General features: G+C 46.2%; 3 protein-coding genes across 3 annotated transcripts; all 3 read left to right on the top strand.

Moving 5' to 3' along the window:
- The first annotated feature begins 12,225 nt into the window (after positions 1–12,225).
- Positions 12,226–43,854, top strand: ABCB10 (ATP binding cassette subfamily B member 10). Its single transcript, XM_054576724.1, has 13 exons — positions 12,226–12,814; positions 20,917–21,117; positions 21,957–22,159; positions 25,533–25,667; positions 26,432–26,578; positions 27,836–27,971; positions 32,476–32,571; positions 33,674–33,883; positions 35,847–35,926; positions 37,089–37,269; positions 39,735–39,778; positions 41,511–41,545; positions 42,010–43,854. The coding sequence occupies exons 1-13, from the start codon at positions 12,304–12,306 to the stop codon at positions 42,239–42,241; spliced, it is 2,211 nt and encodes a 736-aa protein (XP_054432699.1). The 5' UTR covers positions 12,226–12,303; the 3' UTR covers positions 42,242–43,854.
- An 8,691-nt stretch (positions 43,855–52,545) lies between these two features.
- On the top strand, positions 52,546–96,026 carry NUP133 (nucleoporin 133). Its single transcript, XM_054576723.1, has 26 exons — positions 52,546–52,813; positions 54,484–54,602; positions 56,492–56,595; positions 57,537–57,644; positions 59,183–59,317; positions 59,935–60,105; positions 62,228–62,383; positions 62,672–62,742; positions 64,386–64,533; positions 66,879–67,026; positions 68,182–68,339; positions 69,307–69,398; positions 73,667–73,830; positions 74,988–75,082; positions 78,231–78,455; positions 82,108–82,230; positions 82,864–82,963; positions 83,482–83,733; positions 84,170–84,303; positions 86,082–86,240; positions 86,842–86,977; positions 90,009–90,127; positions 91,690–91,770; positions 92,865–92,929; positions 94,170–94,258; positions 95,311–96,026. Exons 1-26 carry the CDS (start codon positions 52,632–52,634, stop codon positions 95,445–95,447), a joined length of 3,471 nt encoding a protein of 1,156 aa, XP_054432698.1. The 5' UTR covers positions 52,546–52,631; the 3' UTR covers positions 95,448–96,026.
- A 5,581-nt stretch (positions 96,027–101,607) lies between these two features.
- Positions 101,608–104,490, top strand: ACTA1 (actin alpha 1, skeletal muscle). Its single transcript, XM_054576720.1, has 7 exons — positions 101,608–101,733; positions 102,521–102,661; positions 102,773–103,097; positions 103,268–103,429; positions 103,528–103,719; positions 103,829–104,010; positions 104,090–104,490. The coding sequence occupies exons 2-7, from the start codon at positions 102,533–102,535 to the stop codon at positions 104,231–104,233; spliced, it is 1,134 nt and encodes a 377-aa protein (XP_054432695.1). The 5' UTR covers positions 101,608–101,733; positions 102,521–102,532; the 3' UTR covers positions 104,234–104,490.
- Positions 104,491–121,138: the final 16,648 nt, after the last annotated feature.

The raw sequence follows: 121,138 nt of genomic DNA, 5'->3' as shown, positions 1-121,138 counted from the left end.
TGTAATCCCGACGCTTTGGCCTGCACGGGACCCTCCTGCAGCCCAGCAGCCTTGCTCCGGTCTGGCTTTGGGGAGAAGAGGCAGGCTGTACGGTCGCTCCCTGCCGCGGGGCAGACCCGGCGCTCAGACACTGTGGGATGTGCACGCCTGTAAGAGAGGAGCCTGGGCTTTTACGAGGTGAAAGAAGGTATCTTAGTCGTCTTGCTGAGTTTGGGCTGGTGCAGGGCGAGGGATCCAGGGTTTATCCGCAGAACGTGGACTCCTGAGGCCTGGAGAGACGAGGCCCTATGGCGAGGCCCGGCTCCGGTGAGGTGCGCTGCTGTGGGGAGCTCCTTGGCTTCTCCAAGCCCATTGGCTCATCTGTGAATATGGGAGAAAAGAATTGAATGGGGAAAAAAATGTAACGTTGAAACAGTTAAATCCTAGTAGTCAAATGGTGCCGTAATAGAGGGACTTAGAAATAGTAAGCGAAAAAGTAGCATGTCTCTTACCAAAAATAGGAACAAGCCAACAAACTTGTCTAAAGAAATCAGAATTAAAATCACAAAATGAGGTGATGGAAACCGACTGTGGTGATAGGTGCACAACTCTGCGAATGTACTAAAAAAAGTCACTCGTGGGATCAGGCACTTCAAATGGGTGAATTGTATAATATGTGAATGGAATCTCAATAAAGCTGTTACCAAAACAAATTCCAAAGACGGGGGGACACTGCCTCAAATAATGTAACGGACCTATGTTTGGCCCTCGAATGTCATTGAACGAATGAGCAAACGAATGCACAGCCACCGATGGCTGCCCAGGCATGGAAGACAATAGGCAGGGCTCCTTGGGCTTGAAGACTTCAACTCCATCACCTACGAGACTTGCAAGGCTGACTTCCCCGGAGGGTAGTCGCAGATACTAACACATCGGGTTTGCTTACTTTTATTTTTTTAAATAAAATAGTTTACTAAGTGAAACATTTTGAAACATAACACACAAAAAAGATGATCAAATACATCCGTGCGGAAGCCCTTGGATTTGCAAACCGACATCTCAGCAGTGATTTCTACCAGTTCCACTCCGTAACACCCCGTGTGTGTGTGTGTGTGTGTGTGTGTGTGTGTGTGTGTGTGTGTGTGTGTGTGTAACAACTGCATCTCGGAAGGATGAACTACATTTTACCTAAGAAAAAAATACAGTGATGTGGGGAGATACCGAGTTCTAAGTCAGTGCCCAGAAATGCACTGTAGTGTCCTGTGCACTTGATCTACCTCACACTAATCATCTTTGTTAAGAGCTAGTCATATAAAACAAGAAAGTCAAAGACCCACCTTTTAAAGAACAGGAAACATTTCTTATTAATCAAAAAAGGTTAAGATGCCTAGGAGTCCAGTGCTACTAAGAATCTGCCTCCCCTTAATTCCACTCTCTCATTGAAAAGCCCCCTCTCTTCCCTACCTTCCTCCCCTTCTTCGGCCAGTTCCCGCGCGCCTTTACAGCCTCATGTCTTTTCTGTCCTTGCTAAGAGCTCCCCAAACGTGACCACCACTTAGTATCTGACTTGAGACTGAGAAGGGTGGGATCCCGCCCCCAGAGCACGGGACCGGACCAAGGGCCAGGCTCCAGCGTGTGGCTCCCAGCGGGGACTGGAAGTTGGTGCTGCCAGCACAGTGCTCCGTGAATCCCAGACATGGAGCGCGGCGCTGCAGCGAGCTTCCCAGCCGCTTGCTGACGGCAGCTGGGCGTCTTGCCGCGGGCTTCTGTTCGTGTGCACTGCCCATCGTGCCGTGAGCCAAAACAGCGTCACTCTAAGGACACCAGGGTCTTATCAACCACAGCGCAGCCTCTGCCTTGTCTCTCATCCCACCCTGCGGAGCTCTGAGCAATGTGTAGATGAATTGGAGGCAGGCCAGACGTTAATTTTCATTCTCCTTTTCTCTATTTTTGGACTTATTCTCCCAAGGCTTTAGGTGCTAGGGACATAGTTCTCACAGCCCATGGTTAGCCCCCCTTTTGTTTGTTAAGGTCCTGTAGATTTTCCCTGGCTCCTCTACCGTTCCGTCCTCCTGTGAAGCACGAACAGTGAACCGCTTGAGGAAGAAGAAGTAGTTTTTCCTCTTCTCTACCAGTTTCTTTTCAGTGGGGCCCACAGCACAGCAGCAGGATCAGCACCTCGGTTGTAATCAATATTAAGCTGAAACTAAGTGATAGTAAAATATTAAGAGACTCTTTCGGGCCTTTTGTTATTGTTGGTCTCTGGGACATTTGGAGGTAAACGGAGAGGAGTAAATCAAAGAAAGTAGCAGGGATAATAGTAAATCACCTGGCTATAGAATAGCTACTCTGTGTCAGGCATGTGCTAGATGCCAGACATTGGGGGGTAAATTAGATAGAGATGATGTTCGACAGGTACCTCCATTTTTCAATTAATAGAGAGGCCTTGCTCACAGTAGGTATTCAGACATCATTGAATTGAAATGTTTCTTGTAGGCTGAATATCACCATTGTTTGCTGAAGATCTGCCCGTTTCTGGTAGGTTCCAGAAATTCCTGTGAACATTAGTACCATAGATCTAGCCTATTAACAAAAAACAAATACCTAAAATATTTCTAAAAGGTCAGTTGAGGTGATGCAGCATAGTGCCTATTTACTCATATGGTTTCTGCAAGCTCAAGAGGATGATGCTAAGTGTGGTCCAGGCATTTCAAGATAACATAAGCCCTGACCAGGTAGCTCAGCTGGTTAGAGTGTCGTCCTGCTATGCTAAGTTTGTGGGTTCAATCCCTGGTCAGGGCACATACAAAAATCAGCCAATGAATGCATAAATACGTGGAACAACAAATCAATGTTTCTCTCTCTCACTAAAATCAATAAATAAAATTCAGAAAAACAATTTAATGATAAGCTCTGGCTGGTGTGGCTCAGTGGGTTGAGTGCTGGCTTGCGAACAAAAGGGTGGCCAGTTCGATTCCCAGTCTAGGGCACAGGCCAGGTCCCCAGTGGGGGGCGTGTGAGAGGCAATCACACCTTGATATTTCTCTCCCTCTCTTTCATCCTCCCTTGCCCTCTTTAAAAATAAATAAATAAAATATTTTTTAAATTAAAGATAATATAAAATGTCCCATTATACTTGGCACGACTTCAACTAAGCCCTCTATGTATTTGTAGGGGGCACCTACTTATAGAGGAAGTTATTAGGACTTGTTGATATAGAGTAAATATTTTACACTTCATATTTGTTCAACTGCTACCTCCCTTTTTCAGTAAACAGAGAGGCCAACTCTGTGAGTACCTTTTATTTAAAACCGGCAGAGAAGAGAAAAAACTACTTCTTCCTCCTCAAAGGGCTCACCCTTCACAATTCACTCCTTCATCATTCACAAGAAGGTGGAAAGGTAGGGGAGCCAGGGAAAATCTATGGGACCTTAAAAAAAAACCAAAAACAGGCTAACCATTGGCTGTAAGAACTATGTCATCAAAATCTAAGGCCCTGTGAGAATAAGTCCAAAAATGGAGAAAAGGAGAAGGAAGGTTAACATCTGGCCTTCCGCTCATTTATTTAAATATTTGCCAAGCCTACGTACCTACCTGAGAAGTAGTTGTGTTTTCTTTTTTGGTAAATGTGCTCCATAGTGCAAGAAGTTTCTCTGAACATTAATGCTGTAGATATAGCCTATTTTTAAGAAAAAAAATCCTTTTTTAAACTCAATTTATTTAAAATAATGCTCAAAATCAAGTTGAATGGCATATTTCAACACTTTGTCTAAAACTTAACTCTTATTTTTGTCATATTACACATTGTCTGATCCGATGATTTTGTACCAAATAAAGCCAGAAAGTTGGTATGGCAAAATATTTGCCTTGTCAGTCTTCTACTGCTTTAAGACCATGTATTTCTATAATGGCTCTCTATATGTAACACTTTTCTGCCACTTTATGCACTTGACCCAACAATGGGAAGGCAGCTGACCTTTCCAGGTAGATACTACATGCAGTGCTGACATCATGCTACCTCGTTGCGTGATGAAGATGCGGCTGACTTCCGGTCAAGATGGTGGAGCAGGTAAACGCTGTGCTCACCTCCTACCAAAACCACATCAAAATTACAACTAAATTACAAAAAGCAAAAACAAACAAACAAACAAAAACTCATCATTGAGAACCACCTGAAGATTAACTGAACAGAAGTCCTATAACTAAGTAGAGGAGAAGAAAACACATTGAAACTGGCAAGAGGGACAGAGACTTGGACATGGGAAGGCGCCACATCCAGGTGTGGCAGCTAAGAAATGGAAGGGACATCTCAGCTCTGAGGTCACCGCTGAAGTGCAAAGTGTCCCAGCCCCACACTGGGCTGGGCTCCAGTGCCAGGAAGAGGAGTCCCCATCACATCTGCTGTGAAAACCAATGGGGGTGCAGGTGAGTGTGACAGAGGACAGCTGGGGTCTCAGGCGGTTCTCTGAAAGGACCTGCACATGGACTCACTCATAGACTCGCTTTCTCCCAGGCTCACTCACTCTGACCTCCAGCGCTGCACCCACAGCTCAAAAAACACCAGGGACAGACAGGGAGGAACTGAATTGACTAGCTTTAGGGGGAGCAGTGGAGCACCAGCATTCTGGGCAGTTCGCCCTGGGGACACATGCTTGCAGATGCCATTGTTCCTCTGTGGAATCCTCTCCCCATCCAGCCAGCAGGCACAGACAGGCGCCAAATCTAAATGCTCCGTTAATCTCCCTAACACTGTTTGCCCCACCCTAGTGATGCCCGGAGACCCCACCTCACCCAACTGCTGCAGGAACCCTTTTCAGCCGCTGTTCCTTCCCAGCAGCCAGCCTTGGCCCACACAGTGGGCTTTCCTAAAGTTTCTCAAACGCAGTGTCTGGCCTTAGCGTGCCTCATACCTCTCGCTAAAGCAGCCCCAGGCCCGGCACTAGTGGCAGCTGGTCTCAGTTCACAGTCTCTCCCTGGCACCTCCAAGCTCGGCACAAGCAGCAACCTACTGCAGCTTACTTTGTAGCTCCTACCAGTGGCCCTAGGCCAGGCACAGGCAGCAACTGACGTTGGTCTGCACTGGAGCCCCTCCCAAGGGGCCCCAGAAACTTAACACCTGGTGACTGCTTCAGACCACCCAGAGCACCACCCTCCCAGCTACACAAATGACATCTTAAGAGACAACTTGGCGGGCACCAGAGCCCCACTAAAGTGAACCCCTCTTCATAGGGTCATTTTACTCTGTCTAGAATTATTCATTCTCATATGTGTCAGTTTTCTCAAGTAGTTGCGGGCTCTTTAAATAGTAGATTCAGATTGTTTTTACTTTGGGAATGCTCTCTTGGATTATAGGTTGACATATTAATTCTGGTCTATTGTTTTCATTTATTTCTCCAATTATAATAATTCTAGACCTTATTTATCTAACCCTAGTTCCACTTCAGCCACTTACACTCTGGCCTTTTTTATTTCTTTTTTTCTCATTTTTATTCTTTTAGTTGTTTTCCTGCTTCTTTTCAATGCTGCTTATTAAATTTTTTATTTGAAACTATTCTTCCTTGGGCACTTTATCATTTCGTTTTCAATTCTAAGATGATTTTTCCCAATTCTTTTTTGAATTCAATCAACTAATGTCTTTTCTTACTATTTTTTTATCTATTTGGTTTTTAGTTTATTAATTTCTGATTCAATATGTTTTTCATATCCCAAATGCTTGTTTTGAGATATTCAATTTAATTTTGTGTACTGCATTTCCTTCTGCTTTGTGTTCATTTCGGGGGAAATTTTTATCAGCTGAAATGTTTTGATTTTCCTGTTCTATTTCCTCCTTAACAAGTTTCTCTTGATGAAAGCTCCTGTGAAGAGCGCTGGTGATTTGGGGTTAGGTTACAAGATTGCTAGCTCAAGAGTGCCCTCTTTGGTCCGAGTAGTAAAATGCAATTTATTTAATGGATGTTTTTGAAGAGAGTGGAAAAGGGTTGTGCGATATTAAATTTGGGTTCTGCCAGAACCCTCGATTCCGTTTTTCTCCCTCTTCTCTGTACCACCCAAATATCAAAAAAGTACTTATTCTTCCTTTCTACAGTCTTTTTCCATCTTTTTCTGGGCCAGGGTAAGGGATGAGGAGGGAAGAGGGCAATTCCCTTGAGTCCTGTTCATTTTTAAGCTATTTCCCTGCAGTCAGTGTTTTGATCCACTAGAACTTTTTTAAAAAAGAAAAAGTGTATTTTCATTGAATTTCTCCTCTCTCTTGTGATTTTAGGTGAATTTTAGAATCCCTCTTCCTATTACCCCCTCTTTTATATTTTTCAGTGTTTTGGGAGTCCTTCTCCAGTTCTGTTCAAAGCCTCGTAGCAGAAGCTGAAAAGATAGCTCTGGTAGAAACTGGTATTCATTTTTCTATTTACTAGTAATTCGAGGTTTGTAATTATGTTACAAATATGGTTTTATTCGTTCTTTCTGTTACTCCATATATTTTTGGGAGCATGTATGGGAAACATCATATTTCATTGGCCAGTTACCAGAAGTTGCCCAGGCATTTTTATTTTCTTAGATTTTCAATTCACTTCAGTAAGTTAAGAAACATACCGTTGAGTGTTTAGTTAGAATCATGTTAGATCTATAAATTGGTGTGAAGGAGCTGACTTGGCTGTTAGACATATGCCCCAGACACTAACTGCCAGAATTCAAATCCTCGGGTTCCACTTACAGTTATGTGATCTTGGGCGAACTGACTTACAGCTCTGGCTACAGAGCTTCTTCATTGTTTAAAAACAATACAAAGCAAATTTAAGTTCTTTAATCATGTGTATAAATTACTTAACATAGAACCTGTTATATATCACTAAACATAATGACATCATCATTATATTATTATTATTTTGTTTTTCATATCCAGGAAAATATTTTTTCAGGTAAACATTTCGAGTCTTCTTATTTCTCCCTCAGTAATGTTTTGTTATTATCTTCACACTGGTCTTGTACATTCCTTTTCATTTGATTCTTAGGTATTTTATATTTTTATTACAATTATTAATGTTACTTTGGGGGAGCAGTGTATTCTTTACTTCTTTGCCTTCCTACACAGGAACACTATTGTTTTCATCAGTTTTTTATTCGACTACCTTGGAGAATTCTCTTATTCATTGTTTTCACTGGACTCTCTTGTTTTTTTAGATAGACAAGAATATCATCTGCATGGATTGATAATTTTACCTTTTTCTTGCTGATGACTATACCTAACTTATCTTCGTTGTTTTTCCATTGGCCAGGACCTGTAGCACAATGTGTAACAATGGCAGTGAAGACCAGCATCCTCGTCTTATTTCTGTGTTAGATAAGAATGTGTTTAGTGTTTCACTATTAAGTATGGTGTTAGCTAATGGTTTGATATTGACACTTTATCAGGGCAGTGCATTGTACAAAGTGACATTTCTATTCTTTTCATGGTAGTTTAGTAAGAATGTTTAAAATAATCTGCTGGATATAATTTGTTATTATTTTATTAAGAATTTTTCCATTTACAGTTTTGTTTTTTGTTTTTAAGGCTATCTTTGTTAGGCGTGAACATCAGGGCTAATGAATGTCATAAAATGAATTAAAAAGTCTATCTTTTTCTATGCTTCAGATTAGTTTATATACCATGGAAATTATTTTCTCTTTAAAAATTTGAACAAACTCACCAAGCACATTTCTTAAAATTTTTTATTCATTATTTTTAGAGAGAGAGAAACATTGATTTGTTTTTCCACTCACTGATGCTTTCGTTGGTTGATTCTTGTATGTGCCTGATGGGATCGAACCTGCAACCTTGGCCTGTTGGGATGGCACCCTAACCAACTGAGCTAGCCGGCCAGGGGAAGCACATTTTTCTCTCATGTAATCCTTTAGTGCCTTTAAATTTTTCTTCTCTTTTTTTCCAATACAGGAGGTTATCTTTCATTGTTTTCTTAATTTTTAATCATAATTGTAACTTATTTTTGAACAGATGGTGAAAATCCAAAAGTTACAAAAGGGCACCTTGCCCTTATTCGGTCCTCCCCACAGATAACCCCTGTTCCTTTTGAATCCTTCCAAGTATGTTCTGTGCCTGTATGAATATAAGTGCATGTGAAGTGTGTATTTTTAGCTTTTACACAAATATAGAGTGCTACACATGCAGTGGAGCCCCTTGCCTGTTTGCGCTGTGCATCTTGGGATACGGTGCAGACCGGCGCGCACGGAGCTGCCTTGCAGGCCCCTGATGACTGCGGCCCACCTTTGGCTTCCTCCCTTCTAAGCAACAGTCCTTCATCAGCCGCAAGCCCCCATCTCTTCTTCATCACGTGGCATTTTCCCTGTGCGTCTCTGTCTTCGCATGGCCACCTCCTTATAACGATACCCTGCTGCCACCCCAATATGACTCTGTCTTAACTAATTATATCTGTCACAATTCTATTTCCAAAGCAGGCTGCATTCCGAGTGACTGGGGGTTAGGATCTGAACGTATACAGGGTGGGGCAAAAGTAGGTTTACAGTTGTGAGTATGCAAAACACAGTTTATTCTTGTATTATTATTTATTAATTATCGTATTATATTCCATACAAACAACTGTATACTTACTTTTGCCCTACCCTGTATATATGTATTTTTGTAAGGACACAATTCAAACCATAATAACATTTCTCTAGAATCTTTTGGGAGAAGGTGTGGAGGGGGGTGTGAGAGAGAAAGAGAGAGAATGTGAAGGCCAAAGATGCTGAACCTTCTGCATCCGCTGCGTTCAGCCTGCCCGAGTCCCATTTCTCAGGAGACAAAGTCACAGCTTCCACGATCACTGTATCGCTGTAAGCACACAGGGAAGTTACCCGAAGCTTCGATCTGACTTCAGAGGAATTTACAAACACTTCGTAGCCTGCATGCTGCACCTGTAGCTGTCACCCTGCCGTTCTGCCCTTGACAGGAGGGGGCTGCAAGCTGGAGTCAAGAGAAAAAGAAATGTACTGAGAAGGGTCAAATGACACCTGACCCCCAATCAGGTCGCCGCAGGCCAGGGAGACTTTTGTTTGCTTCTTGCGCCATTATGCTCCCTGGGCCCCCTCCTGGTGTCCTCATGAGCTCCCTTGTCACCCTTTGAGAGGGACAAGAACCCACAGGTGGAACTGTTTTGAAGTAATCCCAACTGCTCTCATGTGTCGGTCAAAAGAAGTCCTTTTTGAATTTGACACTCATTGGCCACTAAACCTATTAAAAGTCTATTCACCAAGGGCCAGATTTTATTACTCGGTGTAATCACACCTCTGCCAAGGGCCTCTCTGTGTCTCTGTGGGCGGGAGCTGAACTTTTGCTTGTTGTCTCAGAGTCTCAGAATCAACATGCAGCCTTTCCTAGCTTTGCTGTGGTACTTGTACTATCAATCCACGCATACCTACGCGCTTTGCTTCTTTCCTCCCCAACCACACCTTAGAGCACTTGTTGCCCTTTTCAGTGGCCAAGGAATTTTATCCTGTTTCTAAAATGGCAGTGAGAAGTTATCCTTATTTTCAAGTGGGAATATGTTATTGCTTTGCATTATTATGATCTTTCCCAATTTGAATATGTATTGAATATGTGTGTGTGTGTGTGTGTGTGTGTGTATGCACGTTCATTTTTTTGGTGTGATGACTGTATACGTCCAGATGATATTTCTGTCAATATTAATTTCCTACTTCATTCCCCCATTGTATTTTTTAAGAGCCATGGACATTTTCTTTATGCTAGTAAATAATTCTTGCATTGTATATAATATGACAGCTAGCTGGGAACTTTTTTTAACTTGACAATTTTGTTGGGGATCATTATTTTCTGATTTTTAGAAATGCAAACAACACAGAGTTTTCTTTCTTTTTTTTTTTTCTTTTCGTTTTTTTTAATCAGCTACTCTGCTGACTCCACGCTCCAGGGAGCGCTGGCTGAAAAAGCCTGGTGGACCTCATTCTGGAGAAGGCAGAAAGCAAAGGTCAGTCCAGCCTGCCCCAGACCTTGCAGCAGCAATAGTTTTCTGGCAAGTAGGAAAGAGAAAGTAAGAAGGTTACATTTGAGTTAAAAGTGTTACTTTCTCTTCAACAGATAGAATGGTATGCTTCCACAATTGCTTCCCCTGAACTCAAAAGGCAGGCAACTGGATGCCTGATGCTGGGTAGGAGTAGTATTTCCCTTCTTTGCAGAAGTCACCTAACAAAATCTTTCCCAGAAGGAACATACCTTCTCACAAATCAGTGGTGTCAATCCTAATCTATACCCTGCATCCTAGAGTTCAGACACCAATGAGAAGCTAACCTAAGTGATGGTTAACATCAGGGGACTCCATGCCTGCCACGGTCTAAGAGGTTAGAACTCAAAGGATGGCATGCCTTGTACTCACTTTGCATGAACATTTCATCCACGATTTATTGGGTTGGTCAAAAAGTTCTTTTAGTTTTTTGCTATATGATGGCTCTATTGTGACAGCTGTCCTATCAGTGTGCATTTAAAAAAACTGATCAAAATTGGTGAATTTTTGTGGAGCCATTTTAATATTGAAGAGAGAAGAAAATATGCAACATTTTTGATGAATTATGGTTTATTTCAGGAAAGGTAAATATGCAAGTGAAACAAACAAACAAAAAAAGATTCGTACAGTGTATGCAGAAGGTGCTGTGACTGATCAAACGTGTGAAAAGTGGTTTGTAGAGTTTCTTGGTGCTATTGACATTTTGGACAAGCGCTTTGCTTGGGGGGCTCTCTTATGCATTGGAAGATGTTGAGCTGCACCCCTGGCCTCTACCCACTAGAAGCCAATAGCAGGAGAGAGCCAACATACTCAAAGTATCCAAATCAATAAAGTTATTGGTGAAAATGAAAAATGTCTTTTATTTTATGGAAAAAAAAATATGGACTTTTTGGCCAACCCAGTAATTCCACACTATCTATTATCGGTACTTTCCCTCAAAAAATCTACACCCCTTACCTACCAGGGCCCCAAGTAGGGTGAGGTAAGTGAGGCATTCTCTTGGGGACGGAATTTTAGGAGGACCTAAAAAGTCTCAGTAGTCAAGTAAACAATATTTTAATGCAAGAATTAAAAACAAACAAACTGGCAAACTAGGCCAGCTGATAATGGCCCGCCTCTGTTAATAAGGATTTTAGGGCTGAAATTAGGGTAAGAAGAGAGGCAGCATCCTGCAAGTGCAGGGGAGGATCCTGCGTTTGAGATATTGCTTATCATGCATTTTTTTTGCATTAATTTTGATTTTAAAAAATATTGCATTAAAATATTTATCTTGATTATTGAGGATTTCCTCTCCCTCCGAACCCATATATCTTGCAATTGAAGCAAGTGTCCAGACCTGAAAAATACCTACCAGTCAATAAAAAGCTTATCCACAATCCTCAACCACGACTAAATAAGTAAGAACCAGGCTGGCCCTTGAGCATTTTACAGGGGAGCAGTTTACAGATGCCCCCACCACGAGGTCTCCTTGTGACCTGGTGGGTATAGAGGTCCTCTCCTCCGGCTTTCTTGGCACAGGTATTAAAATACATTGCACTCTGGCTGGTCTCCATTCTGAGCAGCCGGAGTGCTCCCACCACGTGTGCTTCTGCACTTCGGCTGCCGCTATAAAATGATCTCTCTCCCTTCTCAAAGTTATCTAAATGTCACTCTTCACCGAACACCTCCCCATAACGCTTCTCAGAACTGAGCTGATTCGCAGCGATGTTCTCTCCAGCAGTGTTCCTAAGCCTCGGTCCTGTGCTCGGCACCGGGACGTAGGGTGACAGGACCCGTCCCCGCTAGAGTCGCCGGGGCCGCGGACTTGCTGCCCGCCCTGTCCAGCTCGCAGTCGTGCTGCCCCATCCTTGCGCCGGGCATCGTGTGATCGCGTCTGCGCGCTCCGCCGAGTCCGCAGGCGTGAGAAAGGGCTCGCGCCTCTCCCGGGTTCTGACGGGAGGAGACTGGGAAGCGTGAAAAAGTTCCCTGCGCGCCAGTGCGCAGGCGCGGCGGTACTCAAAGCCTCCCTCTCTCTCCTCTCCAACCACCTGGGCGGCAAGCCACGCGCTCGACTGCCCAGTGGGGGGCGCCATGAGGCGGGCGCCTGAGGCTGGTGTGGGTTTTCTGGGGGGCGTGGTGCGCGGCCCGAGGCGGGCGCTGGGGCCGGCGGCCTGATGAAGCGGGTGACTGCTGGTGACAGCGGGCGGGGCGGCGGGGCGGCGGGGCGGCGGGCGGCGCCGAGTGCACGCCCTCCGCTCGGCCGGGCCGGGAGGGTCCTCTGGCTCCGTGCGCGCCGAGCCGGGTGGGCTGAAACACACGGCTCGGACCCGGCGCCATGCGCGGCCCCCCTGCCTGGCCGCTGCTGCTCGTGAGGCGGGGCCCGCTCATCTGCTCGTGGACACCGGCCGCCCGCGCCCCAGTGTCCCAGCCGCAGTTGACCGGCCTGGGGCCGCCGCGGCTTTGGGGCGCGGGGCCGGGGCTCCTCGCGAGGGCGGGAGCCGCGCGAAACCCGCACCGCTGGACGAGCTGCTACCCGGGCGGGCGTCCGGGCGGCCCAGGCGGCGGAGCGGGCCTCGCGCGGCTCCTGGGGCTGTGGGCGCGATCCCCTGGCGCCCCCGGGCTCCCGCGGACTGGGCTCCCGCGGACTGGGCTCCCGCGGACTGTGCTCCCTGGCAGCCCACCCCTCGCCGCCCGCGCCAGGGGCGAGGCCTGGCGGAGCCGGCCGGCGTTGCCTGCGGCCGCGGCGGATCCCAAAGACGACTCCCGGCTGCGCCCCGCCGCGGCCAGGCGCTCGGAGGCCCAGAAGCTCCTGGGGCTGGCGTACCCCGAACGCCGGAGGTTGGCAGGTAGGGCCCTTCCGGTCCTCGTCCTCTACTTTCCCCTCTGTCAGCCAGCACGCCTTAGAAAGCGCGTGGTCCCGGGACCTCCAACGAGGGCACTGCGGGGCCACCGAAAGTGAACAGTGCAAGACGCTGGGCGGCTCGCAGCGCCGAGGAGGGAAGGGGTGGCCTTTTACTTGGGGGTTTTACCGAGAAGGGCTGGACGGAGCGCTCACCTCGCAGTGGTCAGGCAAGGCTTTTAGGTGAGCTGAACACCTGTTTGAAGGTCCCCTTTATATTTGTTTGCTTAGCTTGACACATTATCCAAGGGGAGCACTGTCTCTTTAGAAATCCGGCTCTTCGTCCTTGTTCCTGTTTGGCTCTGTCAACATTCTCAAAATCAGCTGGGTCGCCCCCTCCCCCACATCTCTTATTATTAGAAATTACTTCTGGCCAAAGGCATACCTATTTTGTACTTACATTAATTTTAAAACATTATTTGCTTGAGGCAAGTTTATTCAGCAGGCAATATTTTTGCCCTGTGAAGCAAAAACAGTCTGAACCTTTCCGATTTGTCCCGGTGCTTTTGCCTCCCTGAGCGATAAGTAGGTGGTTACACTTTTCAGAATTGTTGGCCTCGATGGTTACAGATCTGTGAATTCCAGAAGTTTTGAGGAACTTTAGATTACAACGCAACTAAGTCATACGTGAGTCCTTTTTAAAAGTAAAGGAACGTTTTTTAGAAATAAAATCCAGAGACACAGATTTTTTTTCTATAGCTCCTCATTTTTAGCCATTCTTAGAGAAATGTTTAAATGCAATTTTTTTCCAGATTTCTCTACATCTCCATTTTTTAATTGTGTGCTGGGCCCTGGGGCTACACTGGTGAGCAGAAGGAAACCTGGTTTCTGCTCCAGCTGGGACTTCCCCTTTGGTGTGTGTTGGGGGGAGGGGGGTCATTAATGAAATAATCACATGGCTAAGGATAAAACTGCATCTGTGCTGAGGGCCTGCTAGGCTGTTGCCACCTGCAACACCTGGCACCCGGGAGAATCCCGCAATCTTTGCTGCAGATCCATCGCCTTAGGACACCCCTCCTAGAGAGTGATTTGGGATTTGGGCAGGTTGGGGCTGCCAGGGAGAGCAGTTACAGTTGAGAGCACTTTACTCCCCCCGACTGTCAAAGCTTAGGGGGATCCTTCGTATCCCTGAGGAGTAAAGAGAATTATTTCATTGCTTGGCTGTATGTAGCTTTTGATGGAGATGAAGATCCTCTTTTCTTTTAAAATTTTGAAGCCCTGGACGGGTAGCTACGTTGGTTACAAGGTCATCCCGGAATGCCGTGGTGGTGGGTTCGATCCCCAGTCAGGATGCAAATAGGAAGCAGCCAGTGAATATGTCAATAAGTAGAACGACAAATCCATGTCTCTCTCCAAAAAAAAAAAAAAAAAAATCAGTACAAATTTTTTAAAAATAAAAAGAATGTGGAAAATGAAGTCACACAGGTTTGACTTACCCCCCCCCCCAAAAAAAATTGTGAAACTAGTTGCTCCCATGGACTGAGCTGCTTGGGAGAGTGGCTGTGCCTGATTCCCCTCCCCCTCTCTGGTCCTCAGTGTGTGTGGCACACGGCAGGGCTCAGAGGGCCTCCGATGCAGGAATGAAGGGTGGTAGGCGCAGGCCCAATGGCGGCCTCACGTGAAAGACCCCAAGCACTGCAGGATGTGTCTGCCACTCTGCGCGCAACTCAAAGAGGACAGACAGCCGGCTTTGTTTCGTTTCTGAAATAGTGAATGTCAAGGATTTTAGGTGTCAGGCTTCCTGGTGCTGCACATGCTCAGCCCTCTTGAGTCGCCCAGCCGTGCCTCTCTCATGACCATCAGCTCTGCACCTTCTTACCATGTCCCCGCATGTCCTGCCAGGCTGATATGTTGAGACGACAGCCTCAAACAAGGCCCAAACTGTACCTCCTTTTGTTTTAAGAAGGGGAGCTATTTGATATGTCATGTTGAATAATTGTGAACGTAACATTGGACGAAATAAGTCTGGGGTTGTACACTTTTAATTTAAAAAAAATTTTAAACACATAATACATATTGTATCTTATAAAGAAATCTGATAAAAACTCTTATTAGGACATGGTTTCCTGAGAAGCCATTACAGATAATATTTTGAAGCTAATCTGGATGTTGGCATTAGTGGGATTAAAATGAAGTGAGGGGTCATTATTAATTTGTAACCTATCATCACAAGAGCAGCCCCAGATGTTGGCACATCTCTAAAGTGCTGGAGACAAAGAGCAGTTGTGTGCGCACGTGCTTCATTTTTAATCAACAAAACGAAGAGAACTGAGTTGAAGGAATTCCGATGTTAATTTGTTAATTTATAGAAAAACAAATACAAAAATCTTTTTAAAAAAAATCAGCTGTGCACCTGAATAATAATGCTTTCAGCTGCTTCAGTTTGCAAATATAGCCCCTGAATTGTGTGACCAGAAAATTTTGATCTTAAGTAATTTGTATCAGAAACTTAAAAACGGCCTGCAACGCTTACAGATGTGTTCACATTACTGGCCTGCCCAGCCCCCTGCCCCTGCCTGCTACATCTCACTGTGGGCGGGCATTCGCAGCTATCTGCCTTACAGCTGGGACCGGCACAGTGGCTCTCCAGCCCTTTTTCACTGATAATTCTTCATCTTTATCACCTTGGCCAGAGGAGTCTGAAAAGATGAAGGGGCTCACTAGGAGGCCCGTGTGCACTGAGGGGATAAGAAGCCATAGGTCCGAGCCCTCTTGCTGCACCTGGCAGATAGAAGCTGCTGAGGTCTCTGACCACCCCAGGGAGTCAGGCCGGAGACAGGGTGCCTCAAGCTGGGCCTTTGGAGTGAGGGCTGTGTGCCTAGGGTCCTGCGAGGTTATAATCATGCTTCCAGCTTGCAAGATCTGGCGGGGTGGGCCTCTGTGTGCAGAGCCGCTGGCCTTCCCCACACTTCCGCGCAGCTTCCTAGCCAAACTGTGAGAGGCACACAGCCATCCCTCCACACCCCCGTGTCCCCTTGGCTTGAGGCCTCGGGGGAGGACTGGGGAGGGCGCCGGAAACTCCTGATAAGGGCTTGTGTGGTTTCAGATTAGGACCATTCTTAGAACCTGCTGCCCGCCAGGCGCTTTTGCTGAATTTGTCATTATGTTTTGTGAAGACAGACCGTGAATTGACCGATGGAGAGTATAAAACCACTGGGTGCAATAAGCCAGGAGAGGATGAGCAGTGCTTAGAATGACAGTCTCCTGATGCCCAAGTCAGGGCAAAAGGTCACGCAAAGACAGTGTGGCCGAACCTTTGAAAGGAGGACTGCTCGGGAAAGCCAGGATGTTTGTTGCGGGGACGCCGTATTTCAGAGAACGCACTGGCATTCTGGGCTGTGAGATGTGCTGGTCGACACTGGTGTTAAGTATAAATTACACACCAGATTTTGAAAGAACTTAGTATGAAAAAAGAGTAAACTATCGTTACTTTCAAAAATCTTGATTACATGTTGATTACCACTTTGGATATATTGGATCAGATAAAATGTATTACTAAAATGAATTTGACCTGTTCCTTTTACTCTTTTAATGTGGCAACTGGAAAATCCTAAATTACACAGGATGGCTGCCACAATGCGGCCACAGGACAGCGGGTGCTGGAGTCAAAGGCGGGGCTCCCTGCCATTCGTGTGGCACCAGGCCTGACCGTTGCCTCGTCAGCACACGCCAGCAGCTTAGCCTTGCACCAGACCTGCCCGGGCTCAGGTCTTGGCTCCACAGATTCCTCCGTGGGCCTGAGGCCTTTCCTCTCGCTCAGCTCCTCGGGTTTTCACTTCCTCCTCTTCCCAGCCCAGGTGTCGGGTTCCTGCATTCAGCCTCTGAGCTGCACAACTCCCCTGCTCCTTTGTTGCCTATAGTACCCACCTGGATCCACAGAATGTCCACGAGACACCTGAGAATTTAACATGACTACAAACCAAAGTTCCCTGAGGCTGCCTTTCTCCTCTGTCGCATCTCAGAACGGGGACCGCTGTGTGAACACCTTTGCCAAAGCCAGACGTGCTCGGTCATTCTTGACTCCTTGCAGTGACAACAGTAATAAAGATAATAGCAAATACTTATTGCTTACTAGATACGGGGCACTGCACTACATGTGGATTTAATTGACAGCTCACAACATCTCCATGAGGAAGCTAGTATTTTTATTGCCACTGTACAGATGAAGAAACTGGAGCACAGAGAGCTCGAGTGCTTTGGTCACACAGCCAGGTGGCAGAGTTAGGGTGCTGACCCTGTCGGCCCCAACTTCAGAAACAGCCCTCCAAAGGTCCCCCGAAATCCAGTATCAGGTCCCGTAGAGTCTCCAAAGGTCCCCCGAAATCCAGTATCAGGTCCCATAGAGTCTGCAGAGGCCCCCCCGAAATCCAGTATCAGGTCCCGTAGAGTCTTGTCCTTCAAACTATCTCCGGTCCTTGTCACCTTCCTTATCCCTTGCTCCCACAGTACTCCTCCCTAGTTCCCCCTCACCTGACCGGAACAGTGTTTTACCATCCATCTGTCTGTCTGCTGTTGTAGTGTCCTCTCCTTTCACTCTGCAAGCAGCCACAGTGGATTATTTGAAATGTAAATCTGACTGTATCGCTCCATAACCTAAGGCCCTTCTCAGCCTGTTTTGCAGCACGTTCCCTAACCTACTGTATAATCTAGAACCTGTTACCTTCCCCCTTCCTTCTTTGGTGCTCTTCCCTGAGCTGGGGGGCCCTTGGAGCAGCTCTCCCCTGCAGCCTGTCTCTCCCTGGCCTGCCCTAACCCCCAGGCTGCGTCTGTGCTTTGTCTCTGCTTGGAATGTGGGAAGACGAAGGTGGGCTTTGCCTCAGAATGTGGTCCTGCGACATTGGGCAAGCTTCATCACCTGTCTGTGCTTGCGCTTCCTCTCTGAAAAACCCAGAATGACAAGAGGATTGTTGGGAGGATTGAAGGAGATAATGCGGATCAGATGCTTCAGATAGTGCCAGGGATTCCAAGTGCTGTGTCTTTAGTCCTTGAATGACAGCGGGGATAGCTGTAGTTGTTCAGCAGGTGACTCCCTAAAAGCTCTACCCCATGTACAGCAGGCAGTAGGCATGTCAGCTTCTTCCTCCCGCCCTAAACCTCTGTCCTTCCACAAGCTGTCTCCCAGAGCCCTTCAGCCAGCCATCCACATTTTAGGTTTTCTTTCTTGAAGAATCTTTCTTTCACCAACTGCCACAATTCAGTAGGAAAAGGGTAACAGAAAGATATTTTAAACTGTCAAGAGACAGAGAAGTTGCCGAGATCCCTTCGTTGTAGGATAGGAGTAAGTAAGAGACTTAACCGTGGAGAAAAGGTGGAGAAGACTTCAGTGTTGCAAGAGGCTCAGCCTGTCGAGTTCAGGGAGAAGCCTAAATTATTCACTAATGTCAAAGGCAATAATACATAAGAAAACTTGCATTAACAAGATCCACCAAAAGCGGAACAAGTCTTTTATTCTACCTTTGTCTACAGCCAGCCTGTCGGAGAAAAGAGTCAAATGGCAATAAAACAAGCTGGTAATCTGTTTTTTTTTTTTAATTAAGTGAAAAAATAAGTGAGGGGGTATCCTGGAAAGAGTTTGGGAGTAGCTAAATTCCTTCCTCTTTGTAATTGTTATCATTACCGTGTAAGAACTAGTTTCCAGAATCAAAAATCATGGGACGTTTCCTTCATGAAATACAGATTCTTCTTTTGGAATCGTAACCTTGATTTAGAACTACAGGAAGAAGGGAGAGATGGATCTGTACAGCGCTTCACATATATTACACTTTTGGAGGTATTTCCCATGGCTAAAGAAAGACTTGAAAGGTTAATCCCCAACGCAAGATGAAATCCGGGGCTTTCCAGTCAATCCCCAGTTCACCCGGACGCCTGTTTCCGGAGCGTGCTAGCCCATGGGGATCGTGCCCTGCAGAACCCCGAGTGAGACGGCTTCCCTGCCCTTTGGGCTTTCAGTCCTTGGCACTTGAAAACAAGACACTAGTTCCTACAAGAAGATGAAATGGCCATTGGCCAGGTTCACATCATTTAGTTAAATTGTGATTATGGGATTTTAAGCCAGGCCCTGGACTTTCTGGCTGTGTGCAAAGGAGTCATTTCCATGTGTACTTTCCGAGCTGCCAGATCTTACATTCCTAGTTACGCTCTTGAAGAACTTTGGTCTGATACACTTTTGTGCCTCCCTTGTCAAAGTTCAATTTATTTATTCATCAGAACTTTGGTCTGATACACTTTTATGCCTCCCTTGTCAAAGTTCAGTTTATTTATTCATTCATTATTTATTCAGCTTTTGCCATGTGCCTGTCCCTTAGGCAGTGGGGTTACAGCAGTGAACACACCGAAATCTTGCTTGTCCTCGCAGAGAGACAGTAAACAAGAGAAACATTTCGAATACCCAAAGGTGTGAAGTGCCACAGAAGAAAGAAGAGGGAGCAAGGCAGGCAGCGTCGGGCGTCTGTGCTTGATACCAGGCAGAACAGGCTTTAGGAAGAGGACATAGACAATCTCAAGGAAGAGAGGGATTGTGTGACATGTTCACTACTTAAAAGGTTCACATTTCATCTAGAGTTCTGTTTGCGAGCTGAATAACCGGTTGATACTGAGTTTACTCAAAGTGTGTTTTTAAGATCACATGAAAATGATACCTTTAACTGAAGTGTTAGGTCAGGCAAACAGAAGCAATTGCTGTTTGCACGGTGTTGGGAACTCCAGTCTCTGGGGGCTCAATCCATGTTGTGTTCTTCTAGGAACCTCGCTGACCATTGACTCTCTAGTGGCGGCACTAATTGGGTTCCTGATAGGGCCAAACGCAGAAAGGTTCACAGGGGCACATGTCCAGCCCCCCAAGCACCCAGAACCACTCTATGGAAGGGACTGTGTTACCTGCTTCTTGCTCCTCTCCCAATATGTTCCATGTGTATGCAGCCTTGAAAAACCAAATAAAAGAGCCCCCTCCCCAGAATGTGAGCATCTGTGTCCTTGACTTTTTTCACTCCCAGTATATTTCGGTGGATCGCTCCTGTCAGTACTACAGAGTTGTCTCATTCTCTTTAATGACTGCATGATATGTATAAAATACATGCTCCACGAATGATTTAACTTGTTCTGCCTATTTAGGGTATTTTGAATCTTTTGCTGGGATGAGCAATACTCTACTGAAAGTGCTTGAATGCAGAGTTTTGCAGACACACATAGGAATGTACAAGTTAACCTCACAGAGGTGGCATTGCTAGATCAAAGGGAACATGCATTTCTGTTTTGACCAAGACAGTCAAATCACTACCAATCGCAATGCTACCGTTTGCGCTGCCCCTGGCGGTGTGAGTGCCTCTTCCCTCAGCTCCCCAGCTTGGCATGTTGTCCAGCTGTGACCTTTACCTATCCGGTGCATGGAAAATGGCCCGTCTTTGTAGTTTGTGTTCCTTTTATTATGACGGCAGTCGTCTGTGATGTGTGTCGTTACCAACTGAAGATTCTCAGTCTCTTCTTTCTCTCTTTTTTTATAAGACTCTATCCCCTTTGTCTATTTTTCAGGTGTGCGCACAGTTGTGTTCTTACTTATTTCCATGTCAGGCTGATATTCTGGAGCTTTATTCCCCAAAGCAGTAATATTAAGGACACAGCACGTGTGTAATGAATGCCTGTGCATTTAAAGTTTATTTAAAGTATTTTGAAATACTAGACATAAGCAAGAGCTTTAGCTGCATAATTTCATCTGGAAGCTAAGATACAGGGAATAACAATGAATAGCATGAGTGTAGAAAAAAATAGCTGAGATGAATATCAGCGGGCAGAAGGGAAAGGCAGGCGGATTTTTGTAGTTAGCACTGTCCTTCCTTGCTGGGTGGAGAGGGTCAGATCGGGGTAATGCAGACAGCTGTTCACTGGGGTGCCGGGTAAGATCGGTCCCTCCCGCAGATGCCCCACTTGTTCTGGCCCTGGAACCCCTTTGGCTCTTGCATTGAGCCAGGGTCTGGGAGCCACAGGGAGGAAAGTCTCCGTGCCCTGCCCCCTTGTCGAGGTGCCAGCGGCCTGAGAGTGGCCTGTGTTTTCCAGCCGCGGTTGGATTCCTAGCTGTGTCCAGTGTCATCACCATGTCTGCTCCCTTCTTCCTGGGGAAGATCATTGACATCATTTACACCAGCCCCACTGCGGACTATGGCAGCGGCCTGACCCGCCTCTGCCTGGCGCTCAGCGGCGTTTTCTTGTGTGGTGCTGCGGCCAACGCTGTTCGTGTCTACCTCATGCAAACTTCAGGTGAAAAGGCCCCTCATCCCGGGTGGGCGGGCTCCTGGAGGACGCGAAGGGGGGCCATGTGGGTGTCCCGTGCTCCGGGCCCCAGCCTCTTCCCCTCTTCCTCCTCTCATTCGGTGGGGACACTGGCCAGATGTGGGAGCCATGAATTGCTTTAGATCAGGTGCTCTCCTCTCAATTTTCCTTCTCCATGAATGGGAGTTGAGCGGTGAGGGAAAGAGCCCTGTTCGTGTTCTGTGAGGTTTGAGAACAAAGCCTTCACTCAGGGGGCTGGAGCCGGGGGGCCTCTTTTGGGAGTTGCTCCAGACTTGCGTTCCCCGCTTCGTAGGAGCTGGGTGATAGTTTGACAGCGTGACTACGTCAGGCCAGGCTGTTAAGAGGCAGGTTACTACCGCGGTAATGACTGAGCCTGGGACGCCCGACTCTAAGTCGGCTGCTTGGCATTTAGTTAACAAAATAAATACTCAGTAGACAATTAACCAGTTGTTACCATTTGTAAGTTCAATACCGAAAAGGGTTGCCAAGGAAGAACACAATTAGCTTTTGATCGGCTAACATAGTAAAACTTCTTTGTAAATAATGATTTTTAAAAATCTCTGAGTCACGTTATGTTTATGGTATCACTGCCGCCGTTCCTCAGCACCCACAGTCTGAGTTACTAAGAGTTACTAGCACCAGCCTGTCCATCTGCCAGGGCACGGGCGAGCCCGTTTCCAGGGGATCAGCAGGGCACTGATGTGCCTCCAAGGCTGTATCGCCGAGTGGAGGCGATGATGTGGGCTGGGCTGCTGTGCCCTGGGAGTCTGGACCCAAGCCGACACAGTGTCTGTTTGCTTTTGCAGGTCAGCGCATTGTGAATAGGTTGAGAGCTTCGTTATTCTCCTCCGTCCTGAGGCAGGAGGTCGCTTTCTTTGACAAGACTCGCACAGGAGAATTGATCAACCGCCTCTCCTCAGACACTGCACTCCTGGGGCGCTCGGTGACTGAAAACCTCTCAGATGGGCTCCGGGCCGGGGCCCAGGCCTCCGTCGGTATTGGCATGATGGTATGTTGGCCTGGCTTTCATGGAGACCTTCTCGTCAGGCCCCTCATGCATGAGCTGGGCTCAGGGTGAGCTGTTCTGATCACTCGGTAGCCACATAGCCGGGGGCGCGGCTACAGGGGCTGCAGGAACACTGAGACTGCCTCTTCCCACGTGGCCTCTGGCACCTGCACTTCCCCAGAATGAGACCTTATCTGCGGAATGGACCGTTGGGTTTAGGAAAGATGATGCTGTGGCCTGGGTTTTCTGAGAATGCGGAAAGGCAGAAAAGTGCAGCAGGCGGCAGCCGCCCTCTGGACGCTGAGCAGTGGGTTAGGGGAAAGACAGGAAGTTACACACCCTTCCCCAAAGGCGGGGAAACTGCTCTGCCATCTTGGGGATCAAGGGATCGCTCCTTTCCTCTCAGAGAAGGGACGACCAACTCGGTCCTCCTGGGCACGGAAGTAGATCTGTCCTCCTTTAAGGGGAACGCTTTCTGTCCCCCGCCCCAGCCTTTGATCCTTTCCTAATGGAATGGCTTGAGCATCTGCTGTGTGCTTGCCTCACTTCTGCAAACCACGTTCCTCCCAGACCTGCGCTGCTGGCCAGTAGAAATGTGGTACAAGCCACGTGTGTAATTTAAAGTTTTCCAGTAGCCACTTTATAAAGAGCAAAAAGGCGAGATTAACTCATATATTTTACTTAATATATTTTATTATCAGTTCAACATGTAATTAATATAAAAATTATTAATCGGGTATTTTATATTATTTTTTCATAAACCCAATGTGTATTTTATACTTATAAAACATCTTAATTTGGATGTTAGATTTTCATTGGAAATACTTGATCCATATTTAGATTTCATAAAATTTGCTGTTGAAAAAGTAGATTGACATACCTACCAAGTTTTCCAGACATACTCATCATTTACCCAATGACTAAATAGAAATGGAGCATGGGTTCTTAAATTTTAATTTTAACATGTTAAAACTAAATAAAATTCAAAGCTCAGTTCCTCAGGCACGCTGACCACCTTTCAAGTGCTCAACAGCCATAGGAGGCTGTCGTTTTAGACAGCGTAGTTCTAGACTTGTAGAATGGGGGCTGCAACTGACCCTTTCTCACAAGTGGAGAAGCCTGGGTTTTTGTCCTCTGCATCCCATGTAGCCAGGCCAGACCGCCTAGGCCAGAGCAGAACAACGCGTTGCCAGTGTGAGCCTTTACATGTGACTTATGGAATGGAAAGCAGCTTTGAAATCTCATATCTTCCCAGCCAAGAGAGAAGCGAAGCTCTGGAAGAAGACCTCTCCTGCATTAAAGGCTCACATCCAAATAGCAATAGTCCTGGGGCTCAGGAAGAGCTGGGAGCCATTTTTGTAATGGTTCATAGTAGTTCAGCTGGCTTATCAGAAAGGGCCTGTCTTAGTTCAGGCCGGAATAACAAAGTACCGCAGACTGGGTCACTCAAACAACAGAGATTCATTTCTCATAGCTCTGGAGGCTGGAAGTTTCAAGGTCACAGTGTTGGCAAAGTAAGCTCATTCTGAGGCCTCTTTTCTTGGTTTATAGGTGGCTGCCTTCTTGCTGTATTCTCCCATGGCCTTTCTTTGGTCCTTGTGTGAAGAGAGCAGGCTTTCTGGTGTCTCTTCTTTTATGGACAGTAGTCCTGTTGGATCAAGGCCCCACCATGATAACCTCATTCCACTTTAATTACTTTCTTAGAGGCCCCCTCTCTAAATATAGCCACAGTGGGATTAGGGCTTCAGCAGACGAATTCTGGGGGAACACCAACATTCAGCCCAGCACAGGGCCTTGTCCGGCGGTGTTGCCTGGGACCTGGTCTTTGGCTCTGGAGGAGCAGCAGTACGTGCCGTTTCTCTGGCACGGCTCCCTGCACCGGCTTGATGGTTAGCCTACTCACCAGAACTGAACGGTGTCCCTGCCGCACTGCCAGTCCGGTCACCTAGACGCAGGATCTTCCTGCCTAGCACGCGGATGAGTGTTCCTGCTGCTCCTGCGTTCCTTGTGGGGACAGGCCCCTGCAGTAGCCCTCAGAAGCCTGTTGCTCGGGGGAGGCAGGTCGTTCTGCGACAGACCCCTCGGGTGCTGGGGAGCCCGACAGGCGTTCCTGCTCCACTACAGAGGACACCGTGTGCTCGGCTCACTGGGGTGGGCGTGCACTCAGGCCCAGACGGTCCGGCCTCCCCCAATTGCATCACTCCCCCCGCACGTGTCCCTACGGCGACCCTTGTCCCAGTGCCCTGCTCGACTGCGTGGCCTCTCTGCTGAGGGCGGGTCATTCCTGCCTCACGTGCTCTTCTAAGACCATGTTACGCCTGAAGTTATTCCCTCTCTTTCTTCTGCTTGCTCTCTAACTGTCCGCTTCCCCGTCCCTTGGGTGAAACTCCATGCAGGTCATTTCTCTCCCAGGCGCCTGAGGTAGTGTTTGCTGCAGGTAGGCATTTGGTAACAAGTTGTTGGATGAGTGAGTAAGTGAATGAATGATTGGTCGTTCTGTCCATTCCTTTACGTTTCAGTCTGCAACCTTTTCTCAACATTTTAGGTCAGCCTTGTACTGATTATACTATTTTCTGTGCAAATGAGATTTGGCAGATTTTAATAATTTGGTGAAGAGATGCTAGTATAATCTAGTAGATGCTACTAGATGCTAGTAATGCTAGTAGATGCTAGTACTGCTGGTATTCTGCTAGTTTAGAATACAATCACCACATTGAGGGTTGACAGGAAACCCAATCGTGTTGCTTCTAGAAGCTGGCTATTTCTTCTTCAGTCAACTCCAGCTGTAGGACTCTCCTCCTTATAATGAGTTCAGATCCACTGTGCTCCAGTCCACTGAGCCATGGAAACCACTGTAACTCTCCTTCCACTTGTTAGTTTTATCTTCCCCCTGCGTCTCTTTCATCTGCCTGTCACATGATGCAGGTGTTTTGGGTCTCTGCCATCTTAGTCATCTCAGTGGGGCACAGTGCTCTGGCTCAGCGTCCCTGACGCAATCCAGACTTGAACACAGAATTCCTGGCGTGGTCCGGGCAGCGTGGGCAGGACGCCGCCCCACCTCTGCCTCCCTGTCGTTGAGCGGCATGGCCTCGCGTACACAGCATTGTACCGGCAGTGGTGCAGCGTGGAAGGTAGGATACTTCCACCCTTTCTTGAGCAGCCCTTAATTGACCGCATCACTCCTTTGTGGCATGCTGAAGACTCAAGGGTTTTATGAAGAGTGACAGTGCCTGAAACGTTCCACCAGTGCAGGATGTACAACGTTGAGACAGTACCTTCAAGCCTGCCCACCCCCTGAAACACACACTCACCTACAGTAGCTAGAACTTTTTGCTACTCTGTGTAACAAACACCTTTTGGTTTTTGTTTTCAACAGTTTTTTGTCTCACCTCATCTGGCAACTTTTGTCTTGAGTGTGGTGCCTCCGATATCCATCCTCGCTGTGATTTATGGACGATACCTACGGAAACTGACCAAAGTCACTCAGGATTCCCTGGCACAAGCCACTCAGGTAAAGGCCCTTCCTTAGCATGGTCTCCATTGAATGAGCTCAGAGCCAAGGCACCAGTGGGCAGACCCTAAGGAATCAGCTTTTCAAAAAGTACTTATTTTTCCTTACATTTCCAGACCCCAAGATCCTAGATACCTAAAATACTCTGCCTTCTAGACTAGGTTACTACCCATGTGTCAAAGTAGATCCAACTTAACTGAACCTTGTATGGACTTACTTCTTGCCATCACTGTTTCTTTTAGAACAAAAATACTAACCATGTTTTCAAAACACTTTATGGATAACACTATTCTTTATTATTTAAAGGTAGCTTTGCAGTGCTATCCAATGTTGTCTCTTTAAAAAATTAAAAATAACTTATATTTTTATATTATAAAAACCATGAATGTTTCTCATTGAAAATCTGAAAATATAAAGAGAAAAAATAACATGCATAGTCCTACTTCTCAGTTATTGTCATTAATATCTTAGACTTTGTTCTTTTAATATATCTTTTCCTCTGCATAAAGATCTATTTCTGTATCTAGCTATCTACCCCCCGTTTCTCTTTCTATATGATGTGCATAAAGGTAGGTAGATCTATGTTTCCAAAAATAAGATTGTTCTTTATACTCTCCTCTGCAACCTGTTTTTGACTTAGTCATATATCACAAGCCACTTTACATCGACAGTGTCTTAAAAACGAGAACCACATTTTAATTGTGCCTTTAGGAATCTTGACATGTGACTTTGCTCCCCTTGAAATGGTGGTGTTATTCTCCCAGCTGGCTGAGGAACGTATTGGAAATATAAGAACCGTTCGAGCTTTTGGGAAGGAAATGACTGAAATGGAGAAATACAACAGCAAAGTGGACTATGTGATGCAGTTAGCGAGGAAAGAGGCATTTGCTCGGGCTGGCTTCTTCGGAGCAGTAAGTACATCATTTTGGATAGAGTGAGAAAGGTAGATGTTATGATTAGGAGAGATTTTTATTCTGTGACTCTTGCCATAAATGGAAAATGATTCTATTCTACCTCAAGAATAAGAATTGCCTTTCTTAAAGTATTTTTGTGAATGAAGAGGGAAAAAAGAAAATGTAATTAAAGAGGAAGCAATGGATGGGTGGTAAGACCGAACAGTAAGGGATCAGACACTGATTCTCAAAGTGTGGTCCAGACTGGCCGCATCAGCCTCACTGGGAGCTGGTTGGACATGCTGCCTCTCAGCTCCACTCCAGACCTACCGAGTCAGAAACTCGGTGGGTGGGGCCAGCAACTTGTGTTTCAACAGCTTCTCCACATCATTCTGGTGCAGGCAGTTTGAGACCCACTGAGGATTAACCAAAATAACCTCAGTGTGTTTCAGGAAGGAAGTATAAAAAAACTGATCACATTGATCACAAGGAACTCATATTGGACACTGAACAATCACCATGAGGGCAAATTCATAATATGTTCAAACTGGAAACGACTTTAGAAATGATTCGAGAATGGCCATGACTCAACAGATAAGGACACAGAGGCCCAAAGAAGGCAGCGCCCACCAGAGACCACACATCCAACACAGGCCAAGGGGGATCAGAGACCCAGGACTCCAGCTTCTCAGTCCAGCCTCGGCGCAATGTGCCACATTACAATGTATAAACACACGTGCTAGCTATGTACATAGTGCCTCCAGGTAGGGAAGGAATCCTTGATATTTTTTTTTTCCTTTGCAGACTGAGTAGATGGCGTACACTAGGAATCTGAGGGGTGACTTAGCGTCTAGGTTTCCATGTGGATGAGATTATTTCTTCTAATATTATAATATGTCAAAAAAAGTATTTTTTAAATTTTTTAAAGGTTTTATTTCTTTATTTTTAGAGAGAGGGGAAGAGAGGGAGACAAACATCAGTGTGTGGTTGTCTCTCATATGCCCCCCACTTGGAGCTGGCCCGCAACCCAGGCCGGCGCCCCGACTGGGAATCGGATTGCGGCCCTTTGGTTCGCAGGCCGGCGCTCAATCCGCTGAGCCGCACCAGCTGGGGCAAAACATATTCGTTGTTTGAAATTTAGATAAAAACATAATATTTTAGAAAAACCTTGCTGTGATAATTAAATGCAGACAGGAAATTATAGGCCATTTTAATGCTTTTTACATTTGGGGTCTCTGATTCTCCCCTGATTTCTGTGTTTTCTTCCTTCGACAGACTGGGCTCTCCGGGAACCTGATTGTGCTTTCTGTCCTGTACAAAGGAGGGCTGCTGATGGGCAGTGCCCACATGACCGTGGGTGAACTCTCTTCCTTCCTGATGTATGCGTTCTGGGTTGGACTAAGCATTGGAGGTATATAATTTAAATAGGCTTGGGGAGTTACAAATAGAATGTCAGACTCCAGTTTCTGAGATAAGAACTTAACTTTCCTATTACTCCATCTCTCAGCAGTTAACTTCCCCTGAAAAAACCGTGTCCTTGAATGTTATGCCAGCCTGACTTTAAAAGAAAAAGATATGAGTGTGATGCTGCCACATAGGCGAGCAGTTCCTTGATCGGGAAGTTCAGGACTTTTGGAGGCCACTTGCCACTCACTGAGCGCAGGGTCACTCAGGAGCAGTGTTTTCTAACCTGCAAAGCTCGTTCACTTTGCTCATGGGATGAATGTGGGGAGGAGAAAGGACAGCGCCAAACAGGTTGCAGTGGAACCCACAGTCCTATGGTAGGGGTTGCTCCATGACTGGCAAATGACTACGGAATAAAATTCCTTTTGTGCAAAGTCAACCGTGTCCAAAACTACTGAACAATCAAAAAATACAAATTAGAAAGTGTTTGAAACAGAGTTGCTTGCTTTTGTCAAGACTCTCTGAGTTCAGCCTTTATTGTCCATGCCTGGGTGAGGGGAGCAGAGCTGTGTGAAGCCTGTGAAGTTTTCTGTACTGTTCCTCTCCTGCATCCCCAGCCAACAAGGGTTGAACGATTTCCTGCTCTTTGTTTTTCTTCCTCTTTGAAAACCAAGGTGGAAAGCTTAGATAAATAGTCTGAGGTCTGATTAATGAAATCTGAGAACCCCACCTCAGCGTGAGGTTTTTATTTTCAGAATTTTGTGTCTACTGGTTAAAGATAGAGACTATTCCTTAGACATTTGCAGGCAGGTGAGGATATCGTCTAGACCGAGATTTCCAGAGATGCCTAAAAGTAGCATTTTAGCTCTGCGGGCTGGTCTGAAGAAAAACCCGATGAAGACATCTCAGGTGGCTGAGTGGTTTGAGAAGCAAGAGGGTCAGGCAGGAGGACCCAGCGAGAGCGGTGTCGCTCTTTCCTCTCCACGCCCTGGGTTGAGCCTGCTGGGCTGTAGGGTCCCACACCCGTGAGGTCACGTTCCCTGAAGTCTTCTGTCCCACCTCAGAGTGGGCTTGCCGGCCACCACTTCCCATTCTGCGGCCTTTCTGGTCCCAGCCCACACTTGTGCGCTGTCGGCTTTGCTCCTGGCCTCCGCGGATCTCACATTTTCTGCCACAGTTGATTTGTTCTTTCTTGCCCCTCCTCTGCGTGCACTGCCTTTTCTCCGCACCACTTGACCTGATAGGGACTGTCTCTGGTCTTTGGTGTCCCACCGCCCTGCCTTTTGTCCCAACAAGTTCACAGTCGTGCCAAGAAGTAGGTTGGAAACAGGCTGCTCCCCCACGGGTCAGCTACCTTTCCTGGGCACCGAAGGCGCTGCATAGCCCACAGAACCCCAGGGCAGCTTGACTCTGTCAGTCACAGGCTGCCCCGCAGCCCCGGGCAGCTGCCTCGCACGGTGCCTGCGTCCGGGGATGGAGGAGTGAGGTGTGGGTGGGTCTGCAGGGGCCATGCCGCCGCTTTCCCCGCATTTACCACCTGGATGGTACCAAGGCCCCAGGGGTTGGGTTGGACGAGTTGAGTTGGACTTTAACTGCTTTTGTGGGGCCCATTGTTTAAAGTGATTCTGTAATGGATCTGCAAGCAAGGCATAAATAAGATTTTTCAAAATACTGTTTTCTGCTGAGAGAGGGTCAGAAGTGCTGTTTGGAAAAAAGCATGCTTATTTACTTTGTACCAGGGAATGTTCTTACATCTGTAGACCCCAAGAAGATTTTTCCTTATTTCCTTATTTTTTTATTGAGGTGAAATTCACACAACTTAAAATTAACCATTTTAAAGTTAACAGTTCAGTGGTATGTACTACATTCACAACATTATGCAACTACCACCTCTATTTAGTTCCAAAATATTTTCATCACCTTAAAAGAAGCCTCCTCCTCATTAAGCAGTTTGTCTCCATACCCCTCCCTCCCACAGACCCTGGCAGCCACACCTTGTTGTCTGTCTCTGTGTATTTACTTATTCCAGGTACTTTATATAAATGAAATCACATAGTATGTGTCTGTGTGTGTTTGGCTTCTTCCACTTAGCATAATGTTTTTAAACTTCATGGCCAAATAATATTCCAGGTATGAAGAGGCCACATTTTGTTTATCCAGGGCCATTTTGCTTTTGTCTTTCAAAGTCTGAACTCTTCACTGTGTTGCACTAACTCCTTCCCTTCACCTCTCTTCCTGCCGCCTTCTCTCTCTCTCTCCCTCTCTCTGCCCTCTTTCTTCCTTTCAGTTAATGAACTTTTCTTAAGAGGAGTTTTAGGGTCATGACAAAACTGAGCCGGAATTACAGAGATTTTCCAGCACCATTTGGTTGAAAAGACTATCCTTGCTCCACTGAATTGCCTCTGTCCATATGTCAAAGATTGGTTGACTGTATTTATGGGGGCCTATTTCTGCCCGATGCACCTTTAATACAACCTGGAAGTTTTAATCCCCTGCATCTTTCACAAATATGCACAAATATACCTTTGGAAGGATATTTGAATTGCATTTTTTTCAGCATCCTTGTGGAGAGAAAGTGTTACAAGTGTATGTTCTGGCAGTTGACAAGGACCAGTGTACTTGGAGTTTGTCAGTAATTAAAGCATTAATTATTTAATTAATTAATTAGTTCAAAGGTGGCTCTATTGAAGTATAGTTGACATACAATGTTATATTAGTTTCAGGTGTTCAACATAGTGATTCTGCATTTATATATCTTATGATATGATCACCACAATGTGTCTGGTAACCATCTGTCAGGGTACAAAGTTATTACAATGTTCCCTGTGCTGTATATTATATCCTCATGACTTATTTATTTTATAACTGGAAGTTTTTATCTCTTAATTTCCTTCATTTTTTTCACCCCTTCCCTCCACTTGCCTCTGATAACCATCATTTTTTTTGTACCTATGTATCTGTTTCTGTTTTGTTTTTTTAGATTCCACATGTAAGTGAAATCACTTAGTATTTGTCTTTATCTGACTTATTTCACTTAGCATAATACCCTCTAGGTTGGTCCATGTTGTCACAAGTGCTAAAGTTTCGCTGTTCTTTATGGCTAAATAGTATTCCATTGTGTATATATTCTTTACCTATTTATTGGTCAGTGGACACCGAGGATGCTTTCATATCTTGGCTATTGTAAATAATGCTATAATTAACATGGGGGTGCATATATCTTTTTGTATTAGGGTTTTCATTTTCTTTAGATAAATGCTTAGAAGTGGAATTCCTAAGCCATATGGTTATTCTGTAGTTTTGATATATTAAGGACTCTGCAAACTGTGTTCCATAGTGGCTGCACCATTTTATGATCCCACCAACGGTGCTCACAAGTTCCCATTTCTTCACATCCTACCCAATACTTATTATTTGCTGACATTTTAATAATAGCCATTCTGACATGTGTGACATGATATCTCATTGTGGTTTGGATTTGCATTTCCCTGATAATTAGTGATGCTGTGCATCTTTTCATGTCTGTTGGCCATCCGTATGTCTTCTTTGGAGAAATGTTTGTTCAAGTCAGAAAGCCCAGAAATAAACCCACAATCATATGGTTAATTAATATACAACAAGGGAGACAAGAATACGCAATGGGAAAATGACAGTCTCCTCGATAAATGATGTTGGGAAAACCAAATAGATATATGCAAAAAGAAAATAAAAAGAAAGTAGATCACTCTTTTACATCATATATTATACAAAAATAAACTCAAAGTATATTGAAGACTTAAATGTAAGACCTGAAACCATAAAGCTCCTAGAAGAAAATGTAGGCAGTAAACTCTCTTTAACATCAATCTTAGCAATATTATTTTTTTGACAGTCTCCCTGAACAAAGGAAACAAAAGAAAAAAATAAATAGAACTACATCAAATTAAAAAGTTTCTGCACAACAAAGAAAATCATCAATAAAACAAAAAGATAACCCATTGAATGTGACAAAGGAGACTTTAAGAAGAGATTGTTGAAATATTTAACATTACCAAATTTCCTTTTAGTTTTTAGCCTAGTAAAAGTTGAATTTTTGAGTGCCTGAAAAGGAGGCTTGGTTTTAGTGGATATGAATTTAAAATGAATGTTGGGATATTTTATTTTCCTTTTAAGTATAGGATAAGCATTATATTTTATTTATATTGCTGTTTTTGACTAGGTAGAATTTTCTCTGTAACATTGTGATTGTAATTCAGTGGTTGATTAGTTTGGCTATATGTATTTGTAAACTTCCTGATCAACCATTAAATCCTTATTAGAGATCAATGAAATTGGGGGAGGAGAAACTGAAAGAAAACAAGGGTATAAGACAGAGGGAATTCTGAACATGGGGTCCAGGGAGCTGCCTCAGATCCTTTTTTGAAAGTAGCAGGTTTTGTATTAAAAGCAGGTGGTCGCCTGTCCCAGCTGGAAGGGAGTAGCAGGGGTCTGCGTCCTGGCACCAGTGACGGATGTCAGCTTTTCATCTTCAGGTCTGAGCTCTTTCTACTCGGAGCTGATGAAAGGACTGGGCGCCGGGGCTCGCCTCTGGGAGCTCCTTGAGAGAAAGCCCGAGCTTCCTTTCAATGGTGAGTCTGAAATGCCTTTGTTCTTTTTTGCTGGGGTTAAACAAATGCGGCTTTGGACAGGTAGGCCAGCTCCCTGCCCTGCCTGCGAAGGAGAGGCATGATGAGGACGTCATCCCTGTCCCATGGCAAAGAAAGGCTCTGAAGAGGGGTGGGAGGTAAGAGAGGAAGGACAGCTGCTGGCGGGCCCGGGGACGTCCCTGAAAGGATGGGGTGACCACACGGTGCGCCACCCAGTGTTTACCGCCCTGCAGGTGACTTGCTGCCACAGACAGGAGGATGGCAGCCCAGGTGTGCTGATAGAAAGGGCCCTGGACAGTCCACCAGATTTGTTTCCTTAGTGACTTCAGTGTTTGTGTGGGGGACTGGAGGGAAGGAAGAGGCGTCACACATATAAAGGCCCCTAAATTTCTTGGCGTTTGGTTGTCGGGTGGAGAATGCTGATGTTAATTGTCTAGTCTAGCGTTGTCTCCTCCATCCACTGCTTCCTTGGAAGCCAGGGCTCAGGGGAAGTGTCTGTGAGCAGCGCCCACTCTCAAACCCTCACCGACACCTAGGGCCTTGTTAGCGAATACCCAGCATTCTCCGGGATCGTAGGCTGGCGGAAATAAGCCCAAGGTGACACCAGGACAGCCTAGACCCGGATCCCCGCTGGCTCCATGGCTCTGGTACAGTGCCCATGTGTGTATCATTGTTCTCTCAAAACACTGACTGAGAGGAGATGAGATCGACCCCGGGGCAAGGGAGCCACAGGGGCAGCGGCACAGGGAGGCTGGACACTCCCTCCAGGACCTGGTGGCTTGGTCAGGTTGCTCTCTCTGAGCCACAGTGTCCTGTCCGTGGAGCTGCGGCAGTCATTCCCACCCCTCAGGGCTGTGAGGATCAACCAGGACAGCTCGTGCACAGCGCCAGGGACAGAGTGCGTGCGGGGCGGGCTCAGGCTGAGCATGAGACAGAGGCCTTTTCCTGACTTGCCCAGTAGGAGCGCCTACACCAGCACCCGCTGTTGGGGGGGCCGTCGTCTGCAGTCAGACAAGTGGGAACTGAGTTCAGCTGTGACCGTGGTCTTCGCGTTAACTAATTAGTATTCCATCTTATGTTTCAGACGGGCTTGTCTTGAATGAGAAAAGCTTCCAGGGTACTTTGGAGTTTAAGAATGTGCATTTCACCTATCCGGCTCGCCCAGAGATGCCCATATTCCAGGATTTCAGCCTTTCTATCCCATCAGGATCCGTCACTGCGCTGGTCGGCCCCAGTGGCTCTGGCAAATCAACGGTGGTCTCCCTGCTGCTGAGGCTGTATGACCCCGTTTCCGGTGAGTTCACCACACAGTAGGGCAGGAGGACTGTCCGGAGCCCTTTCACTCCTGTGCCCTGAAAAAGGGCCAAGTGATGCAAACGTGCAGTGTGAGAGTTCGGAGTGCCAGAGGCTCTGTTCCCAGGAAGAAATCCCTCCAACAAAGGTGTCCCTTTTCAGGATGTGGCAGCTCACAGAAAAGGCCCTTCAGGCGTTTTGTATGTTTCAGTCAGACCTCAAGTCCTGAGTGACTGCCAGAATTCTTCCTCCTCCTCTCCTACGCGGGGGTCTCTGATGCCCCTCCCAGCACAGGGGCAGGGGAGGCTGCTCAGCAGCCACAAGCGTCACGCCCCGCTTCCCACCAGAGCTGTGGATGGAGTCCAGAGCCCTGGGGAGCTCGCTGGAATCTCGGTGGTTCCTGAGCAAAAAGGATCTGTCACTCAGTGATTCCCATCTCCGTGGCTGCTCCACGGGAGCCTCCTGAGGAAGTCGGCCTTTTCTTAATGGAGTTTTCTCATTCTGGTTTTTATTTTATGTTTAGCCACACTATAGCATCTTTTAGAGCAAAGAACACATTATTTTACTTTTTTATATCCTATTTATTGAGCTATAATTGACATATAACACATTTTAGGTATATGACATTATGATTCGGTAGTTGTATATATTATTGCAAAATGATCACAACATGTCGAGTTTACATCCCTCTCCACACATAGTGACAAGGTTTACATCCTTCTTCATATCAGATCCTCAAGTAGATATTCTGTATGTATTGATTTAATTTTGGGTTGAGAAAACAGTGATATTCTTCAGCAAGAAAACAACTGTTAGTAAAAATCAAATCATGAATTTAAAAAGAGTATGTCTTATTGTCTTTATACCTGTATTTTTTTTGTTTAAAACAATGAGAGAGCTGGTTATGTGCTAGGCAATTGCTTTGACTTGCAGTCTTAACCACAGAGTCACCAGCTGCGTATAATGGGCGCCACTACGCCGTTTGCCTCCAGGGTCACAGCCTTGATTTACTCTTTACTTGCTCTCAATTCTGAGTCTAGAAAAATCCTAGTGAGGTTGTGTAAATAAAGTCAAAATGTTGATTCTCCAGTTTCTTCATCATGGGTGCTCATAGAGTACTTGTACTTTGAAAGGAAGACCTCAGGTTTTTGTCAGCTTAGGAGCGTTTACAGCTGCCTTGTATAATTGCACACCGCTCACTGAGAAGGGGTGGCATTTCTTACGCTTGTCACCGTCGTCACCCAACATTATCGAGGTCCTTTACTGTGCAGAATTAATTCTGTTAGCCAAGGGCAGCGTTTCATCTCGTTATTTAAACGTCCTGCCACAGTGTCCGTCAGGTTCTTCATTTCAGATAACAGGTTCTCCTTCAGCTGAGTTTATGCAGGAAGGGATATTTTAAGGAGTGATAAGAGCTCAGAAATCACTGGCCCAGTTGAACTTCCAGCACACTCCTCAGGACGTCACTGCAGAGCCAGGCCTCTGAGGTAGTCGCTGATGGTGACGTGGTCCGGAGGCTGCAGAGTGGGGCCGCCGCGGTCCTGGGTGCCAGCCTCAAAGCTCGGCCGGCTTTGCTAATACGACACGTCAGGGCTTGCACCTCTTCCACATACATCTCATCCAAGTCAAAGCTCTGCACAGGTGCATCTTCCTGTGGGGCCCTGAGCCGCCCCGGGAAGCTCTCTGCGGCCTCTGCAGGGTGGCGGGCGGGCGGGGTGAGCGCCATGGGCCACCAGCTGACCACTGCAGGGCCAGCAGGTGCGGGGGACCCGGAAGGGCCCTGGGAGCTTGGAGAGCCCATGGTGTATGTTGGTTTAGGTCTGTTTGGAGATTTTGCATACACTTCCAATCTTTTGAAAGCTGAGTCTGGCATTTTCCCACCAGACCCTTTTTGTGTTTACATGAGTCGTTGGCCCTGTGATTCGCTAGTCATGATGCTGTGACTTTCCTTTCCTCTCTGTAAGGAACTATCAGCCTCGATGGCCATGATATCCGTCAGCTAAATCCAGTCTGGCTAAGATCCAAGATTGGGGCCGTGAGTCAGGTAGGAGGAAAGGGGTTTATTTTTATTGTACTTTCTTTTAAAATTGCTTTTGTCCTTTGCTTTTTGCTTGGTCTAGCACCTCTCAAAGGAGAAAGAGCACAAGTTTTCCAGAGGTATTAAACCAGTCTCACAGGGCAGATAGTCTAGGCTGATAGGTGCTGCTGTGTCCTCGAGACCTCTGTCCCCTTATCCAGGCGAAGCATTGACTTCCTGTCAAAAGCTGACACCGACGTGAATTTGTAATGCAGACAGTCTAGAAGATGGGGAGAAACGCTAACTTTTTAGCTTCTTTGGATTCTTCCCCAACTCCCCTTTTTATTACCACCCATACTCTGCTCTTGGGCACAAAGGTTTTTGGCGAAAAACAAGCCTAGACTATGGTAGGAAAGAGCCAGGGTCCCCTTGCAAGAGGTTGCAGTTTCCAAGACAGTGTATTAATGTGATATGGTCACTGTAACGAGGCTGCTTTCATGAGACCGCTTGGTGCAGGGAAATTTAACACAGCTGTTTACGTTTCATTACCAGGCTATGTGCACAGCAGACAGACCCGAGCCCCTGCATCTGCTGAGCTTCCCCTCAGACCTGACCCTGAGTCCCTTCTACTGGGTCAGAGGCAGTGATGGGGGTGGCTCGGTGCTGTCAGGGTATCAGTGGTGCATATTATTTATGGGATGGAGAAAAGCTGGAAGTTTGCTTTTTAGGATCATTCCACAGAGTCAAAATGCCACGTTTCCATCTGGTTTGTGTATATTTCAAATAGTAATGTCCTCAGTGGAAGGAAGGCAGGCAGCTGGAAAACGCAGGTGGGCTTGTGGTCTTCCAGGGCCTCACGATTCCCAAGGAAAGCGAACTTGCATTTATGAAGTGCCTACTGTGTGCCAGGTGCTGTGCGGGCATCTGCTGTGGGAGCTCATTTCCTGTAGTGTGGTAGGAACCACAGATGATAAAATCAATCCTATTTACAGTAATACATGAATTTTTTAATCTGTTGGGAGAATTTATGAAGAATGAAGAAGTAGAACAAAGAAACTAGCATATAGTCTTTGGGAGCAATTTAATAGTTTCTTAGATACAATTACCATACTAAGATCCACAATATTTATTAGACATGTATGATGTTTGTTTTGAAGTTTGCGATAAATGTTTTATTTCCACTTTGTAGGAACCAATTTTGTTTTCTTGCTCAATTGCTGAGAACATTGCTTACGGTGCAGACAACCCTTCCTTGGTGACTGCCGAGCAGATAGAGAAGGTGGCTGAGGTGGCCAACGCAGCCGCTTTCATCCGCAATTTCCCTCAAGGATTCCACACGGTGGTTGGAGAGAAGGGTGTTCTCCTTTCAGGTACCTGTTACTGCTGCTCCGTAGCAAAATTTCTCTGCTCCTAAGACATCCCCAGACATTTCCTGTTGCACTATTCCTTTTTAATCAGGTTTTTGTCCTTTGAGGTTATGAAATTAGGTTTTCCACTTTCTAAAAATCTCTTGCATGTGGACAGCTCCTCAGTTTCCTTCAGTTTTTACCCCAGAGATGTGCCCGAATTCCCGCCTAAAGCAGCCACAGCAGCTTTTCCTCTCACCTGAGAAATGATGTGTTTTGCTAATCGAGATCCTTGAAAACTGTAGAAAACAAGACATACAGGGTGGCAGGGTGATTTGTTCAGGGCGGCCGGGACTGAATCAGGAACAGGATTGAAATTGAAAGAGTTCTTCATTCCCCAGTTTTCACTGTACAGGTTAGGCCAGGGTCGACCAACTTTTTCAAGAAAGGGCCAGAGAGTAAGTAAACATTTTAGGTTTTATGGGCCACATGTAGTCTCCGAACTTAGTATTCCTCTTTGTTGGTTTTTTAAACAGCTGAGTAAAATGTGCCAGCCATTCCTAGTTTGAGGGCCATGCAGACCCTGGCTCAGGCCTGGCCACTGGCGCAGTTTGCGTGGCCTGGGGCCGGACGAACACAAGACGTGCGGTGCGGGCTCGGCCGCCGCTCCTGGGGCTCGGAGCGCATCTGGCGGAGGGGGTCCCTTTTGGATGCCAGACTCTCGGGAGGAAAAGGAAAGATGTTTTCTCTTGCCTTAGAGGCGAGGAGCAGGCTAATGAACAGAACTTAAGGGGAGATGAAGGTTTAACGGGGTAGCTGCAGATTTGGCGTTTCCTTACAAATGTTGAATCGCTCTCCCTCTCAGGACGACGAGCTCCATGGGCAGCGGGGAGGCCTCCCTGTCAGAGCAGGGCCGCCCCAGCTGCTCAACGCTGAACTTTTTCCTTAAAGTGCTGGCCACAAAACATTTCACCCAAAATGTCTGAAGTTTATTGTGTGTGGCTTTTCAAAACTGGGCAGTAGGTGAAAAGTGTTTTTTTAGATTGGGGGAGTTCCAGGAGAAGAGTCACACATTGCTGTGCAACCTGAACTGCGACTGCGCCTCTGAAACGCGTCCCCAGAAGAAAGCCAGCTCGGGCCGCTTGCAGGGACGTTACTGAGCCTCGAGGAGTGGGGTGGGAGCTCCCTGCGCCCTGTTCCCTGCGCCTGTCACCTTCGCTCTTGGAATAGATTCTGTGTGTCCTTCCCGCTGCCCAGATTCTCAAGCCCCATTTTGGAGCAGACTAACCAAAGGCTTCAGTCCACGCCGGCTTCCCAGGAGAAAGGGCATGTATGTGGCAGTAGAAGCCCAGTGCACGGCATGGCACCGAGGGTTTTTTGGAGAAGCGCTGCCTGGCTGAGGTCGGCTGTTAGCAGCTCCACATGTTGCAGCTAGAAATGGCGCACTCGAAATATTGTCATGTCCAGCAATTACTATTAATAAGTACTTTCAGCCAATAACATCAACCAAAAAGGAGTATCTTCATCACCAAAAATGAGACCGAGTTTTCTATACCGAAACAAGTTGAGTCCTTGTTTTCGTTAGGGAAGTGAATCCTAGGTCTGCTCTCCAAGGCTTTCCCAGTTGTCACGCAGGAGTGGTGTCCCCGGGGGCAAAGGAGACAGGGCGACGCAAGACGGGTGAAGGAGGGGAATCATCGGGACTGGCTGCTCACCCTGCTCCTGTCTGCTTTTGCCCCATCTGCAACCTCCGCGCCCCACCCCCTTCGCCCCCGTTGGTTCCCTTGCTTTTAGTAGAAGGCGAGTTTTAGGAAGAGGATTGGTGTGGCGTACTCTACATGTTACCGTACCTGTCACTCACGCACACAAACCGCTCTGTATGCGCCTATCCCCACCCCCCGACCTCCCCCTCCACCCCCGGACGGGGAGACGAAGACAGGAACCCGAGAGTGGCGCTCAGGGGCGGCGCCCTGCACGCCCTCTGCCGGCTGCGCCCGCCGCACCTGCGGGTCTCGCCTGCGGAGCCTGGGCTCCGGGCTTGCGCGCTCTGTTGGAGGTTCTGCCGGGGAGGCAGGCGCCCTGTGCGGGCTCTGGCCCCAGCTCTGAACTCCTCAGCTGCGAGGCCTTGGGCGGGTCATCCTGTGGCTCGCCCGGGGCGTAGTTTTCATCATCGGGCAGAAAAAGGGGGCAGTAACAGGATCTACTTCATGGGATTTTTCAAAAACTAAGATAATGTGTATAATACATTAAGAAAATGCCTGGTACATAGGAACACCTCAGTTAATGTTAGCTATGATAATAATTGTTTTTAATTTTGAGGTTAATGAGACAATGTATTTACAAACAGGTTTCTGTTCTACCACCTACCTTAGCTATGACTAACTGGAAGAAGCGACCTTCAAGTTACCACATGGCTTGCTGGAAAAGCCAATTAATAAGAATTTTTTGTGAAGGCTTTCAGTTGTTTTAAAAAATACTGTCTTTGTCAGGTGGGCAGAAGCAGCGGATTGCAATTGCCCGGGCCCTGCTTAAGGTAAGGCCTTTTGTTGCGGTTTTTAATTAGAGACTTTGTAATTTGTAACTTACTATTTTTCTTCTGTCTTTTTGGAAGGGGAGGGTAGACACTTGGTTGACAGTTCTGGGGAAAGATGAGGGAGAACTGCCATGGAGTGCGTGTTGTCCACATTTAACACACGTTCCTTGGGCACTAGGAGGCCGGCGCCGCGCGGGCGTTGGCAGGGCAGGACGAGTCCCACTCGTCGGCCTCCGGCGCGGAGCGCCCAGTCCTGCCAGTGCGGCCGCGCGCACGTCACAGCATCGGACCAGCGCACGAGGCTCACCTGTATGACCCGTAATCCACGGCTAGACCGAATAATGCGGACTTAGGATACCTGTACAGGATTTCTAAGAGGAGAGGGAAAAGCCATTTTAGCTGAAAGGCAGACATTGTATTTTTAGGAAATGATAGTCTTCCCCTTTGTTATTTAACTACTCTTCTTGGATGTATAGATGATTTTTTAAAAGAAAAAGAAAAGCTTTATCGAAGCATAACTCGCATGCTATAAAGTTCACCAGTTTTATATGTACTTTCATTGACTTTTAGTAAATTTATAGTTATTCAGCCATCCACAATCAAAACAAAAAAAGAACATTTCTTCTTCTTCTTTTTAAGAGCATTTCCGTCACCCTATAAAGGACTCCTGGGGCCCATTTATAGCCTTTCCCCATTCCCAGCCCCAGCCTCAGGCCACCATTAAGCTGCTTTCTGTCTGGATTTGCCTTTCTGGACATTTCAGAGAAATGGAATCTGACAAAATATGGTCACTTGCATCTCGCCTCTGTCACTTGCACAATGTTTTTGAGGTTCCTCCAAGCCGCAGCCCATACCAGAACTCTGTTCCTTCCTGAGTAGTAGTCCCCGGTGTGGCTCTCTCATGATTTGTTTATCCATCCACCGGTTGGTGAACATTTGAGTTGTTTCCAGTTTGGGGCCATTGAGAATGAATAATGCTGCTGTGAATGAACAGTGTAAAAGGTTTTGTGTGGACATGTTTGCACTTCTTGTAATAAACTTCTAGGCAAAGCTAGAATTTAATGTGTTATATACATCAGCTTACTCTTATTTTTTTTTTGTTTCATGTAATACTCCCAACTAAATTATAAGCAGGACCTTGAGAGTCTAGACACTATTTTAGTCGCTATAGATCCCCCCTCACACTGGTGGTTGATTGGCCAGCAGGAAAGAACTGCACTAGGAACAAGACCCAGCCCAGTGATTACTGTGATAATAGTTTCAAGTCCCCTCTAACTCTGTCACTTATCTGCTTATCTCAGACACTTACAGTTTTCTTGTAGCAGTTTATTTTGATATAATTCACATACTATACTATTCATCCATTAAAAGGGTACAGTTCAATGGGTTTCAGTGTATCCACCATACTAACCAAATTTAGAACATTGTCATCATCCCCAAAGAGACTCCAAGCTCTTCAGCAGCCACACATACACCCCTCCCTTCTTTCCCCCTCGACCGGGCCCCAGGTAACCACTGATCTACTTTGTGTCTCTATAGAGGTGCCTGCTCTGGACTCTTCCTATAGAGTCATACAATAGGTAGCATTTTGTGTCTGGCTTATTCATTTAACAGAATGTTTTCAAGATTCATTCATATTGTATCACGTACAGTACTTCGTTTATTTTAATTACTGAAAGTTTGTGTTTTGCTAATAAAATTATGTTTTCTCTTTAATGTTTTTCTTTTTCAGAATCCCAAAATTCTTCTCCTGGATGAAGCAACCAGGTAAGGATATCTTAATACCATGTGTAATTGTATTAAACAAAATTCTTCCTTTATCAATGACTTATTTTTCTGTACTTCACAGTGTGACAGCTGAAAATGTCATTTCCCCCTACATTTTAAAGGGACTGAGTCTGAATTGATAATGACAGTTGGGAGGCAGTGGACAGGCTGAGCCCTGAGTTGAGTGTTCTAGTTCCAGTACAGACACATTTGTGATGACTCCCTAATCACTCTCATCGGCTACAGTGCAGACATTTTTCTACTTACGTGACAGTAGTTCTATAGAAATCTAGAGTCCCAATCTTCTTTTTTTAATAGTGTCTTTATAATATAAAAGTAGAAGACCCAAGAAGTTACAATTCTATCACACAGAAAATTCACTGTGTGTGTAACAGGAAATACATGAGTACACAGTATGCATGACTCTGACGTCTTTGCTTTCTCACGTGGTTTTCCTGTTTAAGTGCTTTGGATGCCGAGAATGAGTACCTTGTACAAGAAGCTCTAGATCGACTAATGGAGGGAAGAACAGTGTTAATTATTGCCCATCGTCTGTCTACCATCAAGAATGCTAACATGGTGGCTGTTCTTGACCAAGGAAAAATTATTGAATGTGGGAAACATAAAGAACTGCTTTTAAAACCAGATGGGTTATACAGAAAGTTAATGAACAAACAAAATATTATTTCAGCTTAAAGAAGCAATTACTGAATTGAATATGAGAGACTTTGAAGCAAAACAGCATTGTTGGGGGGGGAACTTAGAGATGGTATGGAATCTGTAAATCATACTTCAAGTTATTTGAAATATACCTATTTTTCCCAAAGTGTATAAACTATTATTTTGAGATGTACCTATTCTCAAGACCTTTTTATTCAGAGTTTTAATAATTATAACTTTCTAAATGTCTATAGCAATGAAGTTATTTTCAAGTTTTGTACTTTCTTTTACCTTGGAATATTTTAATATAGCATGACACCTCCTTTTTGTTTTTACCTGCTGTTATACATTGAAGTTATTGTCAAATGACAACTTTTAAAAGGGAATTATAAATAAACAGCCTAATTATTTTAGGCCAGCTTGCCAATCACTGTGTAATTCTCTTGGTAGTATTCTACCAACTTTGGGTCGTATGTTACTAGGTAGCAAAATAGAAGATGAAAATCCAATTGTTTCTTTTATCCTCATATACTCATGAAGCACACCTGAGTATTATATATGCAAAAAGGGGACATTTATATTTTCCATCTCTTGTGTCTTCAAAGATGTGAGAGTTTAGGAGCATGTGCCCCTCTGGGATGAGCCTGTGTTTGGATGTGTAAGGTTTGTAACATTTTTGGCACATGAGAGCCTGATGAGTTTTAAAGGGGGAAGAAGAAGCCCCATCTCTGGCCAGGAAATCTTCTGTTTTCATTATTCACACACGTCTTTCTATGAGCACTGCGGGGAGTGAGGCATGAGCTGCCAGGTATCATCAAGAAGGATGTAAAAATGGATTTTACATTATGCTAAGACATGTTTTGAAAATTATATTTAAAAAATTGATAATACGTAACCCAAATTTTACAGCCTTTTATCAGTTATTTAAATACTTTTGAAATTTCATTTAATGAGGCTAAAATCTGAATAATGTAACTGTAATTTTCAATCTTAAAACATTTTTAAAATGTTTAGAAGTTCTTGCTATTCTACGGAATATCAACAAACTTTAAGAACTTGTCAATCTTCTGAAATAGGACATTAATAATCCTTTTTAAACCTTATGATTATAGTTTTATTCACCTTAATGTCTCAAAATTCCCAAAGCAATGCTGACAGCCATTAGATTTGCCATACTTCCTGCGAGCGCTGTGGATTTGCTGTTGCCGCAAGGAAAAGTGCCCTTTGAGCGCTGCTGACAGCAGGCCTGAGAGCCAGCTGTGTCGATAGAATTAAAACGGAAGTTTCCTCCTGTCCTTGGTAATCATTCGTTTCCTGGTTACACTGGAAGAAGAAGCCACTATTTCATGATAAGCATGGAGTAATATATTTCATTCTACGTAAGGAAATTTATCAGTGAATAAAATGAATAAAGGAACTGTGTTTTTTGAATTAGTAAACAGTACATCTGTGACAATCATTTTAACAGTTTACTTGTAGTCTTTAAACAGTTTGCTATTATGGTGTGCTTCAAGAAGGCAAACAGAACACAATTACAAGGTCGGATCTGAAAGAAATCTCTTTGTGCCATAGCAGAATTTACAAAGTTGAACCTGATTATATTTTATTTTCTAATACAAGATGTTCAGTGTGTCTTTAACATTTATATTGTGGATTAAAATTTATAGTGAACTTTATCTTTGTCACTTCTTTCTTGTTTTTGCTATCTTCTATTAAATTTATTGGGGTGACACTGATTAACAGCATCGTATAAGTTGGAAGTGTACAATTCTGTAACACCTCATCTGTGTGCTGCATTGTGTGTTCCCCACCCAAAGCTACTCTCCCTCCATCAGCATAAATTGACTCCTTTTACCCTCTTCCCCTTCCCCTCACCCCACTTTGCTTCTAGTAACCACCCTCCCGTGGCCTGTATCTATGACTTTGTTGATTTTTTTTGCCTTGTGTCTGTACTAGTTTACATTCCCACCAGCAGTGAATGAGAGTTCATTTTTCCCCTTACCCTCTCCAACACTTGTTACTTTCTCATCTTACTGATAATAGCCATTGTAACGGGTGTGAAGTGGTATCTCATTGTGGTTTTATTTTCATTTCCCTTATAGATAGTGAAGCTGAGCATCTTTTTTATATATCTTTTGAGTATTTGTATGTATTCTTGTGGAAAGTGACTGTTCAGGTCCTCTGCCCATTTTTGTTAAAATTGTATGAGTTCTTAATATGTTTTGGATATTAGCCTGTTATCAGAGGTATTATTTGCAAATATCTTCTCCTATTCAGTTGGTTGTGTTTTTCTTTGGTTGATGGTATCTTTTGCTGTGCAGAAGCTTTTTAGTTCGATGTAGTCCTATTAACTTACTTTTGCTTTTATTTCCCTTGCCTTTGATTTCAAGTTCATAAAATCCTATTTGAGACCAAGGTTCATAAGTTTAGAACTGTTTTATTTTTCAGACACTGAATTTACTTGACTAATATTATTTTATGCATTTGGTATAGTCTATTTTTTATTTGAAAAAGGACATGCATGTTAAAATAGTTCTGATAGAAATTTTTTATAAATGTAACTTAAAAAAATCAAACCTTGTATGGTTAGTGAGGGATGTTTAAAACACTCAGCATACATTTCTCTTTTTTAAGTTTTTAGATTAGAAATAGAACTGTTTTATTCTATGTATTTTTATTGTTTCAGGTCTTATATTTAGGTCTTTAATCTATTTTGCATTAATTTTTGTTTATGATATCAAATAGCAGTCTAGTTTTCTTCCTTTGCATGTAGCTTTCCAGTTTTCCCATTTATTGAGGAGGATTTCTTTTCTCCATTGCATATTTTTGGCTCCTTTGTCAAAAGTTAGTTGCCCATGTATATACGTGCGAGTTTATTTCTGGGCTCTCAATTTTGTACCATTGTTCTGTGTGTCTGTTTTTCTGCCAATACGATACCGCTTTTTATTATTGTAGCTTTGTAGTAAAATTTGAAGTTAGGGAATGTGATACTTCTGACTTCATTTGTTTTTCTCATGATTACTTTGGCTGATCAGGGTTCCATACAAATTTGATGATTTTTTGTCCTATTTCTTTGAAAAATACTATTGGGATTTTGTTGGGGATTGCATTGAATCTGTATATTGCTTTAATTACTGTGGCCATTTTGACTATGTTCAATCTTGCAAACCATGAACATAGAATATCTTTCCATTTCTTTGTGTCTTCTTCCACTTTTTTCAACAGCGTCTTATAGTGTTCAATGTACAGCTCCTTTACATATTTCGTCAAGTTTATTCCTAGGTATTTGATTATTTTTGTTGCAACTGCAAATGGAACTGTTTCATTTTTTTCCCTAATATTTTATTGTTAGTATATAGGAATGCAATAGATTTTTGTACATTGATTTCATATCCTGCAACCTTGCTGTATTTGTTTATTGTTTCTAATAGCTTTTTAGTGGCATCTTTAGAGTTTTATATATAAATAATTATGTCATACATCTGAAACTAATACAAAATACTAGATGTAAAGTGTAATTGAAAAATATTTTAAGAAAGAAATATTTGTAGATTATAAAAAAGAATCATGTCATCTAGAGCAAAGAGTGATGATTTTTCTTCATTCCTAGTTTGGGTGCCTTTTATTTCTTTCTCTTACCTGACTTCTCTGGGTAGGACCTCCAGCATTATGTTGAATAATAATGGTTGAGAATGGGCATCCTTATCTTGTTCCTGGTCTTAGAGGAAAAGCTTTCAGTTTTTCACCATTGAATATGATACTCGCTGAGGGTTTGTCATATATGGGCTTTGTTATGTCAAAGTACTTTCCTTCTATATCCATTTATTGTTTTAATCATGAATGGATGTTGTAACTTGTCAAGTGCTTTTTCTGCATCTATTAATATGATCATATGATATTTATCCTTTATTTTGTTAATGTGATGTATCACAATCAATTTGCATATGTTGAACCATTCTTATGCGTGTGGAATGAACCCCATTTGATTTTTTTTAATGTGTTATATTTGATTTGCTAGTATTTTGTTTAGGGTTTTGCATCTATATTCATCAGAGATACTGGTCTATAATTTTGTTTTTGTGTTTGTCTTTGCCAGGTTTTGGTATCAGGGTTATGTTGGCCTCATAAAATGAGTTAGGAAGTATTGCCTCTTCAGTTTTTTGGAAGAGTTTGAGAAGGATAGGTATTAAATCTTCTTGAAATGTTTCGTAGACTTCACTAGTGAAACCGTCTGCTCCTGGGCTTCTACTTTTTGATGACTGTTTCAATTCCGTACTGTTGACCAATCTATATAGATTTTCCAGTTCTTCATGGTTCAGTCTAGGAAAGTTATATATTTCTAAGAACTTGTCCATTTTTGCTAGGTTATCGAACTTGATGGCATATAGCCTTTTATGGTATTCTTGTATAGTGCTTTGTATTTCTATATAGTCTGTTGTAACTCCTCTTTCATTTTTTATTTTGTTTGAATTTTTTTTAAGTGAGTCTAGTGAAAGGTTTGTCAATTTTATTATTCCTTTCAAAGAACCAGCTCTTTGTTTTATTAATTTCTCTATTGTCTTTTTGTTCTCCATTTCACTTAATTCTGCTCTGGTTTTTATTACTTCCTTCCTTCTACTGATTTTGGGCTTTGTTTGTTCTTTTTACTTCTTCATTGTGAAATGTTAGCCTGTGTATTTGAGATTTTTCTTATTCCCCAAGGTGAGTATGTCATGCTGTAAACTTCCTTCTTATTACCACTTCTGCTGCATCACTCAAAATTTGATGTGTCATATAGTCATTCTCATTTGCCTCTATGTATCTTTTAGGGATCTTTTATTTCTTCTTTGACCCAGTCTTTGTTTAATAGCATGTTGTGTTTTTTTAAGGTTTTATTTACTTATTTTTAGAGAGAGGGCACAGAGAGCCATTGAAGGATGATATGTATGTTCATATAAGCAATTTAGGAAATAAGCAAAAAAGAAGAAAACTTAAATTATCTGAAATCCTACATGTGAAGATAAAATTGCACATCATGAGTTTAGCATTGTGGTGACTACCCTCTCAGGCTTACCTTTATGTGCAAGGTCTTCTTGTGAACTTGGACCCGACTGGTTCCCTAGAAATAATCACAAATTAAACCATTACAGGCCACACCCTTGTAATGCACTTTTATAAAGTAGAGCTCCATTTTGGGAAGTCCATTTTATTCCACAAAAATGGCAAAGTTGTTAGAAAATAAATAAAAACAAACATTACAAAACTAAGTATATTAATGAAAAAAGTATGTGAAAACTACATTGTCAGTATTCCTTTAGGAGCTTTTTGTTTTTTGCATGTTTTCCATATCTGAAGCATCATGGTGTCACTCAGCTCATTCAGTAAACATGTACTGGCCCTGGCCGGGCAGCTCAGTTGGTTAGAGCATCATGCCAACACGCGGAGCTTGCAGCTTGATCCCTGAGCAGGGCACACACGAGAAGCAACCAGTGAATGCGTGAATAAGTGGAACAACTGATGTCCCCCCCCTTTCTCTCTCTCAAAATCAATACATTTAACAGATAAATAAACAAGCATTGCACGTCTTCTGTCTTGTTAGGTCCTGTGCTCGGTTCTGGTTGTGTCATCCTCACAGAGTGGGTGCAGGGGTCAGCAAACTGGCTCATTTTTACAGTTTTAAATAATTTTTAAGAATCAAAGGAAAAATATTTCAAGACACATAAAAGGTCCATGAAATTCAAATTTCAGCATCCATAATGTGAGTTTTATTGGCACAGAGAAGCATTCATTCATGAGCAGTTGCAGCAGCAGCCTGCAAGCCAGAGACGCTTCCTCTCTGGCCCTCAACAGCAGGCGCCTGCTGACGCCAGAACCGGTGAGAACAATACGGCTCCTCACTGCCCGAAGGACGTTGACACCACACGGGACTTTAGAATTCCGTGGAAAAGTTCCATTGCCATTTAGAATTAGATAAATACCTTGAAAATGATTGGCCATGGGTAATTTCCATAATGAGTTTTTTTTTTTTTTTAAGATTTTATTTATTTTTTGGAAGGGACAAGAAAAAGAGGGAGAGAAACATCCATCGGCTTCAGGTACCCTGATCAGGAATCAAACTGGTGACCTTTTGCTTTGCAAGACAACACCCAGTCCACTAGGCCACACCAGCCAGAGCCATGAGTTCCCCTGCATTTCCACTTTAATAACAGGACACAATTCTGGCTATTTTCATGTGGATTGCAAGGATTACTCCCACATAAATCAAAGTTCGGCCTTACTTGAAAGGGCAGTGTTTTAGGAAGGGTGTTCAGAGGGGAGGCTCATCCTCACGTTGAGATTCCCATGCACATACACATGCCTATACTTGTGAGATATCTTCATTTTATAATTATAAAACAAAAATGGATGTATATGGGGCATGCCATTTTTTTTAACCAATCCACTTTTCTTATTTGAAAACAGAATATTTTCCTACATCTTTTAAGTATTCATTACACACATCCACATGTATTCTTTTTTAACCATACTGCATTCTGTAATGTGAATATACTATAAGACTATTGTTGGCTATTTATCTTAGTTCCTATATTCTTTGCTGTTATGAACAATCTATCAATATAGCTTTGTTATGATTTCTTTCAGATAAACTTCTAAAAGTGAAATTGCCTTGTTTAAAGAGCATATAAGATTTTTTATTTTTTTAAAGTATATTTTATTGGTTATACTATTACCATTACCCCATTTTTCTCCCCTTTATTCCCCTCCGTACTGCACCCCCCCTTCCACCAGCATCCCCCCCCCCTTAGTTCATATCCATGGATCATACATACAAGGTTTTTTTTATCATCCTCTTAAAAAATTATACAAATTCATGATCCCACCAGAAGTGTGTAAGATGATACATATTTCCCCATAACCTTTCAACACGAGCTATTTTCATTTTTTAAAACATTCCTGCTAGTTCAGTGGGCAGACAGACAGTGCTGATGGGTTTAATTTGCATTTCTCTAATTGCTAGTGAATTGAAGATCTCTTCATGTGTTTTGGTCATTTCTAGTCTTTGATCTAATGCCATCACGCCCTTCCAACTTTTCCATTTTTCTATTGGGGTAGCTTGCTTTCTCATGCTTTAAAGAGTTATTATTTTATTGGAAATGTTTTTTCTTCAGCTTGTTTGCCTTTCTGTTTGTTTTTGAACATCCCCAAGGGGAGTCCTATCTGCAATATATTATGTATTGCTCACAAGTGGGTTCTACTAGTAATTTAACAGAAGCTTAACAAGGTGACACAGATAGTAAATAGCAGAGGTGGGATTTAAAGCAAGTCCCATTTCAATTCCTGAGTCTATACACTCTCTCAATGACAGCACCAGTGGTTCTCACAAAGTGGCCCCCACACAGCGCCACAGCATCACAGCACCTGGGCACCTGTTAGAAGAGCCAATGCTCGAGCCTCAGGCCCAGGCCTCCCCAGTCAGACACTCTGAGGACAGGACTCAGCAAGCCAGCCTCGGCCCTCCAGGTGATGCTTAAGCGTGACAGCCACTGCCCTGGTCTATCTGTTCTCCTAGATTTCTAGTGTAAGCAACTACAATAGATAAAATAAGGTTTAAAAAAAAAAAGGCAGCCACTAGGAAAAAGTAGAGTACTGAGGCGTCATAAAGAAGTACACATGCTGTCCCTAGGCATAGGTCCCGAATATCTTCTGTCCCACCCACGACCTACACCAGGAGGCTGACCTCCATGGACCGTACTAGTGTCCTCCTCCCTCATCTCTAGATGCGAGGCCACAGCTCTGTTAGGTGGCCCTGTTTCTCAGGTTCTGGGGACCCCTCCCTTTCTCATCCTATCTGTTGTTAGGAGCCTCAGGGCTCTGCACTATCCCGAAGATTTCTTTACTAAACTCCCTTAACCACCCAGTGTGAGGGTGCTCTTTCCTCTAGGATTTTGTTTGAGACAGCTGACAAGTCCCTTCATGACCACTCCTCATTTCTCCAGTCTCCTCTCCTTTTAGTCCTTTGAGGTTCGTTGGTTGGTTTAAAGCCCCTGGAATGCACCAAGCTCTTTGCTGCTTCAGGACCTTTGCCTGAGCAACCTCTGCTTAAAACACTGTTCGTCCTGTTCTCTGCCTACCTCCTGCTTCATGTCTTGGCTTAATCAGCCTCTTCTCCCAGAGGCTGTCGTAGATCTCCCTCCAATTAGGCACCCCCAGTTAATTCCCCATCATACACGCTGCTCTCTTCTTTCATAGCACATGTCTTGGTTTATAGTTTATACTTGTGTTCATTTGTTCAGTATCTGTCTTTCTCACTGGTCTGGGGCCCATGCCTGTTTTGTCTACAAACTGTAACACCTCTGACATGGCCTGGCACATGGTGGGTACTCATTAAATTCATAATGAATGAATGACATAGTGCTGTTCACCCTCCGTCCTTCAATAGTCATACACCCGGACTCCAGGGAAGTTCCTGCTCATAGGCGCTGACAGATCGCATCTTTTAGAACTAAATGGTGGGCAAACCACTGACCAGCCCAACAAAGCTCAGGAACAAATTTATCCCAGCAACACCCTCTCACACATGACTCATCTCCATTTCACTGCCTCCTTCCCAAGTGAAAATGAAACAAGGAGCAAATGCACTGGGCTCTAAGAATTCTAAGACTCAAAAACAAGCTGCAAAGTAGGGTTATAAACCTATGTGGGCAAAGGAGCAAGGCAGCTTGCCTATAGAACCTTCAAGTAGTGGCTGTGCAGATGCTCTTAATGTACACAAAAAATGGCTCCCTGGGGAAACGTCAACAAGTGACACACTGTGTTCTCCCACAGGGATATGCAGTGTTTACTTGTCCCTTCCCTTATTTCAACACATACAGGGTGGGGCAAAAGTAAGTTTGCAGTTCTTATCGGAAATACTATAATAATAATAATAATAATAATACAGGAATACACTCTGTATTCACATACAACTGTAAGCCTACTCTTGCGCCACCCTGTATTTACTGAAACTCTACTATGTGCCTGCTTTGGTGTGCACACAGTTACAACCACTGTCCCTGCTGTTAAGACATTTTAAAGGAGCTACATGAGAGACATTTATGTAAACAGTCTATGCTAGGGGGGAAAAATTATGAATAGCTTACACACCCAAACACAAGGGGCAAAGAACAAAGGGGTATCTAATTCTGTGCAAGGCTTCACTGAGCGGGCAGATTGGATGCTTGAAGTAGACGCTCGAAGTAAGAGTTGATGTTGAGGGCAACAGGGGTGGAAGGGCATTCCAGGAGAAAGAAACATGTGCAAAGGCATTGGAAGCAGGGGATATGTTTTTTTTTTTCTTTTTGCAATGTGGGGTGCACGTTGGAGGTGGTCAAGATGGTAGGAACAGAAAAGCCAACCAGAGTTAAGTCACAAAGGACCTTGCAAAGGACCTTAGCAAATCCCCTATAGGCAAGGACGGTCAGCCACCAGAGCATTTGCAAGCCCAAGAGCAGCTTCAGGTTTACCTTAGTTTATTATGTTGGCAGTGGGAAGGACTGGGCAGGCTAAAGCGAGACAGAGACAAGAAGACAAAAAAAAAAAAAAAAAAAGAGGAAGGAAGGGAGGAAGGGGGCTAACAGCTAAAAAAAGAGAGGAAAGGAGTGCAGGGCAGAGAGAGTGTAAGTGTGAGAGGAGCGGTACTCAGGAGCTTCTCTGTAGCGGGACGTTACAGCCGAGGCAGTCGAAAGGAATGACTCTAAGACAGAGGTTTTCTTTTTGCCTTGGGCAATTGCCCAGTTTTACAGAAAAGGGGCAGAGGTGGTAGTAGGATAGGGGTCCTAAAGGAAAACATAAACTCGACTTTTGACAAGAGTATTATGAGGAGTCTGCAGGACATTCAGGTGAAAAGTGTCCCCCAGGGAGCTGTCAGGAGCCTGCGGTTTTGGAGCGAGAAAGCGTGAATGGACCTGTGCAGAGCTCAATGGGAAAATGACAAACCTAGAGAACAAACGTAACACTGAGCGTGAAACCAGCGTCAGTTTTACGGCTTCTCTCTTTTCATCTCGGACCAGAGAACATTTTTCATTTGCCAAGAGGCTCAGTAAAGACAGCGCGCAGAGAGGCCTGCGTTCCAGCTGTTGGAGAACCAGCCCCACCCTGGAGTCGAGAGCAGCCTCCGGCTTTCAGTTTCACCTCCCCAGAAATTGGGGACTTACGCCGCCGGGGGCCGGGGCCAACACCTGCACCCTCGCGAGTTCAGGAGCCCGAAGACTGCGGGGCTGCGACCTGACATCATCATCAAGCGCCCGCCGTCCCATCCCCCACCGCCCCGGCCACGCCCCGTGGCGCTGCGCTTTGACGTATTTACGGCGCGCCCTCCCGCCCCTTGGGTGTTCAAGCTCTGCGCGCGGTCAGTGGTGCCGCCCCACGGTCGGGACCCACGCGCTCTCTGCATCTTTTGTTTTTGGTCATGTTCTCGGCCGTCTCCTCTCCGCGGACGCCGGGGCCTGGAACCCGAAGGGGCCCGCTGGGCGGGATCGGGCCGGGTTCCACGCCGCGGGCGACAAGTAGAAAGGGTCTATCCCTGGGGCCTGCAGTCGGCTCCCCGGTGCTCTTCTCTCCGGTCGGTCGGCGTAGTTCGGTGAGCTCGCGGTGAGTGGTGGTCCGCGGTTGGATCTGGCGGCTCACAGGTGTACGGGCCTTGGTGGGCCCGGTAGGGTAGTGCCTCGAGAAGCCTCCGGAATCGGAGGCGGCGAATGCCCAAGTATTGGAAAAACAGACTTCCGCTACCCTTGGGGGTTATTTCAGCATCACTTTAATTCATTAGTTGTCTCTTCACTTTGCCCTTTTCATGGAATTACCTTTGTATAGAGATGAAGAACAAACTGGATTTGAATCAGTGGTTACGTCCTTCCCCCTTGCTACCCCCACGATCTCGTAAGTTACTCAGACTCTTCATAGGTGCAAAGGCGATAATACTGCTCGGAGCCTGCTTCACTAAAGCCAAAGGGGTCCATATGAAATGCCACGACGAGATATGAATTAATGGTGGGAATGAGGGCCTCCAGCCCTGGAAAATCATTAATACCTAACATACTGACTGCCATTAATATTTGCTGATTGGGATTATAAAGGGCTTTTAGGTACAGAAGTTAATTTGTAGCCACATTAATAGGGAGAAGTCTTTCCATGAATCATGAGATAATAATTTTGTAACCAAATAAAAACTTGGCGCACCAGTCCATATCATTGGTCCACACCTCCCTCCCCTTTCAAAATTAATCTAGATCTTCAGGAGAGGGTAACATGTTTCTGAATAGTTTTGGTTTTTTTTTAATTCCTCTGTCAAAAATGAGTTTTCCCATGCAGGAAAACTTTAATATTGAGTAATTTTATTTTTGCAATTACTGTCTACATTCACTATTATTTCGTATTAGTTTGAGGTGAGACTTTGCAGTACTTTAAAGGAGAAATGATTTTTTAAAGAATACGTGGTATCCTTGACTTGTGCATTTTGAAGAGTGCCCTTCAAAGTACTGGTCTTGTTAGTGTTTCCCCTCCCTCCTTTAAGAAAAGACAAAGAATAAAAGTCGTACTTCATTTACTGTATTTTTATTTCCCCTGCTGGTGACCATTTGAAAAAGGCCTTTGTTACAATACTCTGTTGGTAAACAAAGCTCTTGACCCCTCTGTGTTTGCATCCACTCATTTAATTGTCATATGAGACCGAGTAACTTCTAAACTGGTACTTTTACCTTGTTTTTCTGAATGTTAAAATAAAGCTGAGAAGGAATATAATTACTGCTGTTCTGCTGGATTGAAGGCCAGGTAACAGCAGATGCTCATGACCCGCTTAATTTCTTGTTTGATCATACAGACCTGGTAGGCTCCTGTAATTGTAGTGGTAATGAGAGCTTGAAGATAATATCCAAAGTTTATAAAAGTTTTTTGACTCTTTTCCATTCTATTTTGTTTTCAAAAGTGTGTCTTGAGCCCCTCAGAATTACCCACAATTTGAAAAACACTGATATAGTTCAACCTTATTTCACAGCTAAGGCAGCAGAGTTATAAAGCATTTAAGCGAATGGTACATGCATATAAACACCTGAGTTTTAAGAGTCTGAAGCCAAGTTTTTCTAAATTCTATCAATTTTTTAAATGAAAAATACAATTAATTACATCAGTACATGATGAGCCAGTTTTTATTGTTACGCTTCATATTTCTGGTTTATCAAAGCTCTTTATTGTGAAAGCATACGTGTAAACATTAGGATAATGGAAAGTAAAAGTTACAGTGAAGTATCATGGTCCCTTTCCTTTAGAGGGACGCCTACACGAATGCTGCCCCATCACTCCGTAACTGAGGCGACGAACTATGACGTGAAAGTGCTCGGATCGACTCTTCCTGTTAAAATCATGGAAGCCCTAGGGTTGCCTGAAGGTGGGTGTCATTTTCCGTTCGCCTCGATTAGCAATTCAGATGGAGCCTCGTTCTAGCATGGAGAGTGCAAGGTGCTTGCTTCTGATACGCCGTCACCGAAATGGGGAGAAAGAGGGAACCTGTATGGTTTTTCACTCTAACGGAGAAGTATAACTTGAAAAGCAGAACGAGTTATTCCAGCACAGGCAGATCTTTAATGGTTGTTAAGTACTGCGTATGCAAAACTCAGTCCAATTTCAAAAGTTGAGTGTATGAAATTTAGCTTAAAAAAAACAACCCAAAACTAGTGCCTCATGTTAACTGGGTTTAATAATGCAGTAAAGTCAGTCTTAGCTCCATGTCTGGATTTTGTGTAGCATCGCAGAGACTCTGCACAAATTCATGATGTTATACGGGTACTTTTAGAAGATCCTATTGACAGAGAGGTAGAATGGAAGTTTGGAAGATGCAGTCAACACAAGCCTCAGAATAGCTACGTTGAGGTTGAGGGTAAGGGTAACTGAAGAGCAGACTTCAGAGCATCCTCAATGATCTGAGTCATTTTTATAAAGAATTCAATTCTAGATCTTGGTGGTTTTTCTGAAACGTTGTTCTTCAAACTGTAAATAGTGACTGAAATCAGCGTAGTAGGTTATAACCAGCATTTTTTTAAAAAATGAAATAAAATAGAATGCTGAATATCAGTTCATCTCATACAAAGTTAAGTCACTTATTTAAATTGCGCGTCAGTGCATCATGATGCAAAATGTATTTCATATTGTGAATGACAGAAAAGTTTAAAGTACTCCATTAGAAGAAGGAATATTTCTCATTACCTTGAACTTGCACATCTTGCCATAAGTCCTTGGGAGTTTCAGGTGCAGTTGTTTTCAGACAACTGAACTGCTAACCTCATCCATGCATTGTTTTGTTTTAAATATATAATGCATACTTCCACCTCTCCCCCACCCCCTCCCCCAAATATAGTACATATCGTATGTTAAAAGCCTTTAACAAACTCTTGGTTCATGCTGCCAGGCTATGTTATTAACAAGTAGTACAGGAATCCCTAGAAACGAGGATGTGTAAGCTGAAGCAGTGTGTAAACTTGAAGAACTCTTCCACACGTGAAAACCTGCCAGGTGCTGTGTGTTAAGTCTGTGTCTGCAGGGCTCACCAACAGAGGATTTGGAGCTGCTATAGTGCTTTCAGGGAGAAAAGTACTGAGCAGAAATTCCATTTCAGCCAAAAGCCACACTTAGCCTGGGCATAATTTGTTACTGTGACTTGTACATTATTGATTCCTTTTGTTTTGCCTCTTCACCCTGCCTTTCAACAAAGAGCAAAGTCAAATTAATTATTTTCCAGGGCTGTTAACATGGTTATGGAGGCTTACCTCTAATGCTTAAAAGAGCAATATACTAGTTAAGTATTTGTCATTTAATATGGAATGTAACCCTCTATGTCTCCATATAATGAAGTAATTTATTGTACTTTCAAAAAGCTCTGGTTTGAAGGAACATGATCTTCCCTTGAAATGTTTCGTATATTTAATGGGAAGGCTAATTATTTCAGTTACTTTATCAAAATAAAATTATGAATGTTAAGTATTGCAGAAAATAAGATATGTGTTTATAACAAAAATTGAAAAAAATTAAACCTAGGCCCAACATAAACTTCTTGTCTTTAGATACATTTCTAAAAGTGGTTATCAAAGTTAAATGGATCTCTTGTTTTGGATATTGATAACTTGAATTATATTAAAGAATTTTTTTTTGTGAATTAATCTTTTTTTGTGAGTGGTGATTTTTTTGGTGAAGAAACTGACAAAGATGATTTTGGTAAAAGGAAATTTTAACAGTTGCTATTCATATGCTAAGATGAACTGTGTACCTCATATTTTTGTTTAGACAGTGGTCAGCTGACTGTTCACATAGACGAAGGCGGATGGGCTTGTCTGGTCTGCAAAGACAAACTCATGATTTGGAAGATTGCTCTGTCACCTATTTCTAAGGTAATGGCTCATTAGGTAAAGGAGATCAAGGAGGGGAACCAATTGGCGCTTAATTTTTACTGTAAATTTTTAGAATTATTGGAAGACCGTGATCTGAGTCTACTCAAGCATTGTGGGTTTGCATTTTCATGGGGATACGAAGTACTGAGCATGCATATGCATTTGTGTGTTGGGAAGGTTTCTCAACTTAATAATTTTTAAACAAGATCCATGTTATTTATACTTAATAAAATTAGAGACATTGAAAAAAAATTTTTAATTCTCACTCAAGGATGTGTTTTTATTGATTTTTGAACGGGGGGAGGGAGAGAAGCATCACTGTGAGAGAGAAACATCAATTGGTTGCCTATTGTATGCTCAACCTACGCATGTGCCCTGGCTGGGGATCAAATCTGCAACCTTTCGGTGCATGGGACGATGCTCTAACTGAACCACTGGCCGGGGCGAGATATTTTAGATAGGCACATAGTGAGGGACAGGTCTGGGAGTTGGGGGGACAGAATGAGTCAGCAGACGGAGCCTGATACTCTGCTGAGTCTAAGAAATATTTTCTGGGCAACTTAGTATAATCACTGTGTGGTCATGCTGATTTCAAATATCAAATAAACAAGGCAAGACTGGATTGGGAAAACCCCATAGGAAGCCTACATACTTCTTTTAACTAATAGACTTTTTTCAGTGCAGGAAGAGACCAGACTAGTTAATATTCAGGATCAAGTCTAGCTCTTAAGTTTTCTTGATTTTATATCTCTTAAGAAACTGAGTTTCAAAATTACTGGAAGCCTGATCAAAAATTGTGTGTGAGAAGTATATTTGTAGAATGATATTTCTAGCAATGAATCAGAACGTAAACTATGTAGAGAAAGGAAGTAGTGAAGTCAGCTGCATACTTAAAAAGTTGAGTTTGACATGAAAGGTCTTTGTTTGGCTTTGTTCCGCAGTTACCTGTTTGCAAAGAACTTCAGCTGCCACCCAGTGATTTCCACTGGAGCGCAGACTTGGTGGCTCTCTCTTACTCTGATCCCTCAGGTGAAGCACATTCCACTCAGGTAGGTGACTTAAATACTTACTGGAATAATTTTGTTTTTCAAATAAGGGAGTTCTAAAGTTTGAGGGGTCGTCTGACTTAGTTCTGAGACATAACTTTGGAGTTATAGGAATTAAGACACTGGTGTCAGCAAAGAGATGGACACTTGGGCAGCAGAACAGAACGGAATGGACGCCCCCACAAAGGTGGCCATTTGATTTTTGACTGAGGTACAAAAGCACTTCAGTGGAATAAATGCCGTCTTTTCAGTAAGTGGTGTTGGAACCATTGGACACCCTTATGCAAAAACCAAAAAAGGAATATCCCCCTGAGCCTCATACGTATACAAAGATTAACTCAAAATGGATCGCAGATCAAAATGTAGAACATGAAACTATAAATCTTGTAGAAGAAAACAGGAGAAAATCATTGTGGCCTGGGATGAGGAGAACAGTTCCTAGAAATCACCAAAAGCATGATTCATAAAAGAAAAATGGATAAATTGCAGTTAGCATAATTGAAAACTTGGCTCTGCAAAAGACACAAGGGAATGAAGAGACAAGCTACTGACTGGGGGAAAATATTTGTAAGTGAAATAATCAGCAAACGGCTTGTATCCAGAATGTAGAAAGAACTCTCCAAGCTTAATAAGAAAACAACTCAATCTAAAAACAGCACAGGACTCGAACAGATGCTTTACCAAAGAGGATAGAAGGATGTCAAATAAGCACACGAGGAGATGTTCGCATCAGTAGCCATTAGGGAAATGCAAATCGGAACAGCTTTGAGGTACCACTACATGCCTATCACAGTGGCTAAAATCAAAAGGACTGATACTATCGAGTGCTAACAAGGATGTAGAGCAGCTGCAGCTCATGCTGCCGGGCATGCCGAAATGGTATAGGCACTTGATTTTCACTGTCTTGTAAGGTTAAAATGCATTAAGCATACCCTTACCCTGAAAGGACCCAACTGATCCATTCCTGGCTGTTTACCGTGGAGCAATTAAAACTTACATTCACACACAAAACTACAGGAATGTCACAGCAGCTTGATTTACAATAGCCAGAGGTGGAGACAGCCCGAATGGCCTTTAGCAAGTAAATGAATAAACAAACCAGTGGAGCCATAGAGTGGAGCGCTACTCAGCAGTAAGAAGAAATGAACTGTTGACCGTGCATCTCAAATACGTTGTGCTGGTGAGATAAGCCAGTGTCAAAAGGTTACATTCTGTGCGAATTTATTTATTTGACGTTCTGAGCAGGATGAGACTAATAATGATGGAAGCAGCGGTTGCCAGGAGTTAGGATGGGGGAAGAACGTGGCCATAAAGGGAATTTTGCGGGCCCATGGAACTGTCCCGTGTCCCTATTATGTTCTGGTAGTTAAACAATCGATTTTACTGTATGATAATTTTTAAAATATAAAAAGGTTTTTATTTATGAGTTTTCCTAATCAAATAGTAAATTGTCCTCCTTTTTTCGTACCAGTTTCATCAGGCTACTCCCAGTTATTGGGTGCTGCTTTTATTGTGATTGCTGATTGTTACCTTGCTTTCAGTCTGTTGCAGTCATGGTTGCCACCAGGGAAGGATCCATTCGCTATTGGCCGAGTCTTGCTGGTGAAGACACCTACACAGAGAGTTTCGTAGATTTGGGAGGTGATAAGACTTACAGTTTCCTAACAGCAGTGCAGGTACACGATGGATGTTCTTTTGTATTTATTGGAAAGCTGTGATGTGGCTTGGAAGTGGGATTTGAACGAGTGAAGATGCAGGGTTTTGAACAGAGCATACAGGCCGGGCCGGGACCCGAAAGAGCCAAGAAGGATGCAGGGGCCTATGATTTGAACAGTTAAAAAAAAGAAAGCCCTCTTCACAGGGCTCTGAAATACCAATACTTGATAGTAGCTACTGGTGTTCATGTCCTTCAGGACCATTTTACAAGAGTAACTTAAAAACTCTTAGACACCATGAAGAATGGTTTGCTAATGTATCCTCTGCAGGTTTACCAAAGAAATAAAATCTGATGCTTGATTTGTTGAACCTGCCGTATGGTGAACGCTGAATTTAAAAATCAGGAAAAAAATATGCGGTTAAACAAAACTACAACCAAAGTTTTTCTATGGAGAACTATTAATATTAACTAAATGGCTTCATAAGTAAATTATTTTAATAATGTAGTTCCCTTTTTTCTTTTAGATTTGTTTTAAGGTATAGGTGATTTTTCTCCATATCAAAGCATTTTGTGTTCATTTTCTTTATCTTAGTCTTAGACACTTAACTGAACTAATTTCACAATGTTTGTTCACAGGGAGGAAGTTTTATTTTGTCCGCATCTGGGGGCCAGCTGGTTCGCCTCACACCCGAAAGCTTAGGAAAGATTCACCAGCGCATCCTGCCTCAGGGGCAGGGCGTGCTTTCCGGGATTGGTCGCAAGGTTTCTTCTCTTTTGGGAATCTTATCGCCTAGCAGTGATCTCATAGTAAGTTGATAAAATAACTTGGTTTTACAAGCTTGTTTCTCAGTGAAATCCTAAGTTGGAAGTTCCCTAAGAAGTTGATGTTGCCTCCCTACGAACAATAGTGTACATGAAATTACACTTTCGACCTTTTCATTGAAACATTTTTATTAGGATGATCAAATGAGTTTATACTAATCCCCTCCCATACCCTATAACATTAACATTCTTAAGGCATACAGATTATCTTATAGATGCTGCATTCTTTGCATGAAAACTATTATGTAAAAGGGTAAATGTGTTTCAGGATTAATTTTGCTTTGTAGACTTAACCAAAAGTGTGTTCTCCCCTCCCATGGCTGCAGCTCTGTGTGCGGATGACTCCGGTCTAGATCTGTCGGCGGGGCTTCCCTGAGCTCCGGAATAGTGAAGGGAGGGTGAGGGGCGCTGACACGGACCGAGCATCTCCTCTCTGTTAAATCTCGATTTTTGGGGGGTGGGGACGTGTCTCTCCCTTCGTAGCAGATTAGTTATTGACCGGGTTCTGTAGATTTGACTTGGGTCATACCATCACGTTTCCACCCCCATCTGTCTGCTTCTGTTGTAAGGCCCTTACCCACACTCCTGGTAAATTTCCCATCAGCTCTTGGTGCCCGTCCAGTTCACCCGCTGTGGGTTCTTCTATCCCATTAGCGCCCAGAGTTTACAGTGCAGGCGAGTGGGAGACAATTGGGGTTTTAATTCAAAACACTCAGATGCAGGCAGTGCCCTTGGTGGTTCTCCAAACCTGCCTTTGCTGCAGCAGTGTCTGGATGGAGCAGACTCAGGGACACCCCTTCTTTCAGCCTCTGACCACGCTGCAGTCTCTTTTCCGGTCGCCACCTTTGGAACCATCTTAGCCACCCTCAGCCTCCGAGTCCAGGCAGCGCCTTTTTTTGACCTTAAGTCCTTACTGCCGAACAACCATAAGTCCCAAACTCAGCATTATTCCACCGAGGTGGGGGCTGCCGCCAACCAGTCAGTAGCCTCCCACGCCCACCTCTCTCTGGGCATCTGTTTCTACCACGAGGCCGTGGCCTAGAGGGCGGGGGCCGCTTCTTCCAAGAATTGGCCAAGAAGAAGCGCAAGAGTGCCGAATGTCTCTTGAAGACCTAAAACCAGCATGGTGGCTGTGTTCCAGGACATGCTGAAGTCTTCCCAAGACAAATAGGATAAAATTCAGGACACCATGGAAGCCACTATGGCCTTGGAGAAGAACCTGAACCAGGCCCTTGTGGATCTGCAGGCCCTTGGTCCTGCCTGCACAACCCTGAGCTCTGTGACCTCCTGCAGAACCACTTCCTGGATGAGGGGGTGAAACTCATCGAGAAGATGGGCGATACCTGGCTCACCACCACGGGCTGGCCGGCCCCCAGGTGGTAGTGGGCGCATCTCCGAAAGGCTCACCCTTGAGCACTGCTCGGAGCCTGTAGAGCCCAGAGGCCTTTGAGGAGCCCTTCTGCATCCCCCTGGGGTCTGGTTTCTACCTGAGCCCCTCCTAGCAACCACTAGGCAGCTTTATTTTAACCACCCTGGAGCTCTGTCCCCTGCATTGGGCCAAACAGAAACAATAAAGCTTTCGGCAGCAAAAATCCCCCAAAATAACGCTCATATATGTCCAACTTAAACAACAACAACAACACATCTGTGCTTCATGAGCAAGCATATGCTTAAAAGGCAGAATAACATACTCATGTATAACCAGCTGCAGAGATTCCCTGCCAGACTCGTTTTCCTGGGACATAATGCCTCCCTTGCTTGCGAGGTTTATGAGCTTATGTTCAGGAGTCTCTACTGGGTGTCCCTCATTTCTCATTTGAGCCTGTGTTTCTCCTCCTCTTGGCTATAATCTGCATTCCAGTTTAGTAGGACAGCTAGTTCTCGGAAGACCCTTCTGATTTCCCACCTCCCAGCTCTGCTCTTCGTGGGCCTCTCGCCTTTAGAGTTCTGTTCCAGGATCGCGCCTGCCTTTGAGCCTTAAATGAAGGCTCCTGCTAGGAGCACTAATCAAGTATCAGCCAATGGAGGAAATTCGAATGTCAGAAAAATAGTTTATTAACATTATAACTTAATCTATAGACTTGACCTTTTTCTCCTCTCCATACAGCTTTCAAGTGTCCTTTGGGATAGAGAGAGATCAAGCTTTTATAGCCTGACAAGTTCAAACATCAACAAATGGGAAGTAGATGAGTCTTCAGAAAAACAAGTATACAGTTGGGATATAAACAGAGTCCTGAAGGAAAACATTACTGATGCCATTTGGGTAAGGAACAGTGATACTCGTTTCTAATTCATCTAGCTGTTTATTCATAAGGACATTTTAATGTCATATACAAACATGATTTTTACTCAGCCATCAGATAAACAGAAATTGGTGTTCAATCTCTAGAAATGTCGTAACTTGCTGATTCACTTCACTTTTAAAATGCATACATTATTCATTCAGTAACTGAGCTACTGTTGATGAGGCATGTTACCAGGCGTTGGGGGTACAAAGGGGAAAAGAAATGATTTCTAGACTCAAGGGGCTAATACTGATATTTTCACACAGGGATCTGAAAGTAACTACGAAGGTATTAAAGAAGGGGTCAACATTCGGTATCTGGATTTGAAGCAAAACTGGTAAGCAGTTAATTTGTCATGAAGAACATAAGTAAGTGTTTGGAAAACTAAATTGATGTTTATTGTGTGGCCTGGGGCCCACCTCACCATGCTTTCAGGCGTTCTGCGTGCTTCTGTGTCCTTTCTCCGGAGGTGCTGGCTGCCTTGCGAGGGAGCAGCAGTTCCCCGCCTGCAGCTGTGCGTTCCCCTCGTGTCCTGCCCGAGTTAGGACCCAGCCCTCCTGCTCTCACGGCTGCGGCTCCTTCCCACTGCTGACAGGTGCCCTTCCCGCGGCTGTGGCTCACGCCATGCCAGGCACGCTCCTCCAGCCCTTTCTCTGTTGCTGAAGGAGCCTCTGCAAGCTGGTGTTCGGGGCTCTAGTGATAAAGGAAGGGTGGGGTGCGGTTTTTTCTTGGCAGGACAGGTGAGCACTCAACCAGTTTGTACTCAGTGACTTTGCTCTTAGGAACGATGCTCAAGGTGGTGCTTAAGGTCCCAGGTTAGTCTGGCAAAGCTGGTTTATTACTTAGCTTTAAAACCAAAGGTGATACGGAACCTAAAAATCATTTGTAATGTGGTTTCTGTGAGGACGTTCATAACGAGTGTGAATATATGACTTGTAATCCTTCAAAACACAACTCACCAGAAGTTAAAGACTGTCTGTGTGTGTTTTAGAGTAATTTAGTTTCATGGAGCACATCTCCTTGTTTTTTGGAAGGATATTGCAGTTCTGTGATTTTTCTCTCTCAGGTTATGAGTAGGATCCTTCACCTTGTAGAAACTATCAAAGAAGTAAATATAATAGTATATATGTAATTTCCATGAACAGTTTAGTTGAATACCATTTACCAGTTTGCAGTTATCTTCACCGAGCTTTCGAAATTGAGAACTGCTGCTGGACACAGCTCAGTGTGGGCCACAGTGCAACGCTTTTCCCATGGTTCTTGGAATGGAGATGGGGTAGGAGAACAGAGGATAGACACGTGCCCGGGAATTGCTGTTGGGTCAGAGCGGGGCTCCTCACCACTCCCCCCACCCCCTGTTGTCATGCCAACAAGATTCTAATGAAGCTGTGAGGCTGGCACCCGTTCTCCTTGGCCCTCCCGCAACCTTTACTCTCTTAGGGCATTGAGGTCTGGTGACCCCTGCCAAGTGTTCTGCATATGGATGGGTTTCTTCTCTTAAAAAATAGTGTTTGTCTTCCTGATAGTCACTGATTGGTTGCTCCTGACCAGAGCCACAACCTAGGCTTGTGTGTTCAGTGAGTAGGCTTATCAATTTTACTGATAGAAAGCTCAGACCTTCATTTTAGATGTAAGATTAAGATTTGTAAAATCTTAAATGTATTACGTATATATAAATTATATATACTTACATAAAAATTAGTCAAGTTTTTACTGATTTGCAAAATTGTGATTCTGTTCCTATCATCTCTACTAACTAAAGTAGTTTCATTTTTTTTTTTTTAAACATGAAAATTTTTTAAGTAAAGATGTCAGTCATTTACACACAGGTTTTTGGTGCGAACACCAGGTTTTATTTTTCTCGGGTAAAATATCCAGGAGTGGGATTGGCAGGGCAGATGGTAAGTGTATGTTTAGTCTATAAGAAAGCGCCAGGCCATTTTCCAAAGAGACTGAAGGTGTTTCTTTTGCATCGGTTAGCGATGGGCTCCTGGTCCTGGCAGCCGCGTGGCACCCAGCAGATAGCCCGTGCCTCGTCTATTACTCTCTGATAACAGTCGAGGATAACGGCCACCACATGTCGGACACGGTGACTGTGGAAGTCACGCAGTATAACCCACCTTTTCAGGTAAGATTTCTGTCTCTAAGTTAAACCACAAACTAATAACAACACGCTGAGTTTTCTTTCCCTAACTATTGCAGGGTCACGCTCTTTGAGAGATTCACCTGCAGGGCTTGGACATACTTTAAATAGGTACTTTTTAGACATTGCATTTGAGTTTGCTGTCCCAGAATTGTTCCTTTGCTCAGCCTTAGCTAAAGACAAACGAAAGGTGAAGCAATTGACAGCAAGCAGTTTGTGTCTCCTGGCCTGGCGGTGAAGAGGTTCTGATTTCTGTGTTGTTGAGTAGAAGGAAAGTCATGGTGGTGAACTGCCACCACCATGCAGGATGAAAGATAAGGCAGAAACCTGGAAGGAGTTGGGGTTTGGTTCTGAGCCCTGTGTATTCCAGGAAAATTCCCTTTCTGCTCAAAGTAGGATTATATTTGTAGGTGTTATATACTTAGCAATGTTCGTGTAAATGATTAAAACCATTGAGAGATCTCTAACGCTAAGCTTCTTAAAGCAATTGGACATAATTGTTTAAAACCCAAGGAGTTCATGCGGAAAAGCCTTAACAGCTATAAGCTCATTTCATTTAACCTTGTATAGTACTAGTTCTGTTAAATCCTTATTCTTAATATGACTTGTGAAACTGCATACTGTAAGGAAATCTAATTTGTTCTTTTATTTTAAAAAACTATTACATGTATTCTGATTATATAAGAAACGCACCCAGTGTTAAAATTTTCAGACAACACAGACAGGTATAAAGAAGACAGTTGGAGAATTAAAAAAATTATCCCACTTTTAATGTTTTGTTTATAAAATTGCTTCTTTAATAACAACTCTATTATTTTTAGCATTCGCTAATTTTATTTACAGTTGACCTTTGAACAGTCCGGGGGTGAGGGGCACTGACTGCCCCCCTTTCCCCACAGTCGAAAGTCCACATATAACTTTTAACGTCCCCAAAACTTAACTCCTTGTAGCCTACTGTTGACTAGAAGCCTTGCTGATAGTCTGTCAACACATATTTTCTATCTTATATGTATTATATACTATATTCCTTTATTTTATTTTATTTTAATTTATTTTTTCAAATACATTTGTCTCCACCTTCCCGCCACCACTTTCCCCTGCCTCCCTCCCCCTTCTCCCTCCCTCAATCCTTCCCCACTTTGGCTTTGTCCGTGAGTCCTCGCTATATGTTCCTTGACTTGCCCCTTCCCTTCCTTTTCCCCCACCCACCCCTCCCTCCTTCCTTCTCGTCTCTGTTGGTTTCTTTTTTCTTTCAGTGTTGCTGGTCTTATTTTCCTTGCATCTTTGTATTGTTGCTTAGGTTCCGCTTATAGGTGAGATCATATGGTATTTGTCTTTCGCCCCCTGGCTTATTTCACTTAGCATAATGCTCTCCAGTTCCATCCATGCTGTCGCGAAGTGTAGTAGTTCTTATATACTATATTCTTAAAATAAAACAAGCTAGTGAAAAGAAAATGTTAAGAAAATAAAGGAGAGACAATACATTTACAGTACAATAATGTACTGTAAATCTACTGTAAATTTGTCATCTGTTTGCAAAATGAATTGTCTTACTGCTAATAAGTACATCAGTATTATATGATACAAAACACTGGGTGTTTTTGTATGTGTTACTAACATTAGACATCAGAAATGAAGATAATACCAAGAAAAACATATTTATTGGCAGGTACAGCGATTCATGGATTGCGAACGAAGCAGCAGCAGTATGGTTGCTTTACAGTAGCCTAGCGTAATCCTTGCAGTTGCTTCACAGTAGGGACATCTCCAAACATTTTCCAATATATTTATTGGGAAAAGATTCACATATAAATGGACCCATGCAGTTCAAACCCATGTTGTTCAAGGGTCAACTGTAATTAGGTCTTATTTCTATTTCTGCTTCTGATTTTATATGTGAAGAAATTAACTCAATTTTCTTGTCCCTGATACCTTGACAGTGAAGAAGCTGAATGTTTATCAGGGATCATTTACAAAGTGTTTACCGATCTAATGTAAATAATACAATGAATTAGTCCTTTTGATCTTCTTCCTCATATTTCTTAATAGGCCTCCAGTTAAAAATCTCATCACCATGGAATGTTTTAAAAATTTACCATTTGTAGCTCAACAAATGAATTTCTCTAATTGCTATTTCTTACAGGCTTATTCTGTCATATTTTGTAAGTCATTTCTTGGGTAGCATTTAGGTGTTCATAAGGACAATAATCATTGAATTATTTTATCATTGTTACGAGATGGTGTTGTACAAAAATGGGGGTATTAAAATCGTACCAACAAGCATTTTTGTTTCAGTTCTTATTAAATGTAATTTTAAATCTAATTTTCAGTCTGAAGAGTCAGCTGTGTGTCGGTTGATGGTCCCAGACTTTCCGAACCAGACTGCCTGTCTGTACAGTGCAAGTGCCATCTTCGTGTGCTCCACAGGGACCGGGAGGTTCTCTCCGCCGCAGGAGAAAATTGTCTTCAGCACCCAAGGTATGGCAGCAGTTTTGGAAAGCAAGATTAGTGAACTCACTAGTCCTTCTTAGTAGTCTTGATTCCTTTTCCATAAGTGTTGCTCCAAGCACCGCATCTCCAGGTGTTACTGGGACATTCAGTACCACACACCTGTAGTAGCCTAAGTCACAATCCTACCGAAAAACCAAAAGGGTGGTCGAGTGTCCGAACTGTCGTATGTATGGGCAAGAAATAGTAGCGTCTTCTCGGGAAGAGGCCGCGGAGGAAACGACTCACACTAAGTAATGGCTTACTTCTCATTAGGAAGAGCGACTCAGCCTGAGTTATTCTCGAAGTAAGTGTGTCCAGACCCCTGGATTAGAAGAATCTTGAGTTTTGGACTCAGGCGAGGGAGGGCGGGCTGGGAGGTCAGGCTTGGGGAGAGCCGTCCAAGAGTGGAAAAAAGCCAAGCAGGTGGTTTAATCAGTGTACTTCTCTAAAGAGGTTGGGCAGAGGGCAGAATCCAGGTGGGGCAACCGGATGGAACCTGGCCTTTCCAGTCCCAGCACGGGAGCCTTGCCTGTGGGTGGGTAGGACGCACCAAGTGAGGCACTGAGCGAGCCTAGTCTCCGCCTGCCCCCACCGCGGGCTTACTCGGGAGGTCAAGGAGTTAGGCAAGAGGGCCCCATCGGATTGCAAAAGCTGCTGTTTTGAATTTTGCAGAATGAATAATTTTATTTTTTTCCTTAATATACTTGCAGCTCTCCTTGCAAGGCTAGTTTTTTTTTTTTTTCCTTAATTGATTTTAGAGAGGAAGGGAAGGAGACAGACAGACATCGACTTGTTGTTACACTTACTTATGCATTCCTTGGCTGATTCTTGTTTGTGCCCTGACTGGGGATTGAACCCACCACCTTGGCGTATTGGGATGACACTCCAACTAGCCGAGCTAGACGGCCAGGGGATGGCTAGTGTTTATTGTCCTAAAGCTGAGGGACACAGAGTCTTCTACTTCAGATAGCAATAGGTTCATGACATTCGATCTGAGATTAAAGAACTGAGGTCAAAGTAGGAATAATATTGTAAAGGAAAAGAAAATGTTCTTAATATATCAAGATGATTTTCTGCTGATGGAGGTAGATGTTAGAAAGCATTTGTTCTGTATAATTGCTTGTGTATTTTTCTTTCTTTTAGGGGATAGTATTTTAGGAGCTGGTTCCTGTGGCGGTATTCCTATCCTTTTTTCTAAAAAGAGCGGAGTGGTGTCTGTTACACCAAGGGAAAATGTGTCCGTGTTAGCAGAGGACCTTGAAGATTCTTTAGCATCTTCAATTGCTGGACCAAGCAATGAGGTAATGTGGTTCTATAGGATTTTTAAATTTTTACCAGACTATTTCCCACTAATGTTTTAAAAAGTGAGACAGTTTTTAAAAGAATTGTGATGAAAACATTTGTTCTTTTAGATCTCTTACCCCCGTCGTCCACTTTGCCAGAAGCAACTAATTTCGGAAACGCAGCCTGTACTGTCCTTTTCCCTGGGCCCAAACCCCCTCAGGGCCTGTCCCTGCACCGCAGTCGTGTCCCCTCTGCTGCCATTGGCTCTTCCCGTGGTTTCTGCTGCCTGTGTCGCGGGTGGGACCCCAGGCGTTTGGGTGGCTGTGCTTGTTTCTCTTCTGGTTACTTTGAGATGGTGTTTGGGGGGGAGGCTAGGGTAAAAACCGTCAATTTTATTTTTCTCTCATCTTGAAACCTTGAAATCCCTGATCTATTGGATTTTTATCATTCTTTTGCAGGACACTATATATAATATTGTTCGGGGTAATTTCCATTACTAGTATGTGAAATATATAGACTGACTATTCCTGTAATTAAAAATTAAAGTGATTCGGCACAGTTTCAACAAAAATAATGATTTTTTAAAAATCTTTATCCTCTGGATGTTGTGATACTGTTGTTATCAGAAGCTATCTTGCAGTATTCCGTTTCTTTAAAATTTTTAAAATCCTGTTTAAGCTTGAAATCAGCCACTGTGCTTAGTAATATACATTGTGATGACTTGTATTAGAGCAGAAAACAAAAAAAGGTTGGTTATGATGAAATCCCCAAATAATTTCACTCTATTACATATACCTTTCCCACAGGACTTGGACCATCTGGTGCATGGCATCTTGCTGCGATGTGTTTTAGGCATAGAAACCATTGGTGTAGAGAGCAGGGTAAACAGCTGGTGTCCCTGGCGTCCCTGGTGGGCCCAGTTTTTAGTCCAAGAATTAATGCTCTGATACCTTCACCTCTAAATTATAGCTTGTTGTTTTACAGAGTATGGTGTTTGAGACCTCTACGAAGAATGAGGCCACGGCCCAGGAAGATAAAACCAGATTGCTAAAAGCTGCTTTTCTGCAATACTGCAGGTATAACATGTTTTTTAAATTATGGCTAAAGTCTGACAACAAATTTTACTGACACGCCCTTTACTTGCCAACTACTGGGGGCAAGTTGGCAGAACAGCGCCATGAAGGAGGAAGTGTGTTTCGAAGTTTGGCACCTGCTCACACTGTTACCCTGCACTCGGTGGCGGGGAGGGTCCCAGCGAGGCATGGGAAAAGCGTGGGTGTGACGTGCCCTCTCCTCTTGATGTAAAGCAACACCCCATTGAGAGGGTGATCAAGAAGACAGCTTGCAGGCACCTTTTGTGTACAGTGTGAAGGCAAATACAAAGTTTTATTGGTGTGATAAAGCAATTAGACTTGGCCTGTTAGCTGGGCTTTGCTATATACAAAATCACCACAGAACTTAGCGGTGTGTTTCATACAGCTCAGGATTCTGTGGTCTGGCTGTTTGGGGCTGGGCTTAGGTTGCTGCTTTCCTGGTCCTGTCTGGTCAGCTGCCAGCTGTCCCACGTTTTGGCGGCTGGACTGGTGAACCCTCTCCGCTTCCTGCGGCTTCTCCCTGTCTGCGGTCTCCCGCAGTCCTCTTCCATTGCAGGGTTCCGAAGTGGCAAGTGCACGGCCGCCCCCGCCCCGCTCCCCGCTTGGGTCACATCTGCTAGATCCTGATGGCCCGAGCAAGTCACGGGGTGAGCCCCACGGGAAGGGCGCACACAGGGAGGGGAATAGCTGCATTCAGCCTGCCTCACTTGCTGACCTTCTGCTTGTGGTTTAAAGATGAATTCAGTGATTTCAGTTAGTCCTAGACACGTATTCTGCATATCATGTGTTCTGGTGCCTTCCTTAAAAGGTGTAGTAAATTCACATTTGCATAAACACTCAGGAAAATTGTGGGCCAGCCCTGGCTCTGCCCCTTAATTAGTTAGCCGTGTGAGACTTTGGACAGATTACTTAACACTTCTGGAATGCCCTTTCTTCCTCTGTGAAGTGCTGGGTGCGGTGGCACCTGGAGGGCATGAAGGATCATCGGTTTCTCCAGCAGATCTTTGTTTTGAGGAAATACGCAGGGTTTGCTACCTCCATGTCCCCCAGCTCTCAGCGGTATCCGGTGCACAGCAGCTCACTGTTGCGGCAGGGATGACAGACTCTACGGTGCTTTTTCAGTTTTAAAATTCTGTGCCATTGTAATGATCCACCGAGCTTAGTTTCTATGGAAAAGGCACCATGAGACAAGTTTTTTGGTTCTGATTTTGAGTAGTTCGGTTGCTTGGTGTTGAAGCCTACTGCCAAGATTTGGATTAAAATACCATGATTTTAATCTTGCAAAAGTTTTCCTTTAATTAATAATTCAGATTTGTGGCTTCTCAAATGTAAATGATAATGGATCAAGTCACCGTAGTCATTGCATTGGGTTGCTCTGACTGATAGAAGAAATTACGAATTGAGTGGCTTAAAACAATGGAAATTTATTCTGCCGTAGTTCTGGAGACCGGAGATCTGAAGTCAAGGTGCCCACAGGGTCATCCCCCCTCCGAAGGCTCGAGCGAAGACCCTGTGCTTGCTTCCCTCGCAGCTCCTGGTGGTTGCTGGCAGTCGCTGGCTCTCCTTGGCTTGTGGGTGCATCATTCCAGTTGTCTTCACTTTCACGCGCCTTCCCTGTGTGTCTGTCTTCGCATGTCCTAACAATGACACCAGTCATTGCATTTAAGGCCTGCCCTCATCCAGTATAACCTCATTATAGCTAATCATATCTGCGAAAACCTATTTCCAAGTAAGATCATATTATGGGGTTCAGGGTGGATACGGATTTTGAAGGGAACACTGTTCAACCCAGTATAATTTCTACACGTTTTACAGGAGATTATAAAGTGTGAAAAGGGATTCCTGTCCTCAAGTCCTGGGAGGCCAGTAACCTTAGGAACCGTGTCTTTGGGCTGCTGGCACAGCTGTACTTTGGACTTATTCTGCCCAGAGTGGTTGAAATATTGTGAGGTTAATAAATAAGCATCTCTGGGGTAGGGTCAGCTCCTAGTCTTTAAGAATTAGACTCTTCACAAACAGAATTGTGGTACCTTAAGGCAGGGTTTCTCAGCCTTGTCACTTGCAGACATTTGAGGACAGATAATTTTTTTGTTGTGGGGCTGTCCCGTGAATTGTAGAGTGTTTAGCAGCATCTCTGGCCTTTTTTCCCTTGATGCTTCCTTTTCCCCCACCTTGTGACGACCAAAATTATCTTCACATGTTGCCAAGTGCTCCCTAGGGGTCAGAATTGGTATATAGCACTCTCGCGTTATCTGTTTAGTTTTTTGCTTAGGTAATACTACTATTTATTATATCATGGTTCCTTTGAAATTAATTTTTGTATTCTGGTTTTCATTTTACTTAATATAAACGTAAAAATCTTCCGTTTGGGAGAGTTTCAGAAACTTACTCTGTTGATTAAAACAGTGAATGATTGATCTTGCCATAGTCAACTTTGTATCCCTAGAACCTATAGCACAGCTGGGTTCCCAGCTCCAGGTCAGCCTCTCACACGTTTAAGCGGTTCTTCTGTTACTCTAGTCAGGCTCCGTCCCCTGTTCTACTGAGAGTCCGTTTGAACCCTTTTCTAATCTCTACTTTGCCGTCTCTCTGCCTCCTCTCCCACCCTCAGCAGATGCCTCCTACTTCAGAAATAACAGAAGCCGTCAGAGGACAGCTCCCCGTACTTAACCACTACACACCTACCTGCACCCAAACCCTTTTCCTCTTCTCCTCCCTGTAAAGTGGGGAGAGGTGCTCTTCGTCTTCGTTGAGTACGCCACCGTTTCCTGCTTCCCTTCAAGGCTGTACTCTCAGTTGTTTCTTCTTTGGTTGTACACCATTGACCTTTCTTGTGCTGGCTCTTCCTCATCAGCCATTAATCGTATTTAATTGGTCATGTTTTTAAAAGACCAGCCTCCGTGTCCCCCTCTGAGCTGCCAGCCCTTCTCCTTGTTCCTGTTCGTAGCCACACTCCCTGCAGATTTGTCTGGTGGACGAGTTGCTGTTGTCTCCCATTCTTTTCTCTCTGCCCTGCACGGTCTCTTCCTCTTTGGCTTCACTTGCGGAAGCAGCACAGACCTGCTGCCATGATCTGGGCCCATATGTGCGGAGGGAGAATGTTTACACTTCAGCGGCAGCTCCGCTTCAGCATATCCAACACTGTTCTGCTCGTCCCCAGCGCTTGTTCTCTTTCCTACCCCCAGCTCAGGGACAAGTGTTACACCCATTCGTTGGTCCAGGGCAGGGACATGGAAGTCATCCTCTTCCGTCAGATCGAGCCCGTTGCCCGAGTTACCTCAAAGGACCTTTCTCTCAAACCTACTTGTCTCCCTTCTCCCTGCAGCTGCTACTACAGGAGGCCACCTGCAGTTGCCCAGATTTCGGCAATAACTTTCTTCCTGGATTTTTCTCCTTCCTTTCTGATCTCTCATCTGATCCCCTCTCCATATCATAGTTACAATGATCTTTTGGAGAAACAGAACCTACCGTGACATTTCCTTCTCAGTGCCTTGCCCTGTCTTAAAGGTCAAACCCTGTAACACGGTGTACGAGACCTTCTGTACCCTGGTTTTTGTGATTCATCCCTTCGGGATTCATCTCAAGGTTTCCTGTGAGCCATGCTTCATCTCCTCTTGGATTCATTTTCACCTTCTCCTCTGACCTCTCTGACCAACTTACAAGAGTCTTAATTCTTTACGCTGGCTCACCCTGCCTTCAGTGCGGTCCGCCTGGGAAGCTTTCCTCCCGTTCTCCCTGGATAACCTCGCCCCCCTCAGTGGCTTCACGCTCCCCGAGGCGCAGGCACCTCGCTCACAGGCCTGGTGCGTGTGCTCTGTGTCACGGAGTGCCCGCCCCACCTTCCCCCCCGCCTGGCCACGCCGCCTCCTTAGCGGCCACCTCTCGTTCGGGGAGGAGGCTCCCCTGCCCCTCCGGCAGTTTGGGTGTCACCCCTGTCCTTCCCCAGCGGTAGTGCTGGGGCAGCTGCTTACTCGTCTAATTCCCCACGCACTATGCACTTTGTGAAGTCTTGGACTGGTTTTAATGTCGTGTTTGTCCTTCTGTCCCCAGTGCCTGGCATGTTCTAAGCATTCAGCCTATATTTGTTGCATTAATGAATGCATAAGAGGTGTCCCTTTTAAATAATGTTATTAAAAGTAAGTAACTTCAGGCTAAAATTCGGGACTTGAGTTTCTCAATTAGCTTTTTCATGGTGAGTATTGAAAATGTTCTGCCTCCTTTAACACTTTCCTTTTCCAATTTTATTTCAGAAAAGATTTAGGCCATGCTCAGATGATGGTTGATGAGCTGTTCTCCTCCCACGCGGATCTGGACTCTGATGGTGAGCTAGACAGGGCCGTTGCCCAGATCAGCATGGACCTGGTGGACGACTACCCGGCCTCCGACCCACGGTGGGCCGAATCCGTCCCTGAGGGTACGAACGGCCGCACCTTAATAGCGCGGAATGATCTGTTTTGAGAGGAACATTCTGGTTCTTTAGTTAAAGTGTCTCAAAGCCTATTTTCTTGTAGTTTCTGAAACAATTTAATGTTAATTCAATATTTTTAAAGAGGTTACAACTTTTATAGACTTTGAGAAGGGCTCTGAACAGACCTACATGATAGAACAGAAAGTGCAGAGACGTTGGGGCAAATCACCTTGTTCTAGGCAAAGACAATTGTTAATTAGCCCTACTTAGCGGCCTCTACCTTTTATTTCTGAAAGGCAGTTGATGTCATGGGTAGCATTTGGCACTGACTAGCCCTGAATTAAGTGATAGTTTTGGCATAAGCACTGTATTTGGCTAATAGAAATTGTACATTTCCGTAAAGGCTGAAGTGAGCAAATCCCAGCATGTCGAGTGGACACATCGCGTGTTCCTGCCAGATGCTGTCCAGCCTGCCCCGGGGATGGTCCCTCGGGCCCTTCCCCCGCAGCTCCTGGGCGCTCTGGGGCTTCCGGGAACCAGGGGACTGTCTCAGACATCCATTTCTTTTCCCAATCTACTCTGCAGGCTCGCTGAGCCTCATTAGAAGTTAAGGAAGAAAACGTCAGTGTTTACCTTCTTTCTTTGACTTTTTTTTTTTTTTTTTTGAACTGGCAAGTTTAGAATGATATAAAGTAAGCAATTAAATGAGTAATAACATTTTCTGTATCAAACTCCCAAAATTTCCTCTTAATTTTTTTAATACTCTTGGGTAATGTTATAAATAATTGTATTGAAAGGTTGGTGTTTTCGCCCTGGCTGGTGTGGTTCAGTGGATTGAATGCCAGCCTGCGAACTGAAAGGTCAGTGGTTGGATTCCCAGTCAGGGCACATGCCTGGGTTGCAGGCCAGGTCCCCAGTTCGAGGTGTGCGAGAGGCAACCAATTTATGTTTCTCTCACACATCAATGTTTTTCTCCCTCTCTTCCCTCCCCTTCCCTTCTCTTTAAAAATAAATAAATAAAATCTTTTTTTAAAAATATCTTGAATTGAAAAAGAAAAAAGGTTGGTGTTCTCATCTTGTGTAGACTTTTCTCAACTTCTTATTTTAATCATAGTAATCATTACAAAGCCTGTGTGCTAAGTGTTGCTATTGTGTTTCAACAGAAGCACCTGGGTTCAGCAACACATCACTGATCATTCTCCACCAGCTAGAAGACAAGATGAAGGCCCACTCTTTCCTCATGGACTTTATCCACCAAGTAAGCCTCCCGGCCACTGTCGGCAGGGCCGCGGCCCGCGCTCTGCGGCCCCTCCATCAGCTCCTACCGGGCGGTGGGAGAGGGGCCCCGTGGGGCGGGGCGGGACTGGCGTTCTACATCCCTTTTCTGATTTAAAAGTAAATAAGTCCAGGGATCCACGGAGGCCTGTTACTGCAAGTATGAAAGCTGCATTGAAAATAAGATAAAAAGCAAAAAAATAGTGTATTTCAGCTGAAGGCTTGTTTTAGCTTTCCTTGTAGCATCCTATGCTGGCCTGCCTTTCATTCAGATTTCCTGTGTGCTTTTATGTGTAAAACTGAGGTTTTCATGAGTTTATTTTGTAGTATTAGGAAGACAGTGAAGAGTAATAAGGTGATAAAAACAAGATTTTTATCTATGGATTTTTTATTTTGAGTGCCAATAGAATCAATTTCTCATTTAAAGCTGTTTTGTTTTTTTTTTAAAGAGATAGTCCCATTTATAGTGAGCCTAAACTAAAATTAGAAAATGTATTTGCTGTGAGATGGAATCATTACACAAAATCACTCATTTTTGCCATTTCAGTAGTAGCTCCCCGGCATCTGTCCAAATGAATGAATTTAACCCCATTTTTGCTTATTTTTTCCAAAATCAGGGATGCCTTTGTGCTAAAGAGACTCCAGTCATCGCGGCCCAGTGGAGCCTCCTGAGTGAGGAGGATGGCCTGCGCCTGCGCTGGTCGGTGCGGCGGCTCACAGCTCCCGCGTGGCTGCCGCCGAGGAGCTCGCTTTTTTAGAATTTATTTTTAATTAAATTTAAATCTCCACTGTGGTGGACAGTGGCTACCTCGTTGGATAGTGCAGCTTAGGTAGTTTCAGAAACGCCTTCCTTGTCCCTAACCCCGCATTCCGCTGCAGCTGCGACGCGCGGGGTGGCTCCTTCTGCTCTCGTTGTCTTGGGAGGAGAACTCCGTTCGTTCACTGAGTCTCCTCTTTTGTAGTGTTTTAGGTGGGTTTCAGATTAATTAGGAAAATTTTTTTTCTCCTGATGTAAATATTTAATTAGTAAAATGTATCAGTATTCACCATTAGCGGTTAACATTAACTATCAATACATAACTATCAATACATAACCTGAGTGCAGGTGGATTCAAACAATCAGTTCTATGGCCTGGGTGGTCCTGCTGCTGGTTTCCCTGGAGGCCACTCCTTGAGCTGGACGTAGGGCGGGCTGAGCCAGAAGGTCCCAAGCTTGTCGCCTGACTGGCAGCTGGGGCTGCTCCATGTAGCCTCTCTTCGCCCTCTAGGCTGGGCTGCTTCCTGTGGTCTCGGGGCAGCACCAACGCATGTGCCCTTAGAAACTGTAGCCCAGTGTCTCACCTCAAATGTCGCATAACGTCACTTTGACCAAAGTGACATTGGTCGAAGCAAGTCATAAGCCCAGCCCAGATGAAAGGGATTGAGAAATGGATTCTGCCTCTTAATGGGAGGAGTGGCCAAGTCCCCAGAAAGATGTGCGTTCTGGGAGGCGGGGGTTCATGCCCGGCGCTGCCGCACCGCGGATGCTCGCGGGGCGGAGGTGAGAGCCGCAGGTGTGAGCCCTCGCCCGGCCCCCCGGGGCTTCAGGGGCCCCGGGGGGCCGCACGGCTGTTGGCGGTGGTGCTCACTGCAAGGTGACGGTCCGAAAATCCCATTTAGGCTATGCCTTTGTATTACTTCGAATATTTAGATCTTATTTCACTGAGGAATTTACATTAACAATCAGGAAATAAAAGCCTCTCCTTCTCATCAAGTCAAACTCACCAGCAGTAGGGCTGTGGCTTCCCTCCAAAGGGCTGGAAGGTCCTGTCGGTGCCTCAGGACGCTGTCGCGCCTGTAGCCGCCCGCTGCTCAGGGCAGCCTGGCCCTCACACGGAGTCTGCTGCGGCCGGGCAGGGAGTGCCCGCGGTCCTCGGCTCGTCACGTGGCTGGAGGGACGGGACCCGGGGGCCCTCCTCCCCTGGCAGGGCTGGGACGAGGAGGCAGGCGCAGCGGCAGCTGGGGCCCCCACTTAAAACTACGCCTGCGGTAACTGAGGGAGCCGGGGGTGCGTTCAAATCAGGAACCCGCGAGCACGCGGGCTCCAGGATCGCCACCGGGCGGGCTCCGTGGGGGATTGCAGGTGGACTCGGTGCCTGTTCCATGGCCGTTAAAGATAATGAGGATCGAGACGTGATAGGATACAATGCTGTCAGCATAAGGAACAGCTACGTATCTAGTATGACTCCTCTTGTGTTTTAAAAAGATAACTTCTGATATACAAATACCATAAAAGCATGTTGAGTTGTGGAGGAAACTTAACCTCAGCCATGACAGGGAGAAGACTGGGCTGGGGACAGCCGGCTCCTACCTCCCTGTGCCGTTAAATGTTCTAATCGCACACGGATTACTCACGTCAGTAGGTTTCTCTGGAGGCGGGGGGGGGGTTGGATTATTTTTGTTTTCTGTGTACTTTTCTGTATTTAAAATAAATTCAGTGTATTAAAAAATCAGGTCACATGTTAATGAAATGGATGATACTTAAAGTGTGAAAGAGTTTTCATTACTTATGTCTGTCGGCTCTTCATAGTTCAGGTTAATGCTTTATCAAGTAGAGAAACTTTTAGAACCTAGCAACGTACCAGAAATGGGCATCAAGTAAATCAGTGGTGGGAGATGAAAGGATTAAAGACTCTCCCACCCGCACCCCCTGCTCGCTCTCCAGTCTGGAACTCAGTTGTGGAATACGGAGGCTGCTAAGTTAATGGTCCACAAAGGCCTCAAGTCTAGGGGAGTTAATGGATGCAGATGGGAAAAAAAGTGATGTTACCATCTTGATAACCATAAACTGTAACTTGAGAAACAAGATAGGTAGAGACGGCGACAGCCAGCAGAGACTCTGGAGTAACCCTAGTCTCAGAACCGGAAAGTCTGTGTTCCTTACAGGCGCTAGCGGTCCTGGCTGAATCATGCAAGGGGGCGTGTGTGCGGGGGTTAGAAGTAGCCGAAAGGAGAGGCCGCCGGAGCTGCTGTGCGGGGGAGAGCTGGGCTGGTGACCCTGTGCCCCACGTGCTTCCGGTGGAAATGGGGCTGCGTTATTTTGTTACTGTCAGTGTTCTCCCAGAACACGTGTGTGTTTGTCTCCTCACAAGGTGGGCTTATTTGGACGTCTGCGCACTTTTCCAGTGCGAGGCATGCCCATGGCAACCCGGCTGTTGCTCTGTGAGCATGCGGAGAAGCTGTCGGCTGCGGTTGTTCTCAAGAACCATCACTCACGGCTGTCTGACCTCGTGAACACGGCGATATTGATTGCTTTGAACAAAAGGGACTGTGACATCCCATCCAGCCTGACCCCTGCAGACATCTTTTTTAGAGAGGTAAGACGGGTCCTCTTGCTTCCCTTAATGTGGCCTCCTACGGCTGGCTGGGCCGTTTACACTCTGATGGTGCCCCAGGCAGGGAAAAGCTTGAAGGCGGAAGATCTCGCTATCACTCAAAGTATCACCCCCTCACCGCTTTCCTAATGCTTGCGGCGTGGACTAAGGAGTCCCCCTGCCCTGTGCTGGATGCTTTCCTTTGTCTCCTGACCCACCCTGCCCCAGCAGGGCATCTTTGCCCGCAGACTCCCTGGCCTCTGGTTTCCTGTCCGGTTTGCCGAAAGTGAGGCACTGTCGCGGGTCCGAGTGGCTACTCCCCCAGCTTCCGTCCCCACCTGCTTCCTCCGCAGTCTGCTCTGCCCTCTCGGAGACCAGGGCTCCTGTGTGGCTGCCCTCCCTGCATTTCCAGTAACTGCTCCCTCCCGGTGCCCCCTTCAGCCTGGGCTCCGGAGTGGCTCCGCTGTTGCTAGCCAGCCCTGTGTGCTGCGCCGCCCCCTGCCGGTCTCCTTAATCCCGCCCTCGCCTTTTTAAACAGTCCCTGCACTAACCTCTCCTGCCTCAGCTGCCTGCTAGGGTCCTGTTGCACACCTCACGTTTAAGATCAGATTTATTTTCAGAGAAAAAGAAAAACCTGCAAACTTCAGAGGGAGAAGGTTAAGATGCTAGCCAGCCGGTGGCAGCTGGACATTGCAGTGCCCAGCTCTTGGACCTGGGTGATGCCTCCCGGCCTGGTGAACTGACGCTCTCCCTCGAAAGGTTTTGACAATAAAGAGTCCGGTTGTTGTAGCTGAGGCGACAGAGCTTGTTCTGAGCCTGTGCTGAGCAGCTGTGTTGGGCGTGCCAGAGGTCGCCTCTGCAGTCCTTACCTAGGACGGCCCCCTTGTCCCTTGGTGGCACTGATTTCAGAAGCAGTGCCAGTGCTTCCCCCGGTTTTGTGAAATGTGGAGTTGTTCTCCGCATTTGGGGAACTTGTAACTCTTTTTGGTTCCTCTAATTTTATTTTATTCCTCCTACAGTCTAGCTATAAGCCAGTATGTAACAGACTATGCCAAGATGTCTCTTTCCTAATATTTGATGTACTAAAATCTGAAAATAATTTAAGACAATGAACTATGTTCAGGTTTTCTGTTCATACCATAAATGTATTCAGTTTGATAAGTGTCTTGTCTTCAGACCTTTGAGTTAGTTGTTTTTCTAGGGCATGTAAGGCAAAGCACTTGTGTTTTGTTTTGTTTTTAAATTAAGAACTATGCCCAAAATCTGAATGAAAGAAAAAAAATTCACCTCAAATTTTATTATCTAACCAAACTGTCTTATCATAAATAATTTTTCATGGTAAAATAAAAGTTTTTTTAAAATTATAAATGACAAACTGTTTTAAAGATTTGAGCAAGAGCCTGGATCCTTTTTCGTATTAGGATCAAAGTAGAAAGCATTCTAGTTAATTCGAATTATATCTGTTTTCTAGTTAACTGGGGAAAAAAGGAAAGGGCAAGAAATTTTTTATTTTTTTAAAAAGATTTTATTTATTTTTAGAAAGAGGGGAAGGGAGGGAGAAAGAAGAAGAAGAGAAACAGCAATGTGTGGTTGCCCTTGACACGTCCCCTGCTGGGGACCTGGCCTGCAACCTAGACATGTGCCTTGACTGGGAATCGAACCTGCGACCCTTTGGTTCGCAGGCTGACGCTCAATCTACTGAGCCATACAAGCCAGGGTGAGAAATTTTTATTTGGATACATAATTCATGAGCAGTACCTTAGGGATATGGTAGAATAAAACTAAAAACGTGGTGCCTTAAAAGAGTACTCCCTGTGGAAGTGGTAACATTGAAGACCGTTTATATCATATCACCATCGATCTTAATTTCTCATGATGGCGACTGGTCTTGAGCTCCCTTTGGGAGTAGTTCTAAAGGTTCTTCCACTGTCAGAACCTTTACTGTGACAGAACTACAGTAAAAAAGAGAACTGGAAAGAGGATGTGCATGAACAGAATGAAAACAGATGTATAAATAGTTTTTTCTTGTCCATTCACTTGGAAGTGGCAAATTACATTACCAACAGGCATTAGCACTTTAGGACAAGAGCAGGCTACCCACACCGGCCTCTGATTGGTGGGCTCATTGTGGGGGGGGTCCTGGCAGCCCGGATGGGAGGTGAAATAATAGGGAGCCTGCTGGGGGTGCGCGCTCCGCCTCGCTGCCAGTCTGGCTCTAGAAGGAGCGGCAGGCCTTATGGAGCAGCACATGAGTGGCGTTTGAGACGATTGAACACACACCTTGCAGGATCAGGGTGGTTAGTAAGTGGGCGTTTTATCCGCTTTCACGTTATTGTCTACCTGTTGTTTCATACATGCTTTTGTTACCGTTCTTACATGAATAGTCTAAGAAATTCTTACATTTAAGCTTACAGATTAAATGTGCCAAAGGTTTCTGGCCAGGGTCCTTAGGATGCTCTGTCCTGACATCAGAAACACAAAAGGAAAGACAGGATTGCCAGACAGAATGATTTTGCTTTGGCCACAACTAGTTTGTAAGCTTCTGAGGATAGCGAATCTGATTTCTGTTTGTCCTTATCTCTTGAGTGCCCAACGCTATGTAAACTCCAAATACTAAGTAAATATCCAGTTAATAAGTAAAGGGGGAAGAGCTTAGCTGTGAACCGAAACTGGAAACAGGTGTTTCAGTGCACCGTTACCTTCATGTGCTAATTAATGACAAAAAGAGAACAGTTAGAAGTTATGTTTTTAATTAGTTATTTTCTAAACAGCTACTGCTATTCTAAAAGCATTTCTGTTATGTCTGAAGAAGAGGAATTCTTCAAACGAAATTAGCAAGTGTATTAGTTGGGGTCATTTAAATTTATTAGTTTAATTCATTAGTTTGGTGTCTTACATTGTAACTTTATTTGTAACCTAGTACTACTTAAAGGTGGTATTGAGCACCAATAGCTATAGTAAACAAATATTTCAGTTATAGTTGTCTGTTGGTATCTGCAGGGGATTGGTTCCAGAAACCTCCCCACTGATACCCAAATTCTCAGATACTGAAGTTCCTTATTTAAATGTCAGTGTTTGCTTATAACCTGTGCACCTCCCCTGTACACTTTAAATCATCTCTTGATGACTTATAATAATAATATAATTACTTATAATACCTAGTGCTATGTAAATAGTTACACTGTATTGTTTAGGGAGTAATGACAGGAAAAAACAAAGTCTGCGCATGCTCAGCGCAGATGCAGCCATGGCGGGCCTACATGCGCAGTACACATCCGGGCCAACGCAGCCTTTTTTTTTTTTTTTTTTTTTCTTTTTTTTTTTAATATTTTGGATTCCACAGATGCAGAGCCTGCAGGTATGAAGGCCCGACTGTATTTGGTATTTAAATACAAAAATGACCTGGTAACAGTCCAGAATTCACTTTTTCATAAGGATTAGTCATTTGGGCGCTCTACCTTTTAGAAGTTAGGAGATTCGAACTTTTCTTGGTTTTTAAATTTATTTTCACCATTATCTGGGGTTTTATTTTCTGACTTACGAGCTGAGGGTATGTATGAGTTAATGAGACGAGCCCATTGAGTAGATTCTAGGTAGTTATAATAGCCTGTCACCATCCTTGTTATATGTGGTTGACGTCTCTCTACTCCCTCAGGTGTCCCAGGTAGACACAATCTGTGAGTGTTTACTGGAGCATGAGGAGCAAGTCTTAAAGGATACGTCTTTGGAATCAGTTGAATGGGCGGAAGTGGTGATCAATGTGAACACCATTCTCAAGGTACCAAAATGCGGTGATTTTAGCAAGTCAAAGTCCAGAGTGTGAATAAAAGAGAATATGGTTTCTATACTCCTCTGTATCACTAATAATTTATGAGTTTAACCATTCGTTCATTCCAAAAAATTAGAAAAATTAAGCATTTTATCAATCAGTTAATAACAATGTTGAATATTTGCCTTGTGCTTGTTAAAAGTTTCTATAATCCTGAGTAGTATTTGGTAGAATAAACCGTTTCTTTGGAGAAGGACACACACACACACACACACACACACACACACACACACACATTATTGTAAATGTGTTAATGTAATTGTCTAAGTAAGTGTCTTTTTTTAATTACTCAGAAGCTCACTACTTACATTATTGATTAAAATGTTCCATTTAATTTTAGCTAATGTACCTCACAATAAAGGGTTTTGGTTTATTTTTTTTTACTTTGGTTACTACAGTTTTCCAAAGCTGAGGTTAGATTATGGAGTTAAACAAATTTCAAATGTAAAAAGAACCAAAAAGTTCTCCTGCAGACCTATGTTGAGTGTTTTTTCATGTGAGTAGAATGATGTTTCTCACTACCTTCGGAAATACTGGGATTCATCGCTTCTGCATATGGTAACATATTTCATTGTTTTCCAGGACATGCTGCAAGCCGCTAGTCATTATCGACAGCACAGAAACTCCTTGTATAGAAGAGAAGAACCGCTAGAAAAAGAACCTGAGTATATTCCGTGGACAGGTGAGGTCGCGAACACTGAGCCCAAATATGCTGATTTATTAGCAGTTATTCAGAATATATTCTAATGAGCCATCATTTTTGGAAGTTGTATTATCTCCCTGGTGCAGGTTTGTATGTGAAATGAAAAATAACTTTTAAGTCCATCTCCAAAAGAAGCAATTCTTGTGACAATTGCTTTATTCCCTTGGAATAATTTATAGGTCTCTCTGATTCACTTAGTGAACCAGTACTTACTATCCATCTACGAAGTCTTAATGCATATAGTTATTCGTAGAAGCAGGTCCTGGCCCTGGAGGTACTGACTGTACTTTAAAGTAAGTGGAGTAGCACGAAAGGAATTTAGGGGGAGTGCAGGCTCACATGGAGACGAGGGGGCTGGAGCGGGACAGGGGGTGCCCACGGAACCCCGCTGCGATGTATGTTTCCAGCGGGGTGAGCCGATAGAGTTTTGGGCAGCTGGTCTCCCCCCTCGCCATTTCACGGCCCTTACCTACCGCGACATTTGTGTGGTTTCACAGCAACGAGCGGTCCCGCTGGCATCCGAACGGCAATTACACGCCAGCACGAGATCATCCTGAAGATGGTTTACCCTCAAGCAGACAGCAAACTCCGAAACATCCTGACAGAGCAGCTGGTCTCGCTGGTCGATTGCTTCCTGGACGGCTATACTTGTCAGCTGAAGTCCCTGGACAGGTCCAATGATCAAGGAAGATACAACAATCTGGAAACTGAATATGCGCAGAAAAGATCAGAGCTCTTATCTCCACTTCGTAAGTGCATGGTGTTTAGCTCGGGCTGTGAGTCTGAATTTGCAGAACAGGTGAGGGAGCCAAGTCATTAATGCAGTGTATTCGGTGTAATATTGTTAATCCGACCGCACCAAGAATTTGAAGCAGATATGTACAGTTTTGTGTGTTCACCTATGCAACCTCGCTTTCATCGGGATTACGGGGAGTGCCTTGCGCCAGGACATGAAGGAAGGGGATAGCATCTGAGGTAGTCAGTGATGGAGCAAGGGACTGAATGTGCATGTTTAATGATGTTACACGGATTCTGAAACCAAATGCCAGTAACCGGAAAGGTTTCTATTCCATTAGTTATATTTAGTATATAATCTAAATAAAGGTAAAATTGCAAGTATATTTTTAAATTATGTTTTAAATTTTTACTAATAAGGTTTTTTTCCATCTGGTATCACTTCCACAGTCACGCTGGGCCAGTACTCATGGGCTGCTTCATTAGCAGAAAAATACTGTGACTTTGATATCCTGGTACAAATGTGCGAGCTGACTGACAACCAGACCAGGCTCCAGCGCTACATGACCCAGTTTGCTGATCAGGTGACAAACGCCAGGGTGTCGGCAATAGCTCCTGTGTGAATTAAGCCTGTGCCATTTCAAACCTTACGTGGGGTTCTTGGAAGATGATGCCGTTCTTTTGTGATTAACTTAGATACTAATTTATGTATCATGTTTCTTTGTAAGTTGGTAGACTGTTCTTTATATATAAATACTACTGAAAGAGTATTTACTTTGGTATATGAATATTGGTAGAATTTTAAAATTTTGAATAGAAAACTGCAAGAACATAGGATGATATGTTTAGAAAACCCAGATTTACCTACACCTAAGATTGCTGTTTTACCTTGTTTGAAATCATGCTTCCTGTTTTTTTAAAAGTTCCCATTCTGACACTCTATAGGCGTGTTTAAGTTTCTCTTTAAAGCCAGTTTATTCAATCACTTGATTTTTATGTAAAAACTGATTTTTTCCCTAACTAGAAAAGTGAAATTATATAAAGCTCAGAAAACCCCTAAAAACAAAATGAAGATTTAAAAACTCACTTATAAATTCCAGCATCCGGAGAGAACTCCTTTAAACATTTGGTTTATATTCTAGGCTTCTTACTCTACATGATTATAGACAAACATGTTTTGTCAACTCTCTAGTTTACTTAATACATCACAGATGTTTGTCCATAACTTGAAATATTCCACAATAGTTTCTTTTTCCACAACAACATTTTTAAACAGTTTTAGAATTGCATGGAATGGATATAACTTACCTCATTTGATTACTCCCCAGTTGTTGGACTTGACTTAACTAGTGTTTCATAGTAGCACTAAATGAAATGATGTCGTGCCCATCATTTTTATTCTTTTTATGGATTCTGGTATCCTGTTGACATTTTCCATCCATTTTGGCATAATTTTATTTTCCTTAGTAGTTATTTTAAAGTCCTTTTGTACTACAGATATGATCGTGCTTAGGTCTGCTTCTGTTGCCTGGTTAGTAGTCATATTTTTCTACTTATATCTTGTGATTTCTTAATTGTATTTTGGCTACTGTGTATAAAAGACCTATAAAGATGGAAACCGATGCTGTTTTTCCTGGGGGGCCAGCCTGTGGGCCAAGCCTGTGGGCCTGGCCTGTGGGCCTGGGCTCCGCTGCAGAATCCCCCCCGCAGGGGAATCGCTCGCAGCGGCCGTGAGTCTGCAGGACAGTTCTGTCTTCCCTTCCAGCGTGTTGCCCCCGCCACTCCGGCCTCCAGCAGCCGCCCACAGGGAGGACGGGCTGGTCTCCTGGGGCCTCCCCAGGGCCTGGCTTATTACTGTGCCAGCCCGTGTGGCCATACACACAGAAGTCTACCCCTGGAAACCTTTTATTCCTGGAATGATGGGCTCGGCTCCGGCCCCTGGAACTTTCTACGGTAGTGCAAATGTTGCTTACCTGTGCTGTCCAAAAGGGGTCTTCTAGCCCCATGTGGCCATCAAGCACCTGGAATGTGGCTAGTGAGACTGAGCTACTAAATTTTTAAATTTTGGTTAGGTTTAAACAGCTGCATGTGACTGTGGCTACCACATTGGACAGTGTACATCTAGATTCTGCGTGGCTTTGAGCAAGCCCTTTCTGAATCCGAATGTCCTCATTCGTCAAATGAGGCGATTCAATGAGGGGATTTTTGAGGATCCTGCAATACAGGAAATTAGTGTTAGAAACAAGATTTCTATTCTGGAGTCTGAGACCTTTGGAAGAAATTTAATATTTTATTATCAGAAATGTATTTTTAAGAACTATATTACTAAATAATACTGGATTCTTGGCTGTGTTGTTTATAGAATTTTTCAGACTTTCTCTTCCGTTGGTACCTGGAGAAAGGGAAGAGAGGCAAATTGTTATCTCAGCCCATCGCTCAGCATGGACAGCTGGCAGATTTTTTGCAGGCTCACGAGCACCTCAGCTGGTTACATGAGATTAACAGCCAGGACTTAGAAAAGGTAAGGAGTCAGTTATGTGGGACCGATTTAGGTAATTTTTCAGTTTTAATTTAGTTTTTAGTAATTAAAATACTAATAAATTATTTTAAATGTGTATCTCTTATTTGCTCACATAATTTGAATATTTTTGATTTATGATAGTGTTGCCATTACCTCTAATAACTCACTTAAAAAACGTAGTCCATTGTGATTTGATTTCTATGACAGTAAAATAAAGCACAATGATTTGATTAACAACTAACACAACCTTTTCTTTGTTGATGAGTGTTTTCTTATAATAAAAATAGTCAAATTATCAGTACAGACAGTACATAAATTAATTTTAAAGTTCTTGACAGGATGTTGAAGGGAATATACAGTTGTTATAAAGCAAAGGTGTTGTACGTCTCTCTTCTCAATAATTATATGAGTGGTTGATATTTTATTGTGAAATTGCTTTTCCATGTATATGGTATTCATCAGTTTTACGTTTTGCTAATATTGACACTCTTTCATTGCTGTAGTTTAAGGGGTAAGAAAGTTTGAGTTGCACTTAATGTCTATTTCAATTTGCATTAGTAACCAGGATCTTATCCCAGTTTTTCTATGTTGTGTATTGTAGGCTCACACAACACTTCTGGGTTTGGCAAATATGGAAACTCGTTACTTTGCAAAGAAAAAAACCCTTCTCGGCTTGAGTAAACTGGCTGCATTAGCTTCAGATTTTTCAGAAGATATACTGCAAGAAAAAATTGAAGGTAAAAAAGAATCTAAACAAGAAGTCATACAAATCAGTCCTGCTGTCAACAAACTATTACAGTATGTTTCTCTGTCACTTAATGGGACCCATTAGAAAGAAGACCCATCTTTCCTTTAAGAGGAGTGCTTCCCATTCAGTGTCCTTAGTAACTGTCCAGGTATACCCTTGGGATTGTCTCTTTAGAGAAAAGTCCTAAAGAATAAATTTAAATGATTTCAACAAAGTACTCTGATGATACCCATGGTAACTCATCCTAAGGAAGAGAAGAACGGCAAAGAAACCTTGACCTTTACTCCAGGGTCTGTTATAGGTAGTGGTCCTTCTGTAGTACGTGGTTTGGAGTTCAAGACTTCCTGACATCCTAATTGTGAAACTATTTTGTGTATGTTGTAGATTAAGAAAAGGGTCAAATATATTATTTTTGAGAACCAAGGAGAAGGGAGATACAAAGATGGAGAGGTGAATACTGTATTTTTGCATTCGAATTGGAGATATAAGGTGGAATCACAGTTGTTTAAAATATGATGGGCTCTGTCCACTGAAAAGACTTCACAGCCGTGGCATCCCCGGAGTGAGTGTACCTAGTCCCGTAGTTTGGTTTCTAACTGCCACTTCTCAGTCAAAGGAAATGAGGGCTTATCGAAGAAATGGTCTTGGGAAGTCTTGTTGGGCCTGAGGTTAATGTAGAGATATTAAACAACACAGGAACTCCCACAGGCCTGGCCAAGTTCGGGAATAATTCAAACACCAAAAAGGATGGTGGTAAAGGATTTTATTTCAGTTTAAAAAAGAAAAATCCACAAATCCGCAGCGATACCCAGAAGGGGAGGGAGCAGTGAAATGCTTCTTAACCAACAAAGAATGCTAACTAATGGGTGTAGAAAGAATGGTTGACTTGGAAAGTCACCTTTTTACAACCGTGGTGAATACTTGGTCATCTGAGACGCTAGAGCCAGCGAGTTGAGGGGCAAGGGGAAGAGGGTATCCTCGTGTTTCAGCATCTCATTGCACAGATCTGACAGACGCACAGTGAGAGAGACTCACGTTACACTCGCCGGGGCGCTGTAACTCGGCAGCGGCAGCATGTACCGCCGCCTGTGTGCGTTCTCGCCAGCAGTGTGCAGCCTGAACCTGATCTCAAGGGAACAGTTAGATACATCTCGATTGGATGGCATTTTACGATATAGTCAGCCCAGTCAGCAACAGGAAAGACAACAGGGAAAAGACAGGAAGCTGTCTGAGGTCAGAGGAGCCTGAGAGCCGTGACAACCAAATGCAGTGAGGGATTTTTTTATTGGCTCCTGAACCAGCCCCTAAACAACCAAAACAACTATGACAAGCATTTTGGGGGAAAAGTTAACAGCAGGTAACTCTAGGTGTATAGCACACATTGTATTCTTGACATTTTTCTGTAGGTTTGAAACTTCTCAAAGTAAAAATTGGCAGGGGGAAGATCAGCTCTGCTCAGGGGTGGAGTATATGCAAATACAGGTATTTGGTAGTAAGGCTTAGCCACAGAGTCCGTCTGTTGGCATCGATTCAAATTACACTGCTGTCATTTTTTTCCTCTGAAGAGTGGGTGTGGTCAAAAGAATCTGGACAGAAATCGGGTAGATCTGGTTTCAAATATTTTCCCCAACTTACTAGTTTTGTGACCTTGGGTAGCTGTTCTACCCTCTGAGCCTCCGTTTCCTCATCTATAAAAATGCATAGTTGTAAGGATCAGAGACATAGCGTATTCCTTGAAAAAAGTCTTAATAAATCATGAGTGGCGTTGAACTTTTATTATTAAAATTATTTTTCACTGTTTGGGAGAATCTTCCTTCAGCCTTTTATTTTTAAGCACTAGCTAGCCTGTCGTGGGGGAGTGTGGATGTATTCTGCAAAGCCAGCTGGTCGTCTGAAAGGGGCAGCCACAGGCTAGTCTGGCCACCAGAAGGAGACGATGTTAATCAAAATATTTGAACACAAGCCTTTATCTCTCATTTTTTTCCTCTGATAATCATTGGAATTCTGGTTATTGTTTTGCATTTCATGACTTCTTAGCTTTCATTCTTAACACAATAGAAGTATTTTCAGGTTTGAGTAATTTCCTACAGACTGTTATCACAACGTGTCTAATCATAGCAGTAGGTTTTTTAAAATAACTTCTTTGTGGTTTTATAGATCATTCCTCATAGAACTTTATAAATTTTCTGTTACTGTTTTGTGTATTCTCCCAATCTGTTTCTCTAGGTATGGAAATTGCATAAAAATGTTTTGTGTAATTCCTTATAATATGTGGGATCTGGTGGAACAATGCCAGTATTTGAACGAGCCTACGTGTGCTCTGGTCACTCCGCTTGGAGGCTGCATAGCAGCCCTCAGCCCTTCCCCTACACCCAGCACGTTCTCATGGGCAAAGCCAGGCTCTGGGACTGCAGCTGGGGTAGTTTATGGCACGCACAAGGCCCTGCCACCTTGTCCTCTAGGGAAAACCGTTGCTGCGTAAGAGGTTTGGCACATAATCACCCAGGTTTTATTTTTCCTGGAACATAGGCATGGTGGCTTTTAAATAGATCGCTTTCCTCCCATCCAAGTACTAACCAGGCCCGACCCTGCTTAGCTTCTGAGATCAGACAAGATCGGGCGTGTTCAGGGTGGTATGGCTGTAGACAGATCGTTTCCCTCAGTGAACGAAATGAGCCTGGAAACTGCTGGGAAGGAGCACTTCACGAGTTCCCGTAAAATGGGGCTGAGATTAGGGGCCTGTGCTCTCTCCCTTCTTGAAGCAGCAGGGTGTTTCCTTACCTCTTCTCTCCCCTTTTCACTTGTTCTGGTTGCTGCTACTTCATATGACTTGGATCAAACCATGACTATGTTTTAATGTAATCAGGCATCAAGAATAAGCAGGATTGAAACTCTAAGATCGTTGAATAGTGATGAGACTATCTTTAGAGATACTCCTTTTTCTTCTTAAATTCAGACCTTTATGACAGAGCAAAAATAAAATCTACTCCCCTCCCACCCCCTCCCATTTTGAATTCTAGAAATGGCTGAGCAGGAGCGCTTTCTGCTGCACCAGGAGACCCTGCCGGAGCAGCTACTCACGGAGAAGCAGCTGAGCCTCAGTGCGATGCCAGTGCTGAGCGCGCCGCAGCTCATCGACGTACGTGCTTTCCGAATCCTTGCGCCATCTCTCAGTCTGGAAACAGCCTCAGGGTTTCTTGGGCCATGCAGTATAGTTTCTGAGAGCAGTCATCTCTCCTGTTCCTGGTGACCTCCCTGGCATAAGCTGTTAGAAGCTGCATGGGAGCAGGGTGCGGGCGAGCAGAGCGCAGTGTACCAGCCTCCGCCCTGCCCCGCGAATCCGCCTCTTACTCCCCAAGGTGCTTATCCGGTCCACCCGGAAAAGGTGCTCGTGTGTTGCTTTTTCAGTATGGGACAAATATGTGTCCTGGGAGCCACATCAGACTCTTCTATAAGAAAGATGCTTTAAGGGTCTGGACTTGATAGCCTGTAACTGCCACCTTCACCCTTTTCCTCTGATGTTACCCGCTCATTCCCAAGGGCATTGCTAGACTGTGGGCCACAGCCTAGATACGAGTTTTGTTGTTATGTACACTTGCACCTTCAACGCTACTCCTCTCTTCTTCCTTTCAAGAAAGCATTTCAAATAAAAGAATGATGTCATAGGATTACCTTGAGTTTGCTCTAATTATACTAAAAAGAAAGAAAACAATTCAAAAACATGTATACTTTAGCTATTGTTAGTAACAGATTTCTTATAATGGAGCTCACAGCAGCCTCTCCTGGTATAGTATATTTAATTTAAAATCTAAGATGCTGTTGTTTGTATGATTTAACTATTTTATGAATTAGTAAGAAGGAAAAATTAGTGCCAATTTTACTTAAATACACCATCAATTTTAATACCACATTCCAGGTTCAGAGATGTTCTCATTTGGGGAAAAAAAGATGTTCAGAAACAATGAAATAAAGTGTTATTTTTTAAGTGTTGTAAGACAATGAAAAGTAAATAGCTTTTTTTTTTTCCTGAAATGGTTTGAGTATTTACTGTTAAAGGATTATATACAATATTTTTAAATGAAATTTATTATAGTTATAAAAAGATAGGAAAAATTCAGAGTAATATTTTTAATAAGGCAGTATTTTTCTGATTATAAAATCACAGGAAATTCGTAAATACAGAAATTAGTATATAGGCAGCTGTGCTCTAACCAAGAAGGGATAACTGTTGGTAACGTATTGTTGTGTGTTTTTTTATCTTTTGTAAGTAAACTGTAGGCCAACTGCATGCTATATCATAGACCTCAATTTTAAAAACTATTTGAAAGGGAAGCATTTCAAAGGCATTGCTTTAAAAGTGCAAGGACAGTAATTAATTGCAAGGAGTATGCTTTAAAGAAGCTGAAAGGTGTAGACTACCTTGAACCTAATTATAAGATTTACTGACATTTTAAAAGGATATGTATATGTATATATACACCAAGTTTTTCAAATTAATTACTGATTGACTATATGCATGTTTTAAAAGGTAGTTTACTGTGAGGTAGATGGAGTATAATTTGCAAGTTGACCCTGTTCTTTACCGTAAAATACCAATAACTTACTTGAAAGACAGTGACTTCTTTTAAAACCATAAATTTCTCAAGTCTCGCTTATGTCTTTACTTCAGCTGGCTCTCATCCTTACTTTAACTTCCCGTAGCTATATATCTGTGAAGAAAACAGAAGAGCTAATGAATACGATTTCAAGAAAGCTCTGGACTTGCTGGAGTATATTGACGAGGTAAGTAAATTCACTTGCGATGATCACGGGCAGGTATTGGACTTCTATAGGGTTCTCTGTGGAACTGAGTACATAAAGTGCGAAAAAAATACCTCTTCGGCCAGTCATGGAAAAGTGGGGAAGACTGGCCGGTTCTGCTCCCCCTAACTCTTGGATTGTGTACAGCAAAGCTGTCAGATTCCAGTTCCTGATAGGTCTCACACACCCCCAGATGTCTTGTTTCCGTGCCCAGATAAAAAATGCTGCTTTTCAAAGTCCTGAGGTATTTTTTAATTATTAATAAGTCACTGTTAGTTCCTCAGTTTGTGTCGCTTTATCAATTTATTCTTGGTAGTATTCACCCTAGGGGAAGCTGTTTCTCAGCCTTTGGGGAAAAAGGATTACAATGAAAATTCTATAGGATAAGTAGTTGGTCTTGTAATTGAAAGTCATTTGGTAGATTTTAAAAACAGCCATTTGGAACAACATGGATGGAAACAGACTATTGTGCTAAGCGAAATAAAAAATCAAGAACTCTATGATTTTACTCACATGAGAGATACAAGACTGAAAGCAACATATGAACAAACAAGGCCAACAAAAACTCGTAGACACAGGCAACAGTGTGGCGATGACCAGAGGGGCGGGAGACATGGTCAGACACACCGCGAGGGAAGACTTGACGTGGGTGACTGGCCCACGTGCATTGTGCGCGTTGTGTGTCATAGAAATGGAGATTTGAAACCTACGTAATGTTAACCAAGGTCACCCCAATACATTTAATTGCGAAAAAAGAGAAAAAATACAAGTTTTTTAAAACGAAAACAAAACAGTATTTTGGCTTTTACATTCCCTTGTTTAATATCTTAACCCTCTCAAGATTTCTGATAAAACCTGGTTATCAAAGGATAATCAGAAACTAATTCACAAGTTATTAATTGGCTTACTCTTCTTCCTAATGTTAATGATGTTAAGGGAAATTTTTTAAAAGTAGGAATTAAAGTAAAGCAGTAATTATGCAGAATTAGGAGTTGACATAACTCAAAAATAAACATGTTTTTTTTTTTTAAAAAGAGTTAATGCGGGTCTTTTGTTGTTGTTGTTCTGATGTGAAGGAGGAAGATGTAAATATAAACGATCTGAAACTGGAAATTCTCTGCAAAGCCCTTCAGAGAGATAAGTAAGTTCTCATGCATGAATCGAAGATACCGTTTGGGGCACGCACTCATGTCACCAAATGGCTTTGTGACCTCGTTGTAGTGTATACTAACATATTATGAAAAATTTAGTGGTTGCATTAGAGATCTCACATTTTTCACTCAAAAATTAAGGAATACCTTGAGGACTTCCTTTTTTATTGTAAAATTTTGACTGTCAGTTTACATGGAAGAATACATGTTTTTTATTTTTACTTTATTTCATTAGAAGTGTGGCCAGTTCTACCAAACAAGACTTGAGGCTCCTATTTTTTTAGTAGAAAAGTACTACAGTTGGAGGATCAGGCGCTCTTCCAGATTTCAGAGACCGCTTCCCCGCGTCCCTCTCCTTCCTGCGGAGGAGGGCCTTTATCTGCGGGGCGTGGCGTTCGGGGATGGCAGAGAAAGACTAAGAACGATCTGCTGTAGGCATGGGTTGTTCCCAGGAAAAGAATTGCAAAGAGAGCGTGGCATGAGCGCCGAAAGCCTCCCTGCGCCCAGCTTCCCTTCCGCCTGTGGGGCTGAGACAGGGCAGTAGAACTATTTTTACCAAAGCATTTCTTCCTCTGACCGCTCCCAGATAGTTAAGATGGTTGTTAAATTTGGTTTCAGAGGTCACCCTCTGCACCATCGAGCTCTGCCTACTTGATTCTCCTTCCTGATCATAACGAGATAGGCTGTCCCTTGACTGGAATTCCTCCTCTTTGTTTATCGTGTGGAATATATCCGTTGATTACCACAAAGCAGCGGTTCCGTGCGTTTGAATTTCAGCAGTAAAAACCTGAACTACGTAAAGCAAACTTACATACCAGACACTGGTGACCTAATTTTACTTTCATGGAAAACAGAATACATTATAAACGTTTTGTAACTATTGCCTGTGCTCCAAAAGGTCATACTTTGGGGTCCTAACTCGGTTTATTACTTTTGTGTAGAAATTCATTGGGAAAGATACCTGTGCTTGGTTTTGACATCAAATACTTAATGATTGCATTAGGCGAATAGCTGCCTAAGTGTAGCATCGGAAATCCGATATAGACACCCTAAGTATAGTTGAGCTGAAAGCTCCCTTGTTTAAATAATTTGAAAGAGTATCACAACACTTGGTTTGCCCTGCCCGCGCCCCGCCATCCAGCCAAAGCCAGGGCAGCAAGCAGACGGCCTTTGTGTCAGATGTGTCTGTCCATGACGTCACTGTCCCCTTACACTGATTTTGTTTCCTAGCTGGTCCAGTTCAGACGGTAAAGATGATCCAATTGAAGTATCCAAAGACAGTATATTTGTGAAAATCTTACAGAAACTTTTAAAAGATGGTAAGTGGTTTGTTAATATTGGAAATTACATTACTCCCCAGTTTTAGAAGTTTTAAAATAACAGGGATCTGCCAAAGGCAATTTAAGATTAAACGGTATCATACTCAGAATTAGCTAAAGAACAGAAATGAACCACCAAGCATTAGGTCTGAAAAGAAGCCTGCACTGTAAAAATGGAAGTCAAATAAGATGTTACTTTTTTTTTAGAGAATTGATCTTTTAAAAATTAACGTGATATATTTTTACATGTATAATACTATATTATAGAGAAAACAGCTTTAGTGAAAGGGTTATTGGTAATGTATATAAATAATTTGGGTTTAGCCTCATAACATTCATTAGTCCATGTCTTTATTGTATAACAAGTACAAAATATGGTGTGAAGCACTTTGAGGGTATTAAAAAATATGATTTTAAGAACCTTATGCTAATACAACAAATTTTAAAATACTGTCTTATAATTTAAAGTTTTTCATCCAGTTTTTTTTTTCCAAATGAGAGAAATTGTACGTACTCTCTCGTAACCACCTAGATCTCCATTTAAACAATGCCTGTACCTCCCAGGTCTGCAGGGGCTGATGGGGCAGTGATGTCCCACCTGATCACCTGCCCGAATGCAGGTGGAGATACTGTGTCCAGCTCTCATGAAAGTACTTCTAAATTATTTCCCCACTAGGAGAATATGTAATTGTTTGAAATACTTGTTTTTCAAGTGATTATTCGTTTTTAAAAGAGACCAAACTTCCACACTGGAGGAACGGCTTACTCACAACTGTGGAGAGAAACGAAGGGTTCAGGTCGTGGTAAAGGCTTTACCCAGAGCGGCCTTTTTGACCACTAGGTGGAGGACACGCCAGCAGCCCCTCCGCAGATTGTCCTATGGTTAGACTTGCAAATGTGCTTGACGGATGGAAGGAATTTAAAACAGTGCTTCCCAGTAGCAGGGAGACATTAAAATTGAAATAGAAGCACAGGTGCTTTTATCATCAATCACCCGAGTTCATCCCGAGTTTTATGGAGGTAGGGATGACCTTCTGTGTTTGTGTCTGCAGGCATCCAGCTCAGCGAGTACCTGCCGGACGTGAAGGACCTGCTGCAGGCAGAGCAGCTGGGGAGCTTGAAGTCCAATCCTTACTTTGAGTTTGTTTTGAAAGCAAATTATGAATATTATGTCCAGGGGCAAGTGTAACTTTTTCTAAAAATGGTCATTGTTGCTGGAAATTTGTATAAGGTATTATAAAAATGTTAGGCCTTAAACATGTAGCAGTTTGTACAGTTTGATAACGTGTTGTTGAGGGGTTTTTTAATACTTTATTTGGAAGCTACAACAAAACAGCTGTGTGACTACAGTTTCGGTTTTTAGTTAACCTGATATCTTCTCTCCCTTTTTCCGTCTGAAATTTATCAGCAGTTGTTTTTATGATCTGCACCCGCTCTTTGCAACCTCACTAGGCCCAGGGCTCTGGAGCCGTTGTCCTGGCCCTGGCTGCTTGTGCGCGCGCTCGCGTCACCTGTAGGCCCCGTTTCTGTAACGCCGAAGGTGACGCGATTGCCCTGGAGTGTCTCAGACTGGCTCTGGGCGCTGTGCGTGGGGGAGCCTGGAGTCTTCAGTGTCTGTTTTGCTTAGGGCTGGTTTGAAATACCTAGTGAGATAAAGGTCAGATTTTGCTGACTTACAAATAAAGTATCGTAGGACAGAGTGACGAGAGTGGGCCTACTTCCTTGTGAGCTTGGTAACCGATTCACTGGGATAAGTTACATCTACTGCTTTAGTAGAATAAATGCTTAGTGAATAAAACATTTGTGTGGCTTTCATTTTTTTATAATTTTAAAAAATTGATTTTTTTTTTTTAAGAGATCCATTGACTTGTTCCACTTCTATGCATTCATTGGTTGCTGCCTGCGCATGCCCTGACCCGGGATGGAACCCACAACCTTGGCGTATGGGGACGACGCTCTCACCCGCTGAACTACCCTGTCGGGGCCTGTGTGGCTTTCTTTATCGTATTAGTTATAATCTTTTCGTGTAGGATTCAGTCAGCTTCATGTATTTTTAGAATAATTTACACTGAACTCCAGCTCTACCACAGCCTGTCTAGCTAATACAAAGCGTGTGTAATGCTAGAAACCATGACAGATTTTCTTCATGTGACAGCCGACTTACCTGAAACGTAGTGGTTCTCAAGCCTCTTTGTCTTGACCAAAGTCGCCCCTCGGTTTTTATCCGACTTTGAATAAAGATCAGAGATGGGCAGGGAGTTGCTGGCACATGCACCCTTCGGCCCTTTGAAGGGCCACTGAAGGACTTGCTTCCACAGCCACAAGGTCAGAAGTCAGATGTGACAGGGGTCCAGCCCCTGGTGACACGGAGTACAGCCACCGCACCCTCCACCTTCAGACATGGTCACAGGAAGCGCCCAAGGGAGCCGGTTATGTTAAGAGTCACAGGGAGGACAGCAGCAGCCTGCTCTGTCCCTGGCCATGGCTTGGGTGTTGGGACACCGTCGGGGTCCAGGTCGGGAACGCGGTGACTTAGCGCAGCGAGGCAGCGGGGCGGGTGGGAACTCACAGTCACAGGGAAGCGGGGCCTGAGGTTTTGAGTAACTGCATTCTAGCTTTTTAAAACGTGTCGACATGACCTTTATCAAAGGATAATTGACTTTTATATACATCGAGTAACTGATAATGAAAATTAAGAAGGGGAGCATGTTTTCTAAGGGAAGAGAAACTTGACTACTTTGGGAAAGCTCTTTCTGTCCCTTCCTGCCTTGAGCGCTGTTGCTGAAAGCCGGCTTGAGGCTGCACCTGAGTCAGAGCCAGCTGTGGGAGCGGTGACCGCCAAGGACTAAGGCGGGGCCTGAGTGTCACCGCAGGAGACTCGCCGAAGTCCTCGGTGAAGTCAAAGGCTGCTCAGACCATCTGTGGCAGGGATGTTGCTTTTAAAAACGGTTGCATTTTTTTTTTCCACTTTGGGGTCTGGATCATGGTTTTCCTGAAGCATCACCCAGCCAGTGTCCTGGGGCCCAAGGGGAACCGGGGGTGCGGCTCAGTCTCCTTGGGGCGGGTCATCTCCAGTAACTCCACCGGAAGGAAAGTCACACCACAGTGACATTAGACTTGCTCCTTACTCTGTTCTAATCTGACACACTTGTACGTTTAGAGGCTGATACTACAAATATATAGAGACATAATGAGTTTAGCTCCACCTACTTATTTGTGAACAATTTATTGGGAAAGTGCCTGAAAATAGCTTTACATATTCTGTTGTAAATTCACTCATTAAATACCAAAGTACATTTTTAGAAAACAATGTTGTATAATTCTAACACTAAAAAAACATAGAAAATGTTAAACCCATTTTCTTTTTGAAGTATATGTGAGAAAATAAACCCCTCTAATTCCACCCGCGAAAAATCATTTGCCATTTTGAAATCTATCTTAGAATATTTTGGACTGTATGTGCTGTTATATTCCGTGACGAGCTTCTTTTGATGTGAGATACTGAGAGCATTTGTGTCCTTAATCCGGTGCAGTAAGTCCTCCCTTGCTGTTGATAGGTTCTTGGACCGGCAGCAGAACAACGTATGATGAAGCCAGTTTCACCATATAAATAAGAGTTAAGTTCCTGCTGTATTTCATCAATGTTACAGCAAAATGTGGAACGAAACAATGTTATTTGAGGACTTGCTGTGTTTCTCAGCCTTTGTTTTTGTTATCATTCCTCCTGTGGAGCCTATCACTCTGCCTCTCAACACCCCCGTGAAAGTTTAATACCACAGACACACAATGTGTCTCTGTACCGTGGTCTTTTGAGGCCAGAAGTCATTGTAATATCTAAGGTTTTTCTCACCCTCCCCTCAAAGAGCCATTTCCCCTCCCCTTTGGGAATGCGTGTCTTCAGTATTAAAGATACAGTTTTTAATGATTGCCTGACACTTTACTGCGTGGCTGCACCGTTACTGAACAGTTCTCTCCCTCCCTCCCACCCCCTTAAAACACTTGAGTTTGGTTTGGTTTTGCTATTTTAAATAATACTGCAACAAATCTATGTGCACTCCAAGTCCATTTAAAATTAGATTCACTCTTCCTGTTGTTTGTGATGATGTTGATGTGCATTTAATAAAGAGATCTAGTGATTTTTAAGGTGCTTCGCTAACCTCTCTGATCCTCCAAACACTTAGAACAAAGATACTGTCCCGTTTATTGTTTCTCGTGTTTCAGGTACTTGCCTAGTTTCAATGTCAGATCGGTCGTGGGGAAGAGGCGGTGTTCCTAGTTGAGAATGCCGTCCTTCTGGGTCACACAGCCGGGCAGAGGGGTGGTACGCCAGACGTGCTTTACTCCAAAGTGCAAGCTTTTAACCAGCTTATTGTACTGGGTCTAAGGATGGAGGGGGCCAGGGAGGAGGGAGGGGACAGCTCCAAAGGAGCCGACAGGCCCTTAGAGACGCCCAGGCAGGACAAGGCCCGGAGGGAGAAGTCTAGCGGCAGAAAACTGAAGGCCTGTCCACTGGCTCTTGGGTTGGCGTGACATTTTAGACATGTTGCTGGTGTGGAGGATTAGTATGGTTTTTGTTCATGCGCCCGTTTGGGTGCCGCCAGCCCCGCCCGGTGCACTTGTAGATGGAGCCCTGACTTCCTTTCAGGGCACCTTTCGCCCTTCGTGGGAAACGATCCCTGCAGGGCCTCACGTTTCCGAGCCGCACGGGTGTTGGGGAAGAGCCCAGGAAGGTAGAAAGCAGCCCCCGCCCCGCCCTGAGCACGCGTGACCGAGCGACCGCGCTCGCTGCTGCGCACCTGGGACGCGCCTCACCTCGCTGCGCCTTGGTTTTCTTTAAAACTGGCCTGAGGAGCGACTCTCTTACCTCAGGATAATTTAAAAGGTTAACGGGAACAACATGCAAACATATTAAGTGTTTCACAAATTCATGTTTAAGTTGTTAGGCAACGTGCTAGGAGGCTTAGGCTAAGCAAGATGGGCGGTGAGCCGTGGCGGGCACAAGGCCGGAGAGAAGGGACACATGAGCAGGCTGGCCGCCTGGTAGCGAAAGGGCCCTGTCGGAGTTACCAAGAGCGGACGCTGTGAATGTAGACGCAGGAGCTGCCGGCAAAGCCCCCACCCGGGGCTGACGTTTCCTGGTGTGAGTGCGCAAAAGGACGCGCAGGTGGCTCCCCCTTACCTGATGAGAACTCAACGCTCGTGTGTTCCCCGAGGCGTCCATGTGTGGAGACGGCTTTCCACCGGCCCCTGAGGTCTGTTCCCCAAGGCAACGAGAATTCAGGGCCAGAATGGGGCTCAGCAGCCCTGCCACGGCCGTGCCCCGGGGGGACGGACGCGGCAGCCCCACTGGGGGCACGCTCTGGACCCGCGTTCTCAGGGCCGGACCCCTCCAGGCTCGCTGTGCCAGCAAACCTCCTCCAGCTGCACGTTATTCCCAGCCTTTAACGTGTGCGTGAATTTCACAGACCCTCAGCTTGGAAAGAGCTTCCTATAGGAGAGGGAAGAGTTGCCCTGAGCTGGCATTTCGGAAAACATGAACCCCACGCCCCTTTGAAATGTCAACCAGTGATCAGGTATTTATTTAGTGAACCACAGCACCTTTCTTCCCACCTTTAAGGCCAAAAGGGAAGCTATTCCCCTCCCCTTTCTCCCCCCTCGTGTACCCACTACCTGCAGACACAGCAGGACACAGGTATTAAAACTGGAGTGTGGCTTTGTCCATTCATTCGTTCTCCAAAATTGAAAAGGGTAACTATGAAACCATGGTAGCTTCTGACTGACGACCCTTTGTACTCCCACCCCTGGGACCTGTACTAACCAAACCCCTTATTCTTTCACTGCCCGTGGTCATGGGCAGGAAGCGCTGTCCCGATGTCGGCTGCGGGGAGTCCCATGTGCTTCTGTGTTTCCCAGGAGAGCCCACAGCTGTCCCCGTTCCTGAGTTCCACACCAAATGGGAATTCCGACTATTTTGGGGACTCTTAGGCACATCAGAAAAACGAATGATTCCATTCTGGCTGGCACTCCATCCCTCAAAGCATGTCCCTGAGTTCACCACAGAAAATCGTTTTCCCTGGGGCCTTCCAAAGCCAGGTCGGAGCTCTTCTTGTCCTGGGGGGTGAGGGCGTGAGGCAGGCCCCGCCTGGATGACCTCCTGTGACCCCCCCCCTTCACCAAAAGTAGATCCAAATCCTAGAAAATGTGAAAGGCGTGTCCCATACACGGCGGGGGGGGGGCTGGCGGGGGGGGGAAGGTATAAATAGAAGTGCCTCATTAGGCTCTGGTAAGTGGTAGCCTGGGAAGTAGCCTGGCCCTGGGGGAGCATCATCCTCTAAATATAAAGATGAGTCCGTCCAGCCTTTGCAGGAGGAAAAACTGCCACCTGTCTTGCAGTGCCACGTCCTTGTCCTCTTTATTGAGAGGGAGGACGAGCGGGTCGTCTGAAAGCATCCGCCTCCCACCTCGGGGGGCCTGGGTTGTGCCCCTCCCCTTGCGGTAGCGCGCTCAGCTCGCCCACCGCAACCTGGGGAAGCCAGTCTGCCAGGGGGGGAACATCCCATAAGATCCGCTTCCTTCGCGAACCCCTGAGCGCGCCGAGCGCGCTGCGCGTCACCCAGGCGGACAGCTCCGGGTGCCCTGGCTTTGTGACCGGGGCTGCCAGACAAGCCACCGCTGGGGCCTGTCCCCGGGAGCCCCGCGCCTCTCCCCGCCCGCGCCCTCGATGTCCGCTGCCAGCTGTCTGCCCCGGGACAGCTGCGCGCCCTCCCTCCCGTGGGGGTGGGGCCGACTTGGATCAGACCCCCGGATTCCGGGAGCTCAGGGGTGAAGGCAGAGAAGTGCGACTCCCTAGGGGGAGGGCCGCCCGCCGTCGCTGTCGGGGCCGGCGGCTGTGACTGCTTCCCCCATCCTCTCAGGACACAGCTCCCTCCTCCCTGCGGTCGCACGTGCGGGGTCGGGGGCTGAGTAAAGAACCGAAGAAGGGGTGAAATGTGGGCGTCCCTGTCCAGAGCGCAGCATGGACCGGGGCGGGGAGGCGGTTCGGACAGGTGCAGCCCCGGGGGCGCAGGCGCACACGGCCGCACTCGGTGACCCTCGCTCCACCCCATCCCCTCCGGCAGGCGCCTGGGCCCGGTCGGGAGGGGCCGACCGACCGGGGAGACACTCCATATACGGCCCGGCCCGCGTTACCTGGGCCCGGGCCAGGCGTCTCCTTCTTTGGTCAGTGTAGGGACCCGGCCGGGCCGGGCAGAGAACCCGTCGGGGGAGGGGTCTCTAGTGCCCAACACCCAAATATGGCTCGAAAAGGGGAGCGACATTCCTGTGGGGTGGCTCGGGGGGAGAGCCCGCGGGCTATATAAAACCTGAGCGGGGCTACAATCGGCCACCGCAGTGGACAGCGCCGAGAGAAGCCTCGCTTCCCTCCCGCGGCGACCAGGGCCCAAGCCGGAGAGCAACAGGTGTAGCCACCCACCCAGGTAGGGCAGCAGTAAGGAGGGGCGGAGGGACAGGGCCCAACCGACTCACTTGATCAGCCCCAAGTCTGCACCCTGCCCCTTGGTCCCCAGAGCCGCAGCTCTTTAAAGAGGAGACGCGAGACAATCGGCCTTTGGGCACCTCCAAATTCATTCCCCTTTTGGGCTGCTGTACCTGGCATTTAGTAGGTGCCCAGGCACACAAAAGGTTTTGTTTTACTCGCTCCAAAAGCAATTTACTCCCAGCCGAGTGCCAGAGCCAAGGGACAGCCAGGTCCCTTACTGCCTGGGCTCGCTAGCAGCAGAACGGTGTGTAGGTTGTGAGTCTGGAACGTCTTGGGGCTTCGGAATAAGTCACTCTTCCCTGGACGGTGCGTCCGGGCCCTTCCCACAAGATCCTTCCACCGTCGCCCTCGGCCAGCGAGCCAGTGCCGCGGGCTTTATCCTCCTCCCTAGGTGAGGGCCCCGAGGCACCGCAAGGGTGTGCGCTAGCACCTGGCTCCTGCAGCAGGCAGCCTGCAGCGAAAGCACAGCGGGCCCTGGGGACACTGTGCCCCTGGATTCCCTGGGTGGAGAAATTCTGTGTGGTCTCCACGACCCTGTGTCCCTCGCCAAGGGCCACGGCCACACTGAGCCCCCGGGAAGAGGAGCTAGGGACTGTCCTTCCGCGCGCCCCTGGCCTGATGCGTTTGGCCGGCAGCTGGGGTCCCGCGGGAACAAAGGGCGCTCAGGCCGGCGAACCTCCTGAACTGACGCCTGGTGCCTCTCCACGGCCTTTCTGTCCTTGCAGAAACCCAACACCATGTGCGACGAAGACGAGACCACCGCCCTCGTGTGCGACAATGGCTCCGGCCTGGTGAAAGCCGGCTTCGCCGGCGACGACGCCCCGAGGGCCGTGTTCCCATCCATCGTGGGCCGCCCTCGCCACCAGGTCAGGCTGCACCTCTGTGGAAGGGTTCGCGCCGGGCCAGGGTCCCCGCGTGGCCCAGCCGCGCGCTGCCCTGAGCCGAGGTGACGAGCGCTGTGTGTCTCCACTCCGCAGGGCGTCATGGTGGGTATGGGGCAGAAAGATTCCTACGTGGGCGACGAGGCGCAGAGCAAGAGAGGTATCCTGACCCTGAAATACCCCATCGAGCACGGCATCATCACCAACTGGGACGACATGGAGAAGATCTGGCACCACACCTTCTACAACGAGCTCCGCGTGGCCCCCGAGGAGCACCCCACCCTGCTCACCGAGGCCCCGCTCAACCCGAAGGCCAACCGCGAGAAGATGACCCAGATCATGTTTGAGACCTTCAACGTGCCCGCCATGTACGTGGCCATCCAGGCCGTGCTGTCCCTCTACGCCTCTGGCCGTACCACCGGTGAGTGCCCGCGGGGCCGCGCAGCCCAGCCCGCGGCTGGTCCCCTCCCCGCCCCACAGCGCGCGCCTGGCGCAGCGGCCCGCCGGCCGGCCTCGCTTCTACCGGAGCGCCGTGCGGCTGCGCCCGCGCCGGGTGGCGAGGCCGCTCACTCCCCGCCCTGTCCCGCGCAGGCATCGTGCTGGACTCCGGCGACGGCGTCACCCACAACGTGCCCATCTATGAGGGCTACGCCCTGCCGCACGCCATCATGCGCCTGGACCTGGCTGGCCGTGACCTCACCGACTACCTGATGAAGATCCTCACTGAGCGTGGCTACTCCTTCGTGACCACAGGTGCGCGGCGGCCGGGCACCCTGGGCAGGCGGGCGGGGTGGCGCGCGGGCCCCGGGGCCCCCGCGCTGAAGGCTCCTCTGTGTCCCTGTCCACCGCAGCTGAGCGCGAGATCGTGCGCGACATCAAGGAGAAGCTGTGCTACGTGGCCCTGGACTTCGAGAACGAGATGGCCACAGCCGCCTCCTCCTCCTCCCTGGAGAAGAGCTACGAGCTGCCCGACGGGCAGGTCATCACCATCGGAAACGAGCGCTTCCGCTGCCCGGAGACGCTCTTCCAGCCCTCCTTCATCGGTGAGCCCCGCCGGCCCCCGCCCGCCCCCGCGCGTCCCCGCGCGCCCCCGGGTCCGCGCGCGTCCCGCCACCCGCCTCGCCCGCTCACGCTCCCCCCTGCGGCCCCCAGGCATGGAGTCGGCGGGCATCCATGAGACCACCTACAACAGCATCATGAAGTGTGACATCGACATCAGGAAGGACCTGTACGCGAACAACGTCATGTCGGGGGGCACCACCATGTACCCCGGTATCGCTGACCGCATGCAGAAGGAGATCACGGCGCTGGCCCCCAGCACCATGAAGATCAAGGTGGGCGGCCGCCCGCGCCCCTGCGCGCCAGCGGGCCCCGGGCCGCGAGCCGCCCCCACCTGACACGCTGTCTTTGCAGATCATCGCCCCGCCTGAGCGCAAGTACTCCGTGTGGATCGGCGGCTCCATCCTGGCCTCGCTGTCCACCTTCCAGCAGATGTGGATCACCAAGCAGGAGTACGACGAGGCGGGCCCCTCCATCGTCCACCGCAAATGCTTCTAGACCCCGCGAACCCACAGCGCGCCGACTCTCCTCAGGACGACAAATCTGCTCCAGCGGCAGGCGGCTGACCTCGAGCGCCGCGCAGCAACCGTCTCTCCAGCACCTTCCGTTGCTGCCGCCGCAAGCCGACCGAGTGTTTATAACGTGTACATACATTAACTTATTTACCTCATTTTCTTATTTTTAAAACCAAGCCCTGTGGAAGGAAAAGGAAAACTTGAAGCATTAAACTCAGCCATTCTGTTATGCTGCGTAAAGTCGTTTGTTGTGTTTATTTGCCGGGGTGGGGAGCGGGATTAGGGGCGGGGGACCAAGAGGGAACCCCCTCTTCTTACGTCACTTTCCACAATACTGAGTTGCGCCCCTTATAAGATCTTAGAGTGTCACAGCTTCCCCTCTGGGTCCCCTCCAACCCCGACACTGGCAGGCGCGTCGGGCCGACTGGCCCGGGTGAGCGCGCAGCGCCCTCCCATCTTCGCCGCGCGCCGGGCCGCAGCGACCAGGGCTCCGCGGGCGCCGCCGGGGCGCTGGCCGCGGTGCTGAGCCCGAGAGCCGCCGCCGAGCTCTGCGCTCCGCCCCTCGCGGGCGTCGCCGGGCTGAATCAGTGTCCGCCGGAATCTCGAGAGATCAGACCGAGAGGGTTGTGTTTTGCGTTTAATGAACCAGTTTTCATTTGCGAGTGAAGACAATCACTTCCCTTATCAACTGGGGAAGCTTTTGCTTCGTGCCAGGTGACGGTGGCGTAAAGAAGCGCCCTTCCAGGGCGGGGCTGGGAAAGAGCGGCGCCCAGAGGTGGGAGGTGGCGAGGAAGGGCCGCAGGGGCGCTTCGGGGAGCGCAGCGGGTGCTGGGCGGGGCGACACTGGGGGCGGCCCGGCGGGCGGGGTCTGGAAGAAGAGTAAACATGGGGGAAGGACAGCCTCTCCCCACCCATGCCCCCGCCCCCCGGTTTTTAAAGGCACAAAATATGTCAACTGAGTTTGATTTTCTATGGGAGAGCACAATACCTTTCTTTATTTTTAAAGTAGCTTAATGTTTCCTAGGCAAGATTCCCAAGAGCAGTGGTTCTTTAATAAAATAGACTGACTCAAAGACGGTAAGAAACTCCTTTGGAAATAAGTTTATGAATAGAATGAACAATCCAGCTATGTTGTGCGCCACACAGCGTATGTTTACTCCCTCCGTTTATGACATGCTGAAAACTTCTGAAATCTGAGAGGCCTCCAAGGTAGAAATTCTGCCAAATCCAGGTATCAAGAGGACCTATCACTCAGGAGAAGTTAGAATTTTTAAAATATTTTATTTATTTACTTGTAGAGAGAGGGAGAAAGAGAGGGAGAGAAACATTGATGTGAGAGAGAAACGTCGGTCAGTTGCCTCTGGCACGTGCCCCAACCGGGGACAGAACCCGCAAGCCATGCATGTGCCCTGACCGGGAATCGAACTGGCGACCTTTCATTTTGCAAGAGTGCTCCCAACCCACTGAGCCACACCAGTAATGACAGAATTTAAGATTTTAACAAAACAAGTATATGATGCCATGTCTATTGAAAACTGTGTGTTGTGGCTTTGTCCAGAGAGGATAAAGGTTAAACATGGGCTAAATTCTAGTCTTTCAGAGGAATCTGGCTTTTACTGCTGATAATAAACATGCACAGGCGTGTCTGCGCAAACACAACACACATTCATACAGCCTGGATAACCCATGTGTCCAGCAGCCTGGACAAGTGTCTGAATGACTGCAGTTAGCTAACTACCATGTGAAACATTTTTAAACCCAAACTCCCCATCACTTAATTGGGATCTAAAGAGAGTGCGTCCGGGGGTAATGACCCAGCTCTCCCACGATCGTAATCTTTAAAGGATTCCTGATATTTTAGAGCCGACACAAGTTTTCAATATAATCTGGTAGCAGCTCCTTGATGCCTCCTTAGACGTTACTCTTACTGAGAACATGCAAAAATTATGAATTGTGTGGTTTCACTGGAAATATGCCAGCTATAAAAATATCCTTTCCTGAGACTTCTCTGAAAAGAAAAACACATCCCGCATTTTATTGGTGTTCTGTGTCTTTCTTGCTCTCTTATGGTAGGTGTTTAGTAAATTGTATTATGTATATTAGGTCTGAAAGGGGTGGTGCACTAAAAGTTAGTGTTTTAAAAATACATGTCCAGAACATAGACATGTATTTGTGTTGTATGAGGGCAGAAATCACTATTTCCAGCCACTTGGAGTGTTTGCAGTAATGAGAACAATGGCTTGATGTAAAGATGGAATAACATCTGTGTGGCTTGGCACTAGATGGGATAATGTTGTGGCTGATTCCTCGCTGAGAAGCCACCTCGTAGAGTCAGATCTGTTGCTGTGAGAGATGGAAAACAACACAAAATTCCCCCCACAGACTGCTGTCGGGGGGCTCCTGGGACTTGGCAGCGGGGTTCACCAGGGATCTGACTGGTCCTTCTCACAAAAGCTCAGTCAACGGCTACCATCTGCACCCACCAAATCTATATGACTAGCGGCCAGTTAAAAGAAAGAAGAAAAACAGGAGGAAACAGGAAGAGATCATGTATCAGGATGAATTAAAGGGAGGTCTTGGGGCTGAGTGGAAAACGAAAGGATCCAGGAGCGAGGCGCACCCTTGGCTCATCATTTAAACCTTTGGAACTTGGAACTAGACCTTGGAATGTTGTATCAGAAGAAGGAAGTCCTCCCACTTGATGCACAGCAGAGCCAAACACTGAAGACAAGTTTTACAGCAGAGAAATTAAAGCAGCTTATTGGCAGGATGTCAAGTCAGGAAGACAAGGAACTAAAATTCAAAATCTGATGTCTCTGATGGGTTTTCATCAAGAGCTTTTAAAGGCAAAGTTTAGGTCGAGGGGTTAAGGGTCATGGAAGAAGCCAGTTGGTAAGATCCTGGGCAAGCCTCCGTGGTTTCCCTTAGTCTGATTAATTCAGTTCCTGATGTTATCTTGTCCGGTGCCTTCCTCATTAGGACTGGGTAAATCAAACTGGGATGAAGAACCAAGATTCTACAAAATATCTGACAGCTGTGTATCTGTGATGTGATCTTTAAATCAAAAGGCAGTAAGTAACCATCCTGTGACCATTGTTTTGTTGAAGCTATCGTTATTTTGTGTCCAGATAGCTACATTTTTCTATCCTCACCCAAAGATATGTTCTATTGATTTTAGAGAGGAAGTTGAGAGAGAGAGAAACATCAAGTGGTTGCTCTTTGTAGGAGCCCCAACAGGCAACTGAACCTGCAACCTTTTGGTGTGTGGGATGAAGCTCCAACCAATTGAGCCATCCTGCCAGGGCTCAAGCAAAGTGTACTTTTAAACATTTTTTTCCTGGAACTTGCTTTACAGGCAGGCTTCAGGACATGCCTAATGTATTTCTTAATCTTTGACCGTAAGCTAAGTGACAACAAAAGCCATCGAACAGTAGTTAAAGCCTATAGCTATACCTCCTCACTCTTTGGTCTGATACCTAAACATGTTCATTGTCAACTGCCAGTTTCAGTATCAGAAAACTGGAGGGTCTGTCACAGGGCGAAGAAGCCTCTCAGCTGCATCTGTCCCCGATCTGACACTTCAGATCTAGCAGAACCCACAAGGGGTTAATGACATAGTTGATCGCCCAGCGACTGTGTGCAAGGGGTACGGAGAAGGCTACCTATGGTCCCATCCTTAGCCACTCACTGTCTCTATCCCTCCACCACCAGGCGTCTATGACTTGACTCCGATGGCCACAAAGCTTGCAGGAGGCCCTGGCTGAGAGGCGGGCGGCCCAGCCCGGACCGTGGCCATCAGATGCTGTGGACATCATGGCTGTTTGCTGACAAGGCTGCGTGCGTTCCAGATACTGATTCTTATAGGAAAACACATCCCTCATTGTGTTCAAGAAGGCCTGCCCTGCACGTGGCCTTGGGGACACGGAGTGGCACCGCCTCTCACTCTGAGTGCCCCAGCCCTGAGGACTGGGCGTGGAGATGGGCTCATGCCACACCCTGGCACTGCCCATGGGCACTTCTGCGCCCAGCCTGCCTACCTGCCTCGCTCCCTTTCCTTCGTGTCTCATTGCTGTCACTTTCATTTCCTCTCTGCCCTGCGCTGTCCTTTGGAAGGCGTCCACTTCAGCTCTGTTGCTATGCCCTAGTCCTTTTGAGAAGTCACCACAAGAGGACCATCTGTGCCTCAACTGCGGCTCCCAGCAGGAAGCTGAGGAAATCTGGCTTCGATGGCGATCTAGTTCAGTAGGCAGCGCAGGGGACACGCAGGGTTCCAGGCCCACCGATGTCCTCGTGGTCCACGGCCAGAGCCACTCTCCCCAGGAAGCCGTGGGCTGCAGCTCCCCACGTGGTAACAGGATGCAAAAAGGCCGGTGGCGGGGTGAGTTGGATGTGAACCAAGGACAGCGGTGGGCAGCCGGGGGCGGGGGTAGGAGGGGCAGCTGTTGGGGTGGGAAGGTCACTGAGGGTGGAAGCTGGAGGGCCCGTCACGGGGCGAAGGAGCCCTGACCTTCTGCACAGGTTAGGGGGCACTGCTGGATCTGTAATATTCCATTCCCATGATATTCTAGAACAGGCAAAACTACTCTGTGTCAGAGAACAATGGCTGTTTCTGGGGAGTGGCGTGGAGATTGGGAGGTGACATGAGGGAACTTTTAGGGGTGATGGAAATACGCTATATCTTGATAAAGGATCGTGTTACACAGATCACATTCATTTACTGTACAATTAAGATTTGTGCATCTCATGTTAATCAAAATAAAAAATTGCAAGCAAAAAATGCAACGTCAGAGATTCTGATATGTTCTACATTAAAAAAATTAGGGGGGTGGCCCGGACTGATGAGGCTTAGGCTGGTTCGGTTCCCCGTCAGGGCACATGTCCTGGTTGTGGGCCCGTGTGAGAGGCAACCAGTTGATGTTTCCCCCACTTCAGTGTTTCTCCCCCTCTATTTCTCCCCCCTTCTCTCTCTTTAAGAATAAATAAATAAAATCTTTTTTAAAAAATTGGGGGGTATTTTTCATTTTAGGTTTATCTGAGTTGCATTGCGGGCAATTTCCTCTCATTGTTTTTCCAATTAACTTCTTCCTTTAACTTAATCTATTGTTAAACCCTTTAGTTTAGGTTTAATATTGAATTTTTCCCCTTTATAAATTTTTAGAAATTCCATTTCGTTCTTTTTCAAAATCAACTAGGTCATATTTTTACCATTTTCTGTTCTCTGTGGCTATTTGTTAGCTTGCCTCTTACTTTTTAAAAGAGCAACATAGATTTTTAATAAAATGAGCCTAATAATCCCAGTGACTGACGTCTTGGGGTCTGTTTCTGCTACCTACTCACCTACTCACCTACTCAGCTTGTTTCCACCTGCACCCGACAATGTCATGTTCATGGTCCTTGAAGAACTACTTGTCAGACACTTAGAATAAAGGGGACCCTTTTCAGGAAGGATCTGTATTTGCTTCGCCAGGGATCTCCGAGGATGCTACTAGCCTGAGACAATGAAGGAAACTCACAGCCTGAGTGCGCTTGGTCCCTTCAGGTGGTATGAATTTGAGCTGCAAACACGCAGGAGGACTCAGCTTGTGTTCACACTTCCCCAGAACTCGGCACCCACATCACCACCACGTGCTCGGTGCAGAGACACCTGAGTGGCAATGCAGGGAGGGAGCCACCCCCGGCCTGGCCCAGCCCACCCCTCCGCCCTGTTCCTGCGGTGTGACCCTCTGTTCCCAGCTTCCTGTCGGGAGGTCCCAAGCTTTACAAAGCTGTTAAACTCCACATGCGAAGTCATTGAGAAAAGCCCACACGCTGAAGGGCAAGAGCTGCTTCTAGAATTGCTGCCCTTCTGGCTTTCCTTAGATATAGCCCAGGCATTCCGCACCACCTCATCAATTCTTCAGTGCTCGTAAGATATTTATTTTTATTTACTTAATTTTTACTTTAAAAAAAATCACCTCACCTGAGGACATGTTCCCTGATCTCAGAGAGAGATAAGAAGAGAGAGAGATGTTGGTGATTCTCTCTCTCTCTCTGTCTCTCTCTCTCTCTCTCTCTCACTCTCTCTTTGACATCGATTGATCAGTTGGTTGCCTACCATACACGCCCTGTCTGGGGACAGAGCCCACATCCTAAGTGTGTGGGATGGCTGGGATGGAACCTGAAACCTTTTGGTGTCTGGGATGACACTCCACCCAAACGAGCCACTTGGCCAGGGAGAGATTTAAAATACTTTATCCAGCCTTTTTAGTTGCTTTCGACAGGAGTGTTCATTCTGAGAACTTCGCCTGTCATAGTCCCTAAAAATGGAACTCAATATCTCTTACTTCTCAGGTTTGGCTTTAGCTGCTCCTGAAAAGCAGCTCAAATCTCACATATAGGCTCAAGGAATTTTGCCCTAAATTCTGCTGTGTTATTTTAAAGCTCTTGTATTTTCCCTGGGCCAAAAAAAAAAAAAAAAAAAAACCCCAAAAAAGGGCCCTGGATCTGCGAAGCTCCCCAGGATGACAGGACACGGCTGGCAGACAGAGGTGCCTTGAGCCCTTGCGGCCCAAGGCTAATGTGCCACATGTCACCAGGGATCAGCTGGACCATGGAAAGCTTTTAAAACTGAAGGGCAAAAGGGACAAAATAAGTAGGTTAAAGTGATACATAGCCACGACAGCTTCTGTGGGTGGGATGATAGATTATTTTTTTCTGCCTTTTTTATTCTTTAGTATTTCTTGCAACCTTTTTTCCCCCCAAGAATTATGTTTTATGTTAATATTAAAACATTAAAGTGAACAATAAAAAAAGAAAGAAATGGAAAAGAAAAAGTCCCGCTGTCCCTGCAGCCGTGAATGCTGTTTGAGCAGCAGGGACGAGTCTGGGCGGACGATGCATTTGTGGCCACCAGAGGCTGAGCTCCCGGGCAGGCAGAGGAGGCTCGGGGCTTGGGCGGTGGGCAGGGGACCACCAGGATGTGTGTGGTCACCACGTAGCACGTGTGTGATCGCAAGGTGTCACCCGCTCAAAGGAGCTAACCTTTCTTTTTCCATTTGTCTGCCGTGGGCTCCAGAGGGGTCCTGCGTGAACTCTGTGGACAGCGAGGGAAGAAAGTCCCTGATGTTCCAGAGGCTGCGTCCTAGCCCGGGTTCTCCTGATGGAGTTGGGTTTCCGGCTCTGATTCGAAGGGCCAGCCCCACGCATCGCTGGTCCCTTGTTCCTCGGACAGCGTGCGGTTCTGCCCTGCTCACTATTCCTGGTAGGAAAACATGGGAGACGAAGACAGGTTGTTCTGAAGTGGCTCAGGATGCACGGCATGGGATCAGCTAGGAGAAGGTGCAGCTCCAGGGCCTCTGAGGAGTCCACGTCCAAGTTCCGTGAGAAGTTTGTAAAGGGTCCCCTTCACACTCTGCCCTTCCCAAGCCAGAGTGCTCAAAACTACCCCCCTTTCTGGCCTTCTGTCCTGCCCGATCATGACCACGTACTTCTTGGACATCTCTTCTAACACTGCCCCGAGAGGAACTCTATGGCATAACTGGACTCTTCTTGAACTTCTCCAGGAAATGCTTAAAAAGAACGCCTAGTATGTGTCACACCTGTGTCTGGGAGGTTCTCTGGTGTCTGGGTGTCCTCTGATTTTGTGTCAGGCCCCCGGGGCTCGGAGCAGGCAGGCGGAGAGCTGGGCGGTGTGTAGAGCTGGGGCCCAGGCTCAGACCTCAGGAGGAGCTGCTGTTTCTTTCTACAGCACAGGAGGTCGGGACCTTCAAAGCCGGTGCTGTCAGCGCCTCTGAAATGACAGGGAGTGTCTGCCACGTGGGCGCACGGCCCGTCTGGGCTGAGAGAGGGTGAGGCCCACTGTGCACTTGCACCCTCCCGCCCCCCCCACTGCCAGCAGGGGCTTTGATTGAGCCTCCCTGGCTGGACCGCAGGCCCAGCCCCAGGCCCGGCCCGGCCCACTGGGTGGCTCTATTTTTTCCAAAGGGCGCCCAGGCACTGCCAGAAAAACAGACTTGTTCCAGTCACAGGAGAACATGGCCGGGGACGTGTCCTCCTCCCTCCCCCATGTTCCTGGTTACCCAAGGACACAGCCTGGGGAGCTGTCCTCCTCAGCCTGGGAAGTCCAGACACCCAGTATCCAGGCTGGATTATTCTTTAGCTCGTTTTCACCCCGCTCTTGCCCTGCTGACTGGCACGCCATGGCGTCACCAGCTGGTTTGCGGACTTCTTCCGCGAGCAGCGAACACTGGCTCGGGCCCTGAGCCGAGAGGCCAAATGGTGAGCCAGGGGAGTCGGGTCCGAGCCGTGGCCGGGCTTACAGCGCAGTCCGGGGGGCAGCTAACGACCAAACAACGCCACCAGGCAGCGGGAACCTGTGAACTCAGCACGTGGGGGGAAGCTGAGGCCTGGCTCGGGGCTGCGCGGAATGAGCCCAGGGTGGGGGGCGCGGAGCAGGCGCAGGGTGAGGTGCTGAAGGGTCAGCAGGAGTCAGCGGGCCAAGCAGGAAGGAGCAGCTCCTGCAGGACCAGGCCGGTCAGCCCTGGAAGGAGGTGGAGCTGCAGGGAGGGTGTGGGTTTGGGCTGAGGATGCAGGGAGAGGCATCCTGAGCAGACCCTTCATTGCAGAGAATATATGTTTTCTTTATTCCAAGAGCAATGGGAGAGAGAGAGAGAGAGAGATCATGGACTGGGAGGGAGCCCTCCATGGCAGCTCTCAGGCCTCTGACTCCCATTCAGATACTCAAGGAAAGGTGGGGCACCCGGAGCCTGTGAGAGGCTGGTCTGCAAGGGGTGGGGGAGCAGGCCTGGGCCCCGAGATGGGGGTGTGGCTTGGGCTGCAGCCCTTGCTTTCCTCTGGGCCCTTCGGCCCTCCCCCACCCCCATGCTGGGGCTGGCAGGCGTTCCTCGAGCGGGAAGGTGTCCGTAGAAAGTGCACAGCGCCACAGGGGAAGGAGAGTCAGCGCTGCTTCGGCACTTCCTCCCGGCTCAGGCTCCGGTGCAGGGGCGTCGGAAACGGCACACGAGCCTTGGAGAAGCCTGCCTCACGGGGGCTGCTCCACCCCCCTGCCTGCTCTGAGGACTGGGCTCCGAGAGTGAGGGAGGGGGAGGAGGGGGGGGAAGGAGGGAAGGGGGAGGGAGTAGAGGAGGGGTGTAAGGGAAGACGAGGGAGGTGGGGGGGAAGGAGGGAGCTGAAGGGGTCGGGAGGGAGAAAGGGGAAGAGGGCAGAGGAGGAGGAAGTGGGGAGGGGGAGGGGAGGAGGCCGCAGCTGCCTGCCGCCTGCCTGCCACCCAGTGAGTCACGGTGCCAGCTCCCACCGCCTGCCTCTATTTTTACATCGGCGCTTGCTCCTATCTGATGCGTCCAACCAGCCGCCCAACTGTGGGAGAGAATCTGATGGCAGAGGATGCGCGCCCAGGGAATCATTTAGGCCTAAACAGGAATTACAAAGCGATCCTTCCCTCTTACTGGGAGATCTTCGTCTTTTTAATAATGAGGCGCTTAAGCTGTGGCTGCTCAGGGGTGTGCGAGGAGGCCAGGCCCCAGGGCAGCCAGCGGAGTGGACCAGAGCCGAGGCCTGGGCTCCAGCACCTGGGGCGGGGGTGGCAGCTGCGGGAGGGGCGCAGGGAAGCTGAGCTAACGGGCATGCAAATGTGACACCGGGCCTCCTAGGGCTGGTTGGCGGCAGAGAGCAGGGAGGCTGCCACTGTCGCACGGAGCGGAGTGGCCGCTAGGTGACCAGAAATAAGTGCGGGTGCCTGGGACGGGCGGGCGCTCAGAGGCCCAGAGCGGCCACCCCAGAAGCTGTGTTACCGTGTGCAAGTTGTTTGATGTCTCTGAGCCTCAGTTTCTTCACCTGTGAGAGGGGGAGTGGGCCCCGCCCTGCAGCGTTGGAGGGTTGTGACAAACTGACCAGAGATGCTGTCACCATGTCCACTGTGGGGAGGAGGCTGTGCACCTCCTGTTTCCTCTTGCTGTGATCCGTGAGGAGCGCGCTGCCCCTCCCCCACTGCTTAGAGAGTTAGCCACCGGTGGCGGGGGGGGGGGGGGGGGCAAGTTCTGCTGGTGCCTTTGAGTCCCTGAGGGGCTCAGCACCGCACCTGCAAAAAGCAGACAGAGCGCGCTTGTGGGGGCGGGCAGCTGGAGCTACTGGGTGCCTGTGGCCCCAGGACGGACAGCCGCCCCGCCGTTCTCTCCCAGCCCCTGGGCCCGCTGGAGAAGCGCTGTGGGCAGCTCTGGTCTTCCCCCCTGCGGCAGAGTCCCCGCATTCCCTGCAGGACCCCCGTGACCCAGGGTCGGGGGTGGGGGCGCAGCCTGTGCTTGGAGGCTGAGGGCCCGAGAGGCCCAGCTGCTAACCCTGCAGGCACAGCTCTGAGTGCCCTGAGGGTCACGCCGACAGGAACAGGCGCCTGGCCACTGGCACAGGCTTCCCTTTCTGGGGACTCCCAGGACAGGCAGCTGTCCTCTTCTTCACACACTCTACCTGACCCTAGAAGGAAGCAGAGGGACGCTGACAAGTGGCCTGATTTTTTTCCTTTCTGCTTGGACAGTGAGTTTGGCTTTAAAGTCAAACTTTAAAGCCAAGAGTGGCTCAGGGGTGGGGGGCCTGGGGGACAGACCAGAGCTCCCAGACCCTGCCAGGGAAAGACAAGGAGCCAGCCAGACTCGGTGCACATGCCCCTCCCCCCCCAACGCCGGGACAGCGGCAACCCGGGGCTCAGTGCCTCAGCTGCCTGGCTCCAACATGGCAGGGAGCTCACCCTTCACTGTTTGCCTTTTCCCGTCCTGAGTCCTGAACCGCGTGTCTCTCCTGAGCAGGGCCTGTCTGGGCCTGTCATTGGCCCCAGGCAGATGGCAGTGCGCTGGCCCCAAGGCCAAGGGCAGCCTGGCCTTGAACTGCTGGGACACTTTCTCCCAGGCCCCAAATGCCTGACCTGAGTCTCATCAATCTTAGGTGCTCCTCAAGAGCAGAGGACGAGCCCCCTCCTGATCATGTGGCTCCTGCGCCACCTCTTTTTTCCCTCCCACGGGGCCAGCTCCGTGACAGGCCGAGCAGCCAGGCTCCTGAACTGGGCTGAGGGGATCGTCCCTCTGCGGCCAAGGAGCAGTCGGCTCAAGAGAAAAGCTAGAAGCAGTCCCATTTTACAGATTTGGAAAGCAAGGCTGAGAGTTGAGCGTAGAATCCCAAGCTCCTGTTGCGTCAAGGAGCCTGTGTCTCCGGGCGTCATGGAATGCTGGGGGCGGGACCGGGGCGGGGCGGGGGGAGGGGACACATGATGGTGGAGGTGGTGGGAAGGACAAAGGGGGTGTTTTCCCCCTGGAGCCTCTCAGTCACAGTCAGCATGGAGGACAGAGTCTGCCACCTTCCTTCCGCAGGTTTCTAACTTCTCTGTCTTCAAGTGGCCTCCGCGCCTTCTTTGTGCCCGCATGTCCGTTTCATGGGTTCATTACCGTCCGGAGACTGGGAGCACTGAAGGGGGGTGGGGGGTGGACAGAGCCACCGTCCTGCTGCCGGCCCTGGAGCCTGGCGCAGGAGAAGGGTGTGGGGACGGAGAGGCCTTGCCGGCTGGGCTCCCTGCGACAGCTGGGCCGCATGCCCGCCATTCCCCGCGGCACGCTCATGCTCTCGATATAGGGCGCCGCTGGCACACCGGCCGGGGCCTCCGGCTCCGGGGCCAGACGTCCGTCCTGCCGCCTTAGGGCGAGGCCAGCGGGCACAGGCTGGGCCGGTGTCAGCTTCCTGCCTCTCCCTGCATGGCCAGAGCCTGCAGCCCGAGTTCTGATTCGCGTGTATTATTAGGTCCCGGGGACTCCTGCGGCCAAGGGTGGGCCTTGGAGGGCGGGGCCCAGTCCGGTGTGTGGAGGGAACTTGTCCCTGGAGCTGAACTCTGTCAGGGTCAAGGAGCAGGCCCACTGCCACCTCCAGGCACAACGAAGAAGGTGCCTTTGGTGCTTTTAGTGCCTTTTCTTGCTGTCCCTCAGCTGCCCCTGAGCTCGCACGTGGGCCTGCCTGTGGCTCAGCCGCCCCTTCCCGCACACCCACCCAGTGGCTTGTTTCTGGTCTGTAAATGAGGCTAGTTCAGGGCTCACAGCGGCCTGATTGCTCTCTCTCCCAGGTAACATATGGGCATGTTTACTGGGGCAGTTAATGCTATAACTCTTCCAGGAGAGTTAATTTTGGAAACAGGGACCACACAGCCCTGGAAGCCTGCCTGGCGGGGGACAGGTGAGCTCCATGCAGCAGAGCTGGGGAAGGGGGGGAGGGCGGGGGGGGGGCGTGCGCAGGGAGAAACTCACACAGCCTTCTCTTTCTGCTCCTCTTTCTGCCTCTCCTGGGGGGCCCATAGCCAAAGCTGGGCCTACGGAGCAGGTCTCCTGTGATTTTATTATTGTTATTATCTTACTACACAAAGAACTTTATTAGCCTTTATCTCCACCTTTATTCCCAGGCATGTTCAGTAGCTTGAGCTGCAAAGAATGGTTTGTGTATGAGGAAAGTCTAAAAAGAGCTGAGCCTAAAAATACTCAAGAGCTAGATGTTATCAGAGCCACTCCCAGCAACTCCTGTGAGTTTTGCCTCCCCCAGCCGCGCACGCGGTTCAGCTCGCCTCGCCCTTGGGAGCCCCATCAGAGCTCCTCCCCGAGACCCGGACCTTCAGCAGCATCTCTCCAGCCTCGGTGTGAGCGCCTGTGCAGAGAGCTGTCCCTGGAGGCCAGTCCCTGCGAAGCTGCCGGAGAAGTTGCGTCTGTTGTCTGGAAGGGGGCACCTGGATGTGAACCCTCAACAAGGACCCCTTTCCTACCCTGGATGCGTCCGTGCGCTGCCGGGCGACAGCTGCCTTTCCCCAAAGCCGGCATCGCCAGGCCAATCCGCGTAGCTGTTGTTACACCCTTGGGTGCCCCCTCCTCTCCGGTACTCCAGGCCAGCTGGGCTCGGGGACAGTCCCTCCACGACTTGGAGCTCCCCTCCCTGGGCCTTCTGCACCTGTAAAATCTGGGGCAGAAGAGGTCCCTCCAGGGCTCCTCTTTGCCCTGGAGTTGGCGTTCATCGCTTCCAGACACCATGGGCTCTGAATGCCATCTTGGCCCGTGGCAGTCCTTGTAGGTGACACCCCCACCCCCCGACACACTCCTTCCAGAAGCTCTGGCACCCTCCTCCCTGGTTTACGGTGGCCCCGCCTTTGGCTTCATGCCAGTCTGTGCACTGTCACCAAGAGTCAGTGGCGACAAACTTCTCCCCACCCCACCCTCCCCCATTGCAGGGATTGGGTAGCAGGTGGTAAACAAAGGGAGTGGGGACAATTCCTCAGCACGAGCTCACCCAGGAGCAGGGGACAAGAGCGCCGGGGTGGACATGGCCCAGACGCTGCTTTTAAAGATGCGACGTCTGATGCCCAACTCAAAAATGGAAAAGCTCTCCATTTCTCCAAATTTTCAGTCAGGCCGGCCATACACACAAACGGTTTGTGTGTGCGGGCTTGTTTTTATTTGGGGGAGTGTTTTTTGGTGACAACCAAGGGAAGGCTGAGACCAGCTTTGGGTGATGTGGTCCGAACGGAGAGGAAGGCGGTGGGTGGTCGAGAAGCCGGGGCGGGGTCGTGGGGGGCGGCTGGAGTTAGATGTGATAACAATACCGTCAGAATCGGGGGTCCTGTTGGTGCTGCTGACAGAATGGTGCCTTGGCCTTGGCCGACGTGGCTCAGTTGGTTGGAGCGTCATCCTATAACCCTAAAGGCCACAGGTTCAATTCCGGGTCACGGCACATGCCCAGGTTGTGGGTTTGGTCCTCGGTTGGGGTTGGGATGAGTACGAGAGGCAACCAGTTGATGTTTCTCTCTTGCATTAGTGTTTCTCTGTCTCTCTTTCCCTCCCTTCCCCTCTCTCTAAAAATCAATAAGCGTGTCCTCGGGGGAGGATAAAAACAAAAAACAAACAGTATCTTGAACAAGGTAAGTGCAATATATGTGTTTGTTGAAGGCATTAAAGATGTGTTATTTAAAAGCTCCATTAGAGCTTTAAAAAAAAAATAAACATGTAGTTTGGGAAAGTTTTAGATTTGCAGAAAAGTTGCCACGGCAATGCATAGGGCTGCCGTACGTTCTGACCCAGGACCCCGTCGCTGTGTCTGACCACCCCCTGCGGCGTCCCCCACTCAGGAACCAGCGTGGGTGCCTCCCTGGTGACTGGACGCCGGGCTTTCGTCCGGGCGTCCGCGTTCTCCCACCGACGGCCTCTCTCTGTTCCAGGACGCCCCCCAGGAGGCCGCATCGCAGTCAGTCATCATATTTTCTTAGTCTCTGGTCTGTGTCTTCTGAACAGCGACCCTTTCCAGGGCTGACTTCCCTCTTCCTGCCAGGAACCAAGCCTTGTAAAGAAGCGATGGAGTCCACGTGGTAGAGGTGGCAGGTTGCCTTTGGGATCTGAACTACAAACACGCTGTCCGGGGTAGTTAACATGGATGCTTGCCTTGCGTTCCCACCACCTGCACAGGGAAAGCAAACTCATTATCTGCACCAACCTTCCACAGAAGGAAGCAAACTTTTCCTTCCTTTGAGGTTCTTGCTGGCTTCCCTGTGAAAGGCAGTAATGACCTGTCCCTGCCGTTTAGAGCATCTTCATTTCCTGAATATCATGATGAGGATGATGGCCTGTCCACAGAGCCTCTGCAGCCTAAAGATTCGTTTTCTTTCTTTTTTTAAAAAAAAGATTTCATTTATTTATTTTTAGACAGAGGGGAAGGGAGGGAGAAAGAGAGGGAGAGAAATATCAATGTGTGGTTGCTTCTCACACGCCCCCTACTGGGGACCTGGCCTGCAACCCAGGCATGTGCCCTGACTGGGACTTGAACCATCGACCCTTTGGTTCACAGGCCAGTGCTCAATCCATTGAGCCGCACCAGCCAGGGCTCACCTTTTTCTTTAGAAATGTGATGGGCGGGAAAAGGCTTTGATCATTGATATTATCTGTGTTTCTTTTTTTACTAGTGAAGCTGAACCCATTCCTGTGTCTGGGCTACTTTGTACATCAGAATAATTTTTTTCTGGCTCCTCATTGGAAGGCAGCGTCCTTCTGAAGGACAAAGTTGGGGTGGATTTGCAGCCATTTTCGCATTATCGGCTGGCGGAGGTGCCCGTGCTGGAGTCTAGTTTGAATGTCAAACTGGCAAGAAGGACTCTTGTCACTGGGGATGATAAATTTGCTTTGCTCATTACATGGGGCTGAAAGTGCTTTATGGGCTTTAACAGCTCTTTTACACCCTTGCTCACTGGGTGAGAAGGGAGAAATAGAGGGCAGCAAAGCCCTGGTGACAGAGAGAATAATGACAAGGCCTTAGACTGAGGGACAGAAGCCTTTTAACTTGCAGTGAGACCTTGGCAAGAACTGGGCTTTCTCTGGGCCTCATCTGAAAACTGAGGAGTTGATGTTTAAAGGACGATGCTGAAATGTAGAGAAGCTATCTGTGGGGAGAGATGTGGGGGAGGGGATTGGATGTCAAGGGGCGCTTCCTCCCTCCCTGCCTCTCTCCCTCTCTCCCTCCCTCCCTCTCTTTTCCTTGCCAGAGGACACATTCACTGATTTTAGAGAGAGCGGAGAGGAGAGAGAGAGAATAAAAAACATAGATGTGAAAGAGAAATATTGACCAGTTGCCTCCATTATGCATCCCAGTCAAGGATCAAACAGGCATGTGCCCTGACTGGGAATCAAACCCCAAGGTTTTGGTCCATAGGACGATGCTCCAACCAACCCAGCCACACTGGTCAGGGCTTACTTTCCCCTCTCTCCCCTTCTGCACTTGAGCCGTTAGAACTTTCGTGTGTTCTTGAACTTCCGCAACATCTTATTATGAACAACATCAAGCAACAGAGTGTTGCGAGAGTTGTCCACGGGCACCCACGAACCTGACGCCTAGAATCTACCACCAGCGTTTGCATTATCCCCTCCCCATTCATACCTCCACCACCCTCCAGTCCAGCTCGTTTTTTTATGCCTTTCAAAGTAAGTGGTAGATATGCAGTCATAAACTATTCTTGTAATTCTTTTTTAGTCTGTTCATAAAGAGAACTGTTTGAATTAAGTGATCCTTAAGGTTATATCTTATTTCAAAGATTACAATACGGCACTGTTTCTAAAATGTTTCTAACAAAAAGATTTCAGGCCCCTGACTAAGGAAAGTTATTTTACCCTAATTTCTTTGATATAAATAATGTGTGTGTGTGTGTGTGTGTGTGTGTGTGTGTGTGTGTGTTGGTTGAAAAATGAAAAAAATAGAGGGAGAAAGAAAAAAAGTAAAATCACCTAGACATCCAATTTTGTGTATTCATATCTAGCTAGATTTTTTCCCTAGTGCAGATATAGACATACATACATATATAATTAAGTAAATGCCATCACACTTTTGGAAGCTTATCAAAGACAAGTAATACATACACACCTGCCACACTGCGTGGGAAACTGGTTTTCCGCAGCAGCCTGCGGAGGTACACGCTGTGGTTGCCTCCATGGTCCGGATGAGGAGACCGAGGCTAAGAGAGACTAAGAAGCTTGTCCAAAGTTACACAGCAAGTAAGTGGCAGAGCTTGGACTGGAATTCAAGCTGGGCTTCATACAAAGCACGAACACTTTATTACTGTATTTATTTCCAACTAAAGGGTAATCAGCTTTTCTAAACCCATACTGAAAAATGGATACATTTTGGGGGGAGGATTATGAAGATTGTATACAGTTATACATTTAGAGGTATTTAGCTACATTAAGAGGAGCTATGTTATGGATTTGGTAGCAAGTACAAAGAAAATAGCCCAAGTAGCTTAGGTGAGGGTTGGGGCGGGGAGTTGATTCGATAGGGCGTGTGGGGCCGTCAGGCCTCAGGCAGGGGCTGGACAGAAGCCTGGGCCCCTCTCCTTGTTGCTTGG

Source organism: Pteronotus mesoamericanus, unplaced genomic scaffold, assembly GCF_021234165.1.
Source record: "Pteronotus mesoamericanus isolate MK-2021 breed Mesoamerican mustached bat unplaced genomic scaffold, CSHL_Meso_final contig_347, whole genome shotgun sequence".
NCBI lineage: Eukaryota > Metazoa > Chordata > Mammalia > Chiroptera > Mormoopidae > Pteronotus > Pteronotus mesoamericanus.
This window is presented reverse-complemented; position numbering and strand designations above follow the sequence as displayed.

What these genes read in the sequence shown, in the direction of transcription:
- ABCB10 (XM_054576724.1), top strand. Translation starts at nt 12,304, where the DNA reads ATGCGCGGCCCCCCTGCCTGGCCGCTGCTGCTCGTGAGGCGGGGCCCG. An exon ending in CGAACGCCGGAGGTTGGCAG is followed by an intron (nt 12,815 to 20,916) that starts GTAGGGCCCTTC and finishes TGTGTTTTCCAG; the next exon opens with CCGCGGTTGGATTCCTAGCT. An exon ending in GCCCGAGCTTCCTTTCAATG is followed by an intron (nt 32,572 to 33,673) that starts GTGAGTCTGAAA and finishes CTTATGTTTCAG; the next exon opens with ACGGGCTTGTCTTGAATGAG.
- NUP133 (XM_054576723.1), top strand. Translation starts at nt 52,632, where the DNA reads ATGTTCTCGGCCGTCTCCTCTCCGCGGACGCCGGGGCCTGGAACCCGA. An exon ending in CGTAGTTCGGTGAGCTCGCG is followed by an intron (nt 52,814 to 54,483) that starts GTGAGTGGTGGT and finishes CCTTTCCTTTAG; the next exon opens with AGGGACGCCTACACGAATGC. An exon ending in GCGCGCCGCAGCTCATCGAC is followed by an intron (nt 90,128 to 91,689) that starts GTACGTGCTTTC and finishes AACTTCCCGTAG; the next exon opens with CTATATATCTGTGAAGAAAA.
- ACTA1 (XM_054576720.1), top strand. Translation starts at nt 102,533, where the DNA reads ATGTGCGACGAAGACGAGACCACCGCCCTCGTGTGCGACAATGGCTCC. An exon ending in TGGGCCGCCCTCGCCACCAG is followed by an intron (nt 102,662 to 102,772) that starts GTCAGGCTGCAC and finishes TCCACTCCGCAG; the next exon opens with GGCGTCATGGTGGGTATGGG. An exon ending in CGCCTCTGGCCGTACCACCG is followed by an intron (nt 103,098 to 103,267) that starts GTGAGTGCCCGC and finishes TGTCCCGCGCAG; the next exon opens with GCATCGTGCTGGACTCCGGC.